Genomic DNA, 112912 nt, shown 5'->3' on the forward strand with positions numbered 1-112912 from the left:
TTACAATTGATATTAATCCTATAACGTAAGCCACATAGATTCAACTCCTGTATTAACCTACAGATGAAAACTTGATGTATTGGTCTAGTCATACAGACACTGAAATGGACATAAAAATATGTACTCCTCCGGTTTGTATTTGCAACAAACATTAAAGCAGGTTGTACAGTGCGTGGCTTTGACCAATGTGGACTCATAACAGTCCAGTGCTTGATTTGTATTTTTGAACTTAAAATTATAATAAATTGGAAATAACACACTCAGCTTACAATGAAAAATAGCTCATGATGAGCTCCAATTTACTTTATTTAGTTGCGGGCCAAACGCCTTTATTCAGTGTGCAATAGCAATCAATCAATCAAAACCTCAAACTTCTAACTAACTATAATACAACCATCGGAGCTGCTTGGCTGTGACCAAATTAAACTCCAGAGAAGCCAACTCCCAAACACCCACTGTGATCCTACCAATGTTTTTTTGCTCAAGTGGCAAGTACACAAGTGCAGCTTAAAGCCACGTTTTGCATTTTAAAACCCCCTTGCTGAGTGCCATTGAATAATCAGGTGTATTGTTACCATTCAGCACATTCAGACGACAGGTAACAGGTCATCTGAGCTCATTTACATTTGATGTTCAAGCAGGTTGTTTTTCCATACTGACCCTGGAGCAAAACAACAGCCTGGATAAATCAAGTCGAGTCAAGTTCTCTTTGTCCATGTGACGATTCAAAGGATGCAGTAGATCCCCCCCCCCCCCCCCCCCTCCCCATGTCAACATGCAACGCTCTAGTTGAATCTGAAAGAAGATAAATGATTCTGTGATTAGAATCTGTGCCACTATCAAGGCCATTGGGCCCTTTCCTCTCCCAAGTAGAGCCACTTTATCATGTACTTACATTTGGGAGGGTCTCAAAAATGTCAAGTCTTAGCATAATAAATTGTTCATTTATTGTTGTGTAAGAGCTTTTCTCATTGGATGTGTAACTTGTTTTATTTTATCTTCAATTCAACCACAAGAAATCCGTCATGCTTGTGTGTTTATATTATACATGTGTACACATCGTGTGTGTGTGTGTGTGTGTGTGTGTGTGTGTGTGTGTGTGTGTGTGTGTGTGTGTGTGTGTGTGTGTGTGTGGTGTGTGTGTGTGTGTGTGTGTGTGTGTGTGTGTGTGTGTGTGTGTGTGTGTGTGTGTGTGTGTGTGTGTGTGTGTGTGTGTGTGTGTGCAAGAGAGAGTGTGTTGCCCTACAGGTTCAGAGGTCCATAAGCCCAGCAGGAGGGAGATAAGATTATCCCACTGGAATGCAGAGCTGGTCGTATGGACGCACACTCCCACACACACGCTCTGTAGTCTGTACACACTCTCTGTTGAAACCTCTCCACTTCAGTGTAAATCAATCTTGCACAAGGACGAAACTCGACAAGGTGGAAACGTGTCCAACAGATTGAAGTGCGGTCTCCGTTTTTGCTGTTTCATCCTATGGCTCCTACAGTGGAGCAGGTAGTTTGTTCAGTTACTGTAACTGCATAGCAGTTTTTTTGCAGTGGTTATTGCAAGATTGGAGGTAATGTGCAGATCCACGAGATGAAAATTTGGCCCAAAAATTTGAGAAGTTGTTTGTTGTGGGCAACTATTGGTGCTTTACCAAAATACATGTATTAATTCCATAATCTAGAAAATACAAATCAAGGCATTAAAAAGATATCTGTCTTCAAAAGTCAAAGAGTGAAACGTGAATTAATGGTAAGACTGATCATTCTTTGAATAAATCAAACTAAGTTAAAAATATTTGATCAGATTGAGTGTATTAAATATTTTGTTAACCAGTGGTGAAAGTCTGTAAGTACATTTAAGCAGCATTAGAAGCATTCAGACCCTTTACTTAAGTAAATGTAACAATATCACTGTGTGAAAACACTCCATTAGAAGTCAAATGGAATACATACATGGAAAATATCACTCCAGTAAAACTATGAAAGTATTATCAGCAAAATACTATACCAATAAAACTCTGATTCTGTGGCATGAAGCTGAAACATATGATTAAAGTATGAGTACCTCAAAGTTGTCATCAAGGGTTTTCCTATTTCTGCTTTACTTTTCTCCATTTCAGAAGGAATATATTAGGCTTATTACTATTTATTTGATCGCCATAGTTTTTCGATTTACTGTAACACACTTTACACCTTTGATGACCTTAGAAATAAATTGATTTGGTGCATTGCTAAAGATCAAATTACCAAGGAATGTAAAAGAGCTTAAATAGCTTGCGCTCAACAAGCCACTAGGTCACAGTAAAATGCTACTTACACAGTATGCATCAGCTCAACAAGCCACTGGGTCACAGTAAAATGCTACTTACACAGTATGCATCAGTGTAGTTATAGTAAAAACCTACCACTGACTAGGTTAAATAATTTCTAACAACATTTTTAGAAATCAATAAATAACTCAAAAGAATAGGACTATTTTTTCATTGTTGTGTTTGGACTTCAGTATTGATTTCTTTTTCAAAAAGCCATTACAGTAACACTGTTAGTGATGATCAATTTCTGTACTTTGGAACAAAGCACAAATAGGTTGTTGACATTTCAACTCTTTGAGACAGGAATGATGGGACTGGGACAACTCTGAGACATCGTTACAGTACAGTATTCACCATATTGTTACATAAAACCTAAACTCATATATAGCCTACAAGTGATTCTCACCCAGATGTGTGTGTGTGTGTGTGTGTGTGTGTGTGTGTGTGTGTGTGTGTGTGTGTGTGTGTGTGTGTGTGTGTGTGTGTGTGTGTGTGTGTGTGTGTGCATGTGCGTGTGTGCGTGTGTGCGTGCGTGTGTGCGTGCATGTGTGTCTGCTCTATTCTTATCTGGACAGCAGGCAGACACTGCAGTCCGACCACAGGCACTCTTTGATGTAATATATTGCACCATTAAAGGTCAGGTAATGGTCAGTTGTTTACGTTCTGAGGGGACCACGTGAACACTTCCCATCTGTACAACATTACTAGTGGAATTTAAAAGGGTAAAAAAGCGTGTCATGAGTTGATATTAGAAAAAAGAGGCAGTTTAAGATTTAATTAATTATTCATTTCAATACATTGTATCTTCTTTTTTGTTTTGCTATGTTACAATTAATTGTGTATGTTTCTCTGTATTCCTTTGGTCTGTCTTATGTTGTTAACATACAAATAAACTGGCCTTGCCTCAAGACATTGGCTTGAAACATTTTTTAAATACTTTTGTTTCTTAAATATTGAGTCATATATCTTGTTTGGCACAATATTCTAAAGTGTTACTAAACTCATATTGAGATCCATGGAGCACCTGTTTGGATTTCAGGTATAACGAAACCATTCCTGTGATGTGTTTTTTTTTTTTTTTCCTAAAACAAACACATAGATACACACACACACACAAACATTAACTGTGCAGTGACAATGATATCCAAACCCTAAAGTCCCCCTTCAATATTTAGAAAATGTCAATTTGTCCCTGGAAAAAAAAAGTCTGAATTAGATTGAGTCAAATGTCTAATATGGGACCTGAAGAGTACCCTAATCCTTAAGACTTCTGATGAATGAACTGTTTTTAGATTCAGGATGACTTTGGGTCAAGAAGGATGAAAAAACTATGGACAGGGAGCCACCTACTGGTCATATAGTGACCTGACCCACAGGAGGATTATTCTTAGACAAACCAGAAGAGGGCAGTCAAAGACCAATAATGACCATGGCATTGGGGCTTCAAAGTCAGTGGGTACAAACACTAATCAGAAGTCACATTTAGTGAAATTGACGGCATAATTGTAATATACAGCATGCTAGACAGGGTGCGAAGATCAGGTTAATTTAAAAGATATTGGTATCCCTCTTCAGTTGTCACAAATAACAACGACATCAGGAGTGTGTGTGTGTGTGTTTGTGTGTGTGTGTGTGTGTGTGTGTGTGTGTGTGTGTGTATGTGTGTGTGTGTGTGTGTGTGTGTGTGTCTGTTTGTGTATCTGTGTGTCAGTTGTCACAAAATAACAACGACATCAGGAGTGTGTGTGTGTGTGTGTGTGTGTGTGTGTGTGTGTGTGTGTGTGTGTGTGTGTGTGTGTGTGTGTGTGTGTGTGTGTGTGTGTGTGTGTGTGTGTGTGTCTGTTTGTGTGTCTGTGTGTCTGTGTCTGTGTGTCTGGGTGTGTCTGTGTTGTGAAAAGCCCTGAAGCTGGAAAAGATCAACAATGTTTGTCGATGGACCTGTTGTGTCTGATGACTCAGCAACACAACTCACAAATTACTTGGTGAGGAATCTTATTGTTCAAAGCAGCAGGAGAAATACACAAGACCTTTATTATTTGTATTGTTCCATGGAAATGACGCTTTCCTTTGCTTCCATACACAAGCCGTTCTCTAGAAACTCATATATATTTGCATGCAGATGAACTGCAGCTTTGACCTCTGATATTGAAACGCTGACCTTAAAATGTGGTTTTCTGTATCTGCTTTCTCCTAACCTGCTGGTTTACCATCTTCACTGCTTGATGTTGTGGATTGCATGTTTCTTACAGTAAAAAGCAAACTGGGACATATCTTGGTGTGCATTGTGCAATGTGACCCGCGACTAAAGTACACAAGGCTGTTGAAGCTTCAAGCAGGAGTGATTGATTTTTCACCTCAAATTCCACCTTTAGGAATATTAAATTGACACATCTGTCAGTTATGTAAAGGCTGTAGGTTTAGATCACGATGTTAAGGCATCTAAATAATTCATCCAATCCAACTTTATTTCTAGATCACACGTTTTAAAACAACAGAGTTGAGCAAATGTGCTCTACAGTATAGAAATCCTAACAACAGGATAACACAAAATTGTAACAAAAAAAGGCACCTAAATACTAGGTGAGGGTTTGACCTTCAGAGTGGTCTTCTTTAGGGCAAATAGGGTGTCCTGCTTGACAACTAGTATCCACATAAATGATCAAATTTATAAGCACATGTATTTTGTGTTCTTACATCTCAAATTTCTGTTTTTTAAATTATATACGAAGCAATTTTCCCTCCGGGGAAAAATAAAGTATTTCTGATTATATGTTGTAAACGTAGTATGCGCTAAAAGTTCAAAATCAGCTGAAGCTATTTGTGAATTTTTCATATGTGAGAAGATGTCCGAAGTGATACATTCACATATATACTGTAAGATAACATTAGAGTAGCTCTCATGGCTCTCTCTTCGGTGATAAAAAAAATACTAATCAACTTGCTAAACAGGATTATCGGTATGTAGCCTAAATCAAAATAGTTGTCTACGCTGCAAATCATTTCTTGTGGTCTAATTTGCATGGATGAGATTTCAAGGTGCAAACACAAGCAGTGTTCTTGGCAGCTTTCATCATAGCACACACTTCTTCAGTTCAACCACAGTCAAAGACCATTATCAGAGCATGCTTAAATAAATGCTGTCACTTTGGGTTAGGCCTTAACATCTTACAGTAGACCTTTCAGTTTTTGCAAGTCTGTTACTGACATGTGTGACAGAAATATTTGATCCAGAAACACTGTGGCTACACTCCACACAGTCAGGCTCATGTGATCATGGGTCCACTGATTTAAGACACCATTAAAAAAAACAAAAAAAAAACACGAACAAGGAGAGAACTTGACCTTCAACAAAAAAAAGACTGCATTCAATTGCCTCGAAGAAGCAGGACATATCTGTGTATCCATCTGTATAAACATCTGTATCTAAAAAAAATATCTTTACAAACCTATCAGTACACAATTTCTTAACATTTGACCTTGAAAGTTAATTATTTACCATTGGAATGAGTATAATAAACCGTACAAGTGGATTAAATTAATACTGTAATGCAGCATATTAATTGAACTGTATTCAGTACCTAACCCCTAAACCAATACTAACATAACATATATAATTTCAAGATTTCTGTTACTTATATTATAATATTTACAATGTAAATGTTGCTGCATTTTACATAGGCTACCCCATGGTTGATTTTCTAATATATTTGAATTTTTTTCTCTGTTTAATTGTACTTGCACGTTTTAAAGTCTATTCATATTTATAGAATTTACTTATAATTATGCATTAGCCTACTAAGTCTCTTTATTGCACTATTTTCTTTTTGTATATCGCATTGGTGGATGGAGGAAGAAGTTTAAGAATGTCAATGCCAACGCCTTTGACCGTATTTTTTGTGCATATGATAACTTGAACCAGAAACTGGAAAAGGAGTGGAGATGCCGGGGATTGAACCCGGGGCCTCATACATGCAAAGCATGCGCTCTACCACTGAGCTACATCCCCTACTGGTGACAAGGAGCAATATAAAGTCTACTTAAATGTACACATCACAGTGGTAAAAGACGTTTTAACTGTAATAGGAGAGGACACGAGCAGGATATTTTTGTTCTGAACTTGTCTCATTTCAGGACTCAACTTTACCGTGGTTTTAACCCTTGACTCAGATGTATCCTATTTCTCTGTGTGCATACGTAGCCTATGTGTGTAGCCAGGCCAAATTAAGTTGTGCCAATTTTTGAAAGGGTTAAAAATGCTCAAAAGTCGTGTACCTCAAGAGGCACTAACCTGTTTTTAGTGATGGTTTGTAAACACAAGAACTGAATTGACGTCATGGTTAATGAATGGAAACGAAGCTGCTGTATTTATGGATCAGATTTCTTTGATTTAATCCTTGCTCTTTGCTATTTTTAGCCCGCAGGTCATGTTTTTGGACACACCAGTGAGGGGCTCCTCTTCTTCCCACGCTAACATGGACTGAAGGGACAAGTTGGTGGAGATGGGGACAAATGTCATGGAAAGACAGGTGGAGAAATGAACCTACAACACCTTGTGTCCTACACAAATGACCAATTCTGCGCTTTCTCACCACCCAAGGTAGGCCCTAATCCTTTGGAACATTTAAAATAGCTCCCTCGTTATGTTTCATCCTCTAGGGGAGCGTGAACTAGGGGCTGTCACCCCCCCTCCCATAGAGAGCACAGCCTGTCCTTACTCGTGCTGTGTTTATCAGCACACCCCTTGCCAAGGACACCACTTCCAGGCCTTGTTTGCTTAAGCCTTGTAGGGACAGACCCATGGGATGCATGCATGGCATAAGGGCTTTAACAGAGCTGAAAAGCCTAAGGGGGAATAAGAAAGAAGGAAAGAAAAGAGAGGTGGAGACACTTCCCAGCCTCTGCTTCTTCCTCTGTCTGCAGGATAAAATGCACCGGCCTGCATAGGGGTCTCCCATGAGGAGGGGGCTGGCCTGGCGGGACGCTGGTTCATATCAGCTGTGTTGTTGTTGTGTAAAATTTGGACTGGTGACAAGAACCCATGCACCATGTGTTGAGCCTGTGCTGAGTAAGGAATAGCACACAGTGTTATGTGTGTGCACGGGGAGGTTATCTTGGGACTGTCAAGTGCTTTTGGGGGCAGCATGTACAGACAGGATATGTGCAATATGAGATGCAGAAATAAATTCTTTATCTAAAAGGCCACAGACCCTCAGACGTAACCGTATGAAATGGGCATGGCGTAGTAATGTGAAAGTATTAATGTGAAAGTGACTTTTTAAAAAATGCAGAAAAATGTCCCTTGTAAAATATGACACTAGTCAGTTGGGACTTTTACTGCTGTAGATGTTTCAAGATTTAGGTTGTTTTAACTATACTTTACAGTTTAATCTGAACGCTCTTTACCCTTTTCATTAATCATTTGGGCCAAACAAATATCCCAATAAAAAACAGTGAAGATGCCCCACAATTACACATGTATTATACAGAAAACAAAGAAAAGCATGTCAAAATTTGAGAAGCTGAAACCAGTTTATTTTTGTAAATTGTGTAAATATCAAACATGAGCATTATAAATGGATGATCCAGATATTTGCATATTAGTGTACATGTAATGCACACAAACACACTGGGACCTAACATGATCATTGTTTTCAGCAGTAAAGAAATAGTTCTAGAATTGTCATCTGTAGCGCCACCATCAGGTTGTGCTGTGATACAGGAAGATGGTCGGACCCAGGATATCTTCTGAGGCTGCTTTCTTATCATATGCAAGCAGCCAGCCATTCAGGGGGCATAGGGGCCCGAAAGCAGGAGAGGAACCAAAAATAAAGTATGTAGAGCACATGACAAGTAGTTCATAGAAAGTTGCCTAAAAGATTTGTGCAATTTTGACACAATTTTAATATTCAAACACATGGCATTTGTATATGATGCGTTGCACTTCACCAACCAAATCCTCCTGCCTGTTTGTTGACATGATTTAAACAACAAATAGGGGAGATGAGCGGACCCACCTTCGCCCATTTTATTTTCCTTTCCATGTTTTCATGGATGGGATGAGCAGTCAAATCAAACAGCTTCCCACAAACAGCTACATCACTTTACAGTGTTGTTTCAAGTGCAAAAACACACGCCACAAGCCCGACCTCTGAGTCAACTTGTCCATCGCCACACCTTGGGCTTTAACCAAGGAACAAAATAGCAGTGTTTACAACACAAGGTTTGATTTTGTCAGAGGGCCCTCTGCATTTAGGCACATGCCTTAGTGAGCTGTGTCAGCTGGGGCAAGGACAGGCATGCCGTTAAATAAGAGCTGCTCATCGCGTTCTTGAACATGAACAAATGTAGAGAGAGAAAGAGAGAGAGAGAGGGAGAGAGAGAGAGAGACATCGATGTGAACTTTCACCTATTTCCCCAAGCAGCTTGAGAAACTGTGGGAAATCCTGTGAAGGCGAGCAACTTCAGAGAAAGCTCATGCATGGATAAAGAGAAGGCAGACAATGGAAAAACCATAAGCTCTTCTCTTTCCGTGTCCTAGAGCAGTGCATTATTTTTGGAATAATGCGGTTGTAATTAAATTAATTAGGGGATAATCACTTCAAATACTTTGAATTATATTTGCTGCATAGTTACAGTACATGATGACATGGCACTGACTACATGCTACAGGGACATGACACAACAAGTTCCACCAGGACTGTGACTTCTTCTGATAAGTTTGAGAACACAAACAGTAACACAAGCACAGACGCACATGATGGCTGTTCTTGCTAAATGTTTGTGTTCACTGTGTTACCGGAGTTTGAATATCATAGTCACTGCAGTGTGTGTGTGTGTGTGTGTGTGTGTGTGTGTGTGTGTGTGTGTGTGTGTGTGTGTGTGCGTGTGTGTGTGTGTGTGTGTGTGTGTGTGTGTGAGTTGCCTAGCACCTGATAACTGTATGTTGAAAAACCTTATCATCCTGCCTATAGAGGGGTCATGCTCTGAATGGACTTTTGCTATCGTTGTGTGACACAGGCATTGACATGTCTGTAGATATGATATGAGTGTTTCATTTGTTTTTGTTCATTTGTGACACAAACCGGCCTGATCACTCAAATGCACACTCAGATGTAATATAAAACTTGACATGATGACAAACTGCAAACTGAGAGTAATGTATAGTTCTGAAACAAAACACTGTAGGTTCAGCTTGACTGCCGAATGCAGAGGAATTGTGAACACCCAGGGTCACTCAAAGAAAGTGTACAGTCAAATCATATTCTAGTCATTCAACCCTCTGTATAACGTATAACTGCAGCAGAGAATCATTCTGTTCCATTTGGACATAGGTATCCTCATGATGGCGTCTACTGGGCCTAGTTTCATTTGGAAGGGAGGGCATAGGAATGCAATAAAGGGTCTTTTTCACAGACTGTCTGCGTGGCCTGTCCAGTTTTGTGAAGTATAATGTAGACCCTCAAAGAACCTTGGACCCAGTTGTCATGGCTATACTTTGGATATAATTAGGCTATGAATAGTGTGTTTCTCGAGCTTTACTAAAATAATTCCCTCCTCCACTAAAAAAAAACCCTGTGAGCACAGCAGGCTGTGCACACGCAAATGTAGTTATTAATCATCCACCAAGCCACACCACACACACACACTCACATGTATGCATGGACACAATCAAGCTGTGATTAGAACACCCTATTAAGTGCACTTGAGGATTATGCATAATGCTCTACAGTCTCCATCCAAACACAGGCTGATCTCTAACCTAGAGAAACACGCATGTGCACACATACACAGTTATAGCAATGGTCACTATTTGCACAATCTGCACTGATGGAAGGCAGTGGGTATTCTCAAAGCTTTAGGCCTACAGGCTGCAAAGTTTGAAAGTGACCACCAGGGCTTTCCAAAACCTCTCCACAGCTCATTGGTTACTCAAATACTGCATTCAGAAACGGCATGTCTGATTGGCTGAAGTAGATTGAGTGGCACTGGAAGTCCTCCCCTTCGAGGCGGAGTGAAAGGATATATACAGAGGGGGAGGGGAAAGAGGTCTGCTTACAAATTAAATGCAAAGTTATATCACTAGTGTCAGTGGACAAGGCAAGCTAACCTGGTTTGTGAACTCTGTGTATTCTATAAAAAGAGCCTTTGTTTCAGTAAATGCTCATTTTTGTTACTGTGACACAAGAGAAGAATATGCAAATAATAGTAGGTTACCTTGTCTCTTTCATGTTGTCTCTTTCACCTGATGAATAAATAAATAAAAACTAAGATGAAATTATGCAGTTTAACATTTAACATGTCCTTTCTGTGGTCCAACAGGAGGTGATATAACAGGTTGCGTGCAACAGCTTCAGTTCTGTGCTCTTCTTTCTGAAGATAAATATGTTTCATTTTGCATCAAGTTGACAATATAATCACTTTGCTGTCAACAGATCTTCATCTTTTCCTGTTCTAGAAAAAAAGAGGCTTGTAGCCCATTTGATGCTTTGTGACTCAGGATCAGTTTACCCTCCCCCAGCTCCCGCTTCAAAGGGCATGGACGGTGAAAGTAGAAGCTGATCCCGGATCAGTTTTTCAGTGAATCCACCATTCCCATCTGGGTGCAGGTTGACAGATCCTCTCGCCCAGCCCCCCACCCTGTTACCTAGAGAGGTCCGGCTGTGGCTTGTGTAAAATCCTGGTTGGCTGGTTGGTTTGGTGTGGGCGGGGAAATAGGCGTGGTCGAGTGTACTGTGATCTCACAATCAGCTGTTTTGTACGTTCTACATTCTGATCCGAGGATCAGCTGGAGGCAGCAATAAACAGGAGGAATATCTGCAGCGTAAAAAAAAAGATAGAGGAAAAGAGCTGCAGATGTTTTGATCTAAAAATATTCAGTGTAACATTTTTACACGGAGCCCCTTCTTCTAAGAAGAAAGCCTTTTATTTTTATATAATGGTGTTTTAACTACCTCACTTAAAGACTAGGCCTATCTAAAGCTATGCTTTAAGACTTGTCGTCGTTTCTACTGTGTGTGAGATCTCGTTTACAACTTGAATAACATTGCAAAGGCAGGTAAGCGATTCCTTGTTTTCTTTTCATTTGAGACTTGGTGTGTTTTGTGTCAGGCTTTGTGCTCTCTAGGGGTATCAAGCTACATTTGTCTTTGCCAGTGAAGCGGCTGCATTCCTTATGCTTTTCAAGGGAAAATACGTCGTCAGATAGGGCTATCATGAAAGCATCGATGAATTGCATAGCTTTGTCTGCCAATAAATGAGCTTTATTTGTCTGCTGTGCGTTAGTAGCCTATTTGTGATGGCCTATGAATAGATCTGAGAGCAGCCCAAACCAAGCTCCTTAATTAGGTCGAATCGACGTCCTGCATCCCGAGAAATGACACCAGCCTGCATTTTGTGAATAGCCTATTTTACAGCACACCAACAGCCGTTGCTTTGTAAATTGCACCAAATGCTGATGTGGAGTCAAGTCGATGGCGGATGTTGATGTTTTTTTCTTGGAGGCGGACCTTGTTGGCAAAGGTTTCTCTGCTAAAGAGACACTTATTACCATGTTATTCTGTTTCATAACAGTGTCACTGTCAGTCGATGTCTTTCGTGCAGTGTCACTGAGCCACAACTGTCATTGCTTTGACCCTTCAGCTGTAGCCTAGAGCTTACACGGATAATTCATGTTTAACCTGGATACCCTACATAAACTCTCGTCCATTCAGTCTTGACTGTCCGAGATCGATGTCTTACTAAAAAAAATTCTTGTACAATTGAAATCATTCGTGTATTTTAAATGGCAACACTGTTGCTGTGAGCATTTTTTTTTTAAAACGTCAATAGGTTTTAACCGTCGACAACAGTAACCGTTCACGAATGGATTATTTCCTGCAAAGTATTCAAAATTCAGATTGGACATGACAACCCACACGGGAGGAAAAACACGATCAAAATAGGCTACATGGTCGCTATGTTTTCTATTCGGACCGCTTTTCCTTTTTCCTCCGGTCGCCAAACAGACTGAAGCCTCTGTCAGCTGCGTCAGTGACGTAAGCGATACGTCACATGCGTCTTGTTTTTATTTCGTAAGTCCCCTCCCTTCCCTCTCCACTCCGCCTGTTTTTAAAACGTCCAGTGTTAAAAAAAAGAGAGAAAAAAATAAGTGATATTTATATTTTAGGGTGTGCAGTAGGCTTAGTGCCTGTGAGAACTATTATAACAAATAATGCTCCTATTGACCATATATAGGAATAGGAATAGGGTGAGATGTGTAGGCATAGGCATTATGCCATATCGATCTATTTGTTTAATCTTGTTAGACTTTCAAGTTTTTTCTTCTTTCTGTCCTTACTCATTAGCCCTGATTAAGCTGGTTATTTGACTGGGACAGTGCTGTAAACAAGCTTGAGTTTAATTCAGGACAAATGTTCAAAAATAGAAAAGAAGACCTGTCTAATCAAATAAAAAATTCCAACATAATAAATAGGCTAGCCACACACTAGTTCCATGCACATCCACTATTATTTGATGCCACAGTGTAGTTACTGCACTGTAGTTGCAATCCATGCTAGAGTAGCCTTTTTATCAAGGACAATACACAGTAGGCCTATGTCTCTTCCAGGATATAAACCATATCAGTAGAGGTTATTTGTGCTCCATTGGCTTTATCAAGGCTTTATTTACAGCAGTCAGATAGCACCAAATCAGCTCGTACAGCCACACAACTGATAAAATTGTTTTATCATAGAAGTGCTGCATGATGAGAGAGAGTGAGTGTGTGTGTGTGTGTGTGTGTGTGTGTGTGTGTGTGTGTGTGTGTGTGTGTGTGTGTATGTGTATGTGTGTGTGTGTGTGTGTAGATGTCTTCCGCACCTTATGCAAAGCACCAAAATGTTGTTTATCTGGAATTATTTGTCATGGTCTCCTGCCTTAAGTTTCTGTTGGTCCAGGAATGTTCGTAAAACAATCTCAGTGTTTGGAATGGACTGTAACACCTCTTCCTGGATTTCCTTTGCAAAAACCCCTACATATACAACAACCATGGGACATTTAGACTAATTCAATGGATAGGATTTCTAACACATATACAACCCCAGTATATTACGAAAAACAGCTGAGAACTCTCAGCCAAGTACCCTTATTCTTTTTTTAAATAGGCAGCTTTACCCCTGGGTTGCTGCCTATTTTCTCTCCCAATTTCATTGTCTCTCATTTCTCTTGACTCCATGACAGTGACTATATTAAAGGAAATGGATTTTATCGCACCTGACTAATCTCAGGAGCATGTTCACTATGGTTGCAATTCCCTTATTGTACCTGGTGGCCATGGCGATTCTCCAAATAAGGACCGAAAGTGTCAGCTTCCCAACAAGCATCCATGCATATCTCCTTATGCAATTGTCACACTTCGATGCACCTTTTAATCCCCGCCCCTTTTATTATGCAGGCTGTGTATTTTTGACTGGAATGGGGTATAATGTCGAATTTGAATCCTGTACACCTTTTGAAACTTGCATATAAACTCATATAAGCATACAAGGATACAGCAATTTGACCTCAACAAGTGTGTCAGCAAGTTGCAGAAGTACTGGGTCATTCCTACCTCTGCACTCACACAGTTTATGTAAATAAAACTAGGCCTTTGCACATGTAAGGGTTTGTCTTGTAAGCTATGGCTGTTCAAACATCTGTTCAAAACATTACATCACCATGTTCACACTCAGGTCACACCCTTTGCCACAGTAGTACCTTATGTTATTATGTCTCTTGTCATTCTTTGCATTTTTACATTGTGCACACTCACTTTGAGTCTGGCGCTTTGAATAACGTGGTGCTAGGCTAATTAGTACTGTGCACTGCAATGTGTATGTGAAAAACGGGTCACTAGTCAATAGTAAAAAAACAAAACAAAAACACTGATACATATCACTTGACTCTGCAGTTTCTCTAATTTCTCAAATTTTTGCATCTTTTAGGTCACCGTTATGGTTTCCAGCCCAAAACTTTGCCCTTGCAAGCTATAAGTTGTCTTTACACCACCAGCTCCGTACCAACCAGAAACAGAGAATCTGAATTTTTAAACTGGCAACTGTGCTTACCTGTTTGTTGTATCAACATTATAAAGTGATAATATGTCAGTGTTTTGTTTTTATAGCTTGTTGCACTGCCCCAAGTGGCCATACAACATAATTTGGCCTTTATTTTAAATAAGGATTTTAATTTTGGGATACAAAGTGTTAAGCATCAGAGCCGTTACATTATGTCAAACGGAGGATATGTGTTGCTTCATCTAAGCTTTCAACATGTTGTAATGTGTCCTAAATCAACCATGAAAAAGCTGTTACCTCACACATTGCTCACTTACTGTGCTTATCTTAAAATGAACCCAATAAGTGACTTCTCCTTTTTAGATGCCTTTTAACAGAAAATGTGTTGACAGTAAAGCACCTTGTCTTCTTTAAACTCCTAACTAGCCTCTTTTTCTCTCTTTTGTTCTCTCTCTGCAGGCCTTTGCTCCAAACCAAGTGAAACCTTACATTTGCACTAAAAAAAGCCTGTCCATCCACTCCTGTTTGTCAAAACCGAGATCCAGCAAAGGGCTTCGAGTGACAAAAATAAAAAAAAATCTGACAAAAGAATTTCATAAAACCACAACAGACACAAACAAAAACAATTCTAAACGGCAGCTACAGCTTTTTCTTTGTGGCAACACGTTACAAGCAGTCATGTTTCAGCGTCTGAGCAACCTGTTGTTTGGGGAGGTAGAGGAGGTGGCGGCTGAGCTGAAGGGACCCAACCCCTGTGTGACAGAGGCCGACGAGGAGGGATGGATGCTCGTCAACCTGCCTGGTGAGTCTCAACACAGGGGCTGTAGCAGTGGCTTGGATTAGGTCGTGTGATATTTCAGAGCCAAACCAGACTGGGAAATAATTAAATTGTGCTTTATGCTCAAAGATCTAGGCAACTGAGATATTTAGGTGCATCTAAAACAAATTTAATATCAATGAAAAGTTCATTTTTCCCCCGTAATTTAATATATATATATATATAGGCTATACATATATATATCAAATCCTTACACTTGAAGTGAATTAATCTATATACTTTTCAGATGGTTGAGATTTCTATAGTATAAATAATTTCTTTGATACAGGAATTTTTTATCCATGGGCTGTAAACCGTAAGCTTTTAAATTAAAACAAAGGAAAGACCTGACATTTTTTACTTTGTTTAATTAATCTAGTATAAGTAAGTTTCACTTTTTGAATGAACTTCCATGATATTACATTTTTTTTAGATGCAGCTATACTTGTGCATGTCTGTAATGCCAACTAACGTTTGAAGTGTAGCGGTAAAGATGGGGAGAGGTGAAGAATCAGTCGGGGCATGACGCAACCACACTGATGCTCACCCATATATGGCTGCCACACCAAGTGTTGTCTGTCAGATGATGGAAACACATAATTCTCTGTGAACATGCATCTCCCTCCTCTTTGTTTATGATTTCAATCATGACAAAGGCAATTATTGAGTATGATAATTTGCTTTGGTGCCTGAGAAGCCAACCAAACATCAAAAGCAACATAAAAGTGCCTCTCAGCAGAGTTGTGACCAAACATTATGTCACAGAGATTGCAACCTTAGAGGGTCAACACAACTAATGATGTGACTCTTTTATGTTTTGTGTGTCCTTACCCCCTCTTCTTCCCCTCCTCCAATTTTTTTAAAAACACCCCTGCATTCCCCACACTGGTATGTGTGCGCGTGCGTGTGTGATCCCTTAAAAATGTCCCCCCTTTATCCTGCATGGCTTCTTTCGAAAATCGTGCACGTTTGCATAATTTTTGCAACCTGGCCACCTTCAACAATTGTCCTTATTGGCCGTCTCATCTCCGATGTCATCGCTGCCTCGTATGTTCTCAAAAGAATCTGAGTGCATGATGCAGGCGGAGAATGAGACAGGAGCCCTGCTGATTGCGCAATCATTTCCAGACAGTAACCAATCAAGTCATCATGACATGCATACAAAAGCTGAATGCCCGGCCCCCATTGCCCACGGGCCTCTTAAGCGCCGTAGGCCGCATAAAGGCCGGGCACGGGGTACAGTAGCTTCATCAGACCCCCTATCTTGTCCAAATGCTAGCCCGTCAGACTTGGGTGCCGCTACACCTGTGACCCTACCGAGACGGGCCAGACTGTCCACACCCTCCTCCACCCCAATGTCAATGTCCCCTGGCTCTGGAAGTGAGTGCGGGGGCAGTGGGAGTAGCAGTAGGGCAGGCCCAGAGAGAGGCTGCATGGATGAGAGCTGGTTTGTCACCCCTCCCCCCTGTTTCACTGCAGAAGGAGCCACAGCGGAAGCCAGCCCGATGGAGGACCTGCTCATCGAGCACCCCAGCATGTCTGTGTACGTCTCCTCCAACAACTTTTCCATGGTCTCCAATAGCAACTTGTCCGTGGTGGGAGAGGAAAGCATTATCAGCCTGGCGAACAGCGTGAGGTGAGTAATAGCACTTGACCTTCATCTTTTTTTTTATAGCTGTTTCAGCATCAGCACGATTTATCGCAACAATCTCACACCCTTTTCTCTTGCCCCACCTTTGCAGCAGAGTGGCTGAACCAGCCCCGGCCAGCACTATGCCCACTAGGGCGAGCCGTGGAGCAGCTACCCAGGCTGGAGCTCTGGCCAAGGTCACCCAAGTGGCCAGGGTCCAGCGTGGCAAGGCTCGCATCGAGCGCCGCCATCTGGGCCGCAACCGCATTCAACGCCAAAACCTCACCAGGGAGCACGCCCCCCGCCACGGAGCCCACGCCAGGAATACCTTCCTTCACCAGCCCAGCAAGCGTAACATCTGCCACTAAACTCCCCTGCAACCAGGGAGCATTGTTTACTCTGAGGGCATTAGCAGCGCATAGTCAACTCCAAGTCACGCAAGATTAAATGTTTTCACCTGCTGTTTCATCTCCGCACATTATATCATAGCACTCTCTGTTACAAGTAGACCAGTAGCTTTCCTGTTTTGGTTTAGCCACAAATTGCCTCCATGCCCCACTCTGCTGATATGAACCAAGCCCTCTGAGTAAATCCATGCAGACCTTTATCATACGTATTGTCCATTGCAGCAAACAACTTCAAAATATTTATACTATACTTAAAAAGAAAAAAAAGAAAAGAAAAAGTATAGCTCTATTATTTTTTTCTCCTATCTAAGTAATATATCATTTTCTTCATTCCCCTACTCAGCCCTCAAATATAGAGAAAGATTTGAAATTTAAATAACCAAGTGTACTTTAAGATCTTTCTGGTGGAAACAATGCAACTCATAGACAAGTATGGTATCTTTGCAGAGAGAAAAACACAACTCATGATGTCTTCGAAGCTTTATGTTACAGGTGATCATATTTTTCAGAAGGATATACCGTGTCTGACGAGTGTAAACAGAAAATCACAAGGCATTCGCTACTCTCCAGTAAGGTCTGTCAATGTGCAAAATGGCGCAGCCCATTATATCAGAGGTAGCAATTGTTGTGATATTTCTCTCTCGTCACTTTGTGAAGGGTGAAAGCAAGTAGAAGACGGCGAGTGTGTGAGCAAAGCAGACTAAAGAGTGAACAAAATGTTACTATTATTCAGAGCTAAATAGTTCTAAAAGGAAAACAAAATGGGCCACAGGAAAGTGTTATGTAACCCTATGAGCATTCAGAAAACTGCCCTTGTTTTGTATATTTCATCCATATTGCTTTGGATTATGAATAAGGCAAACTTCTTGAGATAAGTAATAATAAAGGAGTTAAGGTGAGTGTATACAGGGCAATGCCATTGGGTTACAGGGTATGGCAGGTTATAGTAGGTGCAGGGCGGTATGGCAACTCTTTATTTTGTTTTGTTCAATTTATTTCTGCTCATTCTGCCTCTTATTTTATATAAGTAACATTATTATTTTACAATGTCTCTCTCTGCATGGTTCCACCAAAGAAAGAAAATAAAGTTTGTTCCCATCAGACAAGAAGACAGTACACATTTGGCTATTAAAGCTAACAAAACAAAACAAAACAAAACACTCCCTGCGGTTTAGACAAAACATAATGATCATTAAATGTGTGATCTGTAAAACTAAAGAAATGTGCCCGGCACACATCAGCCCTATCTCATCCACGGTGTGTGCTGTGATCTTAATTTATCCATGCGAACACACCAAAAAGAAAGTATGTTCTACACATGGGCTCCTTTCATTGAAACATCACAGACTGCCAAGGAGGCAAATGTCAGGACAAAGGGGAATAAACATGTCCTCAAAGCCTAACAACATCCATTTCCCCCTACAACACATTCAAAACTATCATCTTGCTTATGGATGTGCAACCCATTGCTCTTGAACATATGCTCCATTACTGTCTGTCCCTCTCTCGTTAGCACATCCAGCACTAACAGTGTCCACTTAAAGATCTAGCTTACTGAGATGTATTCAACAACAATAGTAAAAAAAATGGTGCTGAAGTATAAACTAATGTTTGTAAATTATTTGAGACATGGATGTAAGTTTGCACTGTCATACATTTTGTGAGTGAAGTTTTAGCGGTGTGCTGTGTGCTTGTTTTTTGTGATTTTTTTTAAATTTTATTTTGGTTTTGATTCAAATTGTGTGTGAGAAGGTGTACTGACACGTTAAATGCTAGAAACTCTTTTAAGTGACACACGACTAATGTCCATTTATTTGTCTTGTAAATAGTACAAAACAATTTATAACTCTCCGTTAGATGTCAAAGCCTCTCAGGACATGAGTCCACAACGTTGTTGTCCAGTGTGGGACTAATGAGAATCCTCTCTCCGCCTCACCTCTGTGCTCATTATTGAATCGGGAGGCCAAACATAGTGTCTTTGCCCCAACACCAGTCTCATCTCTTTGAGGTGCACCATAAAGGCAGCACTAGACTCAGAGTTGATGTGCCATAGGCAAACACTGCCCTCCAGAGGGTCCACTTAGCACAGCACTGTGGGTGCTGGTGATGTTACAGTACAATGACAAGGTTTTGATACAATCTTCTGTGTTCAAAGGATGGTTTGAGAATGAGGGGATTCATTTTGGATTGTTTTGAAAAAATGGAAATGTCTTGTCTCTTTAAGATCATCAAGATGAGAAAGATACGTTATTTTCTTTTGAATTGCATACCACATTTTCTTTTCTTTTCTGCCAATAATACAAATGACTTAAAATATATGTTAATACCTGTTAATTTATGATATAACTATGAATATGATTTTTTGTTTGTTTAAAGATTACTATTATGTATCCTTTTGATTCCTCTGAATGGTGCAGGAGATGATCCGAGGTGAAGAGTTTATCACACACACACACACACACACACACACACACACACACACACACACACACACACACACACACACACACACACACACACACACACACACACACACACATAAAGATCACAACTGATACTCCTCTGCTGCTGCAAACCTGTTCTGCTTTCCTAATTTTTGTCTTTTCCTTTTTCACCATGTTGTCATGTAAAAAGGAGACATTTTCTCAGATTGTTGTGTGAGATTATTTAAAGGTGTGGTTTTTGAGATTGAAGACATCTAACAATGGGGAGAGGGAGTAATCATCAGGTGTTTTGAGTCCATACGATATGGATGGGGTAAGAATGAGGCTGGAGATAGATAGTTTATATATTTAAAAATGAAATGTATCATAAAAATACAATAGAATATGCTTGTATTTTCCCATATAGTTATTAGAACAGTCGTTAACCAATAGTATGTTTTTCGAAGGAAAAGGCATTGAATGTCTTGGGGAGACTTGTTTTCTGTTGTGCCCTGAAATGATGGCAGCTTAAAACCACTTGGTGTTTTCACCCATGTTACATCTTAATTAGTAGACCCCTCCCCCTCCCATAAAAAAAGGAAATATATAGACATATTAAATTTGGTGTATCTGATATCTACAGTATGGTGATCGTGCCTTTCACTATCTCTGCATGGTTTTTGTGATGTACTGATTTTTCCATCCCCAAAGTGGACAGGCAAGACCTATGCAAAAATCATCGAATGGGTTTTCCAGCATCCATTCGAAAACACAGGTACCCGCCAAAAAAAAACAAAAAAAAACAAACAACAACAATAAATACTCAGGTTAACCCCTGAATCTTGTGTCATTATTTTCATGTGGGAGAGCGGGAGGGAATGGATTCAGAGAACAGAGTGTTATCCATTGTCAGGGATAGGAGTAGTATTAAGTACCACAATGTAAAATGACTCCATTGCATGTAAAAGTATTTCCATATTAAAGTAATTACAAGTTAGTAGCCTAAAATATAATCATCCAAAATGTGATTAACTCATAATCAGTGTCAGTGTTATATTAATATATAATATCATAATTACAGATGGATTAACATGTAAGCAGCATTTTAATGTTACACCCGGTCAAGAGCTAATTTGAATTAGTTTGCATACAGCCTATATGGGCAATACTACAATCTTTAACATCGATTCTTACAGTCACTACAGCTGTGAAATCAATATTGTGAAGGGATTAAAAGGAGCAATATTAGGTAAGCTAAAGTTAAATATAAATTAAGTTCAATATTAAATAAGATATAGGAGAGAGGTAGAATAACCACTGTTTGCCTTGCAGTTGACGTCATGAACAAAGGTGGAAGTTACAGTATAAGCCAGGGCAAAAAAAAAAAAAAAGGAGATCAACAGACGGGTGTGGTTATTAAACAGGATTTGGACTGACTATGGGTGGGGTGCATTTGGCCTAGCTAGTCCTAAACTACAACATAGTTTTACAGTGGCTTAAACCGGAGGCTCAAACAAGGGATTTTATTAAAACTATAGTCTATGCATGCCATGAGAAGACATGAGAAAACTGCATATAGGCAGCATTGTAGGGTGGTAGCCTGATAACTGAAAAAGCCAAATATTTAGCCTAATGACAACCTTTTTTATTTTCAGCAGTAGATCCCTTTTGATGGTGTGCTGAGAGAGATGAGTCCAATATGCTAGTGTAGCTGACCCCTGACCTTTCTGTGATGTCAAACAAGTAAAACAAGTTCTTGTTGTCTAAGAATCACAGGAGTGGGCTATGTAATTTGAGACCATACTTGTGCTTCTGCTGCCTGACAAATGGGTGGAGGAAGGAACGCGAAAAGACTGAAGGCTTAATGGGAGGGACTGAGTGCAATTAGAGAATGTTGCTTGCAGTCTGCAGAATAACCTGTTTATCTGCTTCACACTCATCAGAGAAAATTTGAGTAGTGTGTCCTGCGGGAGTTTGCCCATTGACCGCTGTCATGATATCGGATAGGAAATGGCTTGACACAGTTGTGCTGTAAAGGGAATTTGATGATCAGCTGTGGAGCTGAGATTTACTGGATCTTTATTACCCCGACGCCATCTACTGTGAAGTAAGTCTGACGCTGGAACCTAGTCGACAGTTCTGTCTGTCGGCGACATTTTCCTCCGTGAATTTAAGTTATTTAGGGTATTTTTTTATTTACAGACTAAAATTATTCCAGGTTGCTCTTGGTATAAATGCGTATTATATCATGGTCTTTAAATCCACTTCGCGTATTTCGCTTAGTTGGCCTTGTTCTTCCTCAGTGTGAATCTAACTTCCCTTCCGTGCGGTGTCGTGATTCAGGAGCTCTTGTAGTCTTGGTGACGAACGGAGAGCCGCCTTCGCCTCACCGCACCTGTACTGTTTCAATACATTAAGCACCACCACAGTCGACGTATATTCTTAATTTTTTTTTTTGTGACTACACGTTTTTTCCCCCGACCACGGTAAGCAACAATATCCATGAGCGCGTTCGAAGCCGCACGTTTGTACTAGGTTTGTACACAAACGAAGAGAGATGTGCTAGCCTGTGACAGACAACATCGCGGTAGACACGCAGGGTAGCAAGGGGCTGGCTCTGTGTTTATGTTTTAAACGGGACCAACGCTTTCTGTTGTTCAAATTATATTGTAATACATTTTAATTTACCGCTTTTCTGCGCCATATACAGACGGAGGCAGAGCGTGCCATCTTGTGTCAGTATAATTTGACAAGTAGCCTAGCCTAAAGATTGATAGGCTACCACATAGACAAGGTTACAAGTATTGTTATCTTAGCCAGGCAATGCCTTGACCTGCGTTCTCGTTTCAGGTGGCAGCCCTGTATGACTGAACAATGCATCATCATCGGAGCTACACACCCGAGTCATGGCCTATCAAAAATATTTTTTAAGAAACTGCATTGATCATTTGGTAAGGGGGCTCATATCGTGCAAGAAAACTACAAATCCCTGCAGGAGAATTGTGATTACAATTGGATGATAAAGATCATCCCACCAAGTAGATGTAATTATACAGCACCACAACAGTAGCCTAAGTGGTAGGCCTAAACAATAAAGTCTAAGAAGGATTTTTGTTTATTTATCTGGAGAGTAGAAGGATGTGTGACTGATCCCCAGAGGCTGGAAATATGGATGTACTTCCCTAATTGCCTCACACCCTAAAGGTAAAGATAGGTTAACATTGCAACCGCAGGATCAAGAGGAGTCATGATGAACAGCCCTGCCCCTGAAATTGTGTCAGGATACCCAAGTGGGTGTGTGGTGGATAAAGATGCCAATCCAGAGACAACCTTGGGGAGCGCCTACTCACCAGTGGACTACATGAGCATCACCAGCTTCCCCCGGCTGCCAGAAGACGACATGCTGTCCGCGGAAAACACGCAAAAATCATCTCGCAAAGAGGACGACCACACCCTGAGTGAGCAAGATACAGGTAAATTAAACAAATTTACACACACACACACACACACACACACACACACACACACACACACACACACACACACACACACACACACACACACACACACACACACACACACACACACACACACACACTGTTGAGTGTGTTTAGGATTGTGGATGTTGATTCATGAAACAGCTTGAGTTTGTTGAGGTCAAATCATCCCAACAGGTGATTTCACTATGTATTGGTGCAACTCATTTTCAAAGGTTACATTTGAAGTAGGGCTGCAACTTCTTATTCTTTTTTTTAATTTTAAAATATTTTGCAGATATTGTATTTAATTCATCATTTTTATTCTATGAAATATCAAGGAAAATGTGTCCAATCGCAGTGTCCAAGAACCGAAGCTGATTTGTCCTCAAATGTCTTATTATTGCCCAACCATCAGTTACATAAAAACAACATTCAATTTACTATTATGACATAACATAGCCTACTGAATTCAATCTTATATGAATTTTTATATATGAAAACTGACATGATTAATCGATTACCAAAGTATTTGCTGTCGATCCAGTCCAAACTACATAGGTGCTACGTTGTGGATCGCATGCATGCAAAGGTTTGGTGTGAGAGAAAGGAACACGGCATTATTGATGTATCAACAATAGTGGTTGTTCTTCCTTGTTTAAACTCAGCCTTTTTATGTTTGTGTTGTTTGTCTTAGACCCAGATCATTTCCTGAGGTCTGCTCGCCTCCAGCGTCTTCCCTCCTCAGCTTCGGACCTGGCTAGCACTGACCTAGCATCCCTGCGCGAGACCAACACAGACCCCTTTACGGAAGACTGCGCCTGCCAACGTGATGGACTGACGGTCATCATCACGGCCTGTCTCACTTTCGCTACAGGAGTCACCATAGCTCTCATCATGCAGATCTACTTTGGAGACCTGCAGGTAAGGTGGCTGTTGCATGTGTGCTTTTGCTGCAGTTGTTACTTTGTTAACAACGTTGCAATATTGTTTCTTTATGCTTTTCTCCAATAATTACAGGTGATCATAAGTCATTCGACATGCCCCTCTCAGTGCCCTCCCCCACACACCCACTCAGTTGAAAGGCAGTCTAACCATCTCTACCTTCTTGCTTTGTTTTTCCTCTCTCTCGTAAGGTCTATCACCAAGGAGCAGTGGTGACGGATGTGGCCCAGTGTACATCCCTTGGCTTTGACGTTCTGGGTAAACAGGGGTCCAGTGTTGATGCTGCCATCACTGCTGCCCTCTGTCTAGGAATTGTCCACCCTCACACCTCTGGTATTGGAGGGTGAGTGATAAAAAAAAAAACATCATTCATCTCTACTCTACTACCACTGCAGTTCTTGGACTCTGTTGAATACGAGCTAACTTTGTGTTCTGTTGTACGTTTAGTGGTGGAGTCATGTTGGTTCACGACATCCGTAAGAACGAGACGAGGGTCATCGACTTCAGAGAGACGGCACCGTATGCCATCCACGAGGACATGCTGCAGATGAACCTCGATCTGTCCGTAAGGCATTGTTCCCTTGTGTATTCTGTTCCTGTGAGAGACAAGAGACAAGAATTGTTCTAATGGTGAACCCTTTTTTCGCTGCGACATTTCAGCCTGGCCTGCTGGTGGGAGTACCAGGCATGCTCAGTGGGATGCATCAGGCCCACCAGCTGTATGGCAGGTACTGTAACTATTACATAACACTATTTTTTCGTATTATTTCTGTCTTTCCTAAACGTCTTGTCACTTGGAGTTGTAGTCCTTGTGCTGCTTCGTGTTTTCTTTTTTCTTCTTCGTGATATGATTTGTTTCCTTGTTTTCAAATACAAAACATAATGTATTATGTTCTTCCAAGGCAAGATTAGCAGAAGCTTATGTTTATGTTGGCTGTGATAAAGCCTGCAATCGTCTCAGTGATGCTAGAAGTGTCGAGCTGCAATTACTGTGATGCTATGTAATTATCATGATCCTGAAGCCGCAGCGGGTGGGAGGAACTCACCGACTTGCTTTATCAATGCACAGAGATTGAGTTTCATGCTAAAATATCGGGGATTACCATTTTAGCTCAATAATATAATTGAAAATAAGGAATTAATTGTGTGTGGATATGTCGTTTTAAAAACTTTGAACCTTATCGGTCAATCTTTCTCCACCCTTGGATTCCCCAGAATGCCGTGGAAGGATGTGGTTACCATGGCAGCCGATGTGGCGAGGAATGGATTTAATGTAACTCATGATTTAGGTAAATATAGTGTTATGTTGTCACAAGTTTTATATATTGTAGTCGTATTCGAAGATAAGGAGTGTTTTCATCCATATTTCCTTTCTCTCTCCCTAGCTGAAGCCCTGGCTAAAGTCAAGAGTAAAAACATGCCGGATGCATTTCGGGATTTGTTCCTCCCCAACGGGCAGGCTCCCCTCTCTGGCCTGTTCGCCAGACGTCTGGATTTAGCAGCCATCTTGGATGCTATCGCAGTTAAGGGGATATCAGAGTTCTACAGTGGCAACCTGACGCAGGAAATGGCAGCAGCAGTAAGATACCCCTCTCCCCCCGTCTTCAACTATGATTATATAAGTCATGAATTCTGCATAGCCTCCATGGAGACTCACTTTTACCCATTAAACACTAGGTCCTGTGGAGTTTTGTGGAATACTTACCTCACCATAAGTGAGGGATAATATGAAGTTAACAAATCAGTTGATCTAATCACAGATATTGTTTCATAAAACTAAATTTTAATTATTTCAAGGGTTTAAGGGTTTAATCAGTTATTTCTATGTGGATCTTTTTGTCAGACAATGTGTTTCTGTGTCCAAATTGTTATCAGTACATCATTAATTTTATGAGTATCATACAATTACTATATGTCACTTTCTCATGAATTATGTACCCAGTAGCCATCTTATTAAGTTTGTCTTGCACAATCTAATGCAATCTATTACAACTTTGCTGCCAGTCTGCTTGTTTGATGCCTGAAATGTTTATTTGTGTATTCTGTCATAAAAGGGGTTCATTAGATTACTGGACTGCATTATACTGAGAGGTGTTTCTTATATTCTGTCCCTCTCATAAAACAGAGAGTAAAACATTAGAAAAGCCTCACAACATGTAGTCCAGTACAACACCACCTTTAATTATGCATTCTTTAATATAAACTACATTCTGACAATGTCAACAAAAAGGGACCACTACAGACTTGCAACACTAGAATGAATTGCAGAGCTGCTTTAATGAATTTCAATGGACTATTCAGGTTAAAATATTGCAGTAGCCACTAAATGGATTTGTATGTTTAGAAGGTAAACTAGTAGAATTTAATCGATTTAATCATTTGAGGGTTTGAACGTTTTCGCAAATTCGATTGAGTTAGTGACAACAACAGTGCACAGGACAAAGATTACCGGCAATTTTAAAGTTTAACACGTTGTGTCATTTATTTTTAATAGGTGCATGCAAGAGGCGGGGTGCTCACAGAGGATGACATTGGAAACTACAGCACAGTCTTACAGCAGCCAGCAGAGATCACCTATCAAGGTAAATGCTGGTATTATTTACACGAGAGCTGTGAGAGGAAAAAAACAGCACATTGGCATAAAACTCTGTTGACCTGAATTTGACCTGTAACACTTAATGTAAAGACTTTGCTAGGTTCAGCTCATGGAGCACATTACTGGAATTACATTTAGTGTTTGAACATTTTCCTCCCACTCAAATGAATGGAGGAAATGTTCAGAGTAAGAGTGGGTGAAAGCTGTTAAACTCTTCCTAAAAACTTTTCCACTGTCGACATCCTCTTTCTTACAAAATGTTCATTCTTCATGCATCATTTCGCACTATGAGCCTCAATCTGACAGGAGTACCATCCAACAACCCTATTGACTCCAATGTTAAAATAGACAACTTGATTATTATTGAATGATTATTTCCCACATTTTTGACCCAACAAACACTCTTTTACAGCAATCCTTTCAGGCTAATCTCTCACAATATAACTCCCATCTTACTATTCCAACTCTTTATACTCCTTCAGTTACATTAATTAAGCCAGTAATGCAGTTTATCTCCCAGCTGTAATAGTCAGCAATGGTCAGCATCAGATAAGAGAAGCCAGAAACCTCATTCTCTAGTTTATTGTAGTGTTACTGTGAGTACAGTATATCCTTCAGCTATGAACTAAAATGAAAGAAGACTGTGACCAGGTCAATGTGTGGGCATTGTACACCTGCCTATCTGATTACTGTGTTTACATAAGCATCACCTGCTGTTGACCCAGGTATGCAAATATAATGGACATAGCACTCATCCTGTTTATGCTGTATTTGTTTTTCTTTTTTTTCTTGTATTGCACTACTTTCTCAGGCCGGGCAAGCATATATGGTGCAAACGTTTTACTGTTAGAGTTTGAATGTCATTGTTACAGGTTTACCCTGATTTGTCCTTCTTTATTTTTCCACTGAAATTACATTATTACATTTTTTTAATATTATACTTTGTCGGTGTTCCTGAAGGACACCATGTGATGGCTGCACCTGCCCCACACGCGGGGGTCGCCCTGCTCACTGCTCTCAACATCCTGGAAGGCTACAACATTACCAGCCAGGTGCCAAGGAACGGAACCTATCACAGGATTGCAGAGGTAGAATAATAACTGTTTCTCCACTACACAGTACAAACAGCGCACAGAATACAGTGACTTTTACTGAGGTTGTCATTTGATTTGCTCTCGTAGGCTGTGAAGATAGCTCTTGCACTGGCTAGCGGGCTGGGAGACCCTTTGTATGACACTTCAGTCTCTGAGATCGTCTCCAAGATGCTGAGGTAAAGATCCCCATGTCTTCTTTAAATATATGATTTATATTATATATATATACACAATGTGTATATATATATATATATATATATATATATATATATATATATATATATATATATATATATATATATATATATATATATAATGTATTTATCCTTATGCATTTTGATTGAACCCTGTCCTTTGTGTTCCCATCTCTAAGCAAACCACAGGCTTCCCTACTCCGGCAGATGATCGACGACTCTCAGGCCTTCCCTGTCGGCCATTACTCTCCATCATTTAGCTTGGAGGACGGTGCAGCGACGGCCCAAGTCATGGTCATGGGCCCAGACGACCTCATTGTTTCAGTCATGAGGTACATCATGCTTTAATTGAACTGCTGTTGCACGTTGATTAAGCGAATCGCAGTCACTTGAGTGGAATGATATCACTGGAAACATAAACTAAAACCAGTAATATGTTTTTCCTTATAGCTCTTTGAACAAACCATTTGGCAGCGGTATAGTGACACCCTCTGGTATCCTATTGAATAGCCAGATCCTGGACTTCTCCTGGCCTAATAAAACTAACAGCTCATCACCCAACCCAGTAAATGTTTACTTAATCTCTCACATTGTTTTTTTGGTATTGATTGATTTCTTATTTCTTTTAGCTGCTCTTAGGCCTCATGCTTTCTGTTTCCCTTTTGCTGAAGCATAACAGCCTCAAGCCTGGGAAGAGGCCAATGTCCTTCCTGATGCCCACAGCAGTGAGGCCCGCCTTTGGGTTATGTGGCACATATGTAGCCGTTGGATCTTCCAATGGAGAGAAAGCTCTCAGTGGGATCACACAGGTAATTGCCTTTAAGAGAAAATGACTTGAATTTTGAAACAAAGTAACTCATGTCCTTCATAACAATAAATGTATGTAGGTATTATTATTTTGTAAATCTTATTGTGTTTTGTGACCCTTCTCAGGTGCTGATGAATGTTCTGTCTTCGCGTAAAAATATGAGCGACAGCTTAGCGTATGGAAGACTCCACCCACAGCTGCAGACTAACACACTCCTGGTGGACGGTAAGTTCTTCCTGCTTATCGATCAATTGTGTGTAATGTGCTCCATATATAACAGGGTTCCAATTCACAGTTTTCATTTCCTGCAGTTGGTGGCAAAATCATGATAACATGTTATTGCATGCTGGCTCCAGGAATCTAATATATCCTCCTCTGGTACATAAAGAGCAAAGATGACTCAGGAGGACATGTCTAAATCTAATATTATCATTATTTAAATTCTTTTGATTGTGTGCCTGCATGACTAAAACAAATAATTTACAGTTAGAGTGTTTCTTTTCCCTACCACAGATAAACATTACATTTTAATACCACGTGAAAAATGCACTGTTGTTCAGTTTGACGTTTTTTTAAATTGTCCATTCTTCCCGCTAACCTCTGATCACCGTCCTGTCTCCCACTGTCTCATTCTCTCCCACAGCTGAGTTTCTAGATGAAGACGTTGAGGTTCTGCAGGCCAAAGGTCACAAGGTGGAGAGGAAAGATGTTCTCTCATTGGTGGAGGGCACCCGTAGAACCAATGACCTCATCATTGGCGTGAAGGACCCCCGCAGTGCTGATGCCTCCGCACTCACTATGTCCGACATGCCCTAGTGCTCCCCCAAACCCCTACCCCACCCATCCTAAACTCAAACATAATGAAAAAGGGGTAGGAGGGACATTGGTGTGATTGACGGTTGGTGAGTAATTCATTAAACATAAGGTTATGGAAAAGTGCGGTTGTTTGACTGGGAGAAACCGTCAACAAAAAGCCATGCAGCTTTGTTTGAGATGACCTCAAGAGAATCTGATATGGATCACTTGAAAGGTATTTTTTCTGACACACAGAAAAAAAAAATCTTTCTCACAGCCTCATGTAACACTCAGTCCTAGTGTAGCTATTGTTCAAAATGTATTTCCATCTCTTAATGGCATGAGTAAAAGTCTGCGGCCAATATCATTCAGAAAACTGCAAATAATTGCAAGGCGTGTTCATAAATTCACATCAGATGCATAACAGCTCCACTAAAAAGACAAATACACTTGAAGAGGTTTAGAGTGTATTTACTTAGTGGGTGTAAGAAAAATATAATCAAAATGTACAATGGCTTTCACAACGGTGGGTGGCAACTGTTTTTTGGCCTGTGCGTTACTGAATGTGCTTCATTCTGAATGCAGGAGAAGGAATGATGATGGAAATGATTGATGAACAAAATGATTATTTACAAAGAAAGGGCGGACATGAAAAAAGTATTTATGCCGCTCCAGGAAGCCACCATTAACAACACATGCATGGGCTTTAGTGCACTCGACCCAGCTCTCTGCTTTTTCAATTCCTCCACTTTGTTACACCATTATTCCAAAACACGTAAAATCACGTGGAATGGTGAAGGTGATAATGTTTAAACCTGTGATTAAGCCTTGCTTTGTCAGACCTGAACTAGATTACTGTATAGACTTAACACAGAGGATAAACCATTTACTTTCCTTCTCTTTATATGGTGTGTCACTGTGATTAGATGTTGTATGGTAGAGCTACTGGGGGTTTATCACTTGAGAATAATCCAGGGCTCCTTGAGACTAATGCATTATTTACACAAATATGTCATACAGAAATACGGTAAGACCGTCTTCAAACCAGAGGGCATTATGTTGTTATTATGTTAAATAACACTTATAGTAAAAAAGGTTTATTTAAGAAATACATTTTAGTTGTGGCATGATTGTGTTCTTATTTAAAGCTTGTGGTTTATGTATTTTTTAATTAATTTTTTATTTAGAGCGGGGATACTTGTTTTTAGAATGGGAAATAATTGATTATTTACAGATGGATTGATTTTAATCTGTTTATTTTTATATGAACATGTGTTGGGCTGTATACATTATTTTTTACTGCTGTTAACAAAATGCATTCAATCAGCACATATTTAGAAGAGGCTATGATGTTTATTTTTTGTGTATTTGTATAATTATTTTAGCTAGTATAATTGAAGTAAGAACCAACATTTCATCGTAAATGTGGTTCAATTTAATTCCAGAAATGGCAAATGCTGCTGACTGATCAAACATGTCTATTTATCTTATCTATTCTGTTGTTGGGCACTAGTGCAATATGACTGTTGATGCTTATTTCCTGTACTGTAGAGTACCTTGCCTTAAGCCAACTGAGTTTTGATTTAATGTTAATTTGTATCCGATTTTAATAAAAATCTGCACCAACCCAATAAATAAATGTTTGCACAGATCCTAACACTGAGGAATTTTTGACTTTTGTGTCTCCATACTACTATTGATCAAAAAAAGTGAGCTTGCTCTTTCCACATACATGGCTTGGTGGTTGGATGATGAGCTGATGTATTTTACAAATCTCACTGTAGCCTTTTTATTAATTAGTGTTATTATTATTATTATTATTATTATTATTATTATTATTAATAAATGCTAGTGTCCAATGAATCAATGTAAACAATCATATTTCTGCTGCATATTCAAATAGAAACGATAGAAATCTAGTTCATATGTTAATTGAATCCATAGTTCCATGAACCATAGACAACCGAAGATTTAATTTTATTTTAGAATACATTTAAACAATTGTCAATGGGCTTCTTCTTGTTTTGTACTACTCGAGTATTTTTGTAAAAGGGACGTTGCGGCTAATCCTCATTGGATATTTTATTTTGAAAAGCAATGCCGGAAACAATATTTTCCGTTCTGTTAGCGTGACATCGTTTCTGACTTTCTTATGATTCATGTTTTGTTAGCTAATCTGGCTAGCAGACATCGCCTGGTCGAACAGATGAATATATGTGGTAAGGGTTTTGATTTTGGCATGCGTAATTTACCGCTTGTGACGAGAAGCAGGTTGAATCAAACGAATTAGGAAACGAATGCGTTGCTTTTTCAATTGCATTCATGTTGAATTAACTGCAGTGCTACCCGGCTAACGTATTGCTAAATGTAGCTTTCAGATAGGCCAGCAGGAACCGCCTTGACACAATTTGTATCCTCTTTCAGAAAGCGGTGTCTTCTAGAAACGTATCCACTTGAATTGGTAATGCTGTTCCTATCGACTTGAACACGCACATTGGCATGGGATACGTGAATATTTGTGTTCTCCTCTCCGACTTTGATCTCGTTACGTTAGCTTACGTTTGCGCTAAGGCCTGTGCTACTGCTGGGTCGATGTCAACCAAGCTGGCAACCGAACGTTGTTTGATAAGAATGCAAATCACGCTGCAATTAACAAATAGGCCTACATTATACAGTCTATTTATGAGACATTTTGACAAGACTGTCGTTGTAGGCTTAGCATCATCGGCCTTAGTGATGTCACTAACGTGCAGGTGGGTTGTTAAGGTAACCTTAAACGTTACTGTGATAACGTCATCAATGTGCCCTGCTTCGATGCACTAAAATACAATTTTATTTTGCTTTATCTCACCCGAAACTAGAAAACATAGCTACCAATGTATCCAGAACACACTAGAATCACTACAACTATATTGGTTGTATCCACTTTATTTGGTCAGCTCTTTCGTTACTTGAATACTATGTGACACTGGTGGTTTTTGGATGGTAAAGTAATACGAGTCTATTTTATTTTCAATTTCAGAATAAAACGGTTCAAAGGCCACTCCTAGTTAGAGAGGAGGATGGCACATCAACGTACCCCACCGCCGCTGTCCCAAGTGACAGAGTACCTGGAGCCTGATAATGATTCAGACAGGGACTCTGGTGTTGGGGAAGATGCAGGGGATGATGCTGACAGTTGCCATGGAGGCACAGTAACAGAAGAGGAAAAAGTCGAGCAAGATGTCACCAAAGGAAACAGCGGACAGGGGGAAGATTTGACCGTTTTTGTTGCCTTTCCAGGGAATATGGAGGATGACGACTTCACACAAAAGCTTAACATTATCCTCAATGGGATACCAAGCGTGCTTGATATGGGTTGGTTTCATTTTGTTTTACTCTTATTTATGGAGGGAGGAAACAGAGCTGCTATACTACTGATATAGAAATCGTAGCTTCCAAGTACAGTTAACTACCGCTGCCAAGTGTACAGCTCCGGCAGGTGTTTTGGGAATAGATTCATTTTAATTTTAGTTTGACATTAGACACTCCTTTACGCTGTTGTTCAATGCTAAAATATGAGGTTCATCAGCTTTGTTTCTGTTTTACAAGTACTGCTAATTTACATTTGAAACATAAGCCTGTTTCAGGTTTATATTATAGCAATAGATTTGCACGTATGATCTTTCCTAGTCCCTTTCTGAGAATGTATGTATTGTATACACCATGATCCCAACCTGTCCCTCTTTTAGGCTCTGAGAGGCTACAGCCACAGCATGTGGAGCCATGGAACAGTGTGCGGGTTACCTTCAACATTCCTAGGGATGCTGCTGAGCGACTCAGGCTGTTGGCCCAGAACAACCTGCAGCAGCTCAGAGACCTGGGGATTCTCTCTGTGCAGATAGAGGGTAACAGCACAGCCTTCCAACACTTTGTCACTTCTCAACAGGATGCAACTTGCAATGTTTTTGTTTTTTGTTTTTGTCACATCAAAATAAAGGATACAAACTAGACTTTTAGTACATTTTACTTATAGATGTGCTGTTCATTTTCAGGGGAAGGGGCCATCAATGTGGCTGTGGGACCAAATAGAGGACAAGAAGTCAGAGTGAATGGACCAATTGGAGCACCTGGCCAGATGAGAATGGATGTTGGCTTTCAAGGTCAACCTGGTCCAGGTATTAGTTTACTGAATTCATATTGAATCTATACCAACTAGACTGAAAACTTGCTTGAATATTGTATGGTAGTTCTTTTTAGTAGTAGCAATAATGTAGTTTTTGTGTAGGCTTTTTACAGATAATTGTAAAGTAGGATCTATGGAAACATCTTGAAAATCTTGAATTTGTAGTTATTTTATGTACTGTGTCATAGCCATTTATTAGTTATTGATTTTGAATTAAATATATGCATGTATTTTCATAAGGAGCGGTAAGAATGGCTAACCCGTCGATGGTTCCCCCTGGGCCTGGTATGGCAGGTCAGGCTATGGTTCCAGGCGGCAGTGGACAGATGCACCCTCGTGGTCCGAGAACATCTTCACAGACAGGTTCAGGTCTTTGTTTCTTGTACGTCAAATGATGCATGTTGTAATGTCTAAGATTGTATTGCTTTGACAGTACAATAATGGAACAACTGTATCTTCCTCTCTCATAGATATGATGGATCCAATGATGCCAGGCATGTCAGTTCAGCATCAGCAACAGCAACTTCAGCACCAACAGGCAGGTCCCCATGGCCCAGGCCCAATGCCTCCTCAGGCTGCCCATCACATGCAGGCTCTCCAGGCCGGGAGACCGCTCAACCCGGCTGCACTGCAGCAGCTACAACAGCAGCATCAGCAACAACAGCAGCAGCAACAGGCCCAGCAGCAAGCTCAGCTCTCCCAGCTCGGACCCAGACCTCCATTCAACCCATCAGGCCAGATGTCTGTCCCTCCTGGCTGGAACCAGTTGCCCCCTGGGGTCCTTCAGCCACAAGCTGCCCAAGGAGGCCCTGCATGGAGAAAGCCCCCACCCCAAGGTCAAATGGTCCAACGCCCACCTTCTCTTGCTACAGTTCAGACTCCCAGCCACCCTCCACCCCCATACCCATTTGGCAGCCAACAGGCCGGACAGGTATTCAATACCATGGGACAGGGGCAGTTACAGCAGCAACAACAGCAGATGGGAGTGGGTCAGTTTGCCGCTCCCCAGCCGAAAGGCCTACAGGCTGGCCCTGGTGGTGTTGTAGGACAGCCCAGACAACCTCCACCCCTTCCACAAACTTCTGGACCACAGGGCAACCTCACTGCCAAATCCCCTGGTTCCTCCTCATCTCCTTTTCAGCAGGGTTCACCGGGGACTCCTCCCATGATGGCTCAGAGACCCACAACTCCACAGGGTTTTCCCCAGGGCATTGGATCACCAGGAAGAGCAGCCCTAGGCCAACAGGGTAACATGCAACAAGGATTCATGGGAATGCCCCAGCATGCACAACCAGGGGCCCAAGTTCATCCAGGTGGGTTAATGTTGGTAACTATTAGTTAGCTATTAATTAGTCTTAAAAAAACGCACACAAAACAGTATGCTATTCTCATCTTCCTGTATATTTTTCATACCTTGTGTGAATAAGTGTTGAGAAAACCTCAGTATTTTATAGTTGTTTTGAATTTTGCACTCAGATTGTAAACAAATCTCAACAAATACTGATTGCAGGCATGTCGAAGCGTCCGATGGGTTTTCCAACAAACTTTGTCCAAGGTCAGGTGAGTGTCAGCACTCCAGGAACCCCTGGTGGAGGAGCCAATCAGCAGCTACAAAGCAGCCAAGCAATGACTCACACAGGTAAAATATCTACACTGCTGTAAATATGTAGGGGTATGTTTTGGGGGACACACTAGCTTTATACTGATTTGGAGGAATTTAAATTGTGTACAATGAGTAGAGACAGATACTGACATTTTTAAACTGAAATGAAACCAATATTTAACATTTATATATTTTTTTTCTGTATACTGAGGGAATATATTTTAGATTTGAAAAATAGACTTTTGACATGATGTAAGTATATCTTCAGAATATGACCATTGACTAACAACATATCTGCTGAATGATATACACTACTTTACCTCCTGTTTAGTTAACTCCTACAAAACTATTTACTATTTTGATACATGAACATTTAGATTTAACACAGAACCCCCTTTATTATGATAATGTAATGGCAAATGAATAGCTGAAGGAGCAAGTTTGAGATAAGTAAATATTAATTGTTACCAACTGCTAGTGCACTGAAAGGGGTCTTCTTTTTACTGGCCATATCAGCTACTGACAACTTCAGTCCTTATCACAGCTAAACAAATTATTTTTTAGATAGGTGATGCTTTCAGTTCAACATATTAAACTTCCAGAAAGAGTAGTTTAAGACAAACAATTCTCATTCAGACAGCCGGGTAGCACATGCAGCCATTCTCATTTGACATGCCAAGGCTTTAATATGAAGTAAGCAGAAGACACATTAGCTTATCTGTTGTGAAACCCATTTAAGTCATTTTTTAAATGTTTTTCCTCTCTGTTAAACATCAGGAGCTCAACCGGCAGTCTCCACACCGAACTCAATGCAAGGTCAACCCCATGTCCAACCCAATGTTATGGGTGTGCAAAGTAGTATGGTAGGTCCACCGCCAGGTTCGACTTCTGGGCCTATTATGGGCCAGCAGCAGCCTGGCCTCCAGACCCAGATGATGGGCCTCCAGCATCAGGCCCAGCCCATGTCCTCCTCCCCCAGCCAGAAGGTTCAAGGCCAGGTTGGTGGTCAAACTGTTCTCTCAAGGCCTCTCAGTCAAGGGCAGAGAGGAGGGATGACCCCACCCAAGCAGATGATGCCTCAGCAAGGCCAGGGGGTGATGCATGGGCAGGGTCAGATGGTTGGAGGCCAAGGGCACCAGGCCATGCTCCTACAACAGCAGCAGCAGCAGCAGCAGCAGCAACAACAACAGCAACAACAAAACTCTATGATGGAACAAATGGTTGCCAACCAGATGCAAGGAAACAAGCAGGCATTTGGAGGCAAAATTCCACCTGGGGTCATGCCCGGCCAGATGATGCGTGGCCCTTCTCCAAATGTTCCAGGAAACATGGCTCAGTTCCAGGGCCAGGTTGGTGTACAGCAGATGACGCCACAGCAGCAGCAGCAAATGGCTCAACTCCAACAACAGCAGTTACAACAACAGCAGCAACAGCACCATTTGCAACAGCAGCAGCTACAGCAGCAGCAGCAGCAGCAGCAGCAGCAGCAGCAGCAACAACAACAACAGCAGCACCAGCAGATGAACCAGCAACAGCCCCAGCAGGTTCCTATTCCTGGTAATCCTAATCAAGCTATGGGCATGCATGGGCAACAGATGAGGCTCCCTGCGGGTCATCCTCTTATCCAACAACAGTTGCAACAGCAGCAGTTACAGCAGCAGCAGAAGCAACAGCAACAGGCTATGTTGCAGCAGCAGCAGCAGCAGCAGCAACAACAGGCAGCTCAGCAACACCCACATCCTTTGGCAGATCCCAATACTGGCACAGGGGACTTGGGGGTCCAACAGATGGTCCCTGATATGCAGGCACAGCAGCAAGGAATGATGGCTGGCCCTCAGCATGTGCAGATGGGTAATGGCCACTTTGCAGGTCATGGCATGAACTTCAATCCACAGTTCCAAGGTCAGATGCCAATGGGAGGACCCTGTGGACAGCAAGGAGTATTTCCCGTCAACAAGGATGTAACCCTGACTAGCCCACTGCTGGTAAACCTGCTGCAGAGTGATATCTCAGCAAGCCAGTTTGGTCCAGGAGGAAAACAGGGAGCAGGGGGTGGCAATCAGGCCAAACCCAAAAAGAAGAAACCTGCAAGAAAGAAGAAGCCCAAAGAGGGAGAGGGACAACAGCAAGTAGAGGGGCTTGGGTAATTCTTTGTATTTGCTATGGTGAATTGTTCAAGTAAGTTATACTCTTATCATTCACTCTTTGATTTAACTTAACCTATGTATTATCTTTTTCTTAGTGCTCTTGATGTTGCTTCTGGCATGGATGATTCTGAACTGTCAAATCTGGGTAGTGAACAAAATTTGGTATTGGAAAACTCTGGCCCGAAAATCCCTGATTTTGCAAACAGGCCTGCAGGTAAATTACGTGCATTTATTACATTTTGGCACATTTTTTAAATGTAAATTTACATTTTTTATTCAGCTGCTATTTCTTTGTAACTTTACAGTACTCTTTACAACCTTCACTTTTATATTTGCACATCTTTTTGTTTATACATGCTGCTCGGATCTTTCCCTAGGCTTTCCTGGTCAACCTGGAGACCAGAGAGTATTGCAGCAGGTACCCATGCAGTTTATGCAGCAGCAGCAACAACAACAACAGCAGCAGCAGCAGCAACAACAACAACAACAACAAATGCAGCACATGCAACAGCAGCAGATACAGCAGCAACAAATGCAGCAGCAACAGCAGCTACAACAACAAATGCAGCAGCAGCAAATACAGCAACAGCAGCAACAATTACAACAGCAGCAGATGCAACAGCAGCAGCAGATGCAACAAATGCAAATGCAGGGTCTCCAGAATGCTCAAGGGCAGCAGGGTATGACAGGGCCACAGACGTCGGGCCAAAGCCAGCCCCAGATGCACCCTCATCAGCTGCAGCAGCAGCAGCAACAGCAGCAACAGCAGCAGCCTCAACAGCCACACATGCAACAACAGGTATTATTCTTCTATCATTTACTTTATTGATGGTGTTTATTATCAACACAATGGTACATAATGTATCCATTCATATATAATGTTGTACCCCATTTTACATCTTAGCAGCAACAACAGATGATGATGATGCTGAAGATGCAGCAGGACCAGGCAAAGAATCGTATGACCATCCCTCCAGGAGGTCAACTCCCTCCGAGGGGCATGGGCAATCCACCTGAGGTGCAGAGGCTTCCTGTCTCACAGCAGGGCAACATGCCAGTAATGATCAGCCTTCAAGGACATGGAGGGGTACCGCCGTCACCTGACAAGGCCAGAGGGATGCCCCTGATGGTGAACCAACAGGTTAGGGCTGAGTGCTGCGAAATATCAATAGTCAATATTTGTTTCCTTTCTTTCTTTCTTTCTTTTTTAAACTAGTGAGTTCACTGATATTTGTTTTCTTGGGAGTAAACAGTACATCATTTTGTATTTGTTCTCTTTTTATAATTGTTTAGCATGGAGGCGCTGCTCGAAGAATGTCCCATCCTGAAGCAGGGCAGGGTCCCCAAGGCACAGGATCTGAAGAAGCCTCAGCAGGGGCCCACCCAAAGCAGGAAATAGGGATACAGCCTGGAAATGGGACCCAGCAGATGATGGCCAATCAGGGCTCCAACACTCACATGATGAAACAAGGCCCTGGCCCATCACCAATGCCCCAGCACACTGGAGCCAGTCCCCAGCAACAGTTACCCACTCAGCCTCAACAAGGAGGCCCCATGCCTGGCCTTCATTTCCCCAATGTTCCCACAACCTCACAGAGCTCCAGGCCCAAAACCCCCAACAGAGCCAGCCCCAGGCCATACCACCATCCCCTTACCCCAACCAATCGTCCACCCAGTACAGAGCCCTCCGAAATCAACCTTTCACCTGAGAGGCTAAATGCCTCTATTGCGGGGCTCTTTCCTCCTAAAATCAACATTCCTCTGCCCCCTAGGCAACCCAACCTAAACCGGGGATTTGACCAACAAGGTCTTAATCCAACAACTCTTAAAGCCATTGGGCAGGCCCCTCCTAGCTTAACTCTACCAGGCGGCGGCAACAACAACAATGGTAGTGTGGGTGGAAATAACGCTAACAACAATCAGCCTTTCTCTACAGGCACTGGTGCAGGAGTTCCAGGGGTTAAACAGGACAAGCAGCCTGGAGGGCAGGGTAAGAGGGCAAGTCCTAGCAATAGTCGTAGGTCAAGTCCAGCCTCTAGCCGCAAGTCAGCTACCCCAAGTCCAGGAAGACAAAAGGGGGCAAAGATGGCCATCACCGGCCCTCCCCCACATCAGCAGTTGGTAAACCCTCAGGGGCAAACCATGATGCTTAGCCCTACCTCAGTACCCCAAAGTCCAGTATCTATGCCTTCACAAGTGATTGGAGGCATGGAAGCACAGCAGACCCAGAGCCCCTTCCACGGGATGCAAGGTGGCAACCCTGTTGAGGGAGTCAGGGAAAGTCAGGGAATGATGACAGCAGAGCAGCGACAGATGCCTCAGCAGCAACCCCAAACCCAAACCCAGTCACAGCCTTTAAGGGAGCTATCGGCTCCAAGAATGGCAAGTCCTCGTTTCCCTGCACCTCAGCAACCTAAACCTGACTTGGAGATGCAGGCTGGCTCAGTTGATAGGCAGCCAGCACAAGCAACACCTATCCAGGACTCCCAGGTCTCACCTACTCTCAGGACAGCTCCAACCTCCCTTAACCAGCTACTGGATAATACAGGTGTTCCGCACTTGCCTCTTCGGCCCATGCAGAGTAATACTGGTAGAGAGGTTATGGGAAAGGACAGCCCCAAGTCTGCCTTGGATCCAGAGAGACCACTCTATAGTAATTCCCAGAGTACAGTTATGTCATCTTCTTTCCCCACTACTGCCACTATAAATGAATCGGAAGCTAAACCGAAACCTGCTGTCCCAACCCCTACAAGCAGTCCTAATTTGCAGCCTTCTTCAATTCCGAGCTCGCACCCCAGCACTAACGTGAACTCTAATACTACCCCAAGCATTAGCCAAACCCCTATTTCCAGTCTTGTTTTCAATCCCAGTCCGAATGTAAACCCAACATCTACCCTCTGCCCTACCCCCAGTACTAACATTAATGCCACCATAAGTGCAAGTCCCAACCAAGTTACTTCTGGTCAGAGCAGCCCTGCCTCGACTGTCAGTACCAGTTCTAGCTCCAGTTCTGTCCTAAACCCAGCCATTTCGGCTCTAAAACAAAGCCCTAGTCCTAAACCTGTGACAAGTGTTCACTCGGTTATACAGATTCCTGCCTCTTCTAGCACAATTTCCCCTAACCAGATCACTGTTTTTGTCACATCTAACCCCATCACCTCTGCCCCCACTTCCCAGTCACCCACACCTATGGTCTCCACCATGGTGGCTGTCCCTAACAAGAACATTCGACCTCAGGACATTCGGCTTCAGGCCCCTGTACCCCGACCGCAGTTTATAGCCACGACCCCTGTATTTATCAACCCTATTTTCCAGGTCCCAGGTGCATCTGTGGCTCAAAATACCACAGTAGTACCACAGCCAGTCACCATGGTAAGGCCTATCCAAGTGTCGAATACAAACATTCAACTTTCTCCTGCCCCAAGCTCCACCCAGTCCTCGGGGGTGAACATGGCCAGCACTCAGCCTGCCAGAAGTGCTGTTGGACAGGTCCAGATTGCCGCTAGTATGCCCTCATCAGCCCCAGTTGGTCCCCTCCCGGCTCCTCAGCAAAGTAACCCAGGAGTTCTCAAAACCGAGAATCTAGGCGAGACAGGTTCTGCTCAGAAATGTAGTCCCCCAATACGGAATCCATCTCCACATCCAAGCACATCGGCATCATCTCCCTTTCAGTCACCCTTGGCTTCTCCTCCTCCTTGCACAAGTCCTGGGGCCATAAACACAACCCGAAAGAGCCCCATGTCTCCTCCTCCCACTGCCCAGGTGAAAAATAAACCTGGAAAGGCTGCTGCACCAGTTAATGTGACTGCTTCAGCTGACTCCGAGCAGAGTTCTGTGCAAAGGCCTGTGAAGGGGCCCATTGGGGCTGTGCCAGCACAGGTTTCTCATTCCCCTGTTAGTCCTGCCATTCAGATTGAAGCACTAGCTCCCCATACTACTACTACTACTACTGCTGCTGCTCCTAACAATGCTACTGTATCTGCAGTCTCCCCTCCAATCCCAGTTACTCCAGTACCTGCACCAGTATCAGCCTCGAGCCCAGCCCAGGCTGCAGCTTCTCAAGCTCCTATTGTCACTGGTGTTGCTACAACCACAGGTGGATCTTCTTCTACCTTGCTCTCTATGGTTGCTCCTGTGCAAAGTCAAGTACCGTCCATTATTCCAATTGTTGCTGGATCTGGACCGGTTCAGGAGGTCCCCCCACCGGCATCCTCTCCAGTTGCTAACCCCAGTGGAGTTCCGCCAGCTCAGTCTGATGCAGCTATAGAACCCCCCATGCTGCCAGCTACAGCACCTGCTGAAACCACTCAGACCACCCCAGGTAAAGACCCCACTGTGAGCTAAAAGAATCATGGTTACACTTTTCAATTAGTTTACATTAATCAACTGTTAGTTTATGCTATTAATGGTTAGTTAAGGCTTAGTTAATAACACTTAGTGCTTATTTAAGATTTTACTAACAGTTAATGTACCCTCATTGTAAAGTGTTACCAATATCAATGAGTAGGTATTCATGTATCAAGTAAAAAGGATACTGATCACATTCTAGGCTTGACCTTTGTTCAGGTCTAGCTGGTGACTATCCATGCCTTCTATATACTGTGTGTCACTCTTGCGGTAAGGGTTAGATAATACAGAGCATATTTTGTTTAATGCGATCTATACTGTCTAACAGCCATAAATAATTCCATTCCATTCCTTTTAAATGTGCGTGAATTTTAAGAAGAGATGGGCAAAGGTCGATGATCGCTAATTAGCTCATAACAAATACTGGTAGTCAATGGGCAGTATCAGTCTGCCCCCGGCACTGACATTCTGAAGATACACAGAATGTCGCACTATATTTTTTGCACTTTGTCATTTTAGAATAAAATACATACCAGAAGGTATCATGCTCAAACCACTGCGGTAAGTCTGTCACCGATATCCATTTGATACTAATATGGAAAAAGTGCAAAAAATATATAACACAACATAACGTGGTTAAAAAAACAAACAAGTGCCAACAACCACATAGGACCGATTAGTTATGTTGTTAAGTTTATCTTCTGACTGTCAGCGGAGACAGGCTAACGCTACCCATTGACTACCAGTCTTTGGGATGAGCTAATAAGTGATGTGCGATGCTTGCCCATTTCTACTCCAAAAATGCACGCCGTGTTAAATGAACTGTTTCTGTCGCCTAGTCTTGAACCCGAGTGTGACACAAAGCTAAAAACATTTTTTTTAAACAATTGCGTTTAAGTATTAAGCTATAACAGATTTGTACATTTACAATGAATGTTCAGTGTTTCCCCCAGAAAATGTCTTAGTCAAGGTGGTCACTGACCCGGGTCACGGGAGGCGCGGCGCAAAGCGCCGCGGCGAAAATTTTGGGGGTATTTTGCTCAAAGATGCCAATGCGCAGTAAAGAAATAAACTGTTAATTTGAATACAAAACACAACAGACATTGACCTTACAGTTGTGCAATTTTGTTTGCTATGTGCAGGTACAAATGATGTGCAAACTATTGCAGTATAAAGCACAATTAAAGAAAACTTCTACTGTTTTGGTGCAATACTATACAGACACACTGAATACACATAGTGGACCATACACTTAACATGTGTATGCACATCAAAGTGAAAATTCAACTTTTTAAAGTTCCTTTTTGGATGGGGGGCTGTTGTGTGATTATTGTGGACAATAGGCCTACTGTGATGCGATAGCCTATAATTTATTAATGGTTATTGTTTGCCTACTTGCTTGATTTCTTTTTAAATACAGAGTTTATTAGTCGTTTTGGAACATGTATTTCCCAATTTAAAACATAAAAATAAAGCGGCATTGAAAATTCAGAAAATAAATCTTCTTGGCCTACACTAGCATGCTGTTTGAAAAATAATTCAATAGTTGAAATAATAAATACAATGTGTTTTCCCCTTAAAATGACTAAATGCATTTCTCCAAAGGTCAAATACAACAGTGTGGCACTTCTGTAAACTTACTGAAAGGTGCCTGGGCCATCACTCTCATGCATTCTTCAAACTTTTCTCTGCGCTGTCTGAGCTGATAGATAGGTTGTGTTGCCATGGTGATGTGGAGTCTTAAACTGTTCTAGTTTTGCAGAGCACTTCTTTCTGTTCAGCTAAATATCCCCATAGAACTGCACTGCGTTTATTATCGGCACCAGTTAAATGACGGTTTGCTTCTGCTCGTTTAACTCTCCCGCGTGCATGCCGTAGTCGCGCGCGGTGCGGTACGGTCGCGCACGCAAAGCGCAGACACAGATCAGCTGATAGAGAAACGCTTGGAGACACATGCTTTTTACCGCAAATCGCGGCCTTTCGTGCAGTTATGACCATGCATAAGTACACATCGCGCTTGCTAGTACATTAATTGTGCAGCACAAAAAAAAAAAAAAAAAAAAAATTAAATATTTTTTTTTTTTGGGGGGGGGGTGGGGGTTGGTAGTCAAGGCGGGGGGCTGGCGTTGCTAAGGCGGCCGCCTTAGCTATAAAGCGCTGGGGGAAACACTGATGTTGGTGTTTGTGTTCACACTCGATTTAAAAAGGAAAACAGTTGCTGTATGAAACTGTAGATAACTAGTGGTGACAGTGGAGGAGAGATAATCGTTCAAGCCTTCTGCTCAACACCTTACACAGCCACCATATGTTGTGGTTTTAGTTGAGCAATTAGTTATAGGGGAAGGTGGGGTGATTTGTGCAACTTTTTACTCAAAGTGATTTTAAAGTCAGGCCTTGACAGTTATGTCTCCAACTCAAATATGTACATATATTTCAGGATGTTGTGCATCCCTGGCAATAAAAACTTTGGATCTGGAATAAACTGTTTAAGAAATATAGCTTTCGGAAAAAAAGTTGTCTTGTCGCACAAATCACCCCACGTAGTGGGGTGATTTGTGCGTCATTGTGTCACAATGACAAAGTCACCATCATCATCTTTCTGGCCATCTGAACTCTCATCAGTGGTGTCGTTAAGTGGAATTGAGATGTCACCCTCTTCTGAGCTACTGTAGACAATCACTTTCTTTTGGTGACCAGCGTATACAGCCATGCCACTGGCACAACTCTCAGAAATGTACTTTGCACTAGTTGCTCCGTGCTTGTGGAACCAACTCCCACCTGACAAATGTGATTCCCCCTACATTTCTGCCTTTAAATCAAGGCTCAAAACCCATATGTACACCCTGGTGTTTCCTCCCCATTAACCTCTGCACTACTTACTTACCTCTGCACTACTATCTGTGTTTATGTGGATGTATGGGCTTTACGTCTTTTATTTTGGTTATTGTTATTTTACCTTCATTGTTTACCTACTGAATGCACTATGTACAGCACTTTGGACAGTGCAAACTGTCATAAATGTGCTTTTATAAATACATTTTACTTACTTACTTACTTATAACTCACCCAGGCCCTTGCGCACAAATCACCCCATCCCCAGAATTTTGGATAATAGGCATGATGCAGCAATTTAGGGTTGACATTGTGCTAACTATATAGACTCAAAGTATAGCATACCAAAGCACTAAAACATGTGTCAAATGTTTTCAAACGTGTCTATAATTGTTCAGACACAATAATCAAAAAACCTTGATCATGGAAATTTTACTTTGAAAGGCAAAACACAGTTTTTTGAGCTTAAATGTGCTTATATCTTATTCCTTGTGTCTCCCTTCTTTACAGGATGAGTCAAATGGATGGCTCTTCTTAAATATGTGGTCACATTTCCAATTTCTTCCACAGTTTTCTAGAAACAAGGGGTTTTGCAACTTCCAAAATGCACAAATCACCCCACCTTCCCCTACATATTTCTGAGTTAAAATTAGCTTTACACATTTAAATGTGTCAGTTGAACTATTTGATCCCCTTTCCCCAGCACCTATTCAAGAAGTCTCACAGTCGCAGGAACCTGTTGCCAGTGAGAAGACAGGTATGTGTGGTCATCCTTATTTTAAGAAAATGTTAAATGCTTGTATTTTAAATAGAAAATAACAATTCCTTATCTTATGAGTCACAGTAATAATAGTCTTATTTTTTCTCTTGTTCAGGTGAAGAGGTCTCCACAGGTTCTGAGCAGGGGTAAGACTCCTCCTAACATTTGTAACTCTTTGAACTGCTGTATTGTTGATTATTGCTGTGTAATCTTTCATGCACTGGGGTCTATTAAGGTGTCCCCTTCTATTGATCTCTGAAAAGTTGACCTAGCAAGGAGAAATGCTTAGACATTTCTAACTCATCTGAAACTCAGGGAGGTCATTTGGTTGGCCAGTGGGGGGTACATGGTGAAAACAATGAGCCACGTGGCCTCAGCACTTGGTATGTATGATGAGCATGCAATAATATAAATCCACTAATGCATGTCAGAATAAACACAGAGCAGCCTACCCAAAGGATATTTATCACTCCACTGACCCCTTATGGCCATATCAATTTTATTGGGGATTGTCATAATAATGGTGTGGAAGTGAAGCCATGTTTGTTCAGCACAGTTTATAGTTTACCGCTGTTTTTCCACTTCTATCACAGATGGGCAAAGAAAAGAAAGACGCCCATCAACTTAGTCCCAAGGTATGTATTTTAACACGTTTGTGCTGCAAAGACACAAGCAGTGATCATGTCGAGTAGTGGATGCTGTCGGGATGAAGATGGACAGCATCTGTGGTAGACGAGGAAAAACAGCACAGCCCTGAGTGGTATTATATCTTTCTCTGAGTAGAGCAGAGTTAACTCACACCCTTGCATCTTTTAGTAACGCATCCTTCTGTTGTCTTTCTTCTCTTTTTGTGTCGTTTCTTGTTGTTCTGTCCGGTCCTCCCAGAGCTGCTGTGGAGAAGCCCAAGGGACCAAGCAGACGCAGCTCCCGGGCAGAGAAGGAGGTGGAGGAGGAGCCAGTAGCAGACAGCGGCATTAGGAAGAGATCAGCCAGGCCTGGAACCAGTGCTGCTGTAAAAGGTAACTTTAAAACATTAACAACAACTTAATATTACATATAGCAACAGCTAAGTCATACACATGTCATAATGTGTTATGCCTGCCCCTAATACACTTGTATATTATTTATTTTTTTACAGAAACTGGAGCCAGCCCTACACAGGCCAAACGAAGGAAGTCTAAATAGCCTGTGAACTGTACTGTAAATGTTTTAGTTTTTTTCCCGCTGTGAATCAGTCAATTTATAGGTTTCTCTGTCCCAGATCATGAATTTTCACTGGAGGAAGAAAACCGTGTACAGATTGTTTTAAAAAGAATTATGCTATTGTTTTGTCCGTGCTATATTACGTGAGATTGTAGTTAGAATGTGTGCATACAGAACGTGTTTGTGTGAATGTGCTTTTTATATTAAATGCTGGATTAATCATGTGAAGACTGATAATGGAGCTCGTCATGATTGTATAATTATGTTGTAAAACTGAATTAAATTTTCTACTGCTTTTTGTTCCGTGAAATTATCTAAAATGATTATTTTATTTCTACCGATCAGTCTGGGATAAGTGGTTCTGTATTATTGATAAACACAGGGAGGAGGGTGGGATGTAAACACTCAGGTCTCATTTGCGATGATGTTCCAGTGTATATGGGGTTATTTAAACTATATCTGGACCAGAAACAAATATCCTGCGTTAATGTAATAAAATCATGATTAACTGAATAATATGCCATCAACACAACCGTTACTGACTTGACATTTTGATAGTGGCTCAGGTAGGGACCACGCACAGTTCTCTCCGCGTTGAGGTTGGTGTGAGCATGCGCTGTAGGCAAATGCAAGGACTCCATTCCAGTCTGTCAGTGAGGGTTTCCCTGAGCCTCGCATCCTGAACAGCTGTCTACTGTGATAACTTCACCTGCTTTACAAACAAAAACAACTTGACCATGAGCGGAGATCATGGACACGGAGACTCGCAGGTACCTTTTGGTCATCATTTACATGTATCAATTCCTTGGCTATAACTGACGAGTATTAATCACCATGATATAAAATAATGTTCAAGAAAACGTTAGTACATGATTGTAAGTAGTTTACACTGTTTCATGTCTCATTTTAGAGCAAACTTTGAAATGACGTTGATCATTTGCATTGAAATGTAGAGTAATTCCTGCATTTTCTATGGCACATTTGTATGCCAATTGAAATAACTTGAATAACCCGAGCTACCGGCATTTTAAAAATTGAAATATTAAAATCATATTTTTTCACAATTTGCAGGCCAATTCTGGATCTAAAGGAAGCGGTAGGTCCTCTGATGGGGTTTTAATTCATATTGATTCTGATTTCCTAGTTCAATCGTGGTCTGTCTACTGTTAGTTTTTTAAAGGATGACAGAAATGGCGTCCCAGAGACTAAGTCCCTTCTCCTCCACTCTCTTGCGGCTATTGTTCAAAAAGAGGGTCTGAAATGTGCACTTGCGACCCTCGGTTTATTAATCGGCCGGGGTTTTTGGAAAGGGCCTGGCGTCGTGTACAATTTGCACGCTTCAGTTTGATCATGCGTGCGTGCAATCACGGCGAATTCTGGAGCCGAAAGTGGCAGAAATGGGGCTGAGGACTTAGTCTCTGCGCCATTTTCTTTTTCTGTAATGTAGCAGGGAGGGCGCCGATGGGAGAGCCAACTGTCGGCCGTGATATGGAGGCGAGGGCTGGGAGCTTATCGTCTCTCACTGCCCCGTATCTCCCCGCCAGCTGCACCCTCTGCCTCCATCTCTGGGCTGGAGACGTTTATCTGCACCGCCAAAAACAAAGCACCGCTCACACAGTTTAAAACTTTTGAGTTGCAGAACAGAAAAGTTGCACTTCATTATTAAAAGCATATAATTATTATTTTTTTGGCTCAAATTAGTCTGACATAAAAGTATCCTTTACTCGTTATTGAGTTAAAAACATGTACTTTTCTTATCCTGGTCTGAAGTGACGGAGAGGGAAGCAGTCTGTGATGGGACTGAGTTGGTTTATGGTTTGTAGGCTAACTGGGATGCTGTATGATTTTATATAGCAGATAATACCCCGTATTAAACTGCCATGACAACAGGGCGCCACGAGGTGAGGATGAAACCAAGCTAGGTCTAACCCAGGAGGGATATAGGCCTGCACTCAGCAGGAATTATTTTAATGAAGATTCGTTATTACAGAAATCATTTGAGTAGATGCAATGACAGCATGAAAGCCATTTTCTTCTTAGTTTCCTTTCGGATTAAAGCCTGTTTAGGGGCGATTAATGTTGTGAGGATAATTAGCCTACACTTTGATTATTACAGTGCTTTATTGGCAAATACTGAATTATGACAAGTTTGCTGTCAACTTTTGTAGTATTTTTTTTCCTTTTGTGAGGGGAATTCAGTCTCCTAGACCACTACACAGGTGTGTCATGGAGGGCCAACCTCAGGGGGATTGTGGGTCAGCTACAATGATCTAGGCCGGGTGTTGATGCATGGCACTTAGGGCTAAATGGAGTGTTACTACTATATTACAACTGTAGGCTGGAATATAAAAGGAACATGGAGGAGGTGTAGAGACGTTTTAATACAACATACTTCTTAATCTATTGAGTGCACATTACCAGATAAAAGACTGATTGTCAGATACAAGTCAATTCCTTTGTTGTTGTTGTTGTTGTTGCTGATCTCCTCATTGTTTTCCTAGACACTCACAAACACAAAGACAAACACAAAGACAAGGAGCACAGGCACAAAGACCACAAGAGAGACAAGGACCAAGATAAGCTCAAGCACAGCAACAGGTAGGTTTGACCAATGTATGTTTTATTCAGCCCTCAAGACGTTGTAAAATGTGTTACAGCTGCCAACAGCTTCTTTTTTTTACCAGTATAAAAATTCAGTCAAGATCTGTTGGTTTAAGCTGTTTATAACTGTATCTTTAATGAAGGGTATATTGACCCATACATCTGGGTACAGATATTATCAGTATGAACTATATACAGTATATTTCTAGTGTCTGACCTCCTGCACTTGATCCCTGACTTTCTGCGACTTCTGTCTCCCAGCGAACATAAGGACCAGTCGGAGAAGAAACACAGGGACAAAGACAAAGAGAAGCTGAGGCACGGAGACGGCTGCTCAGACAAGCACAGGGAAAAACACAAGGAGAAGAGGAGAGATGACAAGGTTTGTTTAAGGCCCGTCAACCCGCCTTCACAGAACCTTTGGAGTCAATGTTACGATGTGTTTTTTTTTACTCACCACAACAGCTGTATTATTATGGTTTTTGTGACATTTACACAAGAGCTTTGTTTTTTCATATTGTGTTCCTGACATACGACTCTCTTCCAGATCTGCTCCTGATGAGAAAAACCAAAACACAAAACTAATGTCACATCATGTCAACTGTAGTTTTTTTCCCCCCTTGTGTCTCATAGATCAAGTCATCCCATGTGGACAAGCCGCCTAAAAAGGAGAAAGAAAATGGATACGTAAGGTGAACAGCTCCACTTTACTGTGTCTGAAATACGAGCCATTGTAAAGAGGTTGACTTTGCAGCTTAGCCATTGCGTGAGGGTAATTAGTGAGCTATTGCTTTACTAATATGCAGCTCAATGTTCTTCTCGATTTCTTCAATGTGCGATTTAGAGTGACGGGCCCTGCTGCCGTTAAGAGCGAGCCCGAAGACGACAACGGCTTCTACCCGTCCCCCCAACACAACAAGACCTCCAAGCGAGAGTACGACGAAGAAGAGTGGGTCGTCACATGAATTGAAAAACCAGATCTTCACCTTCTGCTTCACTTTCTGTGATTTTGCGTTAGTTACAGTTAGTTCACAAGACGTGTTTTTGTTTACAGGTTCGAATACAAGCCCAAAAAAGTCAAGACGGAACATGACAAAAAGGCCAAGAAGAGGAAACATGAGTACGAGGAGGATGAGGAGGAAGAGGTTCATTACGTTTTGTTTTTGTTTTTCCTTTCTTTTACATTATCTCGATGTGACATTCTCCTATTCCTCCCAGGCTGGAGGGTTCGCTATTTGTGTTCTCCGGATGAATTTCTTTTTCTTTTTCATTTCATCTTCACTTAGTTTCAGGACATCAAGCCCAAAAAGAAAACTAAAGACAAAAAGGTAATGGATGGAAAGAAGTCCAAAAAAGAAGAAGAGGAAAAGTGGAAATGGTGAGATCATTTTGGTGACAAATAGTCATTTTCTTCATGAAATGGAATGCTGAGGAAAGTTAACTGATAGAAACAGCTACTGATGAGTTCATTCCATATTTGTCCTTTCCCTCATGGGTGGTATTTTTGTTGCCGTGATGAGGTGGGAGGAGGAAAGATCTACAGATGGCTCCAAGTGGCGCTTTCTTGAGCATAAGGGGCCAGTCTTTGCACCTCCGTACGAACCGCTGCCTGAAAAAGTCAGATTCTTCTATGATGGTGAGTCTGCATGTAAAACAAAACAACTTTTTTATTTATTTAATTTGGTCGAGATTACAATGTGCTTTTTCTGTATACGTGTTTGCAGGTAAGTCTTTCAAACTTAACCCTCCTGCTGAGGAGGTGGCTACATTTTTCGCCAAGATGTTGGATCATGAGTACACCACTAAGGACATCTTCAGGAAAAACTTCTTCAAGGACTGGAGGAAGGTGAGGATACAAGATGTATTCAAGTGTCTCAAGTTGAGCAAACCAGCCAGAGTCTACAGTGTGTGGCGTCAAGTATTTAGTTCGAGCATGCTTCAAATGACCTCTCTTTTTAGGAAATGACACCAGAGGAGAAGTCAAGAATCAGCGACCTGAACAAGTGCAACTTTGGTGAGATGGCGGAGTACTTCAAGGCCCAATCAGAAGCTAGAAAACAAATGTCAAAGGAGGAGAAACAGGTAGGCCTGCATTCATGCAGACTCTCCCGACCCTGTAAAAACCATCATAAAAAAATATCTAATTGTAGGTTTCAAATTTTCATGCGCTTTTTTAAAAGAAAATCAAAGAGGAGAACGAGAGACTTCTCCAGGAGTACGGTTTCTGCATCATGGACAAACATAAGGAAAGGATCGGAAACTTCCGCATCGAGCCGCCGGGCCTCTTCCGAGGACGGGGCGACCATCCCAAGATGGGAATGCTGAAACGACGCATCAGACCTGAAGACATCATCATTAACTGTAGCAAGTGGGTCAATCTCAACACCCTCACTGACACAAAGCTTTCCATTTTAGTTCCAAGTCATGTCCCTATTATGCCCAGTTCTGAGTTTTGATCACAAGGTGGCCCTGTCAGTCCATTGTAGGTGAAGTTGTATGAAAGTATAATGTGGGGCTAGTGCTTGAATTCTAAGGGTAAAGTGTGAAAATGTGTGCTTTGAAAAGAGAATATATTAAGGGGGTCTCCAGAGAGGACCCATACAGATATATCACATTCCTGTTCTCAAACCCTGTTCCCTTCATGTTCAACCTCTTTTCTCTTTCTATTTCTTTCCCTTTATCTTCCCTTCCATCTGCTAACTGCCATCTTGTGCTGGATTTATTTATAGTTGATGGGAATACTTTTCTTTTTTATCTTTGCCATTCTGTGCCTCAGGGGCAGCGTGTGTTTGTGCGAGAGAGAAAGTTTACAGAAAGGCTCATTTGTAGCGTTCACTTGCCACCATGAAGACACCAGGGATAGAGGGTACATGCTGCACGTGGCACGTACGAGATTGTAGATGTATCGCTGACTAGCGCTCGCACACATGCAGGCACTGTGTCAAATGTAGCCTTCCTGTAAGAGCACACTGTGTATGTGTGTGTCCGCAATAACAATAACACGGCCCAAGGAGGACATGTCATAATGTTTTTTTTTGGGGGGGGGACGCTGACATTTCCCCTTACACTACTGTCTCATGGCTGTAGTCTTTGAAATATAAAGCTTATCTTAAAACAATCTTAAAAGAAAAAAAAAACCCAATTATTTTATTAAAGTGGATTCATTTCACGTCTGTGAAAAGTGCTCTCCATTGCACCCTAATCAACACATAGTTAGAAGCACAGTCTCAGTGGACATAAACAACTGCGTCCAGATACCGTAAATGCGCCAACCAGCGGAGAATGCTGCGCTACATTTACATAAGGGGGTAAAGCTGTCAAGTTAACTCATGTCACACCGTTAGTAAGCCTGCCTCTTTTTCTGCAGGGACTCCAAGCATCCTAAAGCTCCCCCAGGGAAGAAATGGAAGGAGCTCCGCCACGACAACAAAGTGACATGGCTGGCATCTTGGACAGAGAACATCCAGGGCTCCATCAAGTACATCATGTTGAATCCCAGCTCCAGGATCAAGGTACCTGCTCTCTCACACATTCAGCATCAAGACGAAATTCGGACTTCATCCCAAATATTTAAATATGTCAGTTATCCTTTGATGAAAAAAACAAAGCAATATCCGTGTGTGTGTGTGTGTGTGTGTGTGTGTGTGTGTGTGTGTGTGTGTTTAAAGGGGGAGAAGGACTGGCAGAAATACGAGACCGCTCGACGGTTGAAGAAGTGCGTGGATCGCCTTCGCACCCAGTATAGAGACGACTGGAAGTCAAAAGAGATGAGGATCAGGCAGAGAGCTGTGGCACTCTATTTCATAGACAAGGTGAGGAGAAACACAGTAAAACTGTGTAGGTAAGGCGCAAAACAAGTGTGAAAAAAATGCTGATGTATTGTAGTTAAGCCTAGGAAAGGCGGAGTCAGCGATTCTATTAACGCAGGTTGTCAAAATCAGTAAATATCTCCTCACGTACATAAACAAAGGATATGTAAACAAAAGGGGGCAATCCACAGCTAGCAACATGTCAGAAGACAGAGCTTAGGCAGTGTTTAACACTTGATATTTGTTGAGCGCACACACAGAACAGGACAGGTAGCAGATCTTGTGGAGATTTGCACTGATTTTGACAAAAAGGCATCTCCAGATTCTCACTCCAGAAGAATAAATCGTGAGAAAATGTTCCACACATTAAGTCTTGATCAAGATTATGTGTTGTTTTTATCTGGTAGCTTGCACTAAGGGCTGGTAATGAAAAAGAGGAAGGCGAGACGGCGGACACTGTGGGCTGCTGCTCGCTGCGGGTGGAGCACATCAAACTGTATCCCAAGATGGATGAGCAGGAGTATGTGGTGGAGTTTGACTTCCTGGGAAAGGACTCCATCCGTTACTACAACAAGATCCCTGTGGAGAAGAGGGTGAGAAAGGGAAGGTCCAAAAAACTGGGATTTTGATGTGGTTTTTATGAGGCTTCGCGTTGGGTATGTATTTTGACAGATATGTAAAAAACAAGTGTTAACGCGATAAGAGGTTTCTGCACTAAGGAGGATATTTGCACAGACAGGAGATCGGCCTCTAAAAGCTTTCAGTCAGCTCTGCCTCAGAGGTTGGTCTGTTTCCTGCTATTACTGGAGAGTGTCACACACACACACACACACACACACACACACACACACACACACACACACACACACACACACACACACACACACACACACACACACACACATGCTGGATATGTTCAGTTTTCCGTCACAAATTCTTCGACCTGCCTGGGCATCGTCTATTCGGCTACACTTCCTATCCGCATCCCCACTCACACACATAGAAGCACATGCAGGAGACACATTAACCTTTAGTGAACCACAAGCACTTGCCATTGAGAGCAGAAATAATATAGCATCCCCATCTGGCCAAAATGAGATGGTGCATCCTTAAACTCTTATTAGTCTGAAGTGAAACATGTAGGTGTTTTCATGTTTAAATACATCTTAGCTGATTTTTCTTTTCTTCCGTCAGGTCTTTAAAAACCTTCAGCTGTTCCTGGAGAACAAGCAGCCTGAAGATGACCTCTTTGACCGACTGAATGTAAGGAACACACGTTGATATATCTGCCTCTGGCTTCTTCAGTCAAAAGGACCTCTCTCTGTGGCCCAGCTGTGAATATGTTTGTCTGTGGGTTTTTTCTCTGTGTCCCCTGCAGACTTCTATCCTGAATAAGCACTTACAGGAGCTAATGGACGGCCTGACAGCGAAGGTCTTCCGTACCTACAACGCCTCCATCACCCTGCAGCAGCAGCTCAAGGAACTTTCCTGCTGTGAGTAACTGCACCCTCAGCCAGTCACCTAAATGAAAAGCACATTGTTTCTAAGCACTGCACTTTTCAATTCAAACAAACTTCTTCACTATAGTTGGAGATAGACTGTGTATACGTACAGATTTTTGGAGAACTTCTCAGTCATGTTATTATAACTATAGTCAGGTGCAGTGTGAAGTTATGTACCTGTAACTTGTGTGATTTCAAATCATCCTAAACTGCGTCTCCTGCTTTGTTGCGTTGTCGTGGGTGACTCCAGCTGATGACAGCCTCCCGGCCAAAATCCTGTCGTACAACCGAGCCAACCGAGCGGTGGCCATCCTCTGTAACCACCAGAGAGCTCCGCCAAAAACATTTGAGAAGTCCATGCAAAACCTTCAGACCAAGGTAAAAAGTGTTTCACATTTATCTTCGGTATCGTTGTCCTTCCACAAGCAACGATTTTCTTGGATTCGTCTTGGTTGCTTAGATTATTAAGTGTGAAAGATACAGATAAACCCCCTCTATATAACATGCAGATTATCCGCATGTGTTTTTTGGTGATTGCAGATTGATGAGAAACAGGCTCAGCTTTCTGCAGCCAAGAAGCAGCTGAAGGCCGCCAAGGCTGATCACAAGGCTTCTCATGATGACAGGAGCAAAAAGTAAGGAGTGCATTTTCAAGCTTTATTGGATAGTACAGAGTTGAAATGGGGAGACAGAGAGAGAGGGGGGATGACCTGCAGTAAAGGTCCACGGGCCGGATTTGAACCTGCGACAACTGCAACGAAGGCCGGAGCCAATATGGTATGCGCTCTATCCACTATGCCACCGGAGCGCCCCGAGTGCAAGTGACTTTAACAGTTTTCTCCGTTACTTACTTACCCCTTTGTCCCTGTTAGGATGTAAAGCAATGACATCTATATAGATTCTTAGGCTGAATCCAAACCTGCACCCTCCGGACTTGAGGCCTGAGCCCTCGCAGACTTCAGCCGTACGTACTGTGACATGTTAAACGTCGTCACGTCAAGTCGGCAAGAGCGCATGCGGTCTGCTGATAGACGGACTTCTGGTCGTTCACTTTGTGGGAAAAAAACAATGTAGGCCTACTATATCAATCCCATGTAAAAGATTTAATTTTAGTTTGACAGAATTATACTCACATCACGTCAAACAGGACTATGATTGATGAGACCTAAATATGATATTACACTGGGCAGCTTTATTCTACCACCACTTATAGACTCAAATAATAAATAGCATTTTGATGAGCTCTACAGCCTCTAAATTTACATATTTCACAATGAATATGTGTATACATAGTCTAACCCAAACTATCAAGTGCATTTTTTAAAATTATATAGGATAATATATATATTATTTTTTTCACTTGAGAACATAACATTTTTATAGTTTTGTTTTCTCAGTTTTTCTTCTTTTTTTAACTACAACATCCTAACTGCAATGCATTGTGGTCAATATAATTGATGAAGTCCAATGAAGTCTGCAGAAAGTCCGCTTAGGGCCCCTTATGGACTTGATGAATTGTTGTTCTGGACAACTCTGAGGACTCACGGACTTCCCGGAGAGACGCTCCCCAAAGTCCACTGAAGTCTGCACGCTTGGATTCAGCCCTGAATATCAAGTTCATGAAGTCCATCTTTATAATTCTTCCGATCAGTGTCTCTGTCTTCCTCTGCATCTCCTCTCTTCTGTATCTATCTTTATCCCTCCATCCTTCCTTCCTTTATGCCCTGTCCTTCTTCATGTCTCTCTCAGGATTCTGGAGCTGAAGCGTAAAGCCGTCCAGAGGATAGAGGAGCAGCTGATGAAGCTCCAGATGCAGGCCACAGACAGAGAGGAGAACAAGCAAGTCGCTCTGGGCACCTCCAAGCTCAACTACCTGGATCCACGCATCTCTGTTGCATGGTATTTATGTGGCAAAGCAGAGGTTTTTCACCTCTGTGTATCAACTATTATTTTATTGCAGGTGTCACTTTGATAAAAAAAAAAAAACTATGACATGAATACACCGCCTACTGTTTGAAAGGCCGGCTTGGTGCGCGGGGTACATATCTACCTTGGTGACAGAAAGGCAGGAAATGCTCTTGCATTGTAGGAAAAGGAGTAGCACAAGCAAAAAACCTAACGGCTGCAGAAGGAAAATAAGAGGAAGAAAAGTGTGTGAGCTTGAGGAACAATGGGGTTTGTTTCTAAAAGCCAGGGAGCGTCCCCAAACAGCGCTCCTTCCTCCATGTGGGAAGTCAATGAGGAGCTGTCTGTGGCTGAATGGAGGGCCAGGCCACATACTGTAGAAGAGGGGAACAGCGGTCCGCCCTCCCTAACCCATGCCCCACAGCTATTTACGGAGAGCCTCCTCCTCAAGCACAATGGCTACAGGAATGCTCCGTGTTTTGCCTGATTGTAAGGGACGGGGTCCTCACTCATGGGGTGGTGCATGGGAACCTGTTTGAAAGCTGTATGTATGTGAATATGTGGAACAGAGATGAAAACATTTGACTGGGATCGTGTTGATTGCTAACCGGGCTGATATGTTATTCTGTCATGCAGTAAAGTAAAGTAGAGATTGATCTGTGGTCCTTGCTATCAGAGTTGACTTGACTATTGAAAAAACCTCATCCAATAAGTGACGCAATAACAGCTACAATCTTCGACTGAATTAAGCATGAAAATTATCTGTTTTTCTGTTTAGTTAGCTACTAGCTAGCAACTTAAGTTTGATTCCTATAGCGTATATTTCCTACATGCCAAATATTTTGAATTTTCATCATTTACATGATGTAGTATATACTAACTCAATATTATATGCCATGCACTGTCGTCATCATGTACCATTAAGTTGCTAAGAAGTACGTTTAACAATAAAATGAGAGACAACAGCAATACATAGCATTGTTTCAGGAAAATATTAATTGGATTTTTACCAACATTCAATTATATTTTGAAAACGTTTTCAATCATTTTTCTAGTGTGATGTCGTTACAGGCACAAAACAAATCAAATTGGTGTTTAATTCAAGGGATCCCTTGATTTTAAATACATTTCTTAAATCTATAAAACTAAATTATAGTATTTGTTCGATGTGTATCTTTGTGTGTAACACTGGAGTATAGCTAGGATGTTCCTGCGCTTCAAGACATAGGAGTAACGTTTAGTCCCTGTCGACTTCGAGTGGTTTGGTTTGCAGGACAGTGTCGAGATCAATGCTGACCAAGTTTGGCTTAAGAAAAGCTAAGGCCATGTCAACTTGAGCATGGCATTGTTTCAGAATGCCCACTTTTAAGTACAGGCCTTTCTCACTGCAGACATTTTGGCTCAGTAGTTCATAACAGTCACAAGCATAAATAACTAGTGCATTCCATTTAGTGGAGCTTGTTTTTAAGGGCCTTGCTGTTTTGCATGCTGGCTCGCTGGCATGACTTACAGGGACACATAATAGAACTTAGCCAACTTTACCTAAAATTTGTCTCGTCTGTGCTTTTCCTGCTAAGACACAGCTGCCAGAACCCTGTCATATGAGTGAAGAAAATTACCAATAGAGTACTACATCAAGGACTCTAATGCATTGCACATGGGTCGAATAGCTGTAGTTTTGCTGCTGACAGCTGGCTCACTGTCCGGTCCTCTCCATGGAATTTCCTCTGTAGTAAACATAGTGAGCAGTGTGCCCTTAACTGGTCTATCTTCCCTCCTCTTCCAGGTGCAAGAAATGGGACGTTCCCATCGAGAAGATCTACAACAAAACCCAGAGAGAAAAGTTTGCGTGGGCAATGGACATGGCGGAAAAGGACTATGAGTTTTAGACACGCTTAATGTTTAATGTACCTTTTCTACCCATGCCTTTGATTGTAAAGTGGTCTGAAGTGGATGTCAAGTGATTCCACTGTGTGTGGTCTCTGCAGGGCCTTGAGGGAGGACGCCTTCCTCTGAGCTTTGACCACATCTTAAAAATTGAGCTGTATATATGGATTATGTTTGCGAATATAGAAAGAAAATACTCCTGAACCATTTGACCAAGCTGCCAAACATCTCTCTCTCTCTCTCTCTCTCTCTCTCTCTCTCTCTCTCTCTCTCTCTCTTTAAAATAAATGACAGTAGTGTGTATGTAGCCGCAGCCCATGATCCACCAACTATGAACACATTAGTATTACATTTTGTCAGACCTGACTGTGCTGAAATGTGTAAGCCATCAGACTTATTGAGGAATTCTATTTTCTCATAGAATAATGAATTACTAAATGTTTGTGTGGGAGAGACTGTGAGGAACAACAGAGGAGATCCTTGAAATTAATTTCTGTTTGTGGAATTTTGTGTAAAAGATTGGTACAAATAAAATGAGCCTGACAGACCTATGACAGTGTGAAGAATAGAAACCCCAGCACTATGCCCATGTAATCATTAGCACACTGAATGTCTTATTATAATTTTTCTTCATTCAGTTTGGTTTTGCTGTTTATTTCAGGGATGTACATATTTCTTTTGTCATTTTTCAGTAACTATGGTTCAGTGTTTTATAAAAATGTGTGCTATATGAATTGTCAACAATGCAATGAACAAGACATAACATTCCTCTTGGTTACTGAAACAGCTGAAGTAACTGTATGATGTATTGTGTGCCCAGGCTAAAAAGAGACTGTTGCTTTCGGACTGAGGTCGTTTCTGAGAGGGATGTGGATTTTGCCAAAAAAAAAAGATCACAGAAGTCTATCATTGTAGTGTGCTGTTTTTTGTTTGTTTTGTTTTTTGTAATGCTGTTGAAAGTGTCCTTCTTAAATTAATTTCCCAATGTAAATTGATATTCTTAACTTTTGTCATTAATAGTTATTGCTATTCAATCATTTATCACACAACTCCTGATTGGTTGAATTGCTTTTGAGCTTTGTAGTTTTCAGAATAAAACATCAACCTGGTCCTTTTTGTACTCACTTTCCCACTTTTTTTATTAACTTTTTTGTGTGGATGAGGGATTTAAACAGCAAACTGATAGCCCAAGAATAAAGAGGGAAACATAATCCTGTCAGAGATGTAATCAATTAGAGATCTGCCAAGTCAGTGCTCATGGTCTAGTTCCTATTGATTACATGAATGAAACATTACTTTCTCCATATACTATTCAGTTTGAATTTATATTTAATCTACATTAGGATAAATTATCTAAGGCAACGCCATTGTTTTTTCCCTGGGAGAAGAAAATTACATAATTTTGAGAACAAAACCAACCAACCAATTTGGACATGATAATGAAATGCACTATTAAATTATTAAAGGGGAAATAATTACAAAGTGAACAGTTACTTTGCACGTTGTGAGGCTAATTATAAAGTAATAGGCCTACAGTATAAGCAGAGGGTGTACTTCTTTAAGAGGCCGATAGAAGGCGCTACTGGAGGGATGAGCTGTGTCAAGCTAACGGGATATAGAAGATTACCGGAAGTAAATAGTCCTATATCCAAATAAATCATGAAATAAATGCTCCCAATCATAGATTGTAAATAACATAGGGTTAGGGTTCTGTTCAGGCTATCCTCTAATTCAAATGTTAAGTGGCAGGGAGTTTAATTAAAAAAAAAGTGTATTACGGCAAGGCTTTCACTCATAAATGACTTGTAGGCCTATACAAGCACACAAATCCCATAGTTTTATGTATCTCTTATAATCTTATAAAGATGGATGGGTGTTGAATAAAAGTAAAGGACAATTTCAATCAATACCTGTTGTATCATTTGGTCCGATAATGGAATCGGCGAATTAATATGGAGCTGTCTTACATCACCAGGTGCATTGCCATCGCCAATCTTTCCTCATGATGTTTTTGCACTGGCTCAAATAAGATAATAGGCTACTTAAATAATGTAACTTGTAAAAATTAAACTGTAAATTGCAAAAATGTCTTGGACCTTAGTGTATGTACTTTGAAAAAATCCTTGTACAGTATGTGCACACATATTTGGCCAATAAAGCTATAGCCGATTTTGACACTGATAATGACCTTAATTGACAGGCAATTAGAAACCCTAATATATACTCGATTACCGAGCTGTTAACATTGTTGGGTCAGGTTCGTACCAGAAAAAGTATTATTTCCACAAAAGTAGTAGCCTATACACATAAGCCTATTTCGAAATCTGTATATTTCTGACTTCCTTTGTGTGAATTACATTGTGAAATGTGAAATGAATTGGTGTTGGCTATGTTGATTGTTTTTTGTCAGTTACAAAACCACATAGATTGTTAAGTTTGTTATTTATAATCTATGACAAAATTAAATCATTGATATCATATTATTTCATATAATAATAGGCCTATAGTTTATTATTTTTATTTTGTATAACAATAACAGACAATTTATTTGACTCTAATGTAATCCACAATACATGTCAAATTAAATCATTACTTGACAAGTAAAAACATAGGGCTAAACTAAATGCCACATAATACAACCCTACTGCCTACCCAGCCTGCTGTGGCTCTTTGAAAAAAGCTTTTATTGTGAAATCCCGCAGCGGAAGCACAATCTTTGACGCTCCAGCCTGATTGAAGCTGCTGGAGGTCTGTGTGAGGGGAGGGGGGAAGGGCCTCCGCTGACTGGATCTGAGAGCATACAAACTTGCGTAGTCTTACCACGGTCATCGCTGTCCGCCTGCTTGCCTGCCTCTCTCTCTCTATGGACGGCCTGAGGGGAGAAGAGGAAACGGGGTTTGTTGTCGTCGGGACCGCAGTGCCTTCCCAGCGCCTAGCAATGATTTAATTCCCGGAAAAACACCCGCGCGTGGGGGGAAAGGTAAAGGAGAGAGCGCGTGAGAGACGAAAAGGGAGCGCGAGAGGAGATAGGAGCAGACTCGGCCGCTGGAGATGTGCGGTCGGGCCGAGATTGCGGCGGTAGGTAGGCTACAGCACACACACACACACACACACACACACACTCGGTGAAGTCCCTGCGACGTGTTGTTTTTACAAGTTGACTTTTCTCCGCACGGTAAAGCGGACAGAAAGGTGGGGGATAAATACGTAAGAATAGCTACTGCTCCCTGGTTAATTTTTTTCCCTTCTTTTTTTTGTCAGAGGGTGAGACCAGCCATGATTTTCTCCTTTTGGCCCTAGCGAAATGCTAGCTCACTCACACCGGCCCCGTTTCCACGCTGTGAAAATAGCCAGACGTTTCTTGTTATCCCACTCTGCTGCTGTCTGCCATTCGCCACCACTTGTATTCCCAATAATGTGCACCCGAAGGAAACTTTTGTTTTCCTCTGGGACGGACTGCAGCCGGTTACAGGCCTGTTGGTAGTTAAAAAATGTGTCTAAATCATATTAAATCTTCCAAATGTTAGATAAAAGGTTAAAAAAAAAGGGAAAAATAAGTTAAGATCACATTGGAAACGAAAGTTATCGGCGTGATTAGTTGAACTAACACGTTGCGGAGGTTTAAAACTGTCATTATTTACATAAAGCGCATAAATGATAGCATTGTTCCTGTTGGGATTTAAACTGTGCTCCAGAGTTACTCAATACCGAGAGTAACATTACCCAAGCAGAACAATCAATACAATCCTCCGAGGCTATATGTTATCAAATGTTCCAATACATTTCAACGTACAAAGTGTCCCTTTTTTGTTTTTCTTCTACAATTAGTTGTATTAGAACATAGCTACTTGATTATATATCACATACGCTGTTTTATTACCACTTTGAAGTAGGTTTTGTGACATACAAATCAAACCATGAAATCAGGGCATATTTACTGTATGTCAAACCAAATGTAAACCTGAACGGTTCATATGAAAAGCATACACGTTTTTACATTTTGTAATGCATAGATTGTTTATTTATTTTATGTTTTAATGTGTGACAGAAAGTATTTTATCCCTGCAGCATCCAGGAATATGTTTAAAATGTCACTACTGTCCACTATGTTTTGGGCAGTGATGCATTAGATAAAGTAGCCTGAACACTTATTTAGAAAGGATTTAGGTTAGATGTTATTTTATAAATGGCTGTTTTTAATGATATGTCAAGATAAGGGTGAACTTCATAGTTTTCAACATACACATTTTCTACAAGTATTATTGTAAGATGCGAGTCATTAAAGGCATTTTTAGATGCAGGAACATGAGTTTTCCTCTCATATGCTGTTGACAGCATAACCGCAAGAACATAAAACATCATTTACTGTATGTTGGGTAAAGTTTGATCTGAAACATGCCTCTCCTGGCAGCAACAAGTCTTCAGTGCTGTGTAATGTGTGTGCAGCGTTGACACACTAGAAGTCCCTAGGGGAATAGTTTTTTTCATGGGTTTCCCCCCTCTCCTCCTGCTGTAGGTATCCCTGTCTAGGCCTGGACTGAGCAGATTGTTCTGAGAGGAAACGCACAACAAACAGGGGAAGTGAACATGGCTGGGACCTCGGGCTTCTTTTCCAACGGACCCGTTCCGTGGATAGACAATGACACAGAGATGAACAACCTGTACCGAGACCTGGAGCTGGGCACCGTGCTGACACTCTTTTATTCTAAGAAGTCCCAGCGGCCGGAGAGGCGGACATTTCAAGTCAAGCTCGAGACCAGGACTATTATCTGGACTCGGGGCACGGATAAAATAGAAGGAGAGAGTGAGTAGCGTGCAGTCACACAAAACACAAATCCACCAGGAGAGCTGCTCCTGACCAAAACTGGTTGGTTTACATGCATTCAGAATCGGAAATATGAAAACCCACACACACACACACACACACACACACACACACACACACACACACACACACACACACACACACACACACACACACACACACAGTAGCAGTCAGGTGCTTAAATGGCTCACAAAAGACTTGGTTAACAAACATTGACGTTATTGTGTGTTGTGAATAGCTGCTCAGTGATGTCAGGACTGAAGAAATCACAATAACCTTTAGATAGTAAAAAAAAAAAATTGTAGGGCTTGGTTAAACAAAGCATACCTCTATTATAAACTAAATGCATAATTATTGGTAATGTAATGATATTTTTGAGTAAATTTTTCTTCAATGCATATAGAGATATTTACTTGCATTGGAAAAACAAGAGCAAGTAAAGTGGAAATGAAAGTGACACAGGTAGACACATTCATTCTACATAGTTTAATATCATTATTATTATTATAATAATAATTATTGATAATCACAGACGTAAGAAAGAAAACATTACATTCAAACTATATAATAATATTAGAAGCATCTAGTGCTCAATATCTTTCTGATTAGTTCCAGAAACAGGATTCGGTTTGTTATGTCTTTTTGGTTTTTGTTCGTCATTCCGAGACCATTTTGAGTAACCAAAAAGTCCAGTTATCAGATAGTTTTATATTTTGCATCTTTGTTTTTACCATGGTTTTTTACAAGCAGTAGATAGCTCACACCTCAGTTACAAGTCCACACACTGCCACTCCTGGAACTCCTTCTTCTTCTTGGTGCGTTACTGGGAATATTTACTCTAATTTACCGGGAAGCGAGACAAGTCAGGTTAATCTTCAACAGAACACGGTGTCTTAACTGAGGACACGCAGGCCTTTCGGTGAGTCGTTAAAGTCCTCTGTCTCTGGGTAGCAGGATGCCTTGTGCACAGCTGCACTCTGCTCCGGATGCAGCAAAAAGAGCACACACACACTCGCAAAAAAAGACAGTGGGCCTAGGTTTTTTAATACACAATAGTATCATCTTTTCTGTGGTGAAGGGGTCCATACACACATGAGCTCATAGTTGCCATTTGATACTCCGGGAGAGGTGAAATTGGCCTAGGCGGCTCATTAATGTACAGGAATAGAATATGAGGCTTTTCTTACTGGAAGCGTGTGATCGTTTGGGAACATTTTGGCCCGCTGTACTTACTCCTTATCAATCGCAGTGAGAGAGTGATGTCCATTTACTGTGGGGAAAAACGGCACACTGGTTTGTTGCTAAATATAAAATGTTAAGAAGCGTACCTTTTTTAATCCCCGCGGTGTATTTTGCACATTTTCTCTCACATTGGTTCCTTTCTTTTTAGCTACCTTTTTCTGTACAGATGCTTGTGTTATTCTTGCACATGACGTATACTTTAACTGTATATCATAATATAATGCAGGCTGGCTTAACAAAGCAGGATGTGGTCTTGCAGAAGAAATTACGGTAACAGGTTAGTAAGAAGAAGTGTTGGCAGGGCATGCCATACACATCTAGGTTTGGCTACCCTGTTACAATCACACACTTTACAAGTGAAGTCTGCCCAAACTCCACACGCGTCTATAGTTTGATTATATACCGGATAGACTTGAAAGACATCGCACATAGTAGTGTAAATCACTAGACTATCATACAAATCATCTTTGGAAATTCAAATTTTCTCTTTCCGTTGCTAGTGCTACACATCATTTCATCTACTCTATCACCCTGACGGAGAGTTAACGTCAACACACGCTTAACTGAATAAGCCATTTGTAGGTTCTTTATGAATGAGCTTCCACATGCGTGTGTTTTTTGCGTTGTAGACCTTTGATTTGCCTTTGGTGCCCTGTTGGTGGAAACCTTCCATCTCGGTTCCTGGGCGTCTCGGATCCCCTGACCCAAATGTATATGACTTAAAGTTTTGTGGGTTTTTATTTGAAATAAGAACTACAGGAGTTGAGATCACGCATTAGCACTGGATATGACAGTATGTATTGTGAGCTGATAGAAACTTTACAGCCATTAGAGATTTTTTTGGGGATGTTTCCGTGCTAGCAGTCTCTTTTTTATATGACCATGGGAAAGGTTGCAAAGCAGCAGGACTGCCTTATTGTGATATAGATTTTCACAGTTTATTATAATAGTGATATTAATGTATTACAGATATGTTAGAATCGGTATAATTGGCTCAATAACAAGAAACGTGAGTACATAAATGACAAACTTAAATATCATTAAAATGACATTAAACTGAGCTCTGAACTGTCCCTGAAGAACTAACTCAACCAGTTAGCTAACACAGGTCCGTGCCACCTAACCCCAAATTACCTCTGACAGACAGGACTCCAGGTTTATTCTCACACTGCTATATGATTAGTGATGGCATACCATGATTACTGCAGAGTAGGGCTGCACATGCTTGTACATGTGCTAACTCTGTTGATGTTACTTATTATGTATGGGACGATATGACAATTTAACATCAGAGCTAACCTGATGAGATAATCGCGATAATCGCAGTTCTAATTTGAATGGTGCACTGAGCCCGTGAATTTGAGGTCTATCCAAGTTTAAAGAGAACTGTGTCGCTGCATGGGTCGCAGTGGAGTGTGAATGACCACAAGTGTCACCAATAGTCACGATACTGGAGGAACTTGTGTAGAAATGCGTTCGAGAGCAGGAGGTAAATGTCGTCAGACGTACCCAGAAAATCTATTTATTAAGAAACTGTTAATTATTATGAAATCATCAGGTAGTTATTGTTGTCTGTATGTGTAAAATGTGGATTGGAATTACCTGCAAAAGTCTGTTGAGACGTCTTTCTGACCTGCTTTTTCCATACCTCCCACAAAAAAGACACACACTTGCGTCAATGTTAGTGATGTCATTTCTAGCTTGCAGCCTGGTTTATCTATGAGAAATACCGTTTATCAACAGCTGGGCATCATCCGGTTGGTTGCATTAACAGTTTTTTGGGGGGATTTTTGCTTTTAGATTTTTTAAGTCTATATGAAAACATTGTTGAAAAAGAGCAGATTGTCACTGGAAAATCAGTGCAGTTCCTTAAGTTGACAAGTTGCTCTATTCACAATGTGTTTACATGGAAAGCGGAACATAATCCATGTAGCTGCATGACTGTTATTTGTCAGGGGGAAAGTCCTGTGCTCAACTTTATCCGACATGATATCAAAGGAGCTGATATGGATCAGCTGATGCTGTGCAAACTGTAACATTGTCACACTCTGGGCTGCACAGGCACTTTTAAAATGTAATCACAATATGAATTACTTTTAACTGCGTACAGTCTTATGTTCAGAATATACAGTATAGCTTTAATAAAAGATGGTGTAATCCTTTCTGCATCTGTCATTTGATCAATCTGGCCATGACTCTCTCAGTAAAAGGATTGTCTATAAAATGTCAGAAGATTGTGAAAAGTGCCGGCTATATTTCCCCAAAGCCCAAATGTTGTGTTCAAATGTCTTGTTTATGTCCAACCAACAGTACAAAATTCAAAATATATTCAGTTTCATATAGGACAAAGAAGAGCAGAAAGTAATTGGATCGAAATTTGAATCTGTAAATGTTTGGACATTTGTTATAAGTTAATAACGGCAGGTGTTTGTCATCGTGCAGTTCCATCTCTCGCTCTGCAACACACCTATACTGTTCTGTTATAATGCATCAAACTAACCACGGATTTGAGGAGGGCATTGTATCAAACCTCCTTTTTTTTTTCAAAGTGTCGATGCTGAATAAGTTGGAATCAAATGCCCCGTCAGATTTGTAATCTTTAACTTATTCTTCGATCACAAAATTGACTCATTCTAAAACTACACCTTGCCTGTTTAATTGACTTTAATGGCTGAAACTAATAACCATTTTTAATGATTAACCTTTTGATTGTTCGTTGATTGATCAATTGTTTAGGCTATAAACATGTCAGTGAATGGATAAAATCCCATCACAGCTCGAGCAGACATACAGTCCCCTCCATAAGTATCGGAACAGTGAGGCCAATTCCTTTATTTTTGCTGTAGACTGGAAACATTTGGGTTTGACACCAAAATATGAATGAGACAATAGATCAACATTTAAGCTTTCATTTCCAGGTATTTACATCTGGATCTGATACACAACTGAGAAGATAGCATTTTTTGTAAAGGAACACCACATTTTTAGGTGAGCAAAAGTATTGGAACAGATAGACTTAAAGTAAATTAAAGTGAATAAGACTTAATATTTTGTTGCAAATCCTTCGCTGACAACCAAATCAGTTTGGTTGCATATTTCTTTAAATTGGCAGACAAGAGTGTTTCTGTAGACTTCTCAGTTCATTTTGCTGCTGCCATCATGTGTTACTGTGTTGTTGTCAAGATGAACCTTTACCAAAGTGACGGAAAGGCTAAAGTTTGGAGAAAGAAAGGATCTGCACATGACCCCAAGCATACAAGCTCATCTGTGAAACACGGTGGAGGCAATGTCATGGCTTGGGCTTGCATGGCTTCTTCTCGGATGGGCTCATTAATCTTCATTGATGATGTAACACATGATGGCAACAGCTAAATGAACTCAGAAGTTTACACAAACATTTTGTCTGCCAATTTAAAGAAAGATGCAACCAAACTGATTGGAAGATCCTTCATAATGCAGCAAGATAATGACCCAAAACACACTGCAAAAACAACAAAGGAGTTAATCAGGGTCAAGAAATGGAAGGTTTTAAACTGGTCAAGTCAATCTCCAGACTTAAACCCTATAGAGCAAGCATTTTACCTTCTAAAGAGGAGACTTAAGAGAGTAAACAAACAGCAACTGAATAAGGCTGCTGTGAAAGCCTGGAAAAGCATCAAAAAGGAGGATTCAAAAGTTTGGTGATGGCTTGATGCAGTTGTTGCAAGCGAAGGATTTGCAACAAAATATTAAGTCTTATTCACTTTAATTTATTTTAAGTCTATCTGTTCCAATACTTTTGCTCACCTAAAAATGTGGTGTTCCTTTACAAATAATGCTATCTTCTCAGTTGTGTATCAGATCCAGATGTGAATACCTGGAAATGAAAGCTGAAATGTTGATGTATTGTCTCATATTCATATTTTGGTGTCAAACCCAAATGTTTCCAGTCTACAGCAAAAATAAAGGAATTGGCCTCACTGTTCCGATACTTATGGAGGGGACTGTACATGTTGTCGACAGCCTGAAAAGCCTTTGATTTTTACGTCATTTACAGTTGAAACACAAATAAATCAAAATAAACTCACATTTTAGAAACGGGTACTAGCAGATGTTTGACATTGTTTCATTGATGGCAAAACTTTAAAAGAATAACAATGGGTATATTAAGCACGAGACAGTAAAAAGTTGGCAAAGTTCTCATACAGATGCTTTCGTTTAGACATTAACAGGTCAGAAAGTGAAGTAAACGAGTGCGAACCTCAGGTATTGTATTGCTAATAGTAAAGAATTTTAAAGAAAAGTGTTGAAGGCAGGACAAAGTGCTGCAAGGAGGAAGTGTGGGAGTGTGTTGCAGGAGTCCTCCTCTCATCTCCTTTGGTAAAAAAAAGTTGCACCTCTGGCTATCTATTTATTTCCTGCATGTGCTGTCGGAGGTAGGCTCCAAATATTTTGACTCAAAGGACTTACAAAGTGTTTTCTAACGGATCAACCTGCCAAAAGCCGTCTTCTGGCCCGGTTTGATGAGTTAAGAGCACAAACCAAAGATATGATGTTTGATAGGAGAGCTCAACATTGAAATCCTGCATGAGAAGAAGATGTACTCATTTATTTATTTTTACTTGCTTGAGAAAAGAACGTGCACATGCATACCTATACACAAGCACAGATGTGGTGTGTAGGCGACAAAAGCACAGGATGTGTGGTTCGGAGGGCAGGAAGAGGAGCTGGAGCTGAAAGAAGCATGCGCGTGTGTGTGTTTTAGCAGGAGAGTCCCTGCTGTAGGTCTTTAACTGTTACTAACACAACACCGATAGTAACTTGAGAGCTACTATACAGCCTTCACACTTGAAAACCTTCTGACTGCTTACTAATGGAGTTGAGACAAAACTACACCTTTCTTTTCCAGTATATTTTTTCTTATTAAGGATAAACTACAAAGCGATCTTGTATAAAATCCCATGCAGTGCTTTTTTGAATAAATCAAGTGCAAAGAAAATAGAGGATATTTTGTATGTTACTGTAGATTTTAACTTGGGAGGCAGACTTTTATATTTCCTTTCGGATGCAATTTGTACTGTAATTAATTAAAACCATTCTTGAAGTCACACACACACACACACACACACACACACACACACACACAGTCCCCCTCATACAATATGACTGCCATGTGTTTAAAAGCTCTACTTGACAAGATTAAACCAGTCCTGTTTCTGGGTCTTTGTTTTTTTTCAGATTGGTGGTTTGGGTTTGATTTCAGCTGTGAAAGACAAACGGGTTAATTTGGGGTCAGGGACTTCACCAGCTTTTTCATTTGAAATCCATATCCAACAATATTGTTCTGGTCTACTATATGTCTTTTGTTCAAAGTGTACATATATGTGGTTTAGGCCATGGCCTCAGCTTCACTGTGGTCGGGGGAGGAGGGGAGGGGGCGCTTTCAAGCACTAGTACATGCTGTGTTTTGGTCTGCTTATAAAATACTTTGAACGGGGACTTGATTCTTCAAGCAAATTCAATGTTAATTTTGACAGTGATTATGGTCATACACACAACACACACAAAGAGTTTAATCTGATGTAAATTGTAATTGTTCCGGTTAGAAATCTTTGTGCATGTGAGGAAAAGGAATTGGTGGCCCTGTTTTTTTTTGTATTTTTTTTTGTTTGTTTTTTTGCTAACTATTCTTTTTTCCTGTGTCTCTCCAGTTGATATTCGAGAGATCAAGGAGATCCGTCCTGGACAAAAGTCCCGGGACTTTGAGCGCTATGTGGAGGACTCGGCAGCGCGGCTGGACCAGGCTCACTGCTTTGTCATCCTGTATGGCACTGAGTTTCGCCTTAAATCACTCAGCCTGGCAGGTACGCAGACACACAACGAGTGCACTAGAATTTCAGATTACCATCCTAACTTGGAACAAGAATACCTCCTAATCTAGAAATGTCCATCAGTTCAACCTTTTGTAGTTATTGATTTGTAAATGCAGTACATGTTGTATTACTGTACTAAAACAAATGCTGCAAACATGATGAAGAAGCTTCAATGCCACTATCAAGTCAAGACAATTTCTTTGCCCAGCCCAACATCACATATCACAACTTTGATCAAATGATTTGTCTGCTTTATCATTCCATCTGTTTCCCAGTGGGTTTCAGCTTCTCAAATGTGAGGACAAAAGTTGAGACGAAGCAAGCCGATTGAAGACATCACTTTGGCCATTCTTTCACTGTTGAAAAACAATGAGCTATTAAAACGATTTAATCAAGACAAAGAAATGACAGCACATATCTTTTGACCCTAGATTCAGAGAAGGCAAAAGCATTTAATGGGAATTAAAAAAGGAAAAAAAACAAATGATAACAAATATTTGCTTTTGGTGTCCTCAGCAACGTCGGATGAGGAGATGACCATGTGGGTGAGGGGCTTGAACTGGCTTGTGGCCGACACAGTGAAGTCCCCGACGCCGCTCCAGATAGAGAGGTAAACAGTCCACATCACACCCAATGCTGGAGCTGCTTGAGACACACACCATATGACAATGAACAACTTTTATTCATTTTATATTCTGCTTTTGCATAGTCTTTTCATTCTCACTCCCTTTCTCTTTTTTTTATTCTTTTTCTTAGATGGTTACGTAAGCAGTTCTACGCCGTTGACCGCAACAGAGAAGACAGGTAAGTCAGCTCGGTTGAAAGATTTAAAAACTGCAGAGTTAAATCGGATCACTCAGTCTCAACAGGAAATGGGTGCAATTTGATATAACTCAATTGTTTGGGTTGCATCAGATGTGTGCCTGAGCGTAACATAACATTTAGAGCAAGTGAACTCGCTGCACTGGGCTGGTAGGTGTCTGAGAGAGAGAGAGAGAGAGATCCGTTGAGGTGTAGTGAAGGAACTAACCTCTCAGCCGCACAACAGCAACCTCTTCCTGCAGCAGGAAACAGACTGCAGGAGGATGGAGGAGATGTACAGAGATGTTTGTCTGTTACATCCCTGACGAAAAAGAGCAGGCCCTTTGTTAACGCTGTAAGGGGGCATTGTCCTCTCCGGCCCCAAAATTCCAGGCCTGTGTGTAGTATAAAATAGTAAAAACAAGTGAAGCCAACAGTACTCGGCAGAGCACAAGGGCATCGAGCGTGTGTTTGCAAGTCTTAACTAGTCTGTACATTTAAAAAAATTGTGAAATTAATTATTTCTGCACCACGATGGGATCTACGTGTCTTAAGTGGGTAGAAATCAGTGTGCGCTTATTGTCCGTGCTTAGCCATGTTTGTGTTTCATTTCTCAAGCAAAACGTGTGTATGTGTTTAGGATATCCTGTAAGGATCTGAAGAGCATGCTGAGCCAGGTCAACTACAGGGTGCCCAACATGAGGTTCCTCAGAGAGAAACTTCCGGTAACCTCCTCCGACTTATCACACACGCCCCCCCTCCCACCTTCCCTCTCTATCTCCCTGCCCACTTCCCTTTCAATCTGATGTTGTTAGAGACTTAAAGATTTATGATTTGTCGTTAACGGCCCCCTTTTTGCTTTCCCTCTCTTTTTCTCCACTTGTTTTTCTAGGACTCCGAGTTGAGGAACGGCGACGTGTCCTTCAGCCAGTTTGCCCAGCTCTATCGCAGCCTCATGTTTGATGCTCAGAAAAACGTGAGTGCAATCGTTTAATGTATGCGGCACAGAGAGTCCTATCCCAGCACTTTCATCCCCCTTTCATCTGATGCCCTGCCAAGGCACCCTTCCTCCCTCCCCATCTGTCTGTTCTCAAATGGCTCTGCCGGATCAATATGGACCAGTTAAAACCCACCAAACCCCTCTGGTGGAGGCCATTAGGCCACTCACACATAAACACACACACACACTCTCTCTCACACACACAGATGAGGAGGCAGGCTGGCTGGCTGGGGTCATATTAAATGGATGACCTCAGTGGCCCCACAACTAACAGCCCAGCTACCTACAGGATGTCTATGTACAACTACTACACCGTCACACTGATTAATTAATTAACTGACTTTGCTTTTCTTTCATACTTTCAGGTGGAGATCCCATTACTGCAGAGGTAGGTCAGAACTAAACACACGCGCACACACACACACACACACACACACAAGCACACACTCGCACATCTGTGACACTGCTGAGTGAGTCCGTTTACTGAAGTGAAACATCACTTTGCCTGCCAGGTTCTTCGATGGACCAGAACAGAGGATCTCCCTCGACGACTTTAAGAGATTCCTCCTGGAGTACCAAAAGGTAACACCTCCTTGGAGCGTTGGACATGTGGTTAATTTCAGATTTGTGGCGTTTGCATGCTCCAATACAGTCTTGTGTTTGTATATGATTCCAGGATATGTGGGCCACAGACGACAACAAGGTTCAGGATTTTATGTTCGCCTACCTGAAAGACCCGCTGAGAGAAGTGGAGCAGCCTTATTTCCACCAAGATGAGGTACACTCACTCACTCACTCACTCACTCACTCACTCACTCACTCACTCACTCACTCACTCACTCACTCACTCACTCACTCACTCACTCACTCACTCACTCACTCACTCACTCACTCACTCACTCACTCACTCACTCACTCACTCACTCACTCACTCACTCACTCACTCACTCACTCACTCCACGTCTCTATCTTCCCACTCTTTTCAAATCTCTTTAAGCTTGTTTTAAGGGTCTTTGCACACTAATGAATAATAATAATTGTAACCGTGTTTTTGCGGGGTCGTGTTTTCCAATGCCCCCCCCCCCCCTCCCCCTGCGTTCTTGGAGTGGGTGGGAGATGCTCAGAAATTGACAAGGAAAGCCAGGATCTTGGCTTAAAGCGCCTCCTCCCACTCGGCTAGAAAAGGTTATTGACTGTGGTGCCGCATGAGAGTTCTACAGAAAGTGAAGGATGCTTTTTGTGGTCACCATGAAGCTATGATTGACTAAAGTGAAGCGGAAACTGGTGCAAGCCAGCCTGCAAGAGTGGGTACTATCTTTTTGTGCCTTACGTATTGTGTTAGAGAGCAAGTGAACAGGCCTGGATCATAGTGAGAAAGACACCTAGAGAGAAAAAAACTTTTCTCATTGCTAACCCACACTAGAAAAATGTGTTACTACGCAAAGTGGAGGGTGAAGTATGTAACTGTTTGTATGCGCTGTTTTTTGTGAAGACCACAGATGCTACCACATATTTGACTTTGAACACAAGTTTAATACAAATGTCCATCTTTTGGACTTGACGCCTGTACTCAACAGATGTCAAACCTGGCTTTTTTATGGTTATACATGCAAATATTTTCAGGAGGTAATATTTAATTTAAAATAATGAATTGGATTAAAGCCAGCCTTTTTCCTGTCTTAGTCTGCACATTAAACAAACACATCCAAATGATGAAGCTGTATTCGTTAAGCGTCGGCTCATTTATTGCTTGCTTCTGATACTTGAATTTACGCACATGTTGCCCACAAAACTGGTTTCACTTTCGAAATGTTATACATTCAGGTGGTGATCATCTGCAATCTGCCCCGCGCGATGTCTGTTAATAGTTCAGGTGCAATTTGAAAGTGTGCTGGGTTTGTTGTACTTTGATTGAAATTTGGCCTCTTAGGTTTTCAGAGAACAGTTCACTTTATCACTGATTACATACGGCATAGTGTGACTTATTTATAATAGGTCTGGTGCAGGACAGGCACAGGTCATATCACATGGTCAACATTATATTCCTAGGTATCTGGGTCATTTTTACAGCGAAGTCTGAGTTGAAAAGTTTTTGCAGGCTTATTGATTTGTGGGTTTTGGACGGCTGTAGTCACTTGCAGACTTGTCGCTAAACGCATCAGTTCCGTCAGCCTCATCCTCACTGCTCTCCTCTCCTCTCCAGCTCCTGACCTACCTGTTCTCCAAAGAGAACACCATCTGGGATTCCTCCCTGGACCAGGTGTGTCCTGAGAACATGAACAACCCCCTGTCCCACTACTGGATCTCCTCCTCGCACAACACGTAAGGCTGTGTAGCCCATAGCTGTCAGGCCTACATTATTATTGGTGTGAATGCTGAAAGCATTCACAGCTTTGATATTCACCGTATTTATTATTCTTATTCTTATTATTCCGCCCGCTTTTCAGGCCTGGCCATATCTTCAACATGCTTCATTCCACAAACTTCCTTCAACTATCCTCATATTCAGCCCATTTTTCACATTCCGGCTTTCATTCAAAAATTTCAAAAAAATTCATAACTTCATAATTAATAAGAAATTAAACCAAAATTATGAAAATATTCAAGTCTCTTCTCCTCCCTGGGAATTCATCCGACAAACTTGATACCAGTATGTAACTGTTCAGCATAGTTCAGGCATTAATATTCTGATAAAATATTTTTCATAACATTCATAACTTCAAAGAAAAGGAACCATTTATGAAATTAATATTTCATACAAAATTATGATTCCTCCTACTCGTTCATACTTCATCGTAGAAACTCGATTCAAAGTGTCCCATGTTCGTCTTGCACGGGAGCACATTTCCATAATTCACTATTTTTTCATAAAATTCATAACTTCAGAGATATTTAAAGGTTTATTACACCCAAAATCCGTATTAAGAATGCATTGGGAAATCGGCAAAACGCGAAGCGTTTTGCACTGATTTCTAACACTTCAAGCTCACTGATAATTCATCCTACAAAGTTAATTCCTTCGAGAAACAGTTCAGCTATCTTTCGTCTTTCATTGTTAAAATTCAACCTTTTAAAAAAAATGCATAGTTTTCAAATTACTCAGCCATGTTTGACGCATGTAACATCAATTTTAGTGATATTTAGAGTGTGGCAGAGTGGAGGAGAGGGAATAAAAAAGAACACCAGAAATCTAAATGTAAACTGCTCTCAACTAAAAAGTTTTTACATTAAAGAAACACATTTGACACTGAATATTAATTCGAATCTTCTGATTCTCACGGTATCTTCATTTTGTCTGTCAGACAAACGGTTTGCGTGTGAGAGGCAGAAGTTCGAAGGATGCGTTTCGCTGAGCTCTAAAGGTGGAGAGGGACCACAGCTGTTACCAATTGGCCCTGATTAGCTCACCACCGCGCCACAGGAATATACAGTTCTCTTTATAAATGTGACCTGCTCAATTGAACTCAACAAGTTTGGTGGCTTAGTGGTTTAAGCCTAGGTCTCGCAGCCTGAAGGTCATAGGTTCAAATCCTGCTTAGGGAACAATTTTCACCTCAAATCTTTGTGTGAAGGGGATCATGTCTCGTGGTAAGTGCATATGACACATTAGGCATACCTATTTTTTTTTTTTTTTTTTTTTTTTAAACCCTGAGCTCAAAGTTGGTGGTTCAAGCCCCAGTTACCGCAAAATTTAGACTTATGCGGATTTTCTTCTAACTTTGCACAAATGTTTATTATGACTCAATTATAACCCCCGAGGAGTTTTGAGGTCAAAGGTCAAGTTTCAAGGTCATAATTCATCAATTTTTCATTAATTTTTCATAAATTGTATTATTCAATCATTCTATTCATTCAGATATATTCATCCTTCGTTCTTCATCAACATTCAGCAGTGAAGTTTATTCAGCATCAGCTTCAGTTCAGCAGTGCAGCATTCACACCGCAATTTCTTCAGGAATTGCATTTCTAGTTATGTTTGGCGTCTGTCAAGTTCAGCCGGTTGTAAAAGGGCCTTGGGAACGCTCCCAATTTTGAACCTCTAACCAGAGAGGGGTCTTTTGAACTGGCTTCATACATCCGATAAGAGTGTATTATTTATCAATCATGTTCCAGAATGAGTTCCGGGCGTGTATTTTGAAAGAATACATATTTTTCCTCCCATTGAAAAGTGTGTGAAAGGCAGTTGAAATGATAACCTTCTGTACTAGATGTGAAACAATACTCTTTGGAAAAAGCGGAACGTAAACTTCCCATGCTGCTTTGATTAGGTTTGAATTGACGGACTGAATGAGTAAGAAGTGTTTACTCCCGTCAACAAAAGAGAAAAGAGCCCTTTTGATATAGAGGTATCAATGGGTTTGTGCTACCGCCATAACAAGAGTGTGTGAGATGTTGTGTATGTGTGGGGGCAGTCCTTGGTGAGTCCCCTTTTTGAAAGTCTGGTAAGATGTGAGTTTGCTTTTATGTGCATACTTTGTTTATTTTTAGCTACCTGACGGGCGACCAGTTTTCCAGTGAATCGTCCCTGGAGGCGTACGCACGCTGTCTGAGGATGGGCTGCCGCTGTATCGAATGTGGGTAAAAGCACAAACACACACACTATAGTTTTTGACCACATACAGTAAATCACCAACACTCCATTCAACCTCAAAATTATATGTCTCAGCCCCGCTTCCTATCCCCTTACAGTTCGAATGTTAACGGAGCCACCACACCCCTAACTTGCATGCACACACACACACACACACACACACACACACACACACACACACACACACACACACACACACACACACACACACACACACACACACACACACACACACACACACACACACACACACACACACACACACACACACACACACACACACACACACACACACACACACACACACACACACACACACACACACATATACTTGTTACAGACCAGTCAAAACACTTGTTACACAACAGTGTACTTTAAACCAAGCCCTTGTCAAGCAGGTTTCTATGAATAGGACTGGTTAAAGTTTAAAGTGTTGCTTTGCCTCACACAAAAGTAAACAAACCTGACTTAATCTCAAGGTCTCAAAACTCCTCTGTACTACTGTATGTGTCTTATCAGATTAAATGACATTGCATGCATGTGTGTGTGTGTTCATTTCCAGTGGACTGCTGGGATGGTCCAGATGGAATGCCAGTCATCTACCACGGACACACCCTCACAACAAAAATCAAGTTTTGTGATGTCTTGACCACAATCAAAGAGCATGCCTTCGTCACATCTGAGTGAGTTTCCATGTGTGCAACACAAAGTTTATTTTTGTATCAACCATTTGTGGCAATGAGATGATAAAAAGGGATGACGGAGATAAAGAAACAGAAATATCAAAGGAAACAATGTGGACAGGCTGCAGTGGCATCACTCGTCATTGTAGTGTGCGAGATAAGATCAGAAAATTGCACCTATGCACTGAAAAGGAAAAAATTGCTTGTACTCACTGTATGTGTTCCTTCTACAGCTACCCCGTCATCTTGTCCATTGAGGACCACTGTAGTATTGTGCAGCAGAGGAACATGGCCACTTACTTCAAGAAGGTGTTCGGGGACATGCTGCTGACCAAGGCGGTGGATATCGTGGCAGACGGCCTGCCCTCGCCCACCCAGCTCAAGAGAAAGATTCTCATCAAGGTCGGGAGTAATCATTTGAACTTTTTTTTTTGACAATTTTGTCTGCAGGAAAAAAGCATGAATGGAGGGTTTTATGCAGTGTTGTGATGCCATGTCTGATGGTCTGTGCTCCTCTTCCTCTGTCCCTTGCAGCATAAGAAGCTTGCAGAAGGCAGTGCCTATGAGGAGGTGTCCACCTCCACTCCTTACTCGGAGAACGATATCAGCAACTCCATCAAAAACGGCATCCTGTACCTAGAAGACCCCATTAACCATGTAAGCACAGTTGGATTCTGAACGCTGCGTCAGAACGAATGTTTTGAGCTTATAATGCACACCATGCATGTGGTTTCTGTGTTGTCACTTTTCTGAAGCGTTAGATTTTTAGCTGTGATAACATCTTACGGCCTACCACTCCTCTGTATAACAATCATCGGTCCCCTAAAAGATTAAATTCCTTCTTGTCCTACTTCTGGCCTCTTTTCAGTGCGACACATGGATTAGCTAAATATTTAATTTCACCATTTGATCTAACCGTCTCCCTCCCTTCATCTCATCTCTGGCTTTCCCCCCTCAGGAGTGGTACCCTCATTTCTTCGTGCTGACCAGCAGTAAGATCTACTACTCAGAAGAGACCTCCAGTAACCAGGGTAACGACGATGAGGAGGAGCACAGAGAGGTTAGTAAGCCTGCTGTTGACATGCGTAAAGTGAAGAATTAATAGGTTGGATTTTGAACTTGTATAGTAACAGTATCTGTGCAGCACCGGGCATTTTGGCCAGGCCTTGCTCGGAAAACAGGTCATTTGACCTCAAGCAATTTTGCCTGGTTAAATAAAGGTTAAATACATTTTATTTTTAATTAAATAAAAATTTCACCCAATCTATATACATTAAAGGTGCTGTAAGCGGAATGGTTCTTTTAGCTAACTTCCTGTCAGTTACTGCAGTTAGCAGTCCCCTCGCTCGTCCCTACGTCACCACATTAATGCGGTCTTCAAGCAGCGAGTTATCTAGCATCATCTCGGATCCATAAGTGTGATAAAACAGGATAAACCATCAAAACAGACATTGGGAAGGATTTTTACCTGCTCCGCCATTGTAGGCGCATAAACATTCACCCATCTGTTGCTCTGGCGTGCACCGGCAGTGAGAGCATGAGTGAGACAGGTGTCGCTTTGTAGCGTTCACTCTTGTGATTGGATAAAAATTTCGGAATCCTCCAACAAGTTTATTTGCCGATTACATGCAGAGCAGCTGACTGAGAGATCGGCTTTATGAAACGCGCACATTATGCAAGTGATCACTGTATGAATAAAGAGCGATTTAACACTTATATTAACATAAATAAACTGCTTACTTCACCTTTAAGTCTATAGAGATTTCAGCTCATTTAGTTTTTTTCAATATTCAAAGACTTGTGCCAGGATCAGATCCAGAGGGGAAAGTGTCTCTGTCTTTTTCTTTCCCTTTTTTTTTGCATGTGAAAGCAGGTGGCCAATGAGGGTGTGAAGTTGGTGCTGATAACTGAATGTGGACACTCTTGTGGAAAAACTAGATGCAAGTTTACCTTAATTTCCCCTGTTTCCCTTACTTTTCTAAATTCTTCAGGTGTCTAATGGAATGGACCAGCACATCACAGAGAAATGGTTCCATGGGAAGCTGGGTGCGGGGCGGGACGGCCGGCAGATAGCCGAGAGGTTACTGTCAGAGTACTGCCTGGAGACCGGAGCTCCTGACGGCTCCTTCCTGGTCCGAGAAAGCGAGACCTTCGTGGGAGACTATACACTCTCTTTCTGGTATGGTGTGCAATGATTTTGCATTTTTTTTTAAATCTATAAACTTTCAACACATTTCCCATGAAAATGTACAGTGGTAGGTTATTATTTAATATTCATGATTATCAATATCACAATAACATTTTATTTTATCTTGATAATTGAATTGTTGCCCGTATGGAGCCGTATCTATGGCATACTGTAAGTGTGAGACTCTCCCGTGTTTTAATAAACCTTATTTACTCATGGTTGGGGTTAACCCGTGCAAACAATGGTGAAACAATCATCATCAATCTCTTTCCAATATTGATCCAATTGTCACGGCCTGTAGTGTGATCAATCACCTTCTGTCTGCTAATGCAAAGGCTTTGCATGTGTCACCTCAAAGTGTGTGTGTGTGTGTGTGTGTGGGTGTGTGGGTGTGTGTGCGTGTGGGTGTTTGTGTTGTGAGTGAGATAGAGGGCAGTATGTTCAAGGGGGTTTGGTTATTACAGTAACAGAACTTGTGCTTCTGGAACTGGAAAATGAATTACCCATTTTACCCATCTCTTCGCCAGGCGTTCAGGGCGAGTGCAGCATTGTCGTATCCACTCCCGTCAGGAGGCGGGCAGCCCCAAGTTCTACCTGACTGACAACCTGGTGTTCGACACGCTCTTTGCCCTGATCAACCACTACCAGCAGGTGGCACTGCGCTGCAACGAGTTTGAAATGAAGCTGACTGAGCCAGTGCCTCAGACCAATGCTCACGAGAGCAAAGAGTGAGTTCTTAGCAGCATTCACAGATAGAAGAAATTGGTGTACATTATGTCAGCCGTAGTTGTTTTATAAGAGGTATCATCACCTCATCTAAACTGACTACTAGGAACTTTTTAAATGTTATTTTGCGTCTGATGATTATAAATGACCTGTAACAGCAAACAACACTATCAGCTAAATAATTTTTCATATAGTGGCGGGTCTGAATCCATGCTAACTCAGACGAAACGATTTAGGGCAACTAGACTGGAAAAGCCTTTGTTTCCAGAACGGTACCATAACAAAGTTACTTTGCTTCATCCTCGTCATATCACCATTTTACATGGTCATATAAATACATGACCCCATTCCGATGCATCCTGCGGTCTCTCTTTCACTCGCTCCAAAAAGAAAATGCATGGAGCACTGGAACACACTTGCAAAGATCTTGATGACAGCAGGCACTGGTGTCGTAAAAACGATAACTCTTTTGTCCAAAAGGGACACTAGAATCAACAAAAACTGAAAGTTCCTCGTATTCACTTTAATAAACTGGAGAATTAGACTTACCGTAGTTTTCGGACTATAAGCCGCGACTTTTTCCCCATTTTTCGACCCTGTTATTACACAGCACAGTATATGTTCTGTAGCTACTAGGGATGGGCGTTAGTAATCGAGTACTCGAGTACTCCTCGTTTCAAATGATCTCGATTGGTGGATGAGGAAAATCGTTTTTTTTTTTTTTGTGTGTCTGTAGCCTTTAGGCCGGCGGGCCGCGGCCGCCCCTATTTTAAAATGTTATATAGTGTACAAAATGGCACAAAACGGATAATATAAAGTTTAACAAAATTAAATATTTTGATGCAAGTGCAATAAACTGAGCGTTGTGTCCACCATCAACTGCAAATATCTGCCACCTCCGTGCCACCGCAGCGCAGCCTGTGTTCTCCACAGCTCCACGGAGCTGAACACGGTCTGTCCTTTCTCCAGAACATTTTCAGGAATATAACTGTCCAATTATTTCAAAGCAGATGATAAAGTTACGTTTATAAAAAGGGGAGATGACACCTGTTATTCTGTTAGTAATGAGTAGACTCCAGGTGAGCATGCAAGGTGCTCTCCGCTTGGAAAGAAAAGAAGAAGCAAGGCTTACTTCAGGCACATTCGCTCCGAGCCAACAACAGTTAAGAAGCCTTCAATAGGGAATATGGGGATAAGATTCAAAAACCGACCGGTGTAACGTTCCGTTAATGAGGAATTAGTCGCGGTAATTATTCACGGACACGGAGTGAGCATTACGCGGTTGGATATAGGCCTACAACTATCTGCTTTGGTGAGTTATTTATATGTATTTAAATTGTAGGACAATCATTTTATATTATCTGCTGCCCTTCTTATTTTAAATGGTGACTTAGGCTATTTTTTTTGTTACAACTACAGCCCATGCTTTTTTTCTCTTTTTTTCTCCCCATCGCAGACCTACTCGATCAGTTTAAATTGTGGCCCATCTATTTAATTACTTTCAGTGAGGAAAATGTGTTTTAAACTTGTGGAAAAAAAATACTTAATATCATATGGCAACTGTGACTGTTTGACATAAGCATTGAGCGCTTTATTGCGGTCAACCGTTGTTCTTTAGACAGATGCGTTGCGTTCTAAAAATAGAAAAAAGTTTAACGAGGAATCGATTGATCCTCGAGGAATGAAAGCGATCACACGAGTAGCGAAAACACTCGTGCCCATCCCTAGTAGCTACTATTGCACTAAATGGTAACACTTACGTAAATTATGCAAATATGCAACTTGTTTGTTGAAATGTTAATAAATGGGAGCTTCCTCAAGCAGCCATCTCTTTCCTGACAATCCCCTCTGTGCACAAACTCTATGGTAATTAAACATTATAACACCTGCGGCTTATAGTCCAGTGCGGCTTATAGTGCGGAAAATACGGTAGATGCGCTCATCTAGATGACACAAGTGGCGTGAAGTGATTGCGTCTCTGCTGTTTATTTATATGTTGCTGCTGGTTCCAGGTGGTACCATGCCAACCTCTCCAGGAGCCATGCAGAGAACATGCTGATGAGGGTTCCTCGCGACGGGGCTTTCCTTGTCAGGAAGAGGGCAGAACCCAACTCCTTTGCAATTTCCTTCAGGTAACTTCATCATGATCAAGGGATACTTGTTTGTATTATTCTTTACTTCTAACTTTCTATTTAATGTACAAGCATAGGGAACAAAGAGACACATCCTGTCAAATTCTACATTACATTCACAATTCAATGTATAAGAATAACTAATACTCAAATGGCAAAGTCATTGATGTGGTGTTTATGGGTTCTCTGCAGGGCCGAGGGAAAGATAAAGCACTGTCGCGTGCAGCAGGAGGGTCAGACCGTGGTGCTGGGAACCTCAGAGTTTGACAGCCTGGTAGATCTAATCAGCTACTATGAGAAGCACCCCCTGTACCGCAAAATGAAACTGCGCTATCCCATCAATGAAGACACACTGGAGAAGATAGGCACTGATGTGAGTAGCACTATACAATCAATTGTATGCTTATTATATATTTATTAACCTTTGTCTGGGTTAAATCATATCTAATAAGAGTCAAATTGTAGCAAAGGGATGTCAAAGTCTGAAGGTTGCATTCCGTGTTAAAAGCCTAATGAACACACAATCTGTCGTCCTATAGGAACCAGACTACGGGTCACTGTACGAGGGCAGGAATCCAGGCTTTTACGTTGAGGCCAACCAAATGCCAACATTTAAGGTGATTGTCAAGTATGGAAAAAAGTTTGGGTGTATCTGATTATCTGCAACTGCATCTAGAAGAAGCCAATGAACACGTGCCATAAATGTCCATCTTGTCTTTTCAGTGCACGGTGAGAGCCATGTACGAGTATAAAGCCCAGAGAGACGACGAGCTCTCGTTCACCAAGAATGACACTATCTCTAATGTGGACAAACAGGAAGGAGGATGGTGAGTGCAGTACATTCATTCCGGAAGTAGCTCTTAGATAGATAACATTCATGCAGGTAGAGACAGAGAGTGGAGGGGTATGACAGGGCAAATTATATACAGTTGATAATAATATGACATAATATTAACCTAAAGTCTCCATCAGTTTAAGGCCACGTTGTTATAAATATTTATATATGTATATAAATATTTACAACCCCCCACCCCCTCTCTTCTCAACACATCTGTCCCATCTTTTTCCCTCTCTCAGGTGGAAAGGTGACTGTGCAGGGAAGAAGCAGCTGTGGTTTCCTGCTAACTACGTGGAGGAGATCAGTCCATCGGCGTCAGAGCCTGACAGAACTGTAAGGATGAAAAGCATAAACAAAGAGAGGGGCTTCCACTACACACATGTATATTTAAAGTCAAATGATTAGTCATCCACAGGATCATTGGGTCTTATCCCTAATCTGTTGTGGATGTAATGTTGATCACGGCGTCCACTACTGTCCTAATCCTCCTCCTTCTCTCTGTCCAGCAGGAGATGACAGAAAACAGCCCTCTCGGAGATCTGCTGAGAGGAAGTGTGGATCTGTCTTCCTGTCAGATTGGTGAGTGGGCACTCCACATCCTGTTTGACTCAGTGCTGCTGCAGGGCTGCAGAGCAGGCAGTCGCATTGCCACCAGGCAACCTGATTTTGTGCCTCGCATGCCACGTACTCTCTGCTTTATTCATTTTTCAACTGGGAAAGGAACAGTCACCAATTCTTTTACCGTCATCTTTGTCCATTACCAGCCACTTCAATTATTAATTTTCCCTATTTGATTTTGTTACTCATGCTTTTCTTGCAGCTCCATCTCATATTCTCATGATTTATTGATATCCTCCAGTCCAGTCAATACACACCCATTAGTTTTGGCACACACATTGCTGTGACCTCTAAAAACACTTAAAGGGATAGTTCAGTGTTATTGAAGTGGGCTCGTATGAGGTACTTATGCATAGTTGGTAAGTGTGTTACCTTATGGAGATGGTGGTCAACGTAGCCACTATAAGGAGTTTGGGGTAGATGTCTCTGTAACAGAAGTCAGCAGTGTACTGTTGCATAGGGGGCAAGCATAGAAACCCTTTTTCGACACATTTATAAATTCTTACCTAAAAATTAAATATCCATTTAATATAATTGTATGCTAAATGTAGTTTCCCTGCTGATACGCTACACATCACTTTATTTTTGCACTTTTTTCATGCGTATTTCGCCCATGTATTACTATCTTGACTCGTGCCGGAAGCAGTGCAGAGTATCACCCCGCAAATCGGCAAAAAAAAAAGTCCTACATTTAGTGTACAATTGAAGGGATATTTATTTTTATATATTTGGCGAAAAGGCAAATTTCTGCTGGCCCCCTCTAATACAGTACAGGGCTGACATCTGCTACAGTGACGTCTCCCCATACTCCTTAAATTGACTGCGCTGGCAGCCACCTCCATAAACTTAACTATGCGTAAGTACCTCCTACAACCCCACTTCAAAAATACTGAACTATCCCTTTAATACAGCTGAACCCTAGTCTTTTGCTTTGATTGGCTCTGTTACTCCATCTAGTGGTAGTAAGGGAAAGATCTAACTGCAACACTTTGTTGAACACTTTGTACCAAGGCTTTCTTCACATGACCACTGGCAGAATCTAACAAGTTGCAGCCCTTTGTTTCCTATGGGGAAAGTGATGACGCTCAAACTTGAGGCTTTGTTTTGCATATCACTTGGGTTCTAAAGCCACATTCAAATTATTTTGACCTCTAAACTTGTTCCCATCGTCCTTTTATTATAAATTATTTATTATGTCCAATCGTTCAAAGCTACTGGAGGAGTTTTAAAAACAAAAATTGCGTCTGTCTTTTCTTCAGCATGAATTTAACAGTTGCTGTTTATAAAATAAACTGACTAAACTGAAAATACACTATATCTACCAATGTTCCTATTAGGGCTGTCAAGTGGTTAAAAAAAAATCTAGGGGGCGCCCTTAGCTCAGTTGGTAGGGCGTCCCCCCCATGGGCCTCGGCCAGCAGCGGACCCGGGTTCGATTCCAGCCCGCGGTCGTTCTCTGCATGTCACTCCCCTCTCTGCCCCATTTCAACTCTCTCTACACTATCAATAAAGCATAAAAATGCCAAAAAAATATATAAAAAAAAAAATTAATAATTAATTACAGGCTCTGTGATTAATTAATCTAAATTAATCGCATACTTATATGACACTTTTTGTGCCCGTATAATAAACAGCTGTATAGCCGTTAGTCTCTCGCTCTAGCTAGCTTCTTTACTCTTTAATCCTGTGCGGGCCGTGTCCGCAAGCTACAGGTCATCGCATCCCTTTTGCACCGGGTCAAAGGGCACAATAGAAGCACAATTAATCTGCGTTAATTTTTTCAACACGTTATTTTTTCTGTGATTAATTAATCAAAAAATTAACGCGTTCCTATTTGATTAATTTGTTCCTTTTTTATGTGCGCGTTTTCATACAATTTTATTGAATTCTGGTGTAATTTTCATTGACACATAATTTTCTTCTTCTATTTATTTTATTTTCAGTTGTGCGCACTGATGGGAAGGGCAGCCGGCCTCACGTCTTCTCCCTGGTGCCTAACACCTCCATGCGATCGGGCCCGCTGCTTGACGTCGCTGCCAGCAGCCAAGAAGAACTCAAGGAGTGGGTGTTCAAGATTCGTGAGGTCACCCAGACCTCAGAGGCCAAGGTAAATGCATTTATAATCCCATGGCTGACTGAAAATGCAGGCCAAGCAGGGCTCATACCACACTCATGCCAACATCGTAGGTGCTAACAGGCCAGTCATGACTTGTGTTGGCCCTAAAATACCCATAACCTGTATTTAGAAGACACTGACTGAGCAGTTGGCACAAATTAGTGTTTGTCAGGAATGCCGTTTTGCAGACACGCACAGTTGCAAATGATCACACCGTAGAAGCTGTGTTGTTTTGGGTCAAACCTAACTTTGTAAGAATACAAACTGAGAAGTGTTCTGTTTAACTGTTGCCGCTGCTGCATTTAAACTTTGTGTCCCTTAGCTGGAGGAGGGGAAGATGATGGAGAGGAGAAAGAAGATTGCACTGGAATTATCAGACCTGGTCATCTACTGTAGGCCTGTGCCATTTGATGAAGACAGTAAGGGGATTATGCACTTTTCATTTTAACTATTAACATTCCGTTTCAGCAAAGTAGTGACTGATCGTCACACCTGTGCTATAACACAAATAGGGCGCATGTCCAACGTCAATAACAGGCTTAACAAATTCCTCTTCCCTTTTCCGCCCTTCTGTAGAGATTGGCACAGAGCGGGCCTGTTTCCGGGACATGTCATCCTTCCCCGAGACCAAGGCAGAGAAGTACGTCAACAAGATCAAGGGCAAGAAGTTCCTGCATTACAATCGTCTGCAGCTGTCCAGGATCTACCCCAGAGGCCAGAGACTGGACTCCTCCAACTACGACCCTCTGCCCATGTGGCTCTGTGGCTCCCAGCTGGTAGCACTCAACTTCCAGACAGCAGGTATCTACCCTTTCTATTGTCAGGGCTGTTGTAGTTTTTTTTCCCCTACCTCCTTTTTTTCTCACCTCTTCCCTCTATCCACGTGCAGACAAGCCCATGCAGATGAACCAGGCTCTGTTCATGCTGAACGGACGGAGTGGCTACGTCCTCCAGCCGCCCATCATGAGGGACGACAGCTTCGACCCCTTTGACAGACATACACTTCGAGGCCTCGAACAAGTCGCTCTAGAGATAGAGGTACAGTAAAGAGAGGATTGGACAGTGTATGTGCGATGCCATAGTCAATAGTCCCTTGAGATGCAGCATCTCATTTTCGAGTGGGTCCTACAACACAGATACAAAATGATACAACACAACATACATAGGTTTTCAATCTGGACGTGGTAGGGAATTTGAATGGGATTGAAGGAACAGACCTGAGGCAAAAATACTGCATGAGGTGAAAGGAACAGGTGCCTGTAAGTGTTTTAAACCGTTTTAAACACAACGTAAAAGGATTTTTTTGCAGTTTGGACCACTGATTTTTGGCTTATTTATCAACACATTCAGCTACTAGAGCAGCAGCTTTGACACATTAATCAAGGAGGCCAATTAAACTCCTTGCTACTGAAAGGCACACTTTGATGGCTACAGAACAATCAGGAACATCTAATAACCACTTCAGAATGCTTCAAATGGTGACGAAATGTAAACAAATATATGCGCACAACAACAAAAAAACAGGGCTAAAGTTTGAATACAATGTATTTTCTGTTAACATCCCCCAAATCGCCCACAGTTTGGGTACTATAGAAGTAGTACAGTAGTTTCAAAGCTGCACCTCAAAGAGTAAACTGTATTCATTTTCTTCTTTCCTTAAGGTTTTGGGCGCCCGGCACCTACCCAAGCACGGACGTGGCATAGTTTGCCCTCTGATCGAGATCGAGGTGTGTGGTGCAGAATATGACAGTGCCAAGCAGAAAACGGACTCAGAAGGTGAGTTGCTGCACCTATTGTCAGGTATTGTCAAGTCTTCCAGTGAAGTGATACTGGAAGGAATGAGTAGTATCTGTTTACTGGATACATTACCCTCGTGCCATTTCCTGTCTTGGTCCTATAAAAACAGGAAGTTGTACAAAACAACTAAGCCATGTGTGGGGAATACAACAAGAAAACATTGGACACAGCTCTCATCCGGTTTTAGGATCTGTTTAACCAGAGAAGAAAAATTATTTTAATTGTTTTGTTGCTCTTTTAATATAGATTCAGTTTACCACATATAGTGCTATGGTGTTGTATTTGCAATGTTACTCTCTTAAAAATGTAATACTGTTGTGCTCTAAAAGAAAGTCAATAAGTATCGTGAGTACTTTTGTCATTGGTTTATTTAGCTGTCTAAAATGTGTACTAATCCTTAGCTGTATCTTTTTCATAATTAGTTTGAAATGGGATTTGACCAACATTGACATGGGCAGAATTTCTTTGCCTCTTTATTCTTACTCACACACCCAGTAGTAAAGTAGTTTTACCTGTTCAGCAGAAACTTTCTCATCATTATCCATCATGACATGACATGTCTCTTTATATGATAAGTTTGACATCGAACCGTTTTATGAGTTTTGTCAACAGTGGAGTTTGCTACTGATGACAGCTGCTTATTTCCCTTTAACCCATTGATGACTATTGCAATCTAGGATGCATGTCCTTAATGCCTGAGGGTTTTCTGAAAAAATAGTATGAATTGTCAAGTCTACCAAAACCTTAATATCTAAGCCTGTGTAGCACATAGAAACATGAAATAAAATACATTTAAAAGTTAAGGTTCACAGGTTTTATTTAAGCATGCTCCCTTAGCGCTTCCAAACCAACACATTTTTCTAAAAATCGTCAAAATTAGATGGGGGAGAAAAAATAATAATAAATAATATAAAATATTTAAAAATAATGTGCTAAATGAGGTTATAATCCTGCTTCCTTTTAGCATGGATAGTAGTGACTTAGTGTGTAGTGGAGGGATAAAGATAGACAGATATAGGAAGGAGAAGATAGCTTTATTTTATTATTTAGTTCAGTTATCACTGGCACCATAAATCCGACTTCCCAGTACAACTGGAAAGCAGACTGACTCTTGCTGTCGGGAGCCGATCAGCTGGTCCAAACGGCTGTGTACCACGGAGATGAAAACGAAACTGAAACTTAACTATCGCCTGGCTGGGCTGAATTTGAGTTGGAGCAGCAAAACATAGCCTAAATTCATAAATATTGTTAATAAATAGATGCAATGTGTTGTGTGATTTTCGTCAGTAGCCTATAGTAGACCTTGATTCTGCGCTCCGAATGCCACTAACTGTTCTGTAATACACTATCGCCAACACAGCTGGCGTATTTTTTTTATTATTATTTATTTATGAATTTTTTGATTGGCGTGATTTTCGGCAAACCACACATTTTCTGGGTGGTCACGTGGTCTTAAAAATCAACAAAACCCACCTCATGTGTATTTGAACCTATGACGGTGCATTCTATGTTGGCACGCCATGAAAATTTGATAAAGTAACAATGCTGTGTGACGCAGCATCAGGCAGGAGATACAATGTGGCATCGCGCTGCAGCAGTCATCAATGGGTTAACAGTGATATACTTTTTATTTTGAATGTATGCTATATCAAATATTTAGCACGTGTGTTCCTCTGCTGTTTGTCCTTTCATTTTGGTTATCTCTTCTGCACTCTGGGTCTTCCAGAAGAAGCAATGAGCCAAAACAAAATAATTTCCCCCAATAGACTTTGCCAGAGGTTATAATGTAGTATATTCAAGTGTAATTATGCTGAAATCATGTGTATAACAAAGTAATGCAATTTAATTATGAAGAAGTAACGGCAACATAATTACTGAAAAAATTGTGCACTTTTTTGCAAAGCTGTTAGTGGGGGGAAATAATGCTTTAACAGTACAAGAAGGACACCACTGCGCGATACATATTGTACAATTCTCATCTTTCTCTTTCTAACCTTTTATTTATTTTTTCATCTCTCCAGCTGATAACGGTCTGAACCCCACATGGCCCCGGAAGCCGTTCCAGTTCACCGTGTGCAACTCTGCCTTTGCCTTCCTGCGCTTTGTGGTATACGAGATTGACATGTTCAATGACCAAAACTTCCTCGCTCAGGCCACATTCCCCATTCACAGCCTCAAGACAGGTAAACCCAACCATAATGATGTGGTCATCAACGTGCTCCCTGGAATGACCTAAACAATCTGTGCTATAATAAAACTCCTCTTTGTCTCTTTCCCAAGGATACCGCTCAGTACCTCTGAAGAACAGTTACAATGAGGATCTGGAGTTGGCTTCTCTGTTAGTCCACATGGACATCGTCAGCGGCACGGTGAGCTCCTGTTCTTTACTCACGCCTTTCTTAAAACCTGCTTCTGTGATGTCTTCTTTCATGTCAACAAACAACACATGCACCCAAATGGTCTTGCCTGATAACAACACATGGTGTCTCTGCACGTTAACTTCCTGTCTCTCAGTAGCCCCTTTTACACAGCCAGTGAAAGCCGGGAAAATGCCGGCATTTCGGCCGTTGACCCTGCTGTATAAATGCTACCGTTGCGGAACGGGGGAAGAAAGGCACAACCGATTGTTTCGGGAATTTTACTACCTCGGGGGGTAGTAAAATTGCCGACACAATCTGTTCCGCCTCTCTGTATAAATGCGGCCGCTTGTAGATGCGGAACAGTGTGACGTTCCATAGCCTACGTTCTAAACATGCGACCATGTAAGCAGTTGAAGGACGATAGATAGTTTAGCAATAGGCTATCACATAAGGAGTAATGTAAATGTTTAACATGAATCAAGGCAGCACGATGTCCGGTGAAAATCACCAAAGAAAAGGAACAGCGGTTAATCTGTCTGATTATAAATCCAAACCCCCACGCTTCATTTTTCAGAGTTTATGAGTCTATTTCTGCCCGGAGGAATTTATTCAATGAAGTGGCAAAGCTAGGCTAAGCTAAGCAAGGCGGTGTCCGGATCGCCGCCGCTATTATTATCCAGCAGCCTGAGTTTATCTCCACACATTATTTCAGTCTACAGTAACGTGACTTCACACACTGTTTGTGTGTGAGCGCGAGGGCGAGATCAACCAGCACATCACGGGACAGTAAAAGACTGCAAGCACCGGCGCTTCTGCTCTCTATACACCGGCCATTGTTGTTTACATGCAGCTGACCGGTGTGGCGCTAAATATACACGTCACACCTGACGCTGCTTTCAGTGTAAATAACACAGAACCAAGCAGAGCCGGCATATTGGCGCACTGTCGTTCCGTCAATATGCCGCAATCTCTGTGTAAAAGGGGCTACTGACTACAAAACTTCAGGAAGTTACTGCGGCCAGTGGAAAATAGTCCGACACTGAACCGCCCATAAAACTGCACAGTGCCAGTTTATACTTTGAATTTCACAGAAATGTTAAAAAAAAATACACATTTTAAAATGTGCCTTTTATGTTCTCTACGGTGTAACAATAAAAAGTTCATCAAACCATGTAGACTTTGAACATTAGGGGAGCTGGAGTTTACACATCCTTTTGTATCTATAGCCTCTTTTACACAGCCAGTGAAAGCCGGGAATATGCCGGAATTTCGGCCCTCCGCTCTGCTGTATAAATGCGACCGTTGCGGAACGGGGGAAGAAAGGTGCGAGAGATTGTTCCCGGAATTTTAATACCTCGGGGGGGTAGTAAGATTGCCGACACAATCAGTTCCGCCTCTTTGTATAAATGCGGCCAGCTTGTTGTTGCGGAACAGGGGGGCGTTTGACGTTCCATAGCCTACGTTCTAAACATGCGACCATGTTAGCAGTTGAAGGACGTGTGTTTAACATAACCACGGCGGCCTGATGTCCCGTAAAAATCACCAAATAAAAGGAACGACGTATAATCTAGCTGATCATAAGGTCCACTGCTCAATCCAAACCCCCACGCTTCATTTTGCAGAGTTTATGAGTCTATTTCTGCCCGGGGGAAGTTGTACAATGGGAAAGCTAGGCTAGGCTAAGCTAGGCTGCGACCGGATCGCCGCCGCTATTATTATCCTAAGTCTGAGCGTATATACACACTTTATTTCTGTCTACAGTAACGTGACTTCACACACTGTGTGTACGTATGTGTATGTCTGAATGGCAGAGCACTGCCCCCAAAGAGACTCGCTCACAGCCAACCTGTCACACAAACACACACACAGACAGACAGACAGTTGACGCAGTGAGCCGAGTGATTTTGTCAGTTTGGTTAACTGTCCCAGAGATGTTGGACTCAGCGTGTAGCGAGATCAACCGGCACATCACGGGGACAGTAAAATACGGCCCTCTTAGTGCAAGCCCCAGCATTCCTGCTCTCAATTCAGTTGTTGTTGTAAAGCAGCTGACCGGCGAGGCGCTAAATGTTTTCGTCACACCTGACGCTGCTTACAAGCACCTCTTTCATTCCGGAACGCTGTGTAAAAGGGGCTACTGATGCGCCAGCAGGCCGGCGTTGCTTGGTTCTGTGTAAATAACACCTAACCAAGCAAAGCCGGCAAATTGCCACTCTTTCGTTTCGTCAATATGCCGCAATCTGTGTAAAAGGGGCTTATGTCTATGGTTGACACTGAATAATTTTTCTAACCTCCATGTCCTCTCAGGATGAAAACGGAGAGGTTCTGAGCCCGTTCCTGGCTGTCGGGGCCACGCCAGTGTCGGCATCTGCCCAGGCAGGGCGGGAGCGTTTGGGGGACTTGAGCTCAGTGTCCTCGACTTCCTCCAGCACGTCTCCTCTGCCCCAGTCACCGGCCCAGGCCCAGGCCCAGGCCCAGGCCTACAGGGGGAGGGAGGGCTCCTTTGAATCCCGCTACCAGTCACCCATAGATGACTTCAGGGTGTCCCAGGAGACTCTGTTGGAACACATGGACCCACAGATTAGAAGGTAAATGCGAGGTGTGTTGGTTTTTGGCTTTTTTCCATACCTGTGCAGCAAGTTTTTGCAGCCGTGGAAGATTCCAGACGTCCTCCTGTCTTTGTCTTTCCCTCAGGATGTTGCGGAGGACCAGAGTGGGCGGAGAGAACCGTGTATAAAGTCTTAACCAATCAGGACGCATTTTTTGTTGCATCCCCCCCCCCCCCACACACACACACACACCCCCTCCTCACCCAGTCGCCTCTCCCCGTACTGATGATGTCACTGACTGCTGTGAACACTGTTTCCATGGAAACGCCCACCACCGCTTTGGCCTACATTTCAGGCAGCTCTCCCTCCTACCATTATCCAAACTCCCCCAAACCGCCCCTCTCTTCTCTCTCTCTCTCTCGCAGAGCGTCCTAACCACTCGCCTGATGAGAAAAAGGGGACTGAGACTTATAGAGGGAGGGGGGTGCTGAGAGGAAGCTGACTGCCGCGGACAGGAAGAAGAAACGGGACATTCACAGGAGAACAAAAGCAAGGCTGAATAAGTTCCAGCTCTGGACTGTTTTTTTCCCTGCGGTGGGTCGTCCTCTCGTGTGTTTTTAAGGTGTGCACAACACCTGCTTAGTCTGGAGGCTAAGAGATGAGAAAGAGAGAGAAAGCTATCAGTTTGAAACTGTTTCCCTGTTTAGTTTCTTTGCTCTTCTCCATTTGGCCTATATGAATATATATATATTTATTCCTGCTGTGCTGTTGGCCAGAGAACAGCAGCAGCTGACCTGCTCTCAAAGAGCTCCTATTTCCATGTTTTTAAATATTATAATTATTTAAACCTCTTAAACATTCATAATGTGACTTTTCTTTTTTTAAATGTAAATGTGTAAAACACGAGGGCTCTCTACGGCTATTTTTAATTTCTCTCTCTTCTCTGCTTCGTGGAGGAAATGATGGACCTCCAGTCTCACTCACCCTAAACCTGGAAGAATATTTCACTCTTTCTTTGAAGGAATCAGGAAGTAGTCCTAGCCTGTTTGTGTTGGAAGTAGGGAGAGAGCAGGCAGCAGCATCTGTTATGTCTGCATACACAAACACACTTGTATACACAAAGGCTTCTTTTATTTTCAAATTTACATTCCTAAAAAACTGCAAATCATTCCACTTTCCTGCTTGGCAGGCAGCTTTTATAAGCCAGTCTCACACATTCAAACTTCTGTCTCCCTCAATAGTCTTACTAATCAATGATCCCGTCTGTAGGTGATCGAATGCCACACTGTGATAAAGCAGGACCAGGGATACATGTCGACCCAAAAGCAGTTGTAGTCCGATAGTTTTATGATAATTATGTTCATAATTGTGGATTTTGCTTGTATCCTCTACCAACATGTTAATGGGTTATTTTAATGGAAGCACAGTTGTCAATCAAGGATGAGTTAATATGACTGCAAGGTTACGACCAAAATGACCACACTGATAACTCTGCTGCATAATGTGATCGTTTTCCGCAATAGCAAAGTGGTTCCAGTAACACAATTATGTACTCACATTTGGAAACATTTTAATTTACTGACAACAATGCAAATGTTTCAAATCTGTCCGTGTACCATACTGTAATTATGGAAATGTAATATTTTAAAAGTGATATGATTAACCTTTCAGTCCTGTGGTTAGTTTGACTGAAATTTCAAGTCTTATTGGAATGAATGCCCCCTTGCTTTTAATTGGCTGTGCATAACTATTCTCCTCAAAGCAGTTGCAAAGGAGTTTCACTTCAATCAGCTTGTTTTTAGATTTGGAGGTCCCCGTGTTTGAAAATAAATTCAGTATCGGTGAGTTAGTGACAGGGTTTTGCATTGCCAGTGTAAATAGTAAATGCGACATGCCATATTCTCCTTGCTTTTACATTCTTTTGTGTTTGTGCGGTCATTGGTGTTCTGGGGGAGTTTTAGTTACAGCATCAAGCTGCTCCCCAGGAACCTGTGAAGATTTTAGTTAAAATGCCACTGCACCATGAAACGATTTGTGATGAAATGAGCTAAATTTGTGTGTGAACAATTAGCTGACGGCTCAAACTGAATCTCAACCATTACAGGCCACAATTCATCATTCCCAACCTTAGACTCGCTCTTGCATCTTTTTGTCGACGTTTGTCTAAATTGGAATTGAAGGCTTCTTTCTAGGTGAATATATGTGCGTTTAAACGTGTTCAAGGGGATGTCATTTCCTGCGTTCTTGAAAGCGTGTTATGGAGGAGCAGGCAGAGTGTTAAGCATAACTATGTTTCTGTGGCTGATGGATGACAAAGGTAGGGGGGGAGGGGGCTGTAGAGGTCTGTGGTCTCGGCATTGGGGTAAGCCCAGACAGAACTCGTATAATTAATGGTGTTATCTTTCCAGGTTTGTATTAGAAACAAGTGTTTTCTCTGCTCGTACGTGATGACTATATGATGTAAACTCAGTATTTTCACTCCTCAGTTTTTGACCACTGAGACACACCGAAGCCATATGGTATGATTTTTAAGTTGCCGTAAAAGCAGGGACAGGGATTGAATACTTGAGGTCTCAACAAAAAAATTGTTTTTGTTGCGTTTGCAACCTGATATTAATCCCAAAACTCCCATATGTAATGTTCTTTTTTTGGGTCATAATGAATGGTCTTTGTGGAGAGCTCTCCCTCCAATGCTGCATTGCTCTTATTGCTGACCTGTCTGCTAAAGTCTATGTGCCTCCGTCTGTATACACCACATTAAAGCCACATCATTCACCTGCACAGCCACAGCACACAGGTGTTGTCTCTTATTTTGACAGATGGGACCTCCCTCTCAGCCCTCTGCGACTGTCGACCCTGACTCTGTTCAGTTCCTTTTAACCGTTTGGGGTGGACAATGTAAACTCCCATCAAGCTGGAAAGGTCTAATCCAGTGGAATAACTGAGGACTTCTTTGCAGGTGTGCAGGGCCCCTAAGTGTCATTTGTTTAGCCTTTTTTATTTGTTACTGATGGTCTCATTTACAACCGCCTTTCTGTAATGTGCCTAAACTATGGAGAGTAAAAGTATTCATTTTAATTTTGCCTTTCATATAAAACATATTGAAGCCTGAAAAGTAAATAAAAATACTTACTACTTTATAGTACTTTGTCTTCTTTTTTTCATTGCCTTCAGATGTGCTTGGATGATTGAATGTTGTTCACGGTGATTGAGACGGGACTGAATTCATTAGCTTCAGATACTGCATCAGAGGAAGAGAGCCGAAGTTTTGCTCTGAAGTGTTAACTGTTGAAACCATTAAGAAAATGAATCAGTGGGCGCCCTTAGCTCAGTTGGTAGGGCGTCCCCCCCGGCCCAGCAGCAGACCCAGGTTCGATTCCCGCCCGCGGTCGTTCTCTGCATGTCACTCCCCTCTCTGCCCCATTTCACCTCTGTCTCTCTGAACTGTCAATAAAGCATAAAAATGCCCAAAAATATTTAAAAAAAATCAGTGGCAATTTCGATCATTTGTTTTGTCCAGCAAAAATGCCAGTGTACACCATGAAGAAGACATCACCAAATTATTACATTCTGTTTATTTTGCAAATACCGTCAGTAAAAATTGTACATGAAGTCTGAGTATGGAACTCTACTAAAGTTTACAGTTCTTTTACAGTCAAATTTACGGCATAAGAAAAGTTCCATAAACAATTGTACGTACACGTCAGTGACGTAAAGAAGCACTTGATGCTACAGCATAGGCCAGATTCCACGTTGTCTACTATGTTGTGCCGCTGTTTTTGTAAAACACAACAGGGTGCTTGCCTTCTTTGGATAACTGAATTCCAGATGTTTTCCAGAACTGGACCATTTATTGTCCTATTCACCCAAATATGTACAGATTAAGATATGAAAAGTGAGCTCAAAGAGATGTCCAGAAACAAACCCTAAAGACATGATCAAATGAACATCAGTGTTGTGTTTCACAAAAGACACTATTCACAGCCTAGCTAGCACTAGCATATTTAGTTTAAGCTGCAAGCATGAAGTCAAAGTGTATGAGTGCAAGTTGGTGGAAAAAAGTGAGTTTGAAGATGACACCATGGAGGGGAAAAGGGGTCATTGGATTTTCTTTAAGGCCTAGGCAAGCACCCTGTAGCAAAGAGCTGTGCAGTTTTTCGTACCCCAGATAACAAACTATGAACAGTCTCTCAACAATCTCGACATCTGTGGGGTTAGTTTGGTGGATAACTGTCCAAACCCAACCCCCCACCAGCCCTCAACAACATCTGCAGGTCTCGATCCTGACCAAACTCCTCTTTCTTTCCTTCCTCCAAATCTCCCCTTTTTTTCTTCTTTCTTTCTCCCATGGCGGCAGGCAGAAAAACGCTGGCAGCCCTTACCCTCCCTCCGCCACATCCACTCCTGGAACCTCCTTCTGAAGGGAAAATGGTGGAAGGAGGACACTACAGAAGGACTGTGTGGCGGAGGGATGAGGGGGTAGTGGCTTTAGAGTCCATCTCACGTAGTGGGGGAGGTCATGCCTACCTCAAGGGGTGTGAGTGAGAAGGAGGGAGGCGAGGTGACGAGGTTTTTTTCAAGGTCCATTTCCGTCCAGTGATCTTGTTACAGGCGCATCTGCCGTCTTGTCCTCAGACTGCCAACACAAAGACAACCTGTGTGGTGAACTTCATCCTCAGACAAAAGGCCTCTTCAATCAGTTCCTGTGGTGATGTTAAAAAAAAAAAAAAAGGAAGGAAGGAAGGAAGGGAGAAAATAAATTAAAAATTCACCCACATGACAACAGTCTACTAAAGTATACATTTGTCATGATCATACACAGTTTACTGGTGTCAGATATTTATTTGTTTTCATGTCAAAGTACGCCTCACTATTTAAAACTATGATCTATGATCATTGATACATTTCATGTTTATGATTCATCTCCATTAATTCCCATATCACGACCAGTTTTCCCCTACACAATCAGAGACCCAATTTAAACTACTATAAAACTGAGTAACCCATACTTAAGATGAAATACTTACCCATGGTTTATGGGGTCATTTGTTTTATAAGAGGTGTAGTTGAGAGCCGCAATGATCAGTCGAAAGACTATTCATTTTCAACTATTTTGATCATCGGTTTTGGTCATTTTTCAAGTGTACAATGTACTAACTTTTTCTGGTTCCACCATCTCAAATGAAACGGTTTGCTGCCTTTCTTTGTCGTATATCACAGTAAACTGCATATTTTGAGGTTTTTGGGTAGTTAGTCGTAAAAAACATGGGTGAGTGAATGTCATTTAAAAAAATATTGAAGCGATTTATCGCTTAAGAGATTCACTATTCGGCTAATCAATAATAAAAATAGTTTGTTAATTTTGGCCTTATTCTGGTTACAGTGTGTTATACCCTGTTGTGACTGCGTGTACCGTGGCAGACATTAAGAATACCTTTAGTAGGATTCACAGTCTCGTCAGCATTGGCCTCCTCTGCTGTTGTTGCGACACCACACACCGACTGCTCCATTTCCTCCTCCGTCCCTCCTCCTGTCTGTGGCTCCAGAGGGGAGGATCCTGGTGAAACTGGTCTCAGGTCTGCCTCCTGAGCAACAGCGCTCTGTTCCACTGGGGGCAAAGACGCCTTGGTGGAGAACCAATGGCGCACCAAGTCCGCTGTTAAACCGCTCGCCTGGACCAGCTCCTGCAACTGTGCAAAAAGAATAAATAATGTGTTAGGGCCCAGCTCCAAAGTCAAGGATTCATTTTTGTATTTAGAAAGCTAGTTATCATGATGATTGAGTGAAAAGGCAAGGGCTTTGTTGTTGTTAACCTATCTAGATGAATCAAACCCTCCTTCAGGGATGAACACTTGTGCCACAGCATCATTTTATTGTTGTTGCCTTTGATGCACACAAAAGCGTAATACAACAGCACTTCTCCCCGGGCAGGCTATCAGAAGATGGATTTTTATGAAAAAAACTAAAATGTGAAAAATGGAGTGCAAATCTTTGCATTCTAAACAAAAAGGTTCAGTCAGGGGGCGCCCTTAGCTCAGTTGGTAGGGCGTCCCCCCCATGGGCCTCGGCCAGCAGCGGACCCGGGTTCGATTCCAGCACGCGGTCGTTCTCTGCATGTCAATCCCCTCTCTGCCCCATTTCAACTCTGTCTCTACACTATCAATAAAAGCATAAAAAATGCCCAAAAAATATCTTAAAAAAAAAAGAAAAAAGTCACACTGAGTCAGACTCAATACGTCACGAAAAACAAAGGTCGGAGTTCTTCATCCATGTCTAAGTTTTGAAATATTTGTAGTCTTTGCAACCAAGACACTTCCGTGTGTTTTTACGCATGTTCTGACCCGGCGCACAATACTCTGAGCAATTACAAAGGTGGATGGAGTGTTTCACAAAGAGGAAAGAACATTTTTCTTTTAAACTATATCTCTTAAAAAGTATGCAGTTTTAAAACGACAATCATCTGATGTGGGGAATTTTGTCTTTCCAGTCATAGCGACCCTTTCTCACCTCATATGAGTCAGAGAGTGTTCAGACTTAAAAACATCCTGTATTATAACCTATCATAGCAGAACGGATGTTATCATCTGCTTCTCAAGTTTCTTGTAAAATACCTCCGATTCATCCAGTTTGCCATGGATGCCGAGGTGGTCCTGTAGGCTTTGCATGTTCCCCTTCTGAAGGTCCTCTTCCAGAGCGGCGGTCTGATAGGCCTCCAGCCACTTGAGCTGTCCGTTCTTCTGCACGTAACGGCAGTCCCCGAACCAGCGCACCACCTCGGGTCTGGGCAGTCCGGTGGCTGAGATCAGCTCGTCGTACTGTGTGGCGCTGGGCCACTGGGTGCGGGAGTAGACTTGTTTGAGCGATTGCAGCTGTTCGGCCGTCTTCTTACCTCGGATGGCCGTGGGTTTGGGCGATTGGGAAGGTTTGGGTGTCGGAGTGGAGCACGGGGCTGGTTTGGGTGTGGAGGACGGTGTGCTGGCAGGGGAGGATCCCGGTGTGCCGCTGCCGGGTAGAAGCTGCAACGTCGGGCAATCCTCCAGCCCTTCGTCCTCTGCTTTGCCATTGGCCTCCGTCACCTTCAGCATCTTCAGGTTGATTTTAATGGGGTTGACTTTGAGTTCCCCCGAAGCGTCCTCTCTCTGTCTCTCCTCCTCCCCCCCATCCACCTCCATCTCGTCCTCCTCTCGAGACACGCGCTCCGCCTCCTCTTTCTTTCTCTCCGCTGCCACTCTCTTCCTTTTCTCAGCGAACCAGCCGTGGATCTCCCTCCTGGTCATCTTGGTCTCTGAGCGCAGTCTGTCCACTTCCTCTCCCGATGGGTCAGTGTCCTGGGCAAAACTGCCTTCTAGCGCTTTAACCTTAAACATATGACAGGAATGGACAACGTCAAAAAAGCTGGAACAACTGAACTCAATAGATTAGTCGATTGGTAGATAAATTTAATTAATCAAAAAAAACATTTTGATTTTCTATTATTCATTTAACATTGCCTGCGTGTTCTGTTTTGCTCTGTTAAATAAACACATCATTGCAAACTAAATATGTTTGGGTTTGGAAGACAATTAAAAGGTGAAGTTGGATATTTTTCCTTAATATCTTCAGGCTTTTTACAGACTAAACTAAACTGATTGACTACACCAGAGGCTAAGAACTGCATTCCCATAACATTGTTTGGCTCACGACAAAGAATACAATAATAACAATTCAATACGGCATAACCAGAAAGATAATTTTTCTAATGAACTTGTTTGACTGATTGAACTGATTTGTTTGGAGGTTTGGATTCATTATGCTAGTGAGCTAATGTAGCCTCAAGCAGCTGACACACAGAGATGAGCAGTGGGTTGCATAGGTCTTGTTAGCGCACTCTTTTACAACTTCAAACACCCACATTTCTTTAAATTTCGAACTTGTAGTCTTGTAGTCATCCCCAACTGATGTTGTATTAATAAACTGACTCTAGAGCATAGAAAGCTTAACACAATAGTTTTTAAATGATACAGTAGTACTCTCCACCTGTAAACAAAGCCTAAAAATCTGTGGTATTCTCAAAAAAACATGAATCAATAATGAAAGCAATCGTTGGTTTCAGGCAAAGAACCGAGTACTCAAGTGATTTTTTTTTAAACCTGAATAACCCTCTCAGCATTTAATGCCCATAACTTATAACAAGACACCAGAACCTCACCTGATGAGGTTCTCTCTCCTTGTAGCGGATGGCTGTGAAATCGGGAGATGGAGGTCTTGGGAATCTGCGGGAAGGCGTGGTGGGAGATGTGGGAGTCTGTGATGCGGTGGGGCTGAGGGGTGCCGAGTTGTGCTGTGGCGTTTTAGCCCCGGAGTTGCTGCCGCTGTCGGACAGGTCGACGGGGTTGGCACTGCAAGCGCTGGTGCTGCCCGGCGTACTGGAGCCACCACCTGCCCCCGCTGCAGCGCCAGACTTACTCTGTCCACCCGTGCTGGAGCGGGAACCTTTGAGGTTGCGAAAGTGGTAGCGCCGGTCGCTGAACCACTTGCGCACCTCTCGTACCGTGAGCCCGGTCAGAGATATGAGGCGGTCCACCTCCTCCTGGTCGGGAAACTGGCAGACCAGAAAACTGTCCTTCAGAGCGTTCAGCTGCTCCTGGGTCTTCTTGCCCTTGTAAAAGCTCGGGTCCAGAAAGGCGTTAACCGGCGTCCGAGAACCGAGAGCGCCGCTCGGAGGAGCAGCAGGAGAGGAGGAGGCAGAAGACTTTGAGGCGGGGGAAGACGCCTCCTCCATTTTGATGGCCGGCGAGTCACTGCTGGTGCGGTCGACGTCAGCCATGCTTGTGCTAGTGTTATCTTTGCTGCTGCTGCCTTTCGCATTTTTCCTCTTCTGCTCGTCGCTGTCCCTATCATTAGATTTGCTGTCTGTGATGTATTTGATTTCTGTTGTTACCTTGTTGGCGCTCTGCACAATGCTTTTGTTGTGGGCTTTTCTAGTATCAGCGTTCGTAACATTTACATGGCTGGTGTCATTACTATTGCTCTTGTCCTTGCAGTCCAGACTAGGGCTGTTGCGTTTACCATTGACACTGCTCACCTTAGCATTACGGTGATTGCTGCTTCCTAGACTAAGGTTGATGACACTAGCTAGGCTGCTAGTAAACATACTGCTGGTGAGCCCTCCCCCTCCACCACTCCTGCTAGTATTACTGCTAACGATGTTGCTGCTGCTGCTGCCCACTGTCCCCACCACCATGCTGATGCCTTTGTCGGCCACCAGCGCTGCAGCCGGTCGGGCCTGCATCATGGGGCGGGCCGCTGCTTGGGGCTTGGGCGTGACGGCCAGGGCCATGGGAGCGCTGCTGACCTGGATACCGTTTGCCATCATAGGCTGCGTAACGATCACACCTCCTTGGCTGACCAGAGATCCCTGCAGGATGTGGGGGATCCCAGTTGCCCCCAGCGACGCAGGTAGGACCGTGAAGGTGTGCTGGGCCGGGCTGCGGTGACTCTGGTTGTGCGAGCTAATGGGCGTTGTCTGGATGATGGTGTTGAACATCTTCCTCCTGGCCTCCTCGATCTCCTCAGGAGACCAGCTGATGCCTTGCTTGAGTCGCTGGGCTGTGAACCAGATCTTGATCTGCTCCTCTGGGAACTTTGTGACCACGGTCAGGTAGCAGAGCTCGGCCTTAGTGGGGTAAGGGAACTTACTGAAGGAGGTCCTCAAAAAAGAGGAGGAGTCCATAGAGGCACTGTAGGTGGGTATGCTGCTCAAAGGAATCATCACCTGGTTATGGGTAAAATGCATAAAAAAAAACACAATTATTACTTTTATTTTCTTCTTTAAAATAAAACCCAATGGACTTCAGAACACTGGGCTCCAAATCCTAATCTTAACATTTACCTTGGGGAGATTTTTGGAGTACGAAGGTGAGGAATTGGAGTGAACATTTGAAGATACTGTGATTGGTGCAGATTGATGAAAGCTTCTGTTCTGGACTACAGACACCACCTACAGGAAACAGGGATTCAAATATTCGGAATAAAATAAATCTTAGTCAGATCAAAAGAGACCTCTCCCAAATCAGTCTAAAGGACTACCGCCTACCTGTGTGATGGGAGTCTTGAGCATTGGTAATGCTCCAGAGCCGTTGACGATCTGGATTGCTGAGGGCAGAGTGACCTTGGTCGTTCCATTGTGGACAATTGTAGGAACATGGGTGACAGTCACTGCAGCAGTGTCTTTTCTCTCAGTCTCTCTGGAGGCAGAGATAGAGTGCGAGTCTGAAGAAGGTTCATCTGAGAAAGGGTGAGACACTAGTATACGTTTAGTCTCCGATTTGCCCTTGAGCATCCTCATAATGGGGGTTTTGGTGATGGAAATCTCGCTATCCTTCCCCTTCTCTCCCCCTGTCACCAGATTCTGCTCCACCACTACTCTCCTGTCTCTCTTCCTTAGCTGCAGAGTGGTGTTGAACGTGCTGGGGTGAACCCTGGCATTATGCAGGGCCAGCCCCTCGAACTTGGGCGCTGAAACCCCACAGCTCACACAAAGGAAACTGGGATCTGCACGGAAGTCTGGGTGCCCCGAGTACACATGATCCAAGAACAAGTTAAGGTCATGGGTTTCAAAGTTACAAGGCTTACAGGTGTAAGTGCCAGCGCTGTCTTTAACAGGGTCCCCCGCCTCTGGATTGGAACACTCTACCGGGTCAGGGGGGCTGAGTCTGCCCCCTTCAGAAACCCTCGGTTGAGGGAAAAGAACAGGAGGGTCCCGTTCAGCCTCGTCTGCTTGGCATATAATCTTTCTGGGGATCATACAAGGAGTAGAGGACTTCCTCTTGCTGGCCATTGTGGGGCCACAGGGTTAGTCAAATGGCTGAGGACGGGGTGTGATGTGGGCCAGTTTCTGGTGGACTATAGACCAGGCACGGGGGATGGACAGCGGAGCATGTCCATAGGTCCGCTCGTGGATCTCACTCCAAATTCAAGTGAAAGCCTGGAAACAAGAGAGGGACGCGTTTAAGTTAAAGTCATCATTGATCAGTCATCATACAACACAGTATACCTGTAATTTGTTTGGTGAGTGTTTGAAAATGTTATAATGTAAAGCACAGATGAGCAAAGAGGGCTGGAGAGGGAGAACAAACTGTGTGAGGAGTAGAAAGAAGACGGTATATCTTACGCTTCTCAGTTTCCTCCCAGCTGGGATAAACTCATGTACAGGTGGATAACAGGTAAAATATCAAAATCATAGCTAATAATAATGCAGTGTGAAAATGTTTTAAATCTAACGTTGCTAGTAAATCAAATAAAACAATAAAAACAAAAATATCCTCAACTCTCCTGCACTCAAGGCTATCTCTTTTATGAGGGCATTTAAACAAGCCCAGTCTGCCTCTTCACTAAGGCGTTTTGGGAGAGCTCCTGTCCAACCCCCTTCTTTCCCCTCCCCCACACAACTGTCTCACTTCCCCTCATTCAGACACACCCCCACAGAGAGAGCACATTTTGTATTTTTTTATTTTTTTAAATCTAGCCCCTCTGTAGCTTCACTGAACACCTTTATTAAGATTGTCAAATAAACATTCAATAGTTATTGTTTTGCATCTACTTGATAATGCAAGTGCAATTGGGTAGTTCAACAGATGTTCCTCTGAGAAAAATGGCATTCGTTGCCATACAGAAGTACAGGCAGTACAGATAGAAACAAATAGGCCTGGATAACAATGCAAGTCTTTTTTTCACGACATTCTCCAATCTTAATCTCAAATCTTAATACAAAATGGCGAAGCTTCCGGTGGAGGAGTTTTCCCCACCCTCCCTCTGACAGTGATGCAGTGTCGGAGGACAGCTCTAGGGCAATTACTCTCCCAATCACTCTGTGCTCCTGACATGACACGTCACGCACAGACAGAGCAGCAAAAAGCTCAACGGCTCTAAATAAGTTACAACAGGAAAACACGAAAACTGAAAAGTCCAGCCCATGCCTATGCAAAGATGCTTTACTAACAAACCCAAAAACCAAATGTAACTTTTCTGGCAGGCTAGCACCTTCCTTAGCACAAACAGAGCTGGCCCTTACAACTGTTAAAACTTGTGTGGGGTAGGTTTCAGACTACGCACACCGTCTTTGTGCACAATACGGCCGCAGTACCCCCACCAGTTTTGTCGGGCAAGCATCATACTGCCAAGTCAGAGTCTTCTTTCCAACAAACCAGCCCTTCTCCAAATGTAACTTCACTATCACCCGCCAACTTAACTCTTTATCCTATACCCCCTAACACACAAGCAAAAAGCATTGCTGTGCACCAGAAAGGTCATGGTACATTAGTTCAAACCCTAGTTAACCCTCACAGGACTGGGGTATGACCGATACCCTTTCACACACACTATCCGGGCTAAGGTATACCTATAGTGCACTTTCCTGTATTCAACAATCTACTTGCTCTGTTCTAGTTTGAGTCAATGTAAGACTTCCAGTAAGTTAATGTGTGTATCCACTGTCAACATATTTGACTAACTTATTGGAGTTTTTTTTAAATCAAAACAATGAATATTCCAACAATGGGGCCTTTTTTTCAGCCTATGGTGAAAACTTAATTGGACCCGGATTAAATTGGTCATCTTTGCCTGTTTTTCCAACACTGAGAGAAGACTACCTCTCTCCTTCGGATCAGAGTGTGAGGGGTTAACAGGCCAATGAAGTTTGCTACTGTGGAGGGAACGTGATGCCCCCTTGTTCCCCGTGCACCCCCCAGAGAGAGTAACTGCCCTTGGCTTGGGCTGCGGTGCACCCCTCCTATACTCCCCCTGCCATTCAGTTCTGCATCAGGGGGCACCGCTCTGCCAAGGCAGGCTGGTCACATGACCAACACAAAGGCTTATGGGTGGGCAGCAGTCTCAGCCATCCATCACGTGGTTGTGCTGGGTGTTGGTGGGCAGGCGAGAGGAAAGGGAGAGCGAACGGTAGAGGACAGTGGGGGATGGGCAGTTTGAGGGGTGAGGAGGCGAGGGGAAGGAGGGGTGTTAACAGTCGTGGAGGAAGCACTGAGGTGTTTCAGTGAGGAATTTTCCTCCGATACCCCCCTCCGACCAGCCAGCACCACCCCACCCAGCTAACCCCCGCTCTTCAACGCCCCCTTCTTGCTTCAAACTACAATCACACAGTCCCCCCCCCCCTTCTCGCTGCACTGCAAAGCCTGGAATGTTCCAACCCGAGCTCTTCAGCGAGTGGACATAACCTGCTGAAGTTCGGCTTCAGTGTCTGTATGTGCGCACACACCTACTGACATGTGCAAAATAATTACTCAAACTAAAAGGAACAGTGAACGTGCAAAAGGTGTCACCAGGTATGAAAGCCCATTTTCGTACATCAACACAGGCGGATGGCCTGTGAAAAAAAAATCAAAAACCACAACTGTGAACACTAAGTCACACCTCCACAAGGAGAGTAGCCAGCAGAGAGCCACAGGCCTCACACAGGTGAGGGCTGAAACAATGCACAATACAAGCTGTGCTATTATCGGCGAAGCCAAATTGCATCTGTGTTCGTGTTTGAATGTGTGTTTAAATGTGTGTGTGCGAGTGCGAGTGTGAGTGTGAGCGTGTGTGTGTGTGTGTGCGGGGAAGGCTGCCTGCATGCCTGTGTGTGAGGCTTGTTTACTGAGGTAGTGAGGCTGCCATTTCTTTCTTCTTCTTGTGTCTTTGAGTCAGAGACAATGTTTTTTTTGTCCTCCTGGTTCATAACTGATACTCATTCAAGCTTCGTCAATGGCTCGACACAGCATGACCTCTTTCATCCGCTGACCTGACTCTTGTCTAGGCCTGGGCTATATCCTCTGAGTGCAGGCCAATAATAGCACTCACACAAACTAGAAATCCTACAGCTTGGCTGCATAGCGGAGCTGTTTGCTAACTGCACTACTCCTGTCCAGACCTGGCTCCATATGCAGGTGTAATGCTGATATCTGAGCGAGCAACCAATGCTCTCAAGAAGGAGAATAGGTGGAAAACCCAGACAGCCTTTTCCTTGTGTGCTCCACTTCTTTCATCTTTTTTTCTCTCTCTTCCCCCTGTCTCCCCCTCCCTCTGTTCCTTCTCCTCCTCCCTCTCCGAGCAAGTTTGGCCCAGGGAGACAGGTCGGCAGCGCCACTGGTGTGTTACTGTCCCCATGGTAACCACCTCATACACCCCCCCCCATTCCCCCTCCTCTTTTCTCTTTCACTCCCTCTGCTCTCCCACCAGCTTATTTCTCTAAAGCACATGCGTGTTTGGGTAAACACACACACACACACACACACACACACACACACACACACACACACACACACACACACACACACACACACACACACACACACACACACACACACACACACACACACACACACACACACACACACACACACACACACACACACACACACACACACACACACACACACACACACACACACACACACACACACACACACTTCAACCTGAGCGTGCACACATCTCCCATGCCATCCACTCCCTGACTGGCTAGCGGGGCTTGTTTGTTCCACACACCCCTGTGAGTGGTATTTGGAGAGTCCCTGCCCTGCTCCTATTTCAGTGCCTCCCTTACGCAGTGTTGATGTCTCCCAGCTAGGTGTGGTCGCCGTCGCCGAGGCACGTCATTGGCCACAGCCGATGCCATCTCTTCCTGTAAACTCACTGCCTGTCCAGACATCTGCCTGGATCTGCTGCCCTGTGCTGTGCTCTCCGGTCCGGCATGCGGTCCACACTGTATGCGGTGTAGGCGTGGGTGCGTAAACGCCAACGGGGCCCAAAATCTCTTTCAGAGAGGACTCGAGAGCCACCTCTTTTCCCAAGTGTATTTGAGCCAATTATCAAGCCTGCACACAAACACAAACCCTTCGCCATCATCAAGACTCTATGCCAAAACAGAAACCCTTCTCTTTGTCCTCGTCTCTGTCCTAAGACACAAACTTGCGTTTGCCAGTTTCTTAATGTTATTCCCACCTTCAAACAGACATTTGCTCCAGCTATCTGTCAATAAACACCAGGCTTGAACTCACTCACACCTCCGCCGACAAACGTGGCTCACCACTCTCGACGCCACCATGTTTTTGTGTGTCTTAACTTCTTTTCAACACCATTTCAATCTTTAGACAATACTGGCAACACTGAGAAAGCCTCAGGTTCCTACAGTGTTGTTCCATCTGCTCCCGAGTCCCCTCTGGGCTGCTCTCAGGTCAGGGAGCGGATGGCTGCGTGGGTTGCAAGCGGCAGCATTGCTGTGGCCACTGCTGCCAGTGCATGTGTTAGAGAAGTGGGTTGCTGAGAGGGGAGGGAGGGAAAAATGGCGGAACACCATGCTCTCTGTACTGTGCTGCTGTCCAACCTAAAATGGCTGACATCACAGGCTGTTACCCAGCCAAGCAGAGCAAGAGGCTGCTACTGCTTCTGACCCAAACCGGCTTCGCTTTTTGGAGGTGCGAGTGGCGGATCGCAGCGCTCTCTCTCTCTGAAGATGGTGGAAAGAGCAGCTGACTCTGTTTCTTGTGTTCATACTTGGTAGAGATCTGGAAGTAAAAGTGTCATTACATGGTCAACACAGAGGGACGGGGACGGGGGGGGGGGGACTCACTGATGAAAAGCCATAACTTCACTGACACACACAAAGTCAGCTGATGGTTTGATGCCTACAGAAAGGCACAAGCAAAAAGATTTACCAAGAGTTGAAATGTAACAAAATCACTGATAACATTTCAATAAGTGGTGTACTAATTCGCCCTCTCACACAAAGCATCTTAACCTGTGTCAGCTGCAACCCTCAAACTAAAGGGAAGAACAGGAGAAGGAGAAAGAGGGGTGGGAGGCGGAGAGAGAGAGAGAAAGGGGAGTGAGGGGGGAAGACTGTTCACTGATGTAAAGCCGTTGAGCATCACAACATGACAGCAACACACAATGAAACACAGCAATTGAGGCCCTTATAGCTGAACATCCAGGAATAACAATTTTCCCATATCTCCCCCACAATAAAATTAATAGTGTTGCTTTCTTTTTTCTTACCATGACCAACAGTAGATAAACTCACCTATTACTACACACTTAAAAGTTGTAGCCTACCGGTGTGATAAATAAATAGCAGGATTAATCCGCTTGTCTATATGTGCCTGGGACTCACGTGGATATCAGAAACAAACTAGCTGTCTAGCAAAGCTTTGCTCTAGTCTAATCCCTGGAGTCACACACTCATGACAACACTAACATGATAAATAACCATGGCAGCAGCTTGCAAACTCATAGCACACTGGCAACATGGAATAGAGCTGAACTCTGCATATCATTTCTGGAAATGTGTTGAAGCCTCGATTTTGAAAGAAAGCCTGTGACATAAACACTGTGGTCAACATTTTAATAAAATATAACTTAATGGCTAAAAAGGGTAGCCTATGTGGTTGCTGATAAACCAATGCATGATTGTGCAAAGTCCACAGACCTGGAATAACATTATTAGTCATGAAGTGGTTTCTAACTTCTTCATTCATAGCACAGGACTGAGGAATATGGTGAAATTCTACCGGTTGTTCGAAATACAATCTTACAGGTCTGATTATGCTTAGGCTATAGTCTACATGTGATTGCTACTAACGTGAAATCGGTGTCACTGTAATATGTAAGCGAATAGCGGTATTTTGGCGAAATAGCAGTGATTGGACAGTATGGTTATAGGTCCCAGAGCGCAGCAGCGGCGTCAAACATTTCCGAAAATGATGCGTGTTTCATCTTCCGCTCTCAACTTAGGCGGAGTGAGCCCCCAACTTAAAGGGCTTGTCTGCGTTACAGGATTTAAACATTGTAGTCAATTCGGAGTGGTGGGAAAGGCAAGCCCCCCCCAGTCCAAAAAACTACTCTCTCTCTGCCCCCGTTGGCTGTCGCCATTTTAAGCAGGCGACATGCAGCTGGCCAGCATTGCTGAGCCAAAGCGTAGCCCGCAAAAAGGTAAGGCTTCACGATAGCTCACACAAGTTTGGGTAAAGGTGAAACACTCGCATAAATGTGGACCATAAAAATAAAACACTCACCTCGCTTTGTCGGAGCTCAGTATAGACTATAGCGTAGGCTACTGCGCAGCCTCGCAGGATATAACAAAAAAAAGTTTACAGTGATGTGGTTGACAGACTGACGGGAGGTTTGGGCTTCACTGATGGTAACTTAGGTGGAAGCCCCCTCTGTCCTTCGGCTGTTGATAAACGTGACACTGGAGACACACCGGTCCCCACAGCGGCTCCCTTTTCTTTTTTGCGCTTGTTTATTTCGAGCCACTCTCAGTGTTAAGGCAGGCAGTGGAGGGGAGGAAAATACGACCGACGTACCCAGGGAAGAGACGGACACGTGACGCCGACGTCACTGACGGTGGAGTTGGCGTGAGAGCTCGAGCTCCGCCGCGCGCAGTGCAGGAGTGAGCGAGACATCCCATCCTGACTTTGACCCAACAATGGACTACGGGAGAGGAGAGCGAGGGTGGGGGGAGGTCGTGGTCAAGTTTTGGAGAGGCAGGCTACAAAGGCTTTCCCTGTCCCGGTGAAACGTGGTGGTGGTAGGGCTGCCGCAGCTCACACCTGTCACCCCCTCCCCAGGTGACCTCTCTTAAAGAGATACCTTTAGCCCGCATCCTCCTCACCCAACCAACTAGTCCTAGCCAACTGTAACGGACACACAGAGAAAGTTCGTAAACCTATAATAATGTACATACACATGACGTAAGCTAATTCACACCATCAGTCTACTGGACCTTGATCCAACTTATGCTCAAGTAGGCTACAGATGTCAGTAGGCCTATTGTGCACAGATTCACATATTAAAGAAGACATTTAAAAATGGATTAGTACCAGACCACAGGTGTTCTGTATGTCAGCTTGTCAGTGTTAATTTCATGATATCATCTGTATGTTGAAAAAAACACAAGAGTTTTTAGCATTTTTTGAAACACAGGCCCTTCTTAAAGATACGGCAACAAAATGATGTAATAATTCAGTACCCTTTTAAAGCTTTAGTCCTATAAATGAAATTTGGGTAGGCCTACATTCAAGCCATTGCCAAAAGAGTTGACACAGAGTTGATTAAGCCTGATGTGCTCCACAAAATTCTTCCCGTATTTCACAGTATTGCAGCGTTTACAAACTGGTGTCCCCTGACACTGGCCACTGGAATTGCTTCAGTTGTTGACTGTGCTGCTAATAAGAAACCTGGACAGAAGGAATAGAATCCATGCAAGATCATCAAAGCTTTAACTCATGTAGATACAGTGTTTTTGCAATTACATCGAATACCTCATGGGGGCGACAGAAATTGCTTACTATAGCTTAAATATTGTACATAAGTGATACAAATTCACTCACACAATTGTAAGATATAGGCCTACAAATAACAGGCAACACATATTTTGTCGACCCGGGGCATTTACCTGCTTTGCTCCTTTGGTAAAACAACCTTACAGAGACATTTTAAAAACATAATTCATAGCAGTAACACATAGTTATTACTGATTCTTGACCTAATAGTGTCCAAGTAGGCTAGTGTTGTTTTTGTGAAATCTGCTGATGGAAATCTAAAGGAAAATATGCACTACTTGGTAACTGTTAATGGGCAAATATACAGTCATAGGGATAATATGCGCTTAGATATTCACATAGTTGCATCTTTATGAGGTAGGCCTATACCTTGCTAAAACTATCTAGTTTACATGAAGGATTTAAATGAGGTGGCTAAAATAGCCAGTAGTAGCATCACAACATACAGCCTTCAAATTGACCATGAAGTTGGGCTACAAGTGTTGCTGGAGTTATGACCTCTTCCAAATATTTTCCCTCTCCATGCACATCATTGCACAAAGTTATTTTCATTGTCATATGCACACACAATTACCGAAGCAATATAGATACATGGTATTCTTTTTTTCTTAGGCTCTCAGACCAGCAATGCACAACATTATGTATGAAAGAAAACTGTACAAGTGGAAAGAAAAGACAGAAAGACAGGTTGCAGAAATTCCTGCTCTGTTGACTGTTGTGGATATATTGGGGTCTCGCTTTTCCAAAATAAGAGATAACAATATTTCAAAAATATATCTATTTAAAGTAACATCTTTAATCAAGTTGGAACCTTAGAAAAGCTACTCGATTTTTGTAGCATATGTGGTTACTTTCTTCCCATCATTATAAATATAGAAGTTAAAGCTTTCCACATATTAGTTTCAACACTGTAATTGTAAATGTACTATTGAATATTGCAAACACATTGTATAAGATAATTATAAGATTATTCATGATTTTCTATTTCATTAATTTCTTTTATTTATCCTTCACTCAGAATACATAGACCTATAATGATACATCCGGATCCACCATCTTCTTGAATGAATCGGGGTCAATTTCAAAAGAGAAACTTATTTACACTCATATCAAATACAATCACACTGATTCCAGTATATCTGATAACACCTGAAAGACATACAGATGCTTTTCTCCTCGATCTGAAAAATTTGATAAAAAATTGTATTTTATTCTGTTCCATATGTGCTGAAGTCTCAACATTCATTTCCGTTGGAAGTTAATTTTTTTAAATCTTAGTTTCATTTTCCACATATTGCAAAACTCCAGGCTTTCTATTTTTCCATCAAATCTGATCACTCCAAAGTCCTTCGTTATATCATACAGTATTTGTCTACCTGGTTTTAACACTGGGGCTATGTAACATTGTGTACCATTTTAATGAAATAAGATAGAAGCAGATACCTTTTTTCATCGTCACTTAATAAAGTAATTTAGTTCAGGTTAAGCAATGATGAACTCAAATCGAGAGTTTTGATCAGAAGCGGATGGAGCCTTTTAAAAGACTTTCATATGAAGTGAAGTTCCCCATCATGAAGTAGGCCCTCTGCTGGACAGCAGAGAGAAACACAGAAATATCTTATTGACATGTCATTTAGTATTGCTATTGTTTCATACATTTCTTCATTCATGCTTTTTCAATAAAATGTGCTGCTTTATTTTTTATATTTCCTAAAATAACCCAAAAGTCTGTCAAACCTGCTTTGTGTAAGTTGCTACTATTTCAGGAAAACTCGATGTCATGTAACATTTTGAATATTTGTCTCAAAGGCAAAGTGGTTTTCAAAGATTTTGGCTGGTGAACCCATCCAATTAAATATATTTTCATTTGATCTATCTATCTATCTATCTATCAATCTATCTATCTATCTATCTATCTATCTATCTATCTATCTATCTATCTATCTATCTATCTATCTATCTATCTATCTATCTATCTATCTATCTATCTATCTATCTA

The 112912-nt window shown here is 42.2% G+C and overlaps 6 protein-coding genes across 16 annotated transcripts; 5 read left to right on the forward strand and 1 right to left on the reverse strand.

Annotated features, from left to right (window-relative positions):
- The first annotated feature begins 11089 nt into the window (after positions 1 to 11089).
- tp53inp2b (tumor protein p53 inducible nuclear protein 2b) lies at positions 11090 to 19720 on the forward strand. 4 transcript variants are annotated; one of them, XM_080031578.1, is made up of 4 exons: positions 11090 to 11358; positions 14795 to 15137; positions 16215 to 16788; positions 16895 to 19720. In XM_080031578.1, exons 2-4 carry the CDS (start codon positions 15014 to 15016, stop codon positions 17148 to 17150), a joined length of 954 nt encoding a protein of 317 aa, XP_079887704.1. In that variant the 5' UTR covers positions 11090 to 11358; positions 14795 to 15013; the 3' UTR covers positions 17151 to 19720. The 4 variants fall into 4 exon arrangements, with proteins under 4 accessions (XP_079887704.1, XP_079887706.1, XP_079887707.1 ...); XM_080031580.1 differs by having other exon boundaries at positions 16632 to 16788; XM_080031581.1 differs by having other exon boundaries at positions 16632 to 16788; positions 16898 to 19720.
- Positions 19721 to 21566: 1846 nt separating this feature from the next.
- Positions 21567 to 31161, forward strand: ggt7 (gamma-glutamyltransferase 7). 2 transcript variants are annotated; one of them, XM_080031833.1, is made up of 17 exons: positions 21567 to 21719; positions 22463 to 22563; positions 22846 to 23085; positions 23786 to 24012; positions 24225 to 24376; positions 24481 to 24598; positions 24694 to 24761; positions 25249 to 25322; positions 25419 to 25612; positions 26528 to 26615; positions 27590 to 27717; positions 27811 to 27899; positions 28097 to 28249; positions 28368 to 28482; positions 28589 to 28726; positions 28851 to 28950; positions 29369 to 31161. In XM_080031833.1, the coding sequence occupies exons 3-17, from the start codon at positions 22860 to 22862 to the stop codon at positions 29539 to 29541; spliced, it is 2043 nt and encodes a 680-aa protein (XP_079887959.1). In that variant the 5' UTR covers positions 21567 to 21719; positions 22463 to 22563; positions 22846 to 22859; the 3' UTR covers positions 29542 to 31161. The 2 variants fall into 2 exon arrangements, with proteins under 2 accessions (XP_079887959.1, XP_079887960.1); XM_080031834.1 differs by lacking the exon at positions 22463 to 22563.
- A 520-nt stretch (positions 31162 to 31681) lies between these two features.
- Positions 31682 to 46805, forward strand: ncoa6 (nuclear receptor coactivator 6). 2 transcript variants are annotated; one of them, XM_080031223.1, is made up of 17 exons: positions 31682 to 31739; positions 32543 to 32877; positions 33252 to 33407; positions 33555 to 33677; positions 33926 to 34048; positions 34156 to 34998; positions 35196 to 35324; positions 36066 to 37431; positions 37531 to 37649; positions 37813 to 38234; positions 38340 to 38576; positions 38729 to 41756; positions 45318 to 45371; positions 45490 to 45520; positions 45968 to 46009; positions 46260 to 46393; positions 46513 to 46805. In XM_080031223.1, exons 2-17 carry the CDS (start codon positions 32583 to 32585, stop codon positions 46557 to 46559), a joined length of 7149 nt encoding a protein of 2382 aa, XP_079887349.1. In that variant the 5' UTR covers positions 31682 to 31739; positions 32543 to 32582; the 3' UTR covers positions 46560 to 46805. The 2 variants fall into 2 exon arrangements, with proteins under 2 accessions (XP_079887349.1, XP_079887350.1); XM_080031224.1 differs by having other exon boundaries at positions 38343 to 38576.
- A 509-nt stretch (positions 46806 to 47314) lies between these two features.
- Positions 47315 to 58283, forward strand: top1b (DNA topoisomerase Ib; the record flags this gene model as incomplete). The annotated part of the gene is made up of 21 exons (XM_080031471.1): positions 47315 to 47347; positions 47649 to 47673; positions 49079 to 49175; positions 49440 to 49560; positions 49812 to 49870; positions 50023 to 50127; positions 50233 to 50323; positions 50471 to 50556; positions 50699 to 50814; positions 50903 to 51024; positions 51138 to 51260; positions 51359 to 51546; positions 52546 to 52690; positions 52847 to 52990; positions 53395 to 53580; positions 54182 to 54250; positions 54366 to 54480; positions 54740 to 54867; positions 55030 to 55124; positions 56239 to 56388; positions 58181 to 58283. The coding sequence occupies 21 exons, from the start codon at positions 47315 to 47317 to the stop codon at positions 58281 to 58283; spliced, it is 2301 nt and encodes a 766-aa protein (XP_079887597.1).
- Positions 58284 to 61099: 2816 nt separating this feature from the next.
- On the forward strand, positions 61100 to 95719 carry plcg1 (phospholipase C, gamma 1). 6 transcript variants are annotated; one of them, XM_080031384.1, is made up of 33 exons: positions 61100 to 61363; positions 62798 to 63085; positions 70039 to 70191; positions 70717 to 70810; positions 70957 to 71004; positions 71642 to 71726; positions 71894 to 71977; positions 72367 to 72389; positions 72514 to 72583; positions 72678 to 72779; positions 74205 to 74323; positions 76490 to 76575; positions 77155 to 77275; positions 77509 to 77677; positions 77810 to 77932; positions 78234 to 78335; positions 79267 to 79454; positions 79991 to 80191; positions 82202 to 82321; positions 82514 to 82694; positions 82861 to 82938; positions 83045 to 83148; positions 83399 to 83492; positions 83666 to 83738; positions 85721 to 85884; positions 86216 to 86312; positions 86470 to 86694; positions 86783 to 86931; positions 87555 to 87669; positions 89712 to 89873; positions 89971 to 90059; positions 92358 to 92649; positions 92745 to 95719. In XM_080031384.1, the coding sequence occupies exons 2-32, from the start codon at positions 62869 to 62871 to the stop codon at positions 92640 to 92642; spliced, it is 3921 nt and encodes a 1306-aa protein (XP_079887510.1). In that variant the 5' UTR covers positions 61100 to 61363; positions 62798 to 62868; the 3' UTR covers positions 92643 to 92649; positions 92745 to 95719. The 6 variants fall into 6 exon arrangements, with proteins under 6 accessions (XP_079887510.1, XP_079887511.1, XP_079887506.1 ...); XM_080031385.1 differs by having other exon boundaries at positions 93025 to 95719; XM_080031380.1 differs by having other exon boundaries at positions 92358 to 92638.
- A 480-nt stretch (positions 95720 to 96199) lies between these two features.
- zhx3b (zinc fingers and homeoboxes 3b) lies at positions 96200 to 109926 on the reverse strand. Its single transcript, XM_080030474.1, has 7 exons — positions 109645 to 109926; positions 102675 to 103565; positions 102471 to 102578; positions 100788 to 102353; positions 99211 to 99957; positions 98034 to 98289; positions 96200 to 97302 (listed from the first exon to the last, which is right to left on the reverse strand). The coding sequence occupies exons 2-7, from the start codon at positions 103416 to 103418 to the stop codon at positions 97292 to 97294; spliced, it is 3432 nt and encodes a 1143-aa protein (XP_079886600.1). The 5' UTR covers positions 103419 to 103565; positions 109645 to 109926; the 3' UTR covers positions 96200 to 97291.
- Between the last annotated feature and the right edge of the window lie 2986 nt (positions 109927 to 112912).

Source organism: Ammodytes marinus (assembly GCF_949987685.1).
Source record: "Ammodytes marinus genome assembly, chromosome: 7".
Lineage (NCBI taxonomy): Eukaryota > Metazoa > Chordata > Actinopteri > Uranoscopiformes > Ammodytidae > Ammodytes > Ammodytes marinus.

What these genes read in the sequence shown, in the direction of transcription:
- tp53inp2b (XM_080031578.1), top strand. Translation starts at nt 15,014, where the DNA reads ATGTTTCAGCGTCTGAGCAACCTGTTGTTTGGGGAGGTAGAGGAGGTG. An exon ending in GATGCTCGTCAACCTGCCTG is followed by an intron (nt 15,138 to 16,214) that starts GTGAGTCTCAAC and finishes TGTTCTCAAAAG; the next exon opens with AATCTGAGTGCATGATGCAG. An exon ending in AGCCTGGCGAACAGCGTGAG is followed by an intron (nt 16,789 to 16,894) that starts GTGAGTAATAGC and finishes CCACCTTTGCAG; the next exon opens with CAGAGTGGCTGAACCAGCCC.
- ggt7 (XM_080031833.1), top strand. Translation starts at nt 22,860, where the DNA reads ATGATGAACAGCCCTGCCCCTGAAATTGTGTCAGGATACCCAAGTGGG. An exon ending in AGATGAACCTCGATCTGTCC is followed by an intron (nt 24,599 to 24,693) that starts GTAAGGCATTGT and finishes GCGACATTTCAG; the next exon opens with CCTGGCCTGCTGGTGGGAGT. An exon ending in TAACACACTCCTGGTGGACG is followed by an intron (nt 28,951 to 29,368) that starts GTAAGTTCTTCC and finishes TCTCTCCCACAG; the next exon opens with CTGAGTTTCTAGATGAAGAC.
- ncoa6 (XM_080031223.1), top strand. Translation starts at nt 32,583, where the DNA reads ATGGCACATCAACGTACCCCACCGCCGCTGTCCCAAGTGACAGAGTAC. An exon ending in AACCACTCAGACCACCCCAG is followed by an intron (nt 41,757 to 45,317) that starts GTAAAGACCCCA and finishes CCCTTTCCCCAG; the next exon opens with CACCTATTCAAGAAGTCTCA. An exon ending in TCCACAGGTTCTGAGCAGGG is followed by an intron (nt 45,521 to 45,967) that starts GTAAGACTCCTC and finishes CTTCTATCACAG; the next exon opens with ATGGGCAAAGAAAAGAAAGA.
- plcg1 (XM_080031380.1), top strand. Translation starts at nt 62,869, where the DNA reads ATGGCTGGGACCTCGGGCTTCTTTTCCAACGGACCCGTTCCGTGGATA. An exon ending in GGGCTGCCGCTGTATCGAAT is followed by an intron (nt 76,576 to 77,154) that starts GTGGGTAAAAGC and finishes GTTCATTTCCAG; the next exon opens with TGGACTGCTGGGATGGTCCA. An exon ending in CCCAGACCTCAGAGGCCAAG is followed by an intron (nt 85,885 to 86,215) that starts GTAAATGCATTT and finishes TGTGTCCCTTAG; the next exon opens with CTGGAGGAGGGGAAGATGAT.
- zhx3b (XM_080030474.1), bottom strand. Translation starts at nt 103,418, where the DNA reads ATGGCCAGCAAGAGGAAGTCCTCTACTCCTTGTATGATCCCCAGAAAG. An exon ending in TCAAGACTCCCATCACACAG is followed by an intron (nt 102,579 to 102,674) that starts GTAGGCGGTAGT and finishes TGTTTCCTGTAG; the next exon opens with GTGGTGTCTGTAGTCCAGAA. An exon ending in GCAAACTGGATGAATCGGAG is followed by an intron (nt 98,290 to 99,210) that starts GTATTTTACAAG and finishes CTTTTTGCACAG; the next exon opens with TTGCAGGAGCTGGTCCAGGC.